This window comes from Chelonia mydas, chromosome 12 (genome assembly GCF_015237465.2).
Source record: "Chelonia mydas isolate rCheMyd1 chromosome 12, rCheMyd1.pri.v2, whole genome shotgun sequence".
In the NCBI taxonomy this organism is placed as follows: Eukaryota; Metazoa; Chordata; order Testudines; family Cheloniidae; genus Chelonia; species Chelonia mydas.
In genome coordinates, this window is record NC_051252.2 from 7,025,180 (window position 1) to 7,142,997 (window position 117,818).

Below are 117,818 nucleotides of genomic sequence, written 5' to 3' on the forward strand. Positions count from 1 at the left end.
TAAATTAGTTAGGGGGAGTGAAAGATGATGTGGCCCAAAAGGGTTTATAGTCAAAAGCAGAGTTAACAGACGACCTTTAGAGACTGGAGCTGGGACTTGGTCCTGGGGAGTGGAGAGAAAGAAGGGAGGGGAAAAAAAAGTTTCAAGTGCAACCGCCTTTCCACACTCTTTTGTTTTTCTGAAGTTTTAATGGAGGGTACTTTGGATACTTATTGAGATGTCAAGAAGGAAGTTTTGTTTAATGATAAAACCCAGTTATATAAACGTAACTATATGGTGCACTCTGTGCAGTCCAATGGATGGAAGCTTGGTAATCAAATCCAAGGGGGTCAGGTCGAGTGGCTACTACACACATCAATAGGCTTCTGTCCTCAGAAGCCTTTACAGCTCTTCTGAAGGAAAATGGGCCCTTTTCCCACAGAAATGATCTATAAGGGACTGCGCCGGCAGAGAGAGAATCTGATCAAAATTATTTGACTAATGGATAATGTAATCAAAATCACTAAAGGATGTAAGGGGTTTCTATTGGAACTTAACTTGGTGCCCCTGGTTGTGTCTTTGCTGTACAAGATGGAATGTAAACCGGAGTACAGTTGTGTAAAAGAGTAATCACAGGCAAGGGATGTTAGGCAAAAGAGAATTTTGTGTGCACAGGTAAAGGAAAAGGGAGGAATGATGGAACACTGAGCCTTGGTGGCTCTTGGGGGATCAGATTGTTGCTTTGGTGGGGTGTGCATGAAAACTCTGTGGGCATGGGGGAGGCAGTTACACCTTGTGTAAAAATTAATATGGCTATATAATGTTAGGATGGTTAAACTGTATGGAAGGATGTGCATTTCCAGGACGTGTGCAATGTATATTGGAGAACGGGTAAAAGAAATGCAAATAAAAAACTTGTACTTAATTAAAATCCTATTATGGCTCCAAAAGGGGCCACAAAGGTGTGCTTCTTTTTCAGATCTCTGTGTGTTTTGGAGTCAGGAGATGAAAGTGGAAAGTAATCAGAACTCTGGTGGAAGTAAATGTTTCCCTTTTAAGACAGTGTCTGAGCTGCTAACAGCTTTGGATCAGAAGCAAGCTAGTAAGCCTCTGTGTAAATGCAAATTACCTAGCTGATGGGCACAAAGGAGCTGCCAAAAAATAATACACTGATCAGCAAACAGCTACTCGAAGACTCAGATTATGGGCCCTCCAAAGAAGGGAGGTGAAAAAACAAGTCAAGCCTGAAAATAAAGGGACAGGTAACTTTAAGGGGGGTGGGTTGTGTGTGTGTGGTGTGCATGCGTGTGCAGTATTAAAATCTGAAGCTGTGTCTCAGCTATTACTGAGAATAAACTTAAAGCTTGGTACAGCAGAGAAATTATCGCAAACTGGTCTGTTGTACAAAGAGGGGAAAAACTGAGGTACACCAACTCATGAATTTCATAAATGACAGTGAGTGGGGTAATTCACTAGCCTGACATATAGAACAAAATCAGGACAGCCTGGAGGTAAGTTCTTCTGTTTTCTTGCAATTAGCAAGTGTCAAAGTCAGATTCAGGACTCAATTAATTTGTCAGACCACTCTGTTTATTAGCAAACGCTTTGCTAATGCCCCAGATTGAGCCCTCTCTGAGGCTCACGATAACTTATTTAACAGCTAAGCCAAAGCCAATTTAACATAAGAGACAAAAGAAAGCAGAAACTGACAAATATACATACATATCTTATTTGCATACTCACGTTTTACCAATCTCCTAGCTCAGTAGGAGCTCAAAGTTAATTAGTTTGAGGACCCATTGTCTCACACACCTTAATATTTCCTTCCTGACCACGATATTCCAACAACCCTTCAAGTAGCATTTCTTTAGTGAATTATAATTTCATATAATTCATTCTACTTTCACACAAGGAAATTTGTAAAAGAAAGTGGTATTATTATTATTTATTATTTAGCAATAATCTGTCCCACCAGGAGGGTGGAAATGTTTCTTTGTTTTTCAGACACTCTACAAGCAAGCTGGCGCCAGGGGGAAAAATAACCCGCAATACCATGGATCTGTGTTTTGTGTTTTGTGTTTGTCTGTGTGTTTGTCTTGTTGCTAGCATTGTTTGTTTTAATGAAACAGAAACCTCATGACATGGTGGGGGATGGCTTCAAAGGCTGACCTTGGGGGGAAGATGTGTATTGGGAATGCAAAATGCTCCACTAGAGGCCAGCACACTGTTGTAATAGCTACCGTGGTACCTGAAATGGAAATGGGCACTAAGGTGGCCCCCAAGCCCTATGGAAATAATGAGACGGGGAGGAGCTCACTGGGAATCAATGGAGGGGTGTGTAAAGTAGTGTAAATCAACGAAGATGTTTGGATTGCCCCTCTCCTGTGACTATGGAGGAGCAGGATCAATGCCTATGCAAGGGGTGGACAGTGGGTGTTACTGTGTTAAGGTGTTTTGCTGGGAATGTACAGATTACTGGGGGCATAATACACCAGCCCATAACCAAACTACCACACATCTACATGCTGGCTATCTGGACTTTGGTGCACAAATGGATCTGTGAATCTTATTGCTGTGAATAATCAAACCAGGGCCTACTGCCTGATTCCATACCAAGTGGTCAAGCTGGTTGGACAATATCCCATTTCTCTGTGAACATTCAATGGACTTATGTTATGACAAAAGCAAGCAAACCTGCAGGGGCAGCTTGGTGCAACTGCAGCAACTGGACACATAAGATCGACCCCGTCGAAGGAGGAGAGGCAGTGATTTGGGGGTGTCTCGGATGTTGGACCATACTGTCTGGTCAGGACTCGGTGTTGTTGTGGATTTTGTATTGTTAACTGTACTTGTGTTACGTTGCATATGGAGATAATCTCTAAGTAATGTAGTAAGCCCTCCAAACCCTCAGTGTACTAGACAACCCGGACTCAACCTTCTCGGGCCCATATAATGAGAAGTCTGGAACACTAATTGGAATAGGTGTGGTATGCCCGTATGAGAGAAGGGCAGGGCACTAGACTACACAGGGGACAGTGGGACAAATGGAATATCGTACACCTTCCACCTTGATGCCTGGCCCTATCAGGAAATGTGTCGCCATATGTCCTATGCTTTTCCAGGATAACCTGGGGCAGGAGGATCCCAAAGAAAAAGAAAAAAAAAGGGGTGGAGTGTTAGGATATAGATATTCAGGCCTGTCTGCAAAGGCCTGTTACTTTTAAGAATTTAGGTGTATCTTATCACTTGGCTAGTTATAGAGATATAAAAGAATCAAAATCACTGTCTACTGGTTGTAAGGGCCTTCTCTTACTGTGACAGTCTGAGGCCCTGTCTTAGGCTAAAGCTTTGGCTAAGCAGCAGAGGCAGCCATAAGCTGTGGCAGCGAGCGGTCACCTCCCCATTCCAAACTAGTCCATTGAAAAAGGTGCTCCTGGGCTCTTAGATACTATCAGGACAGGATTGTATTCCTATCACCTCCAGAGAAAGGGAAAGTGCCTAGAAGATGTAAAAGGAAACTTAGTTTGGTAGCATCCTGTCTGGCAAGAAGTCACTATCAAATAGCTGGATTGAAATCCTCACTTCTGTATTGTTTTGTCATTATAGTTCCACTTTTCTTTTTGCGATACAGTCTAACATGGCTGCTACTCTGAAACTGTCACTTTGCTATTGCTTGACTGTATAATCTTCTGTCTGGTTCTGTGATTGATTGTTTCTGTCTGCTGTATAATATTTGCTGGGAGTAAACTAATTAAGGTGGTGGGATATAATTAGTTACATAGTCATGTTACAATACGTTAGGATTGGTTAGTTAAATTTCAGGAAAATGATTGGTTAAGGTATAGCTAAGCGGAACTCAAGTTTTACTGTATAGTCTGCAGTCAATCAGGAATGGGGGGGGTGGGTGTGGGGAGGGGAAATGGGAACAGGGAATGGGTAAGGAAATTGGAATCTGTTTGGCTGAGGGCAGGAATGGAAACAGGGACACAGGTGTAAGGCTCTGTGGTGTCAGAGCTGGGAAGTGGGACACTAAGGAAGGAAACTGGAATCATGCTTGCTGGAAGTTGACCCCAATAAACATCAAATTGTTTGCCCTTTGGACTTGGAGTATTGTTGCTCTCTGTTCATGCAAGGAGGACCAGGGAAGTAAGTGGGTGAAAGAATAAGCCCCCTAACATTAGTTACCAGCTTCTAGCTGTGGGTTTGAACCCTAGGAGGGGTCAGTGTGTCCCTGTACCATCTTTGGGGCGTGACTCTCCTGAAGCGGGCAGGGAGTGCTGACACAGCCATGCAGCAGGGGAGCTGTAGCCACAAAGCAGGCTGTGGAGGGGAGACCCTGGAGCACTCGGCAGCACAAATGGCATTTGTAGCCACGGCTCGTGGTGCCTCTTGTGCGGGGAGAGGCAGAGAAGTGATGGCTTTCCCTGTGCTAATTCAGGAAGGAGCAGTGACTGCCCAATAAAAAGGGCTCTTCGCTGAATTTCCCAAATAATGTCTCTGAATAACCAGCTCTGTCCTGTCTCCAGAGGACACTGCTTAATACTTTTGAAGTTTTTAGGGTTCATGAAAGGGTTCCCTGACCCAGGCAGAACTCAGGGCTCTGTTGTGGCGGGGGGAGGGGGGGAATGGATAGGACCCTAGGTGGAGGGATGGAGGGCATGGTAGGAGGAAAGGAGTGGAATCCCAGGTTGGTGGAGCCTCCAGGGCCAAGGGAAGCAGTGATCCTTTGCAGAAGGGAAATGGGACACGGGTCTTATGGTTCCCGTAGTGAGGGCGGGAGGTGCCCCAGGAGGACTGGAGGCTGCAGGATGGAGGTACCGATGGTTCAGCAACAGAAGGAGCAGCTCTCTGCAGGACATCAGGCCACTGGGAGGAGAGGGGTGGCCTGATCCTGACAGTTAGGAGCTTGAGCCAGAGCTGGAGACACTGCGTTGCAGAGACCTCGAAACCCTGCAGAAGATGAAACTCTGTAGACTGACTGAGAAGACTGGCGTTAAGGAGTTTAATGAAGGGGGCAAAGCAGCACCTAGGCCTATAAGGGCAGAGGGCATTTCCAAGAGGGAGGGGCTGTGAGGAGGAACTGGCTGAGGGAGACTGAGGTAGGAGATGGCAGGAAGCATCTGCCAGAGTCCCCAGAGATGCAGAAAGTGAGCTGAGAAACTGTCTTGATTTGTTCCAGTTTGGGACCAAACTGTGTCAAGCCTGGGTGTGGCAGTGAGCCCTTGGCAAGCTGGGGAGAAGCCCGGCCGTGCCACGGTTCCCATTGCGCCCTTTGCAAGGAGTCTCCTGTAATCCTAGGCTGTGACAGACGCTGCCTTCAATCTGATCTCCCCTCCCATGCCGGGTCTCCATCACTCTCCCCACTCATGTGTCTCTGTCCCTGGCCACATACTGAGCTCCTGCATCTCCCTCTGAAACCAATATGGAGCTGCAGGTGTCCAGCCTCTGTGTCTGCCCTGTGCCTTTGTGCCGTCAGCCCCTCTCTGCTTTGTGTCTTGGGGTGTTTGACCCTGGCTAACACTTGGGGCTGCAGTTTGTGTGGAGCCTGATGCACAGTTAAGCTCTGCCCTTCTCCAGGGAGGGAGGGAGCAGCTCTTTGTGTTGTCGGTGGGGCTGTGATCACCAACGCGCAGAATGTGTCACGTGTTGGGCTCTGGGGTTTTAACTGGTGGTTTTATAGCCCTGCAGCCAGCTCCTCCTAGGCAGGGCGTGTACAGACCGTGGTGCCGTGAGAGGCCAGGCTGAGACGGGCCAGAACCATCACTCCACCACTCCATGATCTCTGGGGGATTACAATAAAATAAACCCTATCTGACCTTCCTCCACCACCTTAGGTTTGGGTTCATTTTGCCAAATAGAAGCTGAAAACCAAGACCACGGCCTGCCCCCATTTCTCTCTCTACTGTTAGGTCCCTCCTGCACTGCAGTTTGGGAGCACACCTACAATTCCCATGGTATCTTAGCACAGGATATCGCATTCTCCCCCCAACGCCTTCCCAAGGTACGAGTCACTCCTATTGACTTCACCTTGGAGACGCTGTCTCCCTGCAGGGAGAATCGGGCTCCAATGGCTTCCAGGAGACGGGTTCATAGAGGTTTCAGGCCCCACAACAACGTTTTGGGCGTTGCCCTGTGGTTTGGGTTCAGCGTGCGGCTGCAGATCTGATTGCGGGGGCAGGAAATGGACGCGGGGGGGTGATAGGCAGGCAGCAGAACTGGAGGTTAAACAGAAGTGCACAACTGAAGTAACGTGTTGCTGGCCCCTCTCCCTTTTCCATCTCCCTCCAGCCGTGTGCTACTAATACTAACTGACCCTGTCCCGTGTCCCCGGGTCGTGCTCCCAGTCCCCCTGGGGCAGATGATGGAGTTCTGATTTCCCAGAATGCCTGCAAGGAGATCTACAGACCCCACGCTCGGCAATACATGAGCTCGTGTGGGCCAAACCAGCACTGCCCTGAGAGATGCCAGACTTGGAGCGGGGGTTAAAGGAGAAGACAGCACAGCTGGAGCAGACTGCAGAGGACAGAGGCTTCCGGCCCCCAGCTCCTGGGAAAGGGCTGGCTGAAGGCAAGAGCTTCGTGGATGCCGATGGTCCCTGAGCTGAACCAGCCCTGGGGGACTATTTTTGCTGCTAGCCTGTGAGCCCGTTAGGGTGCTCAGGAAGCGGTGGCTCCACCTTGCCAATGGAAGAACTGCTTTGGGTCATTGACCACCCCTTTCAGAGCCACTCATCAGTGGCTTGGCCAGAGGGGCTCTTACGACCACAGCAGCGGGCAGAGCACGTGGGCCGCCAAAGGCCTTGCCCTGGCCCCTCGGGGCATCCTGGGAGAGGAACGTGGTAACAGTGCCGCTGTGCTTCTGCTTCCCCTCGACCGGTGCACCCGGCCATTTCCCCTCCCTATCCCTGGGGGGCTGCACACGGCTGTTCCCTCTCTGGGATGGCAGGCTGGTCTCCCCTGTGCTGGGGCCCTGCTGGGGTGGAAGAGCGACATGGGGGCCATGCTGGCTCTGATGGGGAGGAGCAGTGCAACAGGGAGGGACTCTGCTCTGCTGTGTGGCTGGGAGCAGGGGCCTGGCAGAGGGCACAGGATGGGTTTATAGAAAATGCAAAAAACGAAGGGAGGCAAGTTCTCTCAAATGATTTTATTGTCAGTTTCTAAATGGCCCAAAGGGCTGGTCCCTGCTCGATGCCCCAGAGGAAGGCGAAAAACCTCCAGGGTCTCTGGCCAATCTGCCCTGGAGGAAAATTCCTTCCTGACCCCAAACATGGCGATCAGTTTCACCCTGTGCATGCGAGCCAGGACCACAGTGGGGAAAGGACCACTGTCACTATGGTTACACACCTGTCCCACGCCCCTCCAGGGGATTGTCTGTGTCCCAGTACTAACCAGTGGCCAGTTCTTTCTTCTTTGCTTCCATCCCAGCAGATGGGACCAGCTGCTCCCCTTAGCCCAAGAGGTGACCCCAGGCAATTTTGAACATTATTTCTTGAATACTGACCACACTGGCTGTGTTTCCTTCATCTGAAAGTCTAACCAAAGCCACTGACACGCAGGCTCATCACCTCCTGATAAAGATGAATCCCTGAGGTCTGCCATGCCCCTGAGCTCCTCTTAGATCCTGAGATGTGTGATCAGCTGTAACAAACTCTTTGACACAACTAAGTTAGTAATTTGTAGAGTTGATTGTATGCTCATTTGGTAGACTTACCAAATGCTTCTTACCTCTCCTCAGAGCCAATTCTGTTGCTTTATGAATGAAGGGTCTTTTTCATGGTCATATCTTATAAGATCCAATTGTCTTTCAGGTGTTGGATCTGTTCAGCTCCATTCCTATTCCTTTGTGCTCAAATCCTGAGTATCTGTAACTCTTCTCCTGAAAAGACAAATCAGCTTCACAAACTAGTTCCTGCAAAGCACAGCTGTGGCTGTAGAGATCAGCATTTGACAGGTAACTTGTTTGCTTATTATCAGTTTTACAGGCCCATAAATGTACGATGCATCATGATCTGCTCCATTTAGCAATAAGAGAATCCTAAGCGCTCACCTCTGTCAGTCTCCTGCATTGTGGGTTTGAACTTGACGGTGATAAGGGATTGTCTTCCCATTCTAGTCAAGGAAGGCAACTTTTTCCCTCTCTGCAGGTCTGGGAACATGTGTTCCTGTATTCTTCAGAACATGACTGCTTATAGTCCTCAACCCCTCGGAGATCAGATCAGCTGCATTTCTTTCACCTGAAGGAAACCAGATCCATTAATTTCTCCATTATGAGGTGAGTTCCTTACCTCTTGGCAGCAGTGATGAGTTTCAGTGGTTTCCTTCCTGTAGATATCAGATCTTCGAACTTCCTGAAGTTTTCCACCCTCAAAGTTCAAATCAGCTGCGTTTCTCTCATCTGAAAGTATAACAGGATCTATTCATTTCCACTTGCATGTTAAAGAAATCTGGTTTTTTCCTTCCCAACTGACATGCTGGTTCAGCAGTTGCATTTGCATTAATCCCTACAAGAGCACAACAGCCCTCTGGTCTTCTTCCCTCTGGAGATGTGCGATGTGTGACCTATTTATTTGGTCTGTAAGTGTTGCTTTAGCATGAGGTTCATTTGACAACCAGGGAAACTTCAATGCTTACCTCCATGTCTGTGTTCTGCTGACTTGCTTCCTATTCAGATTTGCAGCTAGAACTATTTGAAGTGACTGTTTGTTTTCTGTTGTTGTTCCTTGAAATAACAGCGTCTTCTCATTGGAGTCCTCCATGGATTGAGCAGCTGGCAAGTCCATGTTGCTTTGTCTTGCCTCTGCTTTTCACACTCTCCCCATGACAAGTAAGGTCCACCACAGTTCTTCTCCCTGAAAGTAAACTCCACACCACTTGATATACACATGGATGTTTGGAGACTGGTATTTCTTACCTCCTTGCCGGGACAGCCACTTACCCTCACTTCTCCCTGGTAGGAATGGCCACCTGGTCTGTTCACATCTCCAATTAGCAAAACCTGACAATTATTTATTATTCATTACCAGTTATGAAGAGTAAGCAATAGAAACGGTTCCTTACCATCCAGATCATTAGGCTTCTACAGACTTTTCAGTGCTCACCTACTTGTCAGTGATGTTCCACCACAAGGCTTTGATTCTTAGAGGTACAGCCAGCTACACTGGTTACAACTTGAAGCATATAATTGGCTTTCCTCTCTTTGAACAAGAAGTAAAGATGCTTTTCTTCCCCCTGGCCAGATATCGTTACCTGTCTGACTATTATTAAATTCAGCAACCTCTTATCTTCCCCCCCCCCTTAATGGTCAGACCTTCATTTCACCTGAAAATAGAAATAGAGCCAGTTATTCCTGCCCGTGCTGAGAGGAGGTGCGTTCCTTACCTCTTGATAGAAATGATCAATTCCACTGACTTCTTCTTCACATTTGATAAATAAGCAACAATGATCAATTCTGCACAAAGAGAAGCAGCTGGACAACTCATCTCTGCAAATGTAAGAGCAGGTTAAATGCTCATCTTCACACTCTGGTTAGTTGCACTTTTCTGTGATACGTCCTTGTCGGAACAACCAACCATTAGCCGGGAAGGGGAAAGGAGCAGATATCATGATCATCGTTAGAATTACCACTTTCCTTACCTCTGAACAGGTAACTCCCACTTTTTTATTGCTTTATTCAGGACAGCAATGCTTCTTGCCCTTTCGAGAGGTGACGATTTCATCCGTTACATTTCTTCCCCTGAAAGTATGACCAGAACCATTGACTGTTTGTTTGGGCAATGGCGTGTTGTATTCTTACCTCCTTAAAAGGATGGATCCGCTAATTCCTTCCTGTATCCTACAGCCATCTGTCATCCTTGCATCTCAAAATATGACCTGCTGCAAAGATCAATGTTTGATAGAGTATTTTTGTCAGACAATAAATGTAAATGATTTGTCACTGGATTCGTTTTGTAACGGTGAGTATAAATGCACACCTTCTGTAGGATGAATGGCTGTATTGGTTTATCCTTTTTCTCTCCTTACAATCAGCTGTTTTCTTACCAATCTAGTAGGTATAAGTGGCTTCCTTAGTCACGTTCCCGTCTTTAGCAATGGAAGCAGGTTGGTCTGAGAAGTTCCTACTCCCTCACCCTGGTCCCCGTACTCAGACCCACAGGCAAAAGCCATGTGCTCTGGGCGACGTCCTGGTGTGAAATGCTGCAGCCCCTGGTGACCGACCCAACAATCACTGCATCACAACAGTCTCAGGTCATTGTCACCACCTCCTCATCTGGGCAAAGTGACCTGCCCACATCCCACCAGGGAGCTGTAGGGGAAGGCTCTGGCTGGCTCTGAACTCTCAAATGAGTTAAATTACACTTAAGATCTAGAGTCACCAGCTGGGGCTCTGTCTGTGACAGTGAGTTTCAGGGTCAAGAACAGCTCCTTTCCCTGTGACATGGATGAAGTGGGACTTACGCAGCCCTCACCTATGAAAGCTTACGTCATAGTTCCCTTCCCCTGCCTGTCTCCACCTCTGTGTTTGACTCATCACCACCCCTACCATGGAATGTTCCACTTCCATCACAGTGGGCCAATTCTGAGCAGTGCTGAGTTCCTGCATCTCCCTCGGGAACCAGTGGGAGCTGCAGGTGCCCAGCCCTCTCAGGACTAACCCTGTTGGCTGCATTTCATGGCACCGTGCTGCGCCCTCCATCTTGTGGTCTAGGCCCACTCGCTGCAGACCCACCAGGGGACTGACAGCCAGCGCCTCCTGTACCGGGGAATCCAGGCAGGGGTTTCAGTGTTAGCTGGAGATGGGCAGATACCAGAACCATCACTCCACCTTCCATGATCAGGTGTCCTTTTATCAGAGCCCCCAGCATTGTTGGCTGTGTGGGCCCTATATGTTGTCCTGGCTCTGGCCTGGTAGCTGGCCCAGCAGACCTCAGTCAAACTGCCCAAAAGACCACAGACTCGTTCAAAGCTGGCTAAGCGCCTTTGCCACCGTTGTCAACAAAGCACTTGTACTCGCACCCCATAGACTCTGCGTGGACACTGGGACACGGACGCCCATGAGAATGGACCAGCTCAGTCAGCAGTGGGACTTTCCACTGCCCCCTTGGCCAGATGTAGCTTCCATGACCCCTCTTTACACACTGATACAGACAAGTTGTGTATTACCCCTCTCACGTGGTTAGTTGTTCGGATATAGATATTCAGGCCTGTCTGCAAAGGCCTGTACTTTAAGAATTTAGGTGTATTCTTATCACTTGGCTAGTTGTAGAGATATAAAAGAATCAAATCACTGTCTGCCGGTGTAAGGGCCTTTTCTTACTGTAACAGTCTGAGGCCCTGTGCTTAGCCTAAGGCCTTTGGCTAAACAGCAGAGGCAGCCATAAGCTGGGAAGTGACCGGTCACCTCCTCCCATTCCAAACTAGTCCCATTGAAAGAAGGTGCTACTGGGCTCTTAGGAATACAATCCTGTCCTGAGAGTGCCCATCGCCTCCAGAGAAAGGGAAGTGCCTAGAAGATGTAAAAGGAAACTTAGTTTGATAGCATCCTGTCTGGCAAGAAGTCACTTATCAATAGCTGGGATGTGAAATCCTCACTTCTGTATTGTTTTGTCATTATAGTTCCCACTTTTCTTTTTCCGAATACAGACTAACACGGCTGCTACTCTGAAACCTGTCACTTTGCTATTGCTTCACTGTATAATCTCTGTCTGGTTCTGTGATTGATTGTTTCTGTCTGCTGTATAATTAATTTTGCTGGGTGTAAACTAATTAAGGTGGTGGGATATAATTAGTTACATAGTCATGTTACAATACATTAGGATTGGTTAGTTAAATTTCAGGAAAATGATTGGTTCAGGTATAGCTAAGCGGAACTCAAGTTTTACTATATAGTCTGCAGTCAATCAGGAAGTGGGGGTGTGTGGGGAGGGGAAATGGGAACAGGGAATGGGTGTAAGGAAATTGGAATCATGTTTGGCTAAGGGCAGGAATGGGAACAGGGACACAGGTGTAAGGCTCTGTGGTGTCAGAGCTGGGAAGGGGGACACTAAGGAAGGAAACTGGAATCATGCTTGCTGGAAGCTTACGACAATAAACATCGAATTGTTTGCGCCTTTGGACTTGGGGTATTGTTGCTCTCTGTTCATGCGAGAAGGACCAGGGAAGTAAGTGGGTGAAAGAATAAGCCCCCTAACATTAGTTACCAGCTTCTAGCTGTGGGTTTGAACCCTAGGAGGGGTCAGTGTGTCCCTGTACCATGTTTGGGGAGTGACTCTCCTGAAGCGGGGGCAGGGAGTGCTGACACAGCCCATGCAGCAGGGGAGCTTGTAGCCACAAGCAGGCTGTGGAGGGGAGACCCTGGAGCACTCGGCAGCACAAATGGCATTTGTAGCCACGGCTGGTGGTGCCTCTTGTGGGGGGAGAGGCAGAGAAGTGATGGGCTTTCCCTGTGCTAATTCAGGAAGGAGCAGTGACGGCCCAGTAAATAGGGCTCTTCGCTGAATTTCCCAAAATCATGTCTCTGAAAAACCAGCTCTGTCCTGTCTCCAGAGGACACTGCTTAATACTTTTGAAGTTTTTTGGGTTCATGAAAAGGGGTTCCCTGATCCAGGCAGAACTCAGGGCTCTGTGTGTGTGGCGGGGGGAGGGGGCGGGGCATGGGGACCCAGGTGGAGCCTCCAGGGCCAAGGCGAAAGCAGTGATCCTTTGCAGACGTGGAAATGGGACACTCGTTTTATGGTTCCCGTAGTGAGGGCGGGAGGTGCCCCAGGAGGACTGGAGGCTGCAGGATGGAGGTACGGATGGTTCAGCGACAGAAGGAGCAGCTGTCTGCAGGACATTAGGCCACGGGGGAGGAGAGGGGTGGCCTGATCCTGACGGTCAGGAGCTTGAGGCAGAGCTGGAGACACTGCGTTGCAGAGACCTCGAAACCCTGCAGAAGATGAAACTCTATAGACTGACTGAAACGAAGACTGGCGTTAAGGAGTGTTAATGAAGGGGGCAAAGCAGCACCTGGGCCTATAAAGGGCAGAGGGTATTCCCGAGAGGGAGGGGCTGTGAGGAGGAACTGGCTGAGGGAGACGGAGGTCGGAAATGGCAGGAAGCATCTGCCAGAGTCCCCGGAGATTCAGAAAGTGAGCTGAGAAACTGTCTTGATTTGTTCCAGTTTGGGACCAAACTGTATCAGAGCCTGGGTGTGGCAGTGAGCCCTCAGCAAGCTGGGGAGAAGCCCGGCCGTGCGACGGTTCCTATTGCATCCTTTGGAAGGAGTCTCCTGTAGCCCTAGGCTGTGACAGACGCTGCCTTCAATCCGATCTCCCCTCCCATGCCGGGGTCTCCGTCACTCTCCCCACTCATGTGTCTCTGTCCCTCTGTCACTGGCCACACGCTGAGCTCCTTCTTCTCCCTCTGAAACCAATATGGAGCTGCAGGTGCCCAGCCTCTGTTTCTGCCCTGAGGCTTTGTGCCGTCAGCCCCTCTTTGCTTTGTGTCTTGAGGTGTTTGACCCTGGCTAACGCTTGGGGCTGCAGTTTTTGTGGAAGCCGGATGCACAGTTAATCTCTGCCCTTCTCCATGAAGGGAGGGAGCAGCTCTTTGTGTTGTTGGTGGGGCTGTGATCACCAACGCGCAGAATGTGTCACGTGTTGGGCTCTGGGGTTTTAACTGATGGTTTTATAGCCCTGCAGCCAGCTCCTCCTAGGCAGGGCATGTACAGACTGTGGTGCCGTGAGAGGGCCAGGCTGAGAGGGGTCGGAACCATCACTCCACTGCTCCATGATCTCTGGGGAGTTACAATAAAATAAAATCCTGATCTGACCTTCCTCCCTCCACCCTAGGTTTCGGTTAATTTTGCCAAATAGAAGCTGAAAACCAAGACCACGGCCTGCCCCCATTTTGCTCTTCTCTACTGTTAGGTTCCCTCCTGCACTGCAGTTTGGGAGCCACACCTACAATTCCCATGGTATCTTAGCACAGGATATCGCATTCTCCCCGCAACCACCTTCCCAAGGTACGAGTCACTCCTATTGACTTCACCTTGGAGACGCTGTCTCCCTGCAGGGAGAATCGGGCCCCAATGGCTTCCAGGAGACGGGTTCATAGAGGTTTCAGGCCCCACAACAACGTTTTGGGCGTTGCCCTGTGGTTTGGGTTCAGCGTGCGGCTGCGAAGCTGATTGGGGGGGCAGGAAGTGGACGCAGGGGGGGTGATAGGCAGGCAGCAGGAACTGGAGGTTAAACAGAAGTGTACAACTGAAGTAACGTGTTGCTGGCCCCTCTCCCTTTTCCATCCCCTCCAGCCGTGTGCTACTAATACTAACTGACCCTGTCCTGTGTCCCCGGGTCGTGCTCCCAGTCCCCCTGGGGCAGATGATGGAGTTCTGATTTCCCAGAATGCCTGCAAGGAGATCTACAGACCGCACGCTGGGCAATACAGGGGGAATGAGCTCGTGTGGGCCAAACCAACACTGCCCTGAGAGATGCCAGACTTGGAGTGGGGGTTAAAGAAGAAGACAGCACACCTGGAGCAGACTGCAGAGGACAGAGTCTTCCGACCCCAGATCCTGGGAAAGGGCTGGCTGAAGGCAAGAGCTTCGTGGATGCACGATGGTTCCCTGAGCTGAACCAGCCCTGGGGGAATATTATTTGCTACTAGGGTGCTCAGGAAGCGGTGGCTCCACCTTGCCAATGGAAGAGCTGCTTTGGGGTCGTTGACCACCCCTTTCAGAGCCACTCATCAGTGGCTTGGCCAGAGGGGCTCTTATGACCACAGCAGCAGGGCAGAGCATTTGGATGTGGCCGATCAAAGGCCTTGCCCTGGCCCCTTGGGGCATCCTGGGAGAGGAACGTGGTAAAAGTGCCGCTGTACTTCCTGCTTTCCCCTCAACCGGTGCACCCGGCCATTTCCCCTCCCCATCCCGCGGCGGCTGTGCACATGGCTGTTCCCTCTCTGGGATGGCAGGCTGGTCTCCCCTGTGCTGGGGCCCTGCTGGGGTGGAAGAGCGACATGGGGGGCCAGGCTGGCTCTGATGGGAGGAGCAGCCTAACAGGGAGGGACTCTGCTCTGCTGTGTGGCTGAGAGCAGGGGCCTGGCAGAGGAGCACAGGATGGGTTTATAGAAAATGCAAAAAACGAAGGGAGGCAAGATCTCTCGAATGGATTTTATTGTCAGTTCCTAAAAAGCCCAAAAGGGCTGGTCCCTGCTCGATGCCCCAGAGGAAGGCGAAAAACCTCCAGGGTCTCTGGCCAATCTGCCCTGGAGGAAAATTCCTTCCTGACCCCAAACATGGCGATCAGTTTCACCCTGTGCATGTGAGCCAGGACCACAGTGGGGAAAGGACCCACTGCACACTGTGGTTGCACACCGTGTCCCACGCCCCTCCAGGGGATTTTCTGTGTCCCAGTACTAACCAGTGGCCAGTTCTTTCTTCTTTGCTTCCACCCCAGCAGATGGGACCAGCTGCTCCCCTTATCCCAAGAGGTGACCCCAGGCAAATTTTGAACATTATTTCTTGAATACTTACCACACTGGCTGTGTTTCCTTCATTTGAAAGTCTAACCAAAGCCACTGACAAGCAGGTTCATCATCTCCTGATAAAGATGAATCCCCTGAGGTCTGCCATGCCCCTGAGCTCCTCTTCGATCCTGAGATGTGTGATCAGCTGTAACAAACTCTTTGACACAATGGAAGTTAGCAATTTTGTAGAGTTGATTGTATGAGCATTTGGTAGACTTACCCAATGCTGCTTACCTCTCCTCAGAGCCAATTCTGTTGCTTTATTGATGAAGGGTCTTTTTCATGGTTTCATATCTTATGACATCCGATTGTCTTTTCAGGTGCTGGATCTGTTCAGCTCCATTCCTATTCCTTTGTGCTCAAATCCTGAGTGTCTGTAACTCTTCTCCTGAAAAGACAGATCAGCTTCACAAACTAGTTCCTGCAGAGCACAGCTGTGGCTGTAGAGATCAGCATTTGACAGGTAACTTGTTTGCTTATTATCAGTTTTACAGGCCCATAAATGTTCACGATATGTCACGATCTGCTCCATTTAGCAATAAGAGAATCTGAAGCACTCACCTCTGTCAGGGACGGTCTCCTGCATTGTGCGTTTGAAACTTGACGGTGATAAGGGATTGTCTTCCCGTTCTAGTCAAGGAAGGCAACTTTTTCCCCCTCTGCAGGTCTGGGAACATGTGTTCCTGTATTCTTCAGTCACATGACTGCTTATAGTCCTCAACCCCTGGGAGATCAGATCAGCTGCATTTCTTTCACCTGAAGAGAAACCAGATCCATTAATTTCTCCATTATGAGGTGAATTCCTTACCTCTTGGCAGCAGTGATGAGTTTCACTGGTTTCCTTCCTGTAGATATCACAGATCTTCTCGCAACTTCCTGAAGTTTTCACACCCTCAAAGTTCAAATCAGCTGCATTTCTCTCATCTGAAAGTATAACAGGATCTATTCATATTCCACTTGAATCTTAAAGAAATCTGGTTTTTTCCTTCCCAACTGACATGGCTGGTTCAGCTAGTTGCATTTGCATTAATCCCTACAAGAGCACAACAGCCCTCTGGTCTTCTTCCATCTGGAGATGTGCGATGTGTGACCTATTTATTTGGTCTGTAAGTGTTGCTTTAGCATGAGGTTCATTTGACAACCAGGGAAACTTCAATGCTTACCTCCATGTCTGTGTTCTGCTGACTTGCTTCCTATTCAGATTTGCAACTAGCTGAACTATTTGAAGTGACTGTTTGTTTTCTGTTTGTTCCTAGAAATAACAGCGTCTTCTCATTGGAGTCCTCCATGGATTGAGCAGCTGGCTAGTCCATGTTGCTTTGTCTTGCCTCTGCTTTTCACACTCTCCCCGTGACAAGTAAGGTCCACCACAGTTCTTCTCCCTGAAAGTAAACTCCACACCACTTGATATACACATGGATGTTTGGAGACTGGTATTTCTTACCTCCTTGACCGGGACAGCCACTTACCCTCACTTCTCCCTGGTAGGAATGGCCACCTGGTCTGTTCACATCTCCAGTTAGCAATACCTGTCAATTATTTATTATTACTCATTACCAGTTATGAAGAGTCATCAATAGAAACGGTTCCATAGCATCCAGATCATTACGCTTCTACAGACTTTCCAGTGCTCACCTACTTGTCAGCGATGTTCCACCACAAGGCTTTGATTATTCGAGGTAAAGCCAGCTACACTGGTTACAACTTGAAGCATATAATTGGCTGCTTTCCTCTTTTTGAAAAAGAAGTAAAAGATGCTTTTCTTCCCCCTGGCCAGATATCGTTACCCATCTGAGTATTATTAAATTCAGCAGCCTCTTATCTTCCCCCACCCCCTTAATGGTCAGACCTTCATTCCACCTGAAAATAGAAATGGAGCCAGTTATTCCTGCCCCTGTGCTGAGAGGAGGTGCATTCCTTACCTCTTGATAGAAATGATCTGTTCCACTGACTTCTTCTTGAGATTTGATAAATAAGCAACAATGATCAATTCTGCACAAAGAGAATCAGCTGGACAACTCATCTCTGCAAATATAAGAGCAGGTTAAATGCTTATCTTCACACTCTGGTTAGTTGCACTTTTTCTGTGATACATCCTTGTCGGAACAACCAACCATTAGCCGGGAAGGGGAAAGGAGCAGATGTCATGATCATCGGTTAGAAGTACCCGCTTTCCTTACCTCTGAACAGGTAACTCCCACTTTTTTACTGCTTTATTCAGGACAGCAACTTCTTGTGCCCTTTCAAGAGGTGACGATTTCATCCGTTACATTTCTTCCACCTGAAAGTATGACGAGAACCATTGACTGTTTTTTTGGGCAATGGCGTATTGTATTTTCTTACCTCCTTAAAAGGATGGATCCGCTAATTCCTCCCTGTATCCTACAGCCATCTGTCATCCTTGCATCTCAAAATATGACCTGCTGCAAAGATCAATGTTTGACAGAGTATTTTTGTCAGACAACAAATGTCAGTGATTTGTCACTGGATTCATTTTGTAACGGTGAGTATAAATGCACACCTTCTGTGGGATGAATGGCTCTATGGGTTTGTCTTGTTTCTCTCCTTACAATCAGCTGTTTTCTTACCAATCTAGTAGGTATAAGTGGCTTCCTTAGTCACGTTCCCTTCTTTAGCAATGGAAGCAGGTTGGTCCGAGAAGTTCCTGCTCCATCACCCTGGTCCATGTACTCAGACCCACAGGCAAAAGCCATGTGCTCTGGGCAACGTCCTGGTGTGAAATGCTGCAGCCCCTGATGGCCGACCCAACAATCACTGCATCACAACAGTCGCAGGTCATTGTCACCATCTCCTCATCTGAGCAAAGTGACCTGCCCCCCATCCCACCAGGGGAGCCGTAGGGGAAAGCTCTGGCTGGCTCTGAACTCTCTAATGAGTCAAATTACACTTTAGATCTAGAGTCACCATCTGGGGCTCTGTCTGTGACAGTGAGTTCCAGGGTTACGAACGGCTCCTTTCCCTGTGACTTGGATGGAGTGGGACTTACGCAGCCCTCACCTATGAAAGCTTACGTCATAGTTCCCTTCCCCTGCCTGTCTCCACCTCTGGGTTTGTCTCGGTCACCACCCCTACGGTGGAATGTTCCACTTCCATCACAATGGGCCAATGCTGAGCAGGGCTGAGTTCCTGCATCTCCCTCGGGAACCAGTGGGAGCTGCAGGTGCCCAGCCCCTCTCAGGACTAACCCTGTTGGCTGCATTTCATGGCACTGTGCTGTGCCCACCATCTTGTGGTCTAGGCCGATCGCTGCAGATCCACCAGGGTGTTGCCGGCACCGAGTGCCAGAGGCGAACAACAGCAAGTTTTGTTGCCCGGTGTGTGTCACCCAATAATCACAACGGGGTGGAGAAGCAGAAAAGTTTATTTGCAGCTGAAAACAAGGTACAGGGAGAATAGAATCTCAAATCCTGCACACAGAGCAGGAAGTTACACAGGCTTTTATACATCCTTTCTTCAGCATACTTATCCATACTTAGCCGCCCTAAGTAGCCATATAGCCAGCCAATCCAGTTACGAGCAAGTTCCCCTGTTCTCTGTACCATCTGTTAAATCATACATAAAGCTGCTTTATTCAGCATTGTTCTTCCATATCTACCCTGTCTGGCCTTGTGTAGTTTCAGGCAGTCTGACTTTGCAACACAGTGTTGCAGATCCTCAGCAGAACTGCTGCGAGTGCCTCCAGGCACAAGGGGGGACCAAGGAAACTTGGGCCTAGTGCGAGGGGGTTTCATCGACACTCATGGTCTTCCATCCCCTTGAGTTACCTAGTGGCCATGCCCCAGTGTCCCCAACAAGGGGACTGACAGCCAGCACCTCCTGTTCAGGGGAATCCAGGCAGGGGTTTCACTGTTAGCTGGAGATGGGCAGATACCAGACCCAACACTCCACCCTTCCATGATCGCTGGGGGCTCTAATAAAAGGACACTTGTTATTGGCTGTGTGGGTCCATGCGTTGTCCTGGCTCTGGCCAGGTAGCTGGCCCAGCTGACCTCAGTCAAACCGCCTGAGAGACCACAGACTCGTTCGGTGGCAAAGGCGCTTGGCCAGGTTTGTAGTCGATAAAGCTCTTGTACCCGCACCCCATAGACTCTGGGTGGACACTGGGACACGGACGCCCATGAGAATGGACCAGCTCAGTCAGCAGTGGGACTTTCCACCCCTCTCATGTAGTTAATTACTATTCTGTAGCTGTGGGTTTGAACCCTAGGAGGGGTCAGTGTGTCCCTGTACCATCTTTGGGGAGTGACTCTCCTGAAGCGGGGGAAGGGAGTGCTGACACAGCCCAGGCAGCAGGGGAGCTGTAGCAACAACCGGCTGTGGAGGGGAGACCCTGGAGCACTCGGCACCACAAACGGCATTTGTAGCCACGGCTGGTGCTGCCTCTTGTGGGGGGAGAGGCAGAGAAGTGATGGGCTTTCCCTGTGCTAATTCAGGAAGGAGCAGTGAGTGCCCAGTAAAAAGGGCTCTTCGCTGAATTTCCCAAAATCATGTCTCTGAAAAACCAGCTCTGTCCTGTCTCCAGAGGACACTGCTGAATACTTTTGAAGTTTTATGGTTCATAAAAAGGGGTTCCCTGACCCAGGCAGAGCTCAGGGCTCTGTGTGGGGGGAGGGGTGCGGGGGGGCATGGGAACCCAGGTGGAGCCTCCATGGCCAAGGTGAAAGCAGTGATCCTTTGCAGAAGGGGAAATGGGACACGCGTTTTATGGTTCCCGTAGTGAGGGCGGGAGGTGCCCCAGGAGCACTGGAGGCTGCAGGATGGAGGTACGGATGGTTCAGCGACAGAAGGAGCAGCTGTCTGCAGGACATCAGGCCACGGGGGAGGAGAGGGGTGGCCTGATCCTGACGGTCAGGAGCTTGAGGCAGAGCTGGAGACACTGCGTGCAGAGACCTCGAAACCCTGGAGAAGATGAAACTCTATAGACTGACTGAGACGAATACTGGCGTTAAGGAGCGTGGGGAACTTGGGGAATATGGCTACATGTGACTCTCTATGGAGTCTGTTCTGGGTTGCAGGGAGAGCAGCCCAGAGGGGGCCTCACGAGTAAGGGAAAAGGCAGGTTTTTCTGAAGGGGGGTATGTCAGTCGGTGGCTGGCACCTGGAACTGAAGTAAGTCCTGCACCCCTGTTTGGCCAATGAAGGGGGCAAGGGAGCACCTGGGGCTATCTGGGGCAGAGGGCATTCCCGAGAGGGAGGGGCTGTGAGGAGGAACTGGTTGCAGGAGACTGAGGTAGGAAATGGCAGGAAGCATCTGCCAGAGTCCCCGGAGATTCAGAAAGTGAGCTGAGAAACTGTCTTGATTTCTTCCAGTTTGGGACTAAACTGCATCAGAGACTTGGTTTGGCAGTGAGCCCTTGGCAAGCTGGGGAGAAGCCTGGCCATGCAACGGTTCCCATTGTGTCCTTTGGAAGGAGTCTCCTGTAGCCCTAGGCTGTGACAGACGCTGCCTTTAATCCGATCTCCCCTCCCCTGCCGGGGTCTCCATCACTCTCCCCACACATGTGTCTCTGTCCCTGGCCACATGCTGAGCTCCTGTATCCCTCTGTGAAACCAATATGGAGCTGCAGGTGTCCAGCCTCTCTGTCTGCCGTGTGCCTTTGTGCCGTCAGCCCCTCTCTGCTTTGTGTCTTGGGGTGTTTGACCCTGGCTAAGACTTGAGGCTGCAGGCTGTGTGGAAGCCGGATGCACAGTTAAGCTCTGCCCTTCTCCATGGAGGGAGGGAGCAGCTCTTTGTGTTGTCGGTGGGGCTGTGATCACCAACGTGCAGAATGTGTCACATGTTGGGCTCTGGAGTATTAAGTGGTGATTTTGTAGCCCTGCAGCCAGCTCCTCCTAGGCAGGGCGTGTACAGACCGTGGTGCCGTGATCGGCCAGGCTGAGACGGGCCAGAACCATCACTCCACCGCTCCATGATCTCTGGGGGGTTACAATAGAGTAAAACCCTGATCTGATCTTCCTCCCTCCACCCTAGGTTTGGGTTAATTTTGCCAAATAGAAGCTGAAAAGCAAGACCACAGCTTGCCCCCATTTTGCTCTTCTCTACTGTTAGGTTCCCTCCTGCACTGAAGTTTGTGAGCCACACCTACAATTCCCATGGTATCTCAGCCCAGGATATCGCATTCTCCCCCCAACTGCCTTCCCAAGTTACGAGTCACTCCTATTGACTTCACCTTGGAGACGCTGTCTCCCTGCGGGGAGAATCGGGCCCCAATGGCTTCCAGGAGATGGGTTTATAGAGGTTTCAGGCCCCACAACAACGTTTGGGCATTGCCCTGTGGTTTGGGTTCAGTGTGCGGCTGCGAAGCTGATTGGGGGGGGCAGGAAGTAGACGCAGGGGGGGTGATAGGCAGGCAGCAGGAACTGGAGGTTAAACAGAAGTGCACAACTGAAGTAACGTGTTGCTGGCCCCTCTCCCTTTTCCATCCCCTCCAGCCGTGTGCTACTAATACTAACTGACCCTGTCCCGTGTCCCTGGGTCGTGCTCCCAGTCCCCCTGGGGCAGATGATGGAGTTCTGACAGAGGCTTCCGGCCCCCAGATCCGGGGAAAGGGCTGGCTGAAGGCAAGAGCTTCGTGGATGCCCGATGGCTCCCTGAGCTGAACCAGCCCTGGGGGAGAATTATTCGCTGCTAGCCTGTGAGCCCAGTTACTGTGCTCAGGAAGCGGTGGCTCCACCTTGCCAATGGAAGAGCTGCTTTGGGGTCGTTGACCACCCCTTTCAGAGCTGCTCATCAGTGGCTTGGCCAGAGGGGCTCTTATGACCACAGCAGCGGGGCAGAGCGCTTGGATGTGGCCGACCAAAGGCCTTGCCCTGGCCCCTCGGGGCATCCTGGCAGAGGAACATGGTAACAATGCCACTGTGCTTCCTGCTTTCCCCTCAACCGGTGCAACCGGCCATTTCCCCTCCCCATCCCGCGGGGGCCATGCACACAGCTGTTCCCTCTCTGGGATGGCAGGCTGGTCTCCCCTGTGCTGGGGCCCTGCCGGGGTGGAAGAGCAACATGGGGGCCATGCTGGCTCTGAGGTGGGGAGCAATGCACCGGTGAGGGACTCTGCCCTGCTGTGTGCCTTGGGCAGGGCCTGGCAGAGAGGCACAGGACGGGTTTATAGAAAATGCCAAAAACGAAGGGAGACAAGTTCTCTCTAATGGATTTTATTGTCAGTTTCTAAATGGCCCAAAGGGCTGGTCCCTGCTCAATGCCCCAGAGGAAGGCGAAAAACCTCCAGGGTCTCTGGCCAATCTGCCCTGGAGGAAAATTCCTTCCTGACCCCAAACATGGCGATCAGTTTCACCCTGTGCATGCAAGCCAGGACCAGATTGGGGAAGGGACCCATTGGTCACTATGGTTACACACTCTGTCCCAAGCCCCTCCAGGGGATTGTCTGTGTCCCAGTACTAACCAGTGGCCAGTGCTTTCTTCTTTGCTTCCATCCCAGCAGATGGGACCATCTGCTCCCCTTAGCCCAAGAGGTGACCCCAGGCAACTTTTGTACATTGTTTTTTGAATACTGACCACACTGGCTGTGTTTCCTTCATCTGAAAGTCTAACCAAAGCCACTGCTGTCACTCAGAAGTGACAAGCAGGCTCAACACCTCCTGATAAAGATGAATCCTCTGAGGTCTGCATTGCCCCTGAGCTCTTCTTCGATCCTGAGATCAGCTGTAACAAACTCTTTGACACAACATAAGTTAGCAACTTTGTAAAGCTGATAATATGCTCATTTGTTAGACTTACCAAATGCTTCTTACCTCTCTTCAGAGCCAATTCTGTTGCTTTATTGAATGAAGGGTCTTTTTCATGGTTTCATATCTTATGACATCCAACTGTCCTTTCAGGTGTAGGATCTGTTCAGCTCCATTCTTATTACTTTGTGCTCAAATCCTGAATGTCTGTAACTCTTCTCCTGAAAAGACAAATCAGCTTCACAAACTAGTTCCTGCAGAGCACAGCTGTGGCTGTAGAGATCAGCATTTGACAGGTAACTTGTTTGCTTATTATCAGTTTTACAGGCCCATAAATGTACACGATGCGTCACGATCTGATCCATTTCGCAATAAGAGAATCCGAAGCACTCACCTCTGTCAGGGACGGTCTCCTGCATTGTGGGTTCGTAACTTCATGGTGATAAGGGATTGTCTTCCCATTCTAGTCAAGGAAGGCAACTTTTTTCCCTCTCTGCAGGTCTGGGAACATGTGTTCCTGTATTCTTAAGTAACTTGACTGCTTATAGTCCTCAATCCCTGGGAGATCAGATCAGCTGCATTTCTTTCACCTGAAGGGAAACCAGATCCATTAATTTCTCCATTATGAGGTGAGTTCCTTACCTCTTGGCAGCAGTGATGAGTTTCACTTGTTTCCTTCCTGTAGATATCTCAGATCTTCTTGCAACTTCCTGAAGTTTTCACACCCTCAAAGTTCAAATCAGCTGCATTTCTCTCATCTGAAAGTATAACAGGATCTATTCATTTCCACCTGAATGTTAAAGAAATGTGATTTTTTCCTTCCCAACTGACATGCCCGGTTCAGCTAGTTGCATTTGCATTAATCCCTACAAGAGCACAACATCCCTCTGGTCGTCTTCCCTCTGGAGAAGTGCGATGTGTGACCTATTTATTTGGTCTGTAAGTATTGCTTTAGCATGAGGTTCATTTGACAACCAGGGAAACTTCAATGCTTACCTCCCTGTCTGTGTTCTGCTGACTTGCTTCCTATTCAGATTTGCAACTAGCTCAACTATTTGAAGTGACTGTTTGTTTTCTGCTTGTTGTTCCTTGAAATAACACCTTCTTCTCATTGGAGTCCTCCATGGATTGAGCAGCTGGCTAGTTCATGTTGCTTTGTCTTGCCTCTGCTTTTCACACTCTCCCCGTGACAAGTAAGGTCCACCACAGTTCTTCTCCCTGAAAGTAAACTCCACACCACTTGATATACACATGGATGTTTAGAGACTGGTATTTCTTACCTCCTTGCCCGGGACAGCCACTTACCCTCACTTCTCCCTGGTAGGAACGGCCACCTTGTCTGTTCACATCTCCAGTTAGCAAAACCTGTCAATTATTTATTATTACTCATTACCAGTTATGAAGAGTCATCAATAGGAACGGTTCCATAGCATCCAGATCATTAGGCTTCTACAGACTTTTCCATGCTCACCTACTTGTCAGTGATGTTCCACCACAAGGCTTTGATTTTTCGAGGTACAGCCAGCTACACTGGTTACAACTTTAAGCGTATAATTGGCTGCTTTCCTCTTTCTGAGCTAGAAGTAAAAGATGTTTTTCTTCCCCCTGGCCAGGTGTGGTTACCTGTATATTAAATTCAGCAACCTCTTATCTTCCCCCGCCCCCTTAATGGTCAGACCTTCATTCCACCTGAAAATAGAAATAGAGCCAGTTATTCCTGCCCCTGTGCTGAGAGGAGGTGCATTCCTTACCTCTTGATAGAAATGATCAATTCCACTGACTTCTTCTTCACATTTGATATATAAGCAACAATGATCAATTCTGCACAAAGAGAATCAGCTGGACAACTCATCTCTGCAAATATAAGAGCAGGTTAAATGCTCATCTTCACACTCTGGTTAGTTGCATGTTTTCTGTGATACATCCTTGTCGGAACAACCAACCATTAGCCGGGTAGGGGAAAGGAGCAGATGTCATGATCATCGGTTAGAATTACCGACTTTCCTTACCTCTGAACAGGTAACTCCCAGTTTTTTATTGCATTATTCAGGACAGCAACTTCTTGTGCCCTTTTGAGAGGTGACGATTTCATCCGTTACATTTCTTCCACCTGAAAGTATGACCAGAACCATTGACTGTTATGGCAATGGTGTATTGTATTTCTTACCTCCTTAAAGGGATGGATCCGCTGATTCCTTCCGGTATCCTACAGCCATCTGTCATCCTTGCATCTCAAAATATGACCTGCTGCAAAGAACAATGTTTGGCAGTATTTTTGTCAGGCATCAAATGTAAATGATTTGTCACTGGATTCGTTTTCTAACGGTGAGTATAAATGCACACCACCTGTGGGATGAATGGCTGTATGGGTTTATTCTTTTTCTCTCCTTACAATCAGCTGTTTTCTTACCAATATAGTAGGTATAAGTGGCTTCCTTATTCTTGACTAGAAGAAGTAGATATTTCTGTAACCTCTCAGAAGCTTTGGTTCTGTATATTGCTTTTTTCTGACGAAACTGCTTGTAGCCTTTGACAGCAAAGGATAGATTCACTTCCTTCACCTCAAAGTGCACTCAGATTGATTTGTTTTCACTCCATTGCTAGGAGAAGGTGCTTCCCTTACCTCTTGATAGGAACAGTTTCTCTGACTACTGAAGTGGTACAATAAGAACTTCTGACAGACAAGCTGCAATGATCCAATCAAAGGAAATCGGACCAAGTGCAATGTCGTCTCTTGAAAGGTGAAAACCAAGCTGATGCCACCTCACAGCTACGGCCACTTGTACCCTTTCCTTTCTGAATTGTACAAATGCCTCCATTATTACCCCCTAGTCGTTACACCTGGCTGCTTTGCCTACGTCTTGACAAAGGCAATCAGAATTCTACCTGAAGCTAAAGAAATCCATCCAGGTTCTTACCCCCATCCACTTCCTCTGGGCTTCTCCTTTCTCTTCTCTTGTAGCCTCTTTGCCCATTCCTTTTTCATGTCTCTCTCTTCACCCACTTCCCTTCCCTCTTTCTTCTCTGTCCTTTCCTCAGTTCCCGGCTGTTTTTTCTCACTAACGTCTTCATTTCCCTGCCCCCCCCCCCACCAGTTATCTGATGCCTTGTCCCTGCCTTGTTTCCTTCCTCCTTACAAGAATTCTTTCCTTCATCCTTCTGTATGTCACGTTCCCTTCTTTAGCAAAGGAAGCAGGTTGGTCGCAGAAGGCCCTACTCCATCACCCTGGTCCCTGTACTCAGACCCACAGGCAGCAGCCATGTGCTCTGGGCGACGTCCTGGTGTGAAGTGCTGCAGCCCCTGGTGACCGACCCAACAATCACTGCATCACAACAGTCGCATTTCATTGTCACCACCTCCTCATCTGGGCAAAGTGACCTGCCCCCCATCCCACCAGGGGAGCTGTAGGGGGAAGGCTCTGGCTGGCTCTGAACTCTCAAATGAGTCAAATTACACGTTAGATCTAGAGTCACCAGCTGGGGCTCTGTCTGTGACAGTGAGTTTCAGGGTCAAGAACGGCTCCTTTCCCTGTGACATGGATGGAGTGGGACTTACGCAGCCCTCACCTTTGAAAGCTTACGTCATAGTTCCCTTCCCCTGCCTCTCTCCACCTCTGGGTTTGTCTCGGTCACCACCCCTACGGTGGAATGTTCCACTTCCATCACAATGGGCCAATTCTGAGCAGGGCTGAGTTCCTGCATCTCTCTCGGGGAACCAGTGGGAGCTGCAGGTGCCCAGCCCCTCTCAGGACTAACCCTGTTGGCTGCATTTCATGGCACCGTGCTGTGCCCTCCATCTTGTGGTCTAGGCCCATCGCTGCAGACCCACCAGGGGACTGACAGCCAGCGCCTCCTGTACCGGGGAATCCAGGCAGGGGTTTCAGTGTTAGCTGGAGATGGGCAGATACCAGACCCATCACTCCACCCTTCCATGATCGCTTGGGGCTCTGATAAAAGGACACCTGTTATTGGCTGTGTGGGCCCATACGTTGTCATGGCTCTGGCCAGGTAGCTGGCCCAGCAGACCTCAGTCAAACTGCCCAAAAGACCACAGACTCGTTCAAAGCTGGCTAAGCACCTTTGGCACCGTTGTCAACAAAGCACTTGTACTCGCACCCCATAGACTCTGCGTGGACACTGGGACACGGACGCCCCTGAGAATGGACCAGCTCAGTCAGCAGTGGGACTTTCCACTGCCCCCTTGGCCAGATGTGCCTTCCGTGACCCCTTTTATACACTGATACAGACAAGTTGTGTATTACCCCTCTCACGTGGTTACTTACCACCCTACACCCTGTAGCTGTTGGTTAAAACCCTAGGAGGGGTCAGTGTGTCCCTGTACCATCTTTGGGGAGTGTATTTATTCTATAACTCTGTAGCGGGGTATTCCTGTTCTACCCTTCTCAAAGGTTTTTACTGACCAGCTAGTGCCTAGTATTTATTAGGAGTGTCTGTGTTTTAGCAACACCAACTACATCTTTACCAAGTTCATGTACTGGACAGCGAAGGTGTAAGCAGGCATGTGCTTTGTAGCATGGCCTGGCTCTTGCTCATAGTCTGACTCTGGCTGATTTTTGGTTCAGGCCTCATCTTGTACCAGGCCCTGTGTTTCAGGCTCTTTCTACTACAACACCCATATCTCAACCATCCCAGGTTTGGCTTTGGTTTTTCCAGCCGATGAGTTTGCAAAACCAAGCCCCAAACCATCTCCCCTCTTGTTCTTTAGTGTTAGGGCCTCTCCAGCCTTGTCTGTGAGTGACCCCCCTGTAGCTTGGGTTGCCTTGAACTCCCAGATCTGTTGTTCACCCTGATCCCCCAGGCAGGAGCAATCCCCATTGATTTCCGCTTGGAGATACTCTTACCCTCCAGTCAGCATCAAGCCCCAGCATTGCTGGCCTGAACCTCTCAGAAGGTTGGGCTTATAGAGTTTGCAAGTGAGCAAAGAGTCAGCTCTGCAAACCAATTCTACCACAACCATTTGTACTTCACTGTGTGAGTTCAGTCTGTGATGGTGAAAGGACAATGTCTGTGAGAATTAGAGATGTGGTCAGAGGCTATTGAGTGTCAACAGGAAGTGGAGATGAAATAGTTGTTCAACTATATTGTAGAGGGGATCTTAATAAGAGCTAGAACTGAAGGGAAGGGAGAGGGAAAGACAGATCTCTCAATGGTCTCTGATTATCTCACTCAGAAACCTAAATCCACAAAACACAAGTAGGAAAGAAGATAGAAGCAAGCAAAATGCCACTTCTACCAGTTCAGGATGTGCCCCAGTGTTCCTTATGAGCGATTTATGGAAATATTCGACACTATGAGGTTGATGCATGGGGCATATTTATATCCTTACTCATTGTTTTTCAGTGTGAAGGATTTTGGTAACTGTGGAAGACCTAAAGACTTTGAAACCAAACTAACCATTATGGATAAGGTCTTTAGAACTAATTAGGGCCCTGGTTACTCCAGGGCCAGCTGGGTCTATTCTGTGGCAAAAATCCTTGTGCTCTGCGTGGGTCAAGCGGGTTGGAAAATTTTGCCGCAGCTTCATTCACCCTATTAACAATTAATATTTTGAGTGAATTGGAGTATAATAGAATCAGGGCAGCAGCCCCTGCCTGGGTCAGGTTTTCCATTCCATGTATCTCACCCTGCCCTTGTGTTTTCAGCTTCAGTCTACCGAATACTCTTGACAATATGTAACCGCAGGCAAGAAGCTGGAGGGTAAGCACATCAGCCAGCTGTTTTCTGCTAGAACAATTGAGTCAAATACGTAGCAGTGTGGACACTTATATTGTCCTATTTAGAGCTATAGGCCTAGAGTTTAAGGCCAGAAGGGACCATAGATCATCTAATCTGACCTCCTGTAGATCACAGGTTACTAAACAGCACCCTGAACCCGCACCCTTGGCTCTGGGCCAAGAAACAGAGCCCTGGTCATAACCATAATAGCCTCGAAGATGCACGATCTGGTCCTGTGTTTGTCCAGAGCACAAGGAGAACAGGTCAGGGTAACTGTACCAGTATTCCCCGCCCCTGGTCCACTTGCTCTAGGCTCCAAGCTCCCAGCCATCACTGCTGTTGGGGAGACTATTTCCCCCCCTGCAGCAAAGTTGAGACTCACGGGGACGGAATCTCCTGCCGGTCCTCTCAGGAATTAGCTCTCCAGCATATGGAGTGCCCTCTGCAGGCCAGTGTCTCACCTGCTGCTGGCCCCCGTGTCCCTCCCAGACCCCGGTGCCCCTTTCCTCAGGGTTCTGCCCCTAGCAGTACCCCCTTACTCTGGGTCTCTCCTCCAGGGGAACCCCCAACCCTCTCACCCACCTTGCCTCAGTGGCTACTGCCAGTCATCATCTAGCCCCCGCTCACTGGGGCAAACTGTAGTCTGTCATGGCTACTTATCATTGTCAAGGAGGTTGGACCAGCTGCCTCTGCCTAACCCCAGGCTGCTCCTCCCAGCCTCCGTACCTGCATAGGCCTCTGTCAAGGTCTGCAGCCTGGGGCATTGCCAGCTGGAGCTCCCCAGCTGCTCCTCCCTTTCCCCAGCACTGCTCTGTCGCAAGTACCCTGCTCCCAGGCAGTTAGGTCCTTCTCCTTCCACTGCTAGAGAGAGATTCCTTCAGCTCCTGGCCCACAGCCCTCTTATCAGGGCCAGCTGGGCCCTGATTGAGCTGGCCACACCTGTGGTCAGCTATGCAGGTGCTTTCACTCCTTTTCCCAGCTACAGCCTTCTCCAAGGCTGCTTTTAACCCCCATTCTGTGTGTCGGGCACTCTCAGGAGAGGAATAATCGGTGATACCGGGCGCGGCACTGGGTAACTCGAGGGGGTGGAAGACCACGAGTGTCGAGGAAACCCCCCGCTCTGGGCCCAGGCTAGCCTGAACACTTCTCCCTCCTGAAAGCTGCTGTGTTATACCTTCTGTTTGCGTTGTTTTGTTGCATACTTTGATTTGGTTCTTTGGTAATTCTTGTAATTGTCACAATAAAATTTTTTTTCTGTTTCAAAAAAAAAACCCCATTCTGTGTGTCGGGCACTCTCAGGAGAGGAATAATCGGTGATACCGGGCGCGGCACTGGGTAACTCGAGGGGGTGGAAGACCACGAGTGTCGAGGAAACCCCCCGCTCTGGGCCCAGGCTAGCCTGAACACTTCTCCCTCCTGAAAGCTGCTGTGTTATACCTTCTGTTTGCGTTGTTTTGTTGCATACTTTGATTTGTTTCTTTGGTAATTCTTGTAATTGTCACAATAAAATTTTTTTTTCTGTTTCAAAAAAAAAAAAAAAAAAAAACCCCATTCTGTGTGTCGGGCACTCTCAGGAGAGGAATAATCGGTGACACTGGGTGTGGCACTAGGTAACTCGAGGGAGTGGAAGACCACGAGTGTCGAGGAACCCTCCCCACTCTAGGCCATCAGGTAACTCAGGAGGGTGGAAGACCACGAGTGTCGAGGAAGCCCCCCCGCTCTGGGCCCAGGCTAGCCTGAACACTTCTCCCTCCTGAAGGCTGTTGTGTCATACCTTCTGTTTGCTTTTGTTTTGTTGCATAGTTTTGCTTTATCCTCTTTGGTGATTCTTTGTAAGTGTTACACAAATAAAATTCTTTTCTGCTTTAAAAAAAAAAAAAACATTCTGTGGAAGTGGGGCAGCCACCCCACTACAACCCCCCCACACACTCCCCCTTGACTGGCATGTTAAGACTGAAGAGCCCCCCTGATTTACACTTTGATATTCTTCACAACCCAGCCTTCTTCCTCTCACTAGGCTATGTCCAGTGTATTTCCCACAATTACAAGTTACCAAACAGCTCTTTCTAAGCAAGCACCGATATTCCTAAGTTGAAAGCATTACAAAAAACATTAACAACACTAAAGGAACCAACACCCATGCTAAGACACTTACCAGAGGTCATCCCAACTTCAGTCTTGGGCTCTGGTAGCAGTCAGTCCTTCCAAACGCACAACTGGGTTTTCCCCATGGAACAGTGGGGGGTAGAGACACTGGCTGAATAAAGGAACAGAGGTGAAAAGGGAGAGAGAAGAACTAGGTTGAAGATGAAGAAATAATTGATAATGGGGTGCACTGGTATTTACCTAGCTGGGGATGACTGTTGCATGAACAAACTCCAGAAAGGAAGAGAGAAGAATGGACAAAGGAAGGGGTTGATAAAAGGAGGGAAAAGCATAGTGACTCAATTTAAACTCTTGGAAAACAATAAAATCTATTCAGAACTGGAACAGATTTTGGTTCTAGCTCTTGTGCTAGGTGTCAACCTGTAAAGGCTAAGAGCTGCTGGCTGCAGTTCAACATCTTAGCTAAGATGGTGTAAAATAAGAGACAATGGCTTTCCTAGATGCTGTCCTCCCCATCTCAACACATGGCAGCAAGAGCATGTGAAAGACAAAGGACCATCACTGAAGTGTGTCTGGGGGGGAGGGAGTGGAAGGTATTTTTTTATACCCCCCCCCCCTGCGAGGATTACCTCCACCTCTTGCTGGGGTGCAGACAATCCATCTGTGGTTTATGGGAGATTTGAAGCATCTTCCAGGTGAACTGTAAATCTTTTGTTCACACTGTCTTTGTACGTGAGGGATGACATGCAAATCTTTTGTTTACAGTCCCCACTCCCCACTGCTAGCAAATGGTTGCTTCAATAGATAATAGTTTTCTAACACCCGTGGTCAGTCCTTTGTTGACACTGGGGAGCTAGTCTGTGGGCATTCTCCAGAATTACAACATGTTTCAGTAACCAACAGAACAAAAGTTGTATAATGCCATATACATTGTTGATACACACATCTTAACAGGACAATGATGCTCAGCAGATTATGAGTTTTCAACTGATACCTCACAAGGCCTACTTTGTACAAAATCTATCATAACCCTATAAAAGTGGTGAACATGGGGTACAGGGTCTCACACGCAAGCAGTGCTGTTTGGTATCTTATAAATATAGCAATTACACCTATTATCTTCCTCTGAAAGGAGGCAAGCAGATCTCCTTGGCCAACCTGTCTGTGCTGGGAAATATAGTGAAGGCAGGAAATTGCACAGCCTGGAAATACCCTGGTCAGAGGGGAGAAGGCTGCAGTCTCCATCCAGGAGGTGACAGCTGGGGAACAGGTGCCCTTGCTGGGCCACTGAAGTCTAGGTGCAGTTGCCTGAACTGTGACTGTGCAGATGTTTTTGTTCTCAGGAGTAAAGTAACCCCAGGCTGAATCCCACTCTCTCCTCACTTCCCCATCCGTGCTGTGTCTTGCTAATTCTTCTCTTTGGGGCATTTTTGCAGGCTGATTCTCTCTTCTGCATCTTGGTTTCCTGTTGTCTTTTACAGCATCCTGTGTCTCTCTGCAGGGCTGTATACTGAGAAAAATTGAACCCAAATCATGGGGAAGAGCAAAAACTTTTGTTGCTCAACTTCTACCGCTTCTTTTCTTCTCGGGGGAATCCTGCATGAATCCAGCCTTGCCAAAGCTTAATGGTATCAGGCCATCCCTGCGCAGGGCCCTCATTCTCTCCCCCCACGTTACGAGTAACCCCCATTCAACTTGTGTCCCAGGGCATGTGGGGAAATAGCCCCCAAGATGGTAACGATGACACTTAAACTACAAACCGCTTAGGGTGCGGGGAGAGGGGGGATCTGAATGCTAAAGAAGAGCAAAATGATGCACAGCCCTAGTTCAGGGTTTCGAAAGTCTCATCAGTTTATGGTCTGTTTTGTAAACTCAGAGTTGGCTGGACTCTTTCTCCCATTTTATCTGGCACCTTAGAGACTAACACATTTATTTGGGCATAAGCTTTCATGGTCTAAAACCCACTTCATCAGATGCATGGAGGGAAGAATACAGAGGCAGGTATAAATACACAGCACATGAAAAGATGGGAGTTGCCTTACCAAGTGCGGGGTGGGGGGAGGGTCAGTGCTAACAAGCCAATTCAGTTGAGGTGGAAGTGGGCTATTCTCAACAGTTGACAAGAAGGGAGGAAAATTACTTTTGTAGTGCTAATGAGTTCAATGCAATCAAGGTGGCCCATTTCAAACAGTTGACAAGAAGGGGTGAGTATCAGCAGGGGGAAATGAGTTTTGTAGTGACCCCCACCCAATCCCAGTCTTTATTCAGGCCTAATTTGATGGTGTCCAGTTTGCAAATTAATTCCAGTTCTGCACCTTTCTCGTTGGACTCTGTTTTTGAAGTATTTTTTGTTGAAGAATGGCCACTTTTAAGTCTGTTATTGAGTGTCCAGGGAGATTGAAGTGTTCTCCTACTGGTTTATGAATGTTATAATTCTTGATGTCAGATTTGTGTCCATTTATTCTTTTGCATAGAGACTGTCAAGTTTGGCCAATGTACATGGCAGAGGGGTGTAGTTGCTGGTGACTATTTGCTTCAGGTTCGGGGGCTGTGAGGACTGGTTTGTCTCCCAAGGTCTGTGAGAGTGAGGGATCATCCTTCAGGATAGGTTTAGGAAAGAGTTTGCTCTGTTTAACAGGAACAGCACTGCACACCCATTGGTAGATGAGCAATGTCCTTGGAATGCAAGGGGGTCAAACTTGGGAAGGGAGAAAAATAGTGGTTATATTATCAAGCGATAAGCGGCCTCAGGCTAACCCAGGACTCTTGTTACCCCATGGCCTGATGTATCTAAATGCTGTGAGAGGGACCCTGGATTCTGCAGTGCTCAGGTGTAGCAGGTTGGAAATCCCTCAGCTGCTTCATTCATGTTTTACTGAATTCAGGGTGAAGGGGGGAATGGTGTGATGCTTTTTTAATGGAAATGTAGAGGCTGGAGCACAGTTCTGCAGCAAGGTGAGGGCAGGGGCTGGAGTCCGTGAATATAGAAGCACGGAATACACAGGGACCCGGTCATAGCCATGGTAACCTTGGAGGGAGGAGTGTTGAGAGAGGTGGGGTTGTTTTTTTTTGGTCTGGGGAGGGATTGAAATTAATGGGAGCAGAATCTGGCCCAATATTTGTACTGAGTACAAGTCAATACAATCCTTGTGCCATGGGACCTGCCATCTGTGAAGCCACTTGCCACTATTCAAAGAGTGACCCAGCAGAAATCTTTCTGGTTAGGATGCAGAAAGAAGAGGATGGTGAATAATACAAACAAAATTATAATGCTTTTATATACATCCATGGTGCAGCCTCATCTGGAATATCATTTTCACTCTGTCACCTGCTATCAAAAACGATACTGGGGGGGAGTTCAGAGAACAGAGGTGAGGGAGATCTAGGTCACTGAAAAACTCTACTAGGAGGAGAAATTGAAAAGACTGAGATTGTTTTCCTTTGAAAGGTGATTGAATAGGAGGGGACATGTAAAATACTAACTGGTCTAGTGAAGGTAGATTGGAAACTTCTATTCTCCCTGTCATACAACATGAGAACAAGAGGAAATTCAACTAAATTAGAAGGTGGGAAATTCAAACTGATAAAGGGAAATACTATAACATAATGAGTGATTAAACTGTGGAACTCACTGCCACAAGAAATCAGTGCAGGCAAGAGCATAGAAAGATTCAAAAAAGGATTGCATATTTATAGGGACATCAAGAATAGCCAGAGTTATCAGAATTTTATTAAAACACGTTGGAAGTGCATAGCCTTAGGCCTCGGGTGTAAGACAATCTAACTATTAGAGCCGCATGTGTAAAACAATTAACAAAACCTGTTGTAAAATCATGGTCTTATACAGGCTTCAATCCTGCAAACCAGTTAAGCACATGCTTAAGGTACACTAGTAACTAGTTGACTTCAGCAAGGGGGCCATCTGAACCCATGAAACAGCAATTCCCAGCGAATGTGTTTCCATTTCCTCTTTGACGGACAAGCAGCTGAACCAATTATAGGGAAGAGTTTTTGGCCCTTGTTCTGAGCATCTTCACTTCAAGGGTTCCATGAGCCTCTAAAGCAGGGGCGGGCAAACCTTTTGGCCCGAGGGCCACATTTGGGTGGGGAAATTGTATGCAGGGCCATGAATGGTGAGGTGTGGGAGGGGGTGCAGTGTGCAGGAAGGGGGTGCAGAGTGCCGCAGGGGGCTCAGGCCATCAGCAATCACCGGATTCTACTGCCTCACAGAGGGGTGTCAGAGAGGAGTCTTTTTATTCTGAACCCCTGTGAACTCCCTTTCCAGTTATCCAGCATTCCCTCCCCTCCCTTCCATGCAGTTCAAGGTTTATTTGCAGGTGCAGAATCTGGCAGGCTGGTTGGTCAACACGGTGTTTGGGGGAATGACTGGGTAACCGGTGTCTGAGAGCTCCATCTCCAGGTGTACGCTGCAACAGCTGATCATCATATTGTCCGGCTGACAGCAGCTGTGGAAAAATGAGACTCGGTAAGTTAGAACCTAAAGAATACTCCTGCAGTACGTGCATCACATTTGGCCAAGTGGTGGCACTAGCCAGCCAGAAATAAACATGGCCCGTTGGACAGACGCAGCGATAGGGAAAGATCGTCGGTGCTGTGAAAGGGAGACCTGCGAGCTAAAGGCCTTCAGGAACATTTACAAGAAGGAGACCTAAACTCTGTGCTTCTAATTCTGAGAGACACAGATTTAACGTTAGGCACAAACTAGAACAGACAGGCCGAGAAAACAGTCCCAGCCAGGTCTGAAACAGCTTTTAGATTTCAACGCAGTGGGACTGGGAAGATGTCCAGAAAGGAAAGGCAGAAGGACCTCGTGTATGACTCAAGCTCTGTGGCTGACTCTGCACAGTGACTGCATTGAAGACATTTCACTCACCCCTCTTTTCTGAAATCGCACACTCTGCAACAATAATCACAGCCAACGTTATAACAAGGGCCCCGAGAACCATCCGGATGATGAGAACAACGTGGGAGGCATTGCTCCTTTTATCTGAAATCAAGAAAAACCTGTCAATGTGGGATGCAGGGACCGAGAAAGGGACAGATTTGCCTCTAAAGGAGGGATAGAGTCGGATGGATAAATAGAGACAGCAGAGACAGTTTAAAGATGAAAAACTCTCTCTCTTCCCCCGCCCACTTAATTTCCCATCCCCCTTCTGTGTCACAGCCAGTTTGCTTGGCCTCCCTTTTTGCCAGCAGGTTCCTCTTCATATGCCAGCTGCTGGGACCTGTGGGGTCATCGGGATGGGTTCAGCCCTCCGCCTAGGGGAACCTTTCCATGAGACCAGCCAGCATGCTGACTCTGCCGCAGGAGTAGGAAATCCCTGGCAGAGCAAGACACTAGAGGCCTGGCCAGAGCCCTTACCGAGAGCAACGCTCCCCTAGCTGACCCCATCTATGGTTTCCACCCTAGACTCATAAAAACTCTACCAATTCCCCTGATCCCAAGGGGAAATGGCTTCATTAACCCTGCACCTGCCAATCCAAAGGATAAACGTGACTCCATACCTAGGCTAGGGGAATGGATCTGTCACTGGGCAGGGATTGGCTCAGTAGGGGAGGAGGGAAACCAGAAACCCTGCAAGGTTTATATCTCTTGTGAGAGACGCAAACCCATTGTCCAAATGCAGGGTTGTGATCACATCGCTCTCATTTACCAGCTCTTTCTTTAGTCCCTCCATCCCATAGTTATACCATCGCACATACATGGTGCTGTGGTTGACTGTCTTGAATGTACATGGTAAGTTCTGAGCCTTCTAAATCACTGAAACTGGCCGGGGCTGCTGAGGGTGGTTCTTTGGTTGTAGGCATGGAGACTTCTCAGGTACTAGTATTGTCCCCTCAGTCCCAGCACCTCCCTCTAGTCTCTCTGAGGTTCCCCCTTAGAGGTCGGTCGTGACTCTGAGTCTGAGAGATGGGGGATGATGAACTCGCAGATTCTGAACCCCCTGCGGGGGGATATACCCAGACACTATGGGTAGGTTTCTGGATGAGACTAAGGAGAAACGTGGAGTAGAGGTGGCAGATTGGTTTCCTGACCTTAATCCGTTTTTGTTGTCTGCTCAGTATAGGATGAGATGTGTCCCTGTATCTGAGTTTGACAGATGGAAGCAGTGTCGATTGAAAAAACTGATGACCAAAGTGCATGTTTCTTTTACCAATGGAAATGTTGGGAATTAAAGTATACAGGAGAATTTGGTGGTTTTGTTTGAGGTTGGGGGTGGAGGGGGTGTTTTGTCTTTTTCTTGCTTTTTCTGATGAGTACTGGTCTGATGGATAATTTTATAAGGGGCTCTCTGAATGTGAATGGGTGCAGAGACATTTTTAAAAATGTATGGCTCTTTGAATACCTATCCCAGAAAAAGGGGGACGTTTCATTTTTTCAAGAAACTCACACAGATGCGGCAAACAAACCGATGTCTTGCTGCTTGGAGAGAGGAGATTTTTCTGAGTCATGGTTCCACAAGCACCGGGGTTGCCATTCTGTTTGCGGATATGGTGAAACCTCATTCGATGGCTGTGCAGGAAGTTGTTCCAGGCTGTTTGTTGATGTTTTGAGCTATTTTAGAGCAATCTCGTCTTTTTTTGATTAATGTCTATTCTCCAACTGTAAGAAAAGACCGGGTGTATTTTTTTTCCAGAGCTTGGATGCTCTTTTGACAAATTGTTTGACAAGGGATATTTTAATTTTTGAGGGGGGGGTTGATTTTAATTTTACTCTTAATTCCTACCTAATCTCTCATTATCTGGAACCACATCCACTGAGTGCTCAGGGATTCTCTATGGCCTGTTTGGACCGTTTTTCTGTTTTTACTCATCACTTGTCTCATTTGCTGGCTAGTTGTATTGTCCCTACTGGGATTTCGGATCATGGTTTGGTCTTATTTGTGTTGCCTCTTCCTTCTGTGCCAGACCACTGTCCATACTTACATTTTAACACTCGCCTTTTACAAGATGTGCACTTTTAGCAGCCTGGGTTGCCTCAAAGAATGTTTTCCCTCCTTGTGGCAATGGCGGGAGGTGGGTAAAGTTAATATTTCAATGTTTTTGTCAGCAAAACATGAAGCAGACCTCCCTGGGCCTTTGCCGGAGTATGGAGAAGTTAGAGTTGGGGATCATGGAACTGGAAAAAGCCTTTCATGGCAGTAATGATGCTGGGTTGCACGAAAGCTTGAAATATGAAAACCAGCGCTTGTGGGACCTGTTTGATAGCAAAGTTCAGGGTGCACTGGTAAGGAGCCCGATATCAGGGCCTTTCCAAATGGATGCACCTACTAGGTTTTTCTTCAGCCTGGAAAAGGAACATGTGGAGAAGAAGATGATTGGCCACCTCAAGACGTCAACGGGCAGAGAGCTTTCAGATCCTGCGGAGATTAGGAACTTTGCTGTGAATTTTTTTCCTCAGACCTGTATGCAGCAGAGCCAGTGTCCATCTGAGACTTGATGGTTCCTCAAGGCTCTACCTAGGGTCTCAGCGTTGGATGTGGACAGACTTGAGCACAACCTGACACTCTCACAATTGACTTCTGCCCTAAATGGCTTTGTTCCAGGGAAGGCACCTGGTATTGATGGTTTGCTTGTTGAGTTTTTTAAGGCCTTTTGGACCCTTCTTGGGCCTGACTTACTCCAGGTGTTTCGGGAGAGCATCAAAGAGAAGATTCTGCCACTCAGTTCTCATCGAGTGGTTCTTACCCTGTTGCCTAAGAAGGGGGACCTTGGGGAGGTGGAATAATTGTGGACCTGTATGGTCTAAGCAAAGCAGGGACAAACTTTTTTCAAAGGCCTTGACAAATAATAGAAAACTGTGATTGGTTCAGTCATGCAACCTTATCAGGCATCTTGCATTGCCAGCAGGTCCATTTTTGATAACCTTTTCCTATTGCCGGATGTAATTTCAGCCTCAAAAATGTATGATTTGCACATTGGGTTGATTTCCCTTGGTCAAGACAAGGCTTTTGATCATGTAGATCGTGGATATTTGTTTCGTATCCTTTGTGCTTTTGGTTTTGGGCCCACGTCTGTCTCCTGCATTCAGGTACAGTAGAACTTCAGAATTATGAACACCTGAGTTATGAACTGACTGGTCAATCACATACCTCCTTTGGAACTGAAAGTACACGATCAGGCAGCTAATTTTAGCTGGGTCTCATGGATATCTTGGCTGCCAAGCTCAGTTTTCATTCTGTTCACTGGGTTTCTCCGTTTTTATCAGCGGTGGAATCTGCCCTTCCTAGGGGTGGTATTGCCCATCTGTTAGGTGCCTCCTTGAGCAAGCCATTCCTGATTATACTAATGTTTCTATACTCTGCTTATAGGATAGCGCGAGTATTTCAACCATTCTTTAGCACAGATTTTACCAGTGGAAACCGAAGTACCTCCAGGGCTAGTTGGCAGCTGAGCAGGAGTTTTGAGGATCATAGTGGCACCTAACTGATGGACTAGGGCCTAAACCCCTTTGTGGATGTAGTCTTTAATCTCTCTGTCTCACTTCCCAATCTACTGTTAGTACGTCTGCCCATTTCTCCCACCCTTTGTCTGTTGTCCTGTCTATTTAGATTATAAATTCTTTGGCACAGGGACTCTCACTATGTACAGCAGAGCTGATGGCAAATTTTCTAGCAAAACTTAGATTTGTTGGGAAAAGCCAAGGCGCACTGAAGCAAAAGGTTTCACTGACTCTCTTACAAATTCAACTAAATGTTCACTGTGCTCTGTGTGCACCCCCATTCCGTCTTACTCCCATCCCAGGTTCCCCCTTTCTCCCCCCCATGCCAGGAGTTTTGGATGCACCCCCATTCCATCCATACCCCCATTCCAGAGTCACCCATTCCCAACCCCGATGACAGGGGCTCTGTGACTGCCCTTCGTCCCTTCCTCCACCATTATTATTTCTCCTCTTTCTGACTGGGAGATCAATCATTCTGGGTGTCAACATGTTACACTCCATTGGTGGGATGAGCAGAGATGAGACATGAATGTTGTTCTACTGGAAAGTGTTAATTGGTGCCATCAATTTAGTGTGACCAGATGTCTGGCCTTTATAGGGACAGTCCCAATATTCAGGGCTTTGTCTTATAGGCACCTATTACCTCCCACCCCACCCCGTCTCGATTTTTCACACTTGCTGTCTGGTCACTCTGCATCAACTAGTTCTTTGATCTAGACAGTTACAGAGGTGGCTTTGCTGGAAATTTTCAAAAGTCCCTACGTGACTTAGGAGCCTAAGTCCTGTTGGCAAAAGTGACTGATTTCAATGGGAGTTAGGTGCTGAGATGCTTTTGAAAATCCGAAGGACAACTTTTGGTGCCTAAATGCCTTTAAAAATGTGGCCCTGAGTGCCTAAGACCCCTCTGAAACTTGGAGGCTCCTAAAACACTTAGGTACTTTGAACTATGTTACCTTCAATTCCTTACAGGCTGGAGCCCATATTTTGTATGGGTTACTTGTACACACCTGAGAATTCATACCTGCTTTTGCCAGAAACAGTCATGCGCTCTCTGTCCTTTAGGCTGTCATTCGCTATCTCTCACCCCATGAAGATCAGATAGGAAAATACTGGTACTTACGAGTGATGGTCACTTGGGTTCCAGCTCCTGACGCAGACCAGTTCCTTGCTGTGCTCCCCACCTCACACACGTAGGTTCCTGTATCGGTTACGTTCACGTTCTTCAGAGCGAAAGAAACAAAACCCTCTTCCAAAGCCAGGGCTGCTGAGACCCAGCCTCTTTCGCTCATCAGCTCCTTCTTCGTTCCCCCAGTTCCGTTATGTTTATACCATTTCACATACAAGGTGTTGTGTTTTTTCAATACCGTGAATCTACACTCCATGGTGAGATCGGACCCTTCAGATGCATCGATATTGCCTGGGGTCTGATTCACCGTCAGCTTGGGAAAATCTGCAGGAGAGAAACACAGACGATTGCACCTTGATGCAGGAGAATTTCAGTGGCAATGGCTGATGACTGGGGATGTATTAAAATAAATGTCTCCCCCTCCAGTATTTTGTGTTCTTTTCCCAGCCTGGCCGTTTAACATCCCCTCCTTATCAGAGGTTAAAGTGATGCTTTTACTTAGTTCGATTCATAGCTTTATGATGCATGGCAAGACTTCTGTTTCTGGCCAGGAACCAGCAAACCATCCCCTCATACCCACACCCACACCCATTATTATTGGTTATTGACTGTCTTGAATGTACAATTCATGGTAAGTTCTGAGCCTTCTAAATCACTGAAATTGGTTGGGGTCTGATTCACCATCAGGTTCGTAATTTCTGCAGAAAGAGAAACACAGATGATGACCCCTTCGTTGAGAAATAGTTCAGTGTGCCAGCAGACAAGGGCAGATGTATAAAATGAATCTCTCGAGTCCTGACGTTCAGTTTCCCTTGCTTGTTTAGAGTTTAAACGGATGTTCTTTCGTTTGGCCCCATATAGAGCTGTATCGTGCATGTCAAGACTTTTCTGCTCTGTTTAGTAAGCAGGTAACCCCAGAGGCTTCAGTCTAGACCCTTCCAACAATGTGACTTCTTACCCAAACCTTGTGTACACCTGACATGCCTGCCAAATCCCTTCCATTCAAAACCTTCTTGAGACCTATTTCGCTCCACAAGCCCAATGCAGGGCAAGAGAGACAGTGGTCAATTCTCCTTCGTTACAGGAAAATGGGATTCCCTAAGGATGTGGAATGGGCAGTTCTGAGACGTGGATGCACTTCTGCTGGAAATGGCAGGGGAGTGAGGATCGGGGTGCAACCGTTATTCTGGGCAGGGCTGTGCTTACAGCCTCGCGAGAGAGTGTCAGCAAGTCTTTACACTGGTTTTATTGGTGGAAACTTCAGCAGTTCCAGGGCTAGGTGGCAGCTGAGCAGGGGTTTTGAGGATCTCCATGGCACCCAGATGTTGAATGTAAGGGCCTAAAGCCCTGTGTGGATTTAATCCTTTAATCTCTCTGTGTCCCACTTCCCAATCCACTGTTAGTACATCTGCCCGTTCTCCCCACTCTTGTCTGTTTAGAGTGTAAATTCGTTGGCAAAGGGGCTCTCTCACTATGTCCATGTACAGTGGAGCTGATTGCAGATGTTCTGGCAAAACTTAGCTGAGACTGAACATGCCAATGCACTGAAGGGAACCGATTTACCAATTCTTCTACTGATTTGACTCTACTTTCGTGAAAATACACACAGGTTTCTGTTGGTGTTCCAAGCTCCACAGAGTTCAAAAAAGAACTAGATAAGTTCCTGGAGGATAGGTCCATCAATGGCTATGAGCCAGGATGGGTGGGGATGGGGATGCCAAAAGCTGGGAATGGGCGACAGGGGATGGATCACTGGATGATTGCGTGTTCTGTTCATTCCCTCTGGGGCACCTGGCACTGGCCACTGTCAGAAGACAGGAACTGGGCTAGATGGACCTTTGATCTCACCCAATAGGGCTGTTCTTATGTCCCGCGAGCCTCAGCTTGGGGAGTCAGGGAGTCGAGTCTCGGGGCAGATAGGCTCCCCACTCTGTGGCAGAGCCAGGTCTCTAGGGGCTCTTGTTGTCTGCTAGGCTCCCTGCTTGAGCCAGGGCTCTTGGCACTTCCAGTGTCCCTGCCTTGGAGCTGAAAGCCTGGAAGTTCTAGGACCAGCTCCCAGGGGGTGCAGCTGTGGGGTAGCTCCGCCATGCAGACTGCCCCGGGCTGGGGATCCCAGGGCTCCTAGAGTCCTGGGCCAGTGACTCCCCAGCTTGCTCTACTCCTGAGCAGGCAGCTTGTAACTGGCCTCTGGGACTCTGGAAGCCCTTGGGTCCCTGGCCCTGGTGCAGTCCTTATCCGTCTTGATTTGGAATGAAAGCCAGTTCTGAAATAATGAAACTTCTCACAAACTGAACCCGCCAGCTCTAGTGTACAGGGCCTAGCTTAGTGGGCCTGACATGTTGGTTGAGGACTCTAAGCACTATTGCAAAGTAAATGCTCAATAATAACCTATTACTGATCATACAACTTCATCCTGACTCTGCTAAACCCTTTGTGGGTTTGGGTTAGACTCTTCGGGGGCTAAACTAGAGGGATGCCCACATTTTGTTACATCTGTAGGTCAAGCACACTACATGCACCAGGGACTCTTTGCATCCCTCTGTCCCCCACAAGGTCCCTGGGTGCCACCCTCCCATTCCCTTCTATTTCAGGGACTCCCTAGCCCCCATCCTCATGCCAGGAGCTCTGTGTGTCCCCCATTTCTTCCCCTGCTCCCACCCTATGCTACAGTCCCCAATTCTGCTCCAAGCCAGGAGCTCTGTGCCCTAATTCTCTCCCTTACCACCATTCCAGAGTCCCCCATTCTCCCTGCATGCTCAGGGCTTTGGATGTACCCTCACTCCAGAGTTATTCCCAGACCAGGTACCCCATCCTCCCCATGTCAGGGGTTCTGTGTGCCTTCCCCTCCTTCCTTCCCCACTATTGTTATTTCTCCTCTTTCTGACCGGGACATAAATCATCCAGAGTGTCAGCATGTTACACTCTACTGGGGAAAGGAGCAGAGATGAGATGGGAATGTTTTTCTACTGGAAAGTGTTAATTGGTGCCTTAAACTGGTTCTTTGATTTACAGTTACAGAGGTGGCTTTGCTCCAAGCTGTTACTCTGCTAAACGGGGAGCAGGCACTCTATGTGTCCCCCGCTTTTCCCCTTTGGATTTTCTGATTTCCCCAATATCAACAGAGTTCTGCCCAGTGATGCCTTCAATACTCCCTGAAATTTTGGAATTGATGGGCTGCGGTGTTCCAAATTATTGTGTCACAGACAAAGAGAAATGCCATCAAGTTGAGTGCACTGTAACTGTGTCAGTCCCAGGATATTAGAGCAACAAGGTGGGTGAGGTAATAGGTATTATTGGACCAACTTCTGTTGGTGAGAGAGATGAGCTTCCAAGCTACATAGAGCTCTTCTTCAGGTCTGGGAGAGGTCCTCCCAGCACCACAGCAAAATGCAATGCTTAAACTCCTGCATAGATTTCCACCGCAATTTCAACAACCACCACCCGGACAGCCAGACATTAAACTCCGTGGAACACTCCCACACTAGCATCAACTTCCTGGACACCACCATCAGGTTCAACAATGGAACCCTACAGACAACCCTAGACAGGAAACCCACAGATCACCATACCTCGCTCCCTTCATAAACCCCGTAACCACCCCAAACAACCAAGAAATCTGTGATCTACAACCAGGCATTCAGATAGCACAGAATACGCTCCTAGGAGAAAGTCTGGGATACACACCTTAACGCATTCAAAACTGCTTGCACCAACTCAGGGCATTCTACTAGGGCAGTAGATTGCATCCTAGAATGGGCTGTCCAAGTACCCTGAGAGCACATGCTTGAAGAAAGAAATGAAACCCCCTCTGACTGCACACCAGTTGCTACCTACCACGCTATGCTGGAACCCATACTGGGTATCCTCAAACAACTATAACCCAGACTCGATGGGGACCACATCCTGAAAAGTCTTTCCTGAATCCCCACTTCCGACCTTCAAACAACCCCCCAGCCTCTCCAAGGGCAACATCAGAAGCAAGCTCCCCACAGATCAGGACAGACGACTCAAAGCAGCACCAGATCCTGCCAGAAAAACAGCTGCAAAATCTGCGGACATATCTCCACTGCTACAATGATCAACACCCCCCACAACACACCTTTCAAGATCCTACACAAACCTATCACAACCTGTGGGGTACCTCATCCCATGCACTAAATGCCCCAACAACAACTATGTGGGTGAAACCAGACAATCACACAGGAAAATGATACAAGACAAAACCACCCTGTCTCCTGTGGGGAACACTTCTCACAGATCAGATACAGGGTAGTCCTCATCCTCAAAGGGAGCCTACACAACACTTTCAAAAGACGAGCCTGGAAGCTGAAATTCATAACTCTGCTAGACACTAAAAATCATGGACTGAACAGACACTGGATTTATGGCTTATTACAACAATCTGTAACCCCCTAGCCCCTCTTTTTGTCCTATGACCCCAGAAGTGTTAACGGGCCACCCCACCTTGAATGGTCCCTTGAAATGTGTTAACTACTTATACTAAACCAGCCATTCAACCTTGTATTTACCTGGGACACTCTGAGTAAGGGCACGTCTACACTGAAAACACTTTATCAGCACAGCTGCACCACTGTCTACACAGGAGGTTCGGTCAGTGTAACTAATGACGTCGCTCAGGGGTGTGGATTTTTCACACCCTCGAGCAACGTAGTTATTCTGTCATAGGTCTGTAGTGTAGACCAGACGTAAGTTTCCAAAAGCTGAAGACGAGCTCTGTGTAAGCTTGAAAGCTTGTCTCTCTCACCAAGAGCAGTTGGTCCAATAGAAGATATTCCCTCACCCACCTTGTTTCTCAAGTTGCGTGTAAGCCTCACAGGCTTAGCCAATTAGAAACCTCCCCCTACACCCGATCTCAAAACAGTTTTTTAATATATGGGGCTTGACCCTGCATTCCTTGTGTAGACAAAACCCCCACAGAAATTCGTGGAATGCAGGATTAGGACCATTGTACGTACCACAGGATGTCCCCCAGTTTTGCCCACTGCTCTGCTTTTCACCACCTGCCCCAGCTCTCTGGGACAAGGCCAGTGTCCTGAGCGCCCCCAGAAGGGTTTTGTGGAACAGAGGAGGAAATCCTGGTATTTACCATCGATGGTCACTTGGGTTCCATTCCCAGGAGATGACCCATATTTGTTCCCAACCTCACACACGTAGGTTCCAGAATCTGTGATGTCAGCTTTCTTCACAGTGAGGGAAAGAGATCGCTTTTCTTTATCTGCTGATAATATGATTCGATCTGTTGCATTGCACACCTCTTCTGTTACATTGTTTCTAGTTTTACTCCATGTAGCAAACCACTTGATTGAATTATTGTCTGTGTTGAATGTACACTCGATGGTGAACTCTGACCCTTCCATTGCACGGATATAAGGGGGCGTCTGATACACCCCTAAGGACAACAGCAGTATTTTCTGCAGCTCCTGAAACACAAAGTTCAGTGTCACTATTTGAAATTATTGCAACCGAAGGAAGAATTAAATCAAACAAAATTATTTGGAAATGATCCACTGCAAAATGTTTCCATTTCTCTATAAGGAAACCAAGTGCACGAGCATGAACTCTCTACTGAAGGCCATGGCATGAAGTTCAGAGTGGGGAGGGCTCAGACTGGGCAGTTTGCACAGGCCTGCCCTACTGGCACTGTTAGCCGGCCTGCCCCTCTCGCTACAGCCTGCCATAGGGGCTCCATGGGGCCATCGAGAGAGCACTGGGTGGCTCCTAGGGATCTAGAGAGAAGCCCAGATGCAGTGAATTGGGCCTGCAGGCCCCAAGGTGGAATGTCTGCTCCAGGGAGGCAAATCTCAACAACAATGGGCCAAACAAAGACTTGGGGGGGAGGGTTCAAAGAAGGGAGATAGAGATGGGAGACAGGAGACAAAAGGAAGGTGGAGGGGGGAGAAGACTGAGGGAAAGAGAGAGCTGGGAGTGGAAAAGAGCGGATGGGAGAGAAAAAAGAGAATGTGTGCAAAGCAGGGGAGAGGGATAGAAAGATGGAGGGGGCCTAAGGAAAGGGGAAGTAAAATAGACAAAGAGAAAGGAAATGAGGTAGGAAGGAAGTATGAGATGGAAGGAAATGACAGTTCATGTTATTATTTATTCCCATTGCACCTAGAGTCCTCAACCACCAGTAGAGCCCCACTGTTGTAGGCCCTGTACGTACTGTAAGAGACCGTCCCTGCCCTGAGGAGCTCACTGTCTAAACAAAGAGTGGGAGAAGAAAGACACAAGGGGGGAGTCTACATTTCCCCTATACACCGGGGCACCGCCAGCCTGTTCCTGGTGTGGGGGCTGTGGATGACTAGACAGAAAATTGGGGGGCTGTGCCCCCCCCTTGCCACAAGGCCCCCCACCCCTTTCGATGGCCCTGCCTCCTGGCCAGGTCAGAGGCAGGAATTGGTCAGTGCAGGGCGCTGGCTGTTCACAGTCAGTAAGAGCTGCCGAGGTGGGGGGGGGATCTGACGCCAGGGCCAGCAGAGTCCTTGGGGAGCAGCGACTGCGGGCCGGGGCCCAGGAGCCTGGGCTGGAGCAGGTCAGTCTGGTCTGCTGAGGGGAGCCCTGAACCCTCCACCTGCCCTGGGCAGTGCGCCCTGGTGAGCGAGAGCAACCAAAACCACACGGTTTTTGATAAAATATAAAACAGATTTATTATCTACAGAAAGGAAGATTTTCAGTGATTATAACTAGGAGGCACAGAGATCAGAGTTGGGCCTCGCCTACACTGGCAAATTTCTGCACAGTAAAGCAGCGTTCTGCGCTGTAACTCCCGAGGGGCACACACGGCCAAGCCCCTTCGTGCGCAGAAACGGCGCACTTGCAGCGCTGTAAAAACCCACCCCGATGAGAGACGTACAGCTTTCTGCGCTGTGTCTTTCTTTCTTGTGTGTCTAGTGTAGACACCGTGGTGAGTACAGCACTGTGATTGGCCTCCGGGAGGTGTCCCACAATGCCTGTTCTCGCCTCTCTGGACATCGGTTTGAACTCCCTGCCCTGCCCTCAGGTGACCAACCATCATCCCCACACTGTGAATTCCTTTGGCATTTTGAAAGTCCCCTTCCTGTTTACTCGGTGACGCGTGCAGTGGCCTCAGCGCATCTTTCCAGGTGACCAGGCCTGCTCCACGCACCAGGCGATCCCCGGCTTGGAGCGATGCCGAGCTGCTGGACCTCATCAGTATTTGGGGAGAGGAGGCTGTCCAGTCCCAGCTGCACTACCGCCGTAGGAATTATGATACCTACCGACAGATTTCACGATGCATGATAGAAAGGGGCCATGACCGGCACACATTGCAGCGTAGGGTCAAAGTGAAGGAGCTGCGGAGCGCCTGCCACAAGGCGCAGGAGGCAAACAGATGCTCAGGTGCCGTGCCCACGAGCTGCCCGTTCTACAAAGAGCTGGACACGGTACTCGGCGGCGACCCCACCTCCACTGCAAAGGCCACTGTGGATACTTCATTGGCTCCTGTGCCAGTCGAGAGTGGACCGAGCCAGGAGGAGGAAATCTTGGATGAGGCTGTGGAGGGGGAGGGGGACCCAGAGGCAGAGGACAACTCGGAGGTCAGAGATGCATGCAGCCAGGAGCTCTCCTCTACCCCAGAGGAGCCGAGCCAGTCACAGCTGTCAGAGACTGGCAAAGTGCAAACAGGAGAGGAGGCCCCGGTAAGTGGATCTGATTTTGACAATCACTGAAGTGAGTTATTGGGGGTAGGAGGGTTGCAGGAACCAGGCTTGTTTCCCACCGCATACCTAGTCTGAGCAGCGGAACAGGGTGTTGATTGACTCCCTCACTTCACGGGAATCTCCCTCCGAGATCTCCAGGAAACTCTCATGGAGATACTGGGCAATCTGCTGCCGCAGGTTCCTTGGCAGAGCTGTTTTATTTCTTGCCCCATTAACGTTAACTTTCCCGCACCACTGTGCTGTCACAGGGCGGAGTGGGGGGGACCACTGCTGCACACCGGCGAGCCACATAGGGGCCAGGGTGGAAGCCGCAGGCTTGGAGAAGACCCTTCCTGGATTCCCTGGTCACCCTCAGCAGCGAGAGATCTTCCATAATGAACACAGCCTGTGGAAAGTGTGGGGACAAGAATGATTATCAGGCCCCCCCTACAGTGCTGGCTCGCCCCAAGAGCCATGTGCCCAGTGAACAGCAGCGTCCTGGAACACTGATTTCCCCTGCCCGTGTGGCTACTCGCCATGTTGGGGGTCTTGTGGCTCCTGTGTGCTTGCCTGGGGTCAGCCAGGTAGCGACAGGTGTCTGAGGACTGGCTGTGTTTTAAATCACTGAATCCATGGTCTGTGTGTTGCTAAGAATACTGCTTCTGTAAAATGTTGCGTGTAAACTTCACAGAGATGACCTTGGGAGCCCAGCGTCCCTGTTTGTTATCGGTGGCAGAACGGCTGCGCAGAGTTAGAAAGTGGCCAAGAAGAACTAAGGAGGACTTTCTGCCGCCAGGAAACAGGAATTGAAGGAGCGGCGGGACAGTGAGAAGAGGGACCGAAAGGAGAACGCGGCGCGCCAGAACGAAGCCACGGAGCGGCTCTTAAACGTTATGGAGCGCCACGTGGACACGCTCCAGGCGCTACGAGCACTGCAAACCGAGCAGCTCCACGCCCACCCTCCCCTGCAGCTGCTGTCGCAAAGCTCTTTCCCACGCGCCCCCCAGAAACCGCCAACACACTCTTATCAACCTCCTGGCTCCAGTCTCTCCCCCCAGCCTTCCACTCCTCCCCCCTCACAGTCCAGCACTGTGGACTCCCCCTGCACTCAACACCCCTCCCTCAGACAGTGCAAGCTCATTAATTAGTTTGCCACTCCTACAAAGGGGAGTAGATATGTAACAGCCCTTGTTAACCTGAGCTGAGATTCCCCCAACATTTCACCCCAAACCACACTGATTTAGATAAAATATAAAACAGATTTATTAACTACAGAAAGACAGGTTTTTAAGTGATTATAAGTAGCAAGCATAGAGATCAGAGTAGGTTACATAAGAAATAAAAAAATTTAATCTGCAGTCTAAATTCTACGGAATAAGCAAGATTTGAATCAAGCAGTTTCTCACTCTAGTAGATGTTACAGGCAGCTCACAGTTCTTAATACACAGGCTGAATTGCCTTTCAGCTGGGGACCAGTCTCCCCAGTTCAAAGTCTTGGTCTTCCAAATGATCTTCCAGGTGTTGAGATGCAGGAGGAGAGAGGCCCCGTGGTGAAGTCATCAACCCTCACTTATACTTTCTCTCCAAGTGCTAGAACGATGCTTGCTGTGACATGGGGGTTAGGCAGTTCCCATTGCTTAGGTGCCCCCTGGTGAGCGAGGACACGGGGCGGGGGCTGCTTTCAGGCCCCCCGGTTCCTCACTCAGGCTTACTTCTCTGCTGCTGCTGGAGCTGGGCGCCTGGCCAGCAGCCACTGCTCTGCCCACTCTGCCTTCAGAGCTGGGCAGCTGGAGAGCAGCAGAAGCTACTGGGGAACTAAGGCAAATTTTGGGGATGGCTACAGCCCCTGAAAGCCTGCCCCAGTGCTGCCCCCCTATGCACTAGACAATACCACCTCCTCCTAATTATTATTATTTATTATTAAGCAGTACTGCTAACAAGCACAGCACTCTGCAGAACAAAGAGCAGGACGATGAGTGGTATCATCTGCAAACTTTATAAGTGTACCCTCGATGCCATTATTTAAATCATTGATGAAGATATTGAACATCACTGGACCCAGAACTGATCCCTGTGGGACCTGTAACAGGGTTGAGACTCGCCAGTGTGGCACCTCCTTCTGGTCGTTCGGGAATTGCCTCATCCAGCACTCAGAGCGCCTCCTGGTGGCCGGTTTCTCACCTGCCAGGCCCCTGTGTCCCTCCCGGACCCTAGTGCCCCTTACCCTGGAGTTCTACATGCCCTGATGGTCCCCACGCTCTGGGTCTTCCCTCCCAGGGGAACCCCTCAACCCACTACGCCCCCCTTGCCTCAGTGGCTACTGCCAGTCATCATCTAGCCCCTGCTCACTAGGGCAAACTGCAGTCTGTCATGGCCACTCATCATTGGCAAGGGGGTTGGACCAGCTGCCTCTGCCTAACCCTGGGCTGCAGCCCCGAGCCCCAGTACCTGCAGTACTTGACCTCTGTCAAGGCCTCAGCCTGGGGAGTTGCCAGGCTGGAGATCCTCCTGCTCTGCATCAAGGACCCTATTCCCAGGCAGCTAAGTCCTTCTCTCTCTAAGGCTGGAGAGAAACTCTGACCCAGCTCCTCCCTTAACCCTTAACCTGGGTATGGTGACCGATGTCCCGATTCTACAGGGACAGTCCTGATATTTGGGGCTTTTTCTTATATGGGCGCCTATTATCCCCTACCCCCGTCCTGATTTTTCACACTTGCTGTCTGGTCAACCTATAACAGGGCTAGATGTGGCCTGATTGGGTGTGGCCCCAGTTGTGGCTGCTTCCCCAATCAGCCTAGCCTCTTTCCACCAGAGTGGGGTAACTGCCCTGCTACAGACCCCACTCGATATGCCCTTGCACCATGACTATGAACCACTGATAATAACTACTCTCTGGGAATGGTTTTCCAATCAGTTATGCGCCCGCCTTATAGTAGCTTCATCTAGGTTGTATTTCCCTAGTTTGTTTATGAGAGAGTCATGGGAGACGATATCAAAAGCCTTACTAAAGACCAGATATACCACATCTATTGCTTCTCCCCATTCACAAGGCTTGCTAACCTGTCAAAGAAAGCTATTAGGTGGGTTTGACATGATTTGTTCTTGACAAATCCATGCTGACTGTTACTTATCACCTTATTATCTTCTAGGTATTTGCAAATTGATTGCTTAATTATTTGCTCCATTATCTTTCTGGGTACTGAAGTTAAGCTGATTGGCCTGTAATTCCCCAAGTTGTCCTTATTTCCCTTTTTATAGAATGGCACTATATTTGCTCTCTTCCAGTCCTCTGGAATCTCTCCCGTCTTCCATGACATCTCAAAGATAATCGCTAATGGCTCAGATACCTCCTGAGTCAGCTCCTTGAGTATTCTGGGATGTATTTCATCAGGCCCTGGTGACCTGAAGACATCTAACTTGTCTAAGTAATTTTTAACTTGTTCTTTCCCTATTTTAGCCTTAGATCCTACCTCATGTTCACTGGCATTCACTATGTTAGACGTCCAATCACTACTAACCTTTTTGGTGAAAACTGAAACAAAAAGGTTGTTTAGCACTTCTGCCGTTTCCACACTTTCTGTTACTGTTCTCCCCACCCCTCCTTCTCCCCCATTGAGTAATGGGCCTGCCCTGTCCTTGGTCTTCTTGCTTCTAATGTGATTTAGCTCAAAGAAGTTCTGGGCTTGATGCAGGAATTACGAAGTGAGATTCTATGACCTGTGTTATGCAGGAGGTCAGTGTAGATGTTCATAATGGTCCCTCCCTGGCCTTAAAAATCTATGAAACTATGAAAGCCTGAAACACAGGCCATTATTCTGCTGCACCTTGTGCAGTCAGTTCTACTGTGCAAAGTGTGTGTAAAATACAGCAATTCTGCTTTGTTTCCTTTGCACAGGTGCAAATGATGACACAAGATGCAGGCTTAGACGCGGGGCGGGGGAGGGAGGGGCGGTGTCAGGTTCGCAGTGTCTGCCCAAAGAAGCACAGGCCTGATTGAGATCTTAACACCAATTGTACCCCAGGTCATGTCTACACAGCACACCAAGCCCGGGCTCTGACTCAGGTTTAAGCCCAAGCCCCCCTTCCATCCCCACAGAAATATGTCTGACTCTGGCTCACAGACCCTGCTAGGGGGTGAGTCAGAGCCTGAGTCCCACTGTGACACAGGTCAAAGCCCAGGAGTGTTGCAGTCTGGATGCAGCTGAAGTCTGGGTCTCCAGACTCTGGTCTGGAGGATCCACCAACACTATCCCACAATCCCATGGGGTGTGCTTCTCAGCCCTTCCATCCCCAAACTTCCCTTTTGCTTCCAGGGAACCAGAAGCAACCTCCTGGTCCAAATGCAGCTGCCTGGCGTTTAACCCTTCATTTCTCCGTGGACTGCTCACCTGGAGACACAATCAACCCCAATGTGCATTGGCTATGGCCAGTACTATAAGGAGCACCACATCAAGCTCGCTGCTAGCTGGTCAAAGGAACAGAGCCCGATTCTGGTTCACTTCTGGTGCAAGGTGAGCAAGAGGTTCGACGTCAGCAAGAGCGCGAGAAACGATGGTGTCTACAAAACTGTGAGCAGCTGACGGCACTGGGCCGCAGAACCATGCGGAGACCGAACCAAGAGGCTGAAGACAGACTACTGCGAAGTCAAGGATTCTAACTGCACCTCCGGGGACGCCCCATCTCCCTGCTTCTCTTACAAGGAACTTGACCAGATGGTGGGAACCGTAGCGAGTGCAGAGCTCACCCCCCTGCACGATGATCTGCAGAGTGGGGACTGGCACTCCCCGCATCAGGAGGAGACCCAGCTGCTGGGTGAAGGGCAAGAGGTGACCCTGGGGGTGAGGCCGGTAACGGAAAGAGGCGATGCTGCCAGAGAGCTACAGCACCTCCTGGGTCCATACTCGGAGGGGCTGCCTGGGGACGGCCCTGGGGAGCAGCGCACTGCAGGACCCGCATCACAGCAAGCGCCAGAACTGGAACCGGCGCCTGGGACGTTTCTGCCGCCGTGTCTGCTGAGGGCTCGTGGAGCGGCAGCAGGGCCTCGCTGCTGGCCTGTCTGAGAGGAACAGTTAACGGAACGGGGGGAGTGGGGGAGGTTTGTTACAGGTCAATGCACTGTGTCTGTGATATAAAGTGGTCCCAAGCAGGGCGGTACTGAGGCCAGGGAGCCTGTCGTGGGGTCCTTAGGGCAGTGGGCCCCAAACTGTACAGGAATGTTCGGCGGGAGGGGCTAGGTGGGGCCAAGGCCAGCCCCCATGGGGGTCAGGGAGGGGGCACTCCCCAGCCACAGCTAGGGCCCTGGCTGCGGCCCCACTCCCGGCCCCAGGGGCAGGTCCACTCTGAGCCTCATCCCCAGCCGCAGCCCCGGCTTCAGCCCCCAACTCCCAGCCCTGCAGCCTGGGCCACAACCATGGCTCCACTCCCAGCCCCAGCCCCAGCTGCAGCTCCGACCCCGGCCTCGGCTCCCGGCCCCAATTGCAGCTCAGCTCTCCTCTCCCAGCTGCGGCTCCCAACCACGATTCCCGGAGAGGACCCAGACACGTTCCATCATGGGTATGGGGGGTGCAATGGAAAAAGTCTGGGGACCCTGCCTTAGGGTGCTGGCAGGGGGAGTGGGATGGGAACCCTGGAGTTAGCTGCAAAAGGGGACTGGGGCAAGGTGGAATCGTTCACAATGGGGCTCCTCAGCACGAGCAGGGGTGGCAGAATCTAGGGTGATCATAAAACAGCTTCTTTACCAGCTTTTCTGACACAGCGGCCACTGATTTGCGTCCACAGATGTCAGTGGAGTTCTGCCAGCCGGGGATTCAGATCAGTACGTTGTTTTTTAAGCTATGACCTGGTCTGTGCGAGAAAAGCTTTGCGACTCTAACTATACCTGCAGACCCTCCTCGAGGAGACACGGCTTATGGCAGGGGGGGAAAGTGCTCTTGCTAAGTCCAGGTCCCACCCGTTCCTTCATCAAAATAAGCTACTCTGGGAACAGCATTTTCCGGCTGGTATCACATCTACACTGGGGCTTTTGCTGATACAGAGCATCTTCATAAAAATCACACCTCTCATTGACAGTGCTGTCCTGGCAAGAGTTTCTAGTGTAGACCTGGCATAAGAAGAAAATGCTGTCAATTGATTTTTTTAATGGTGATGCTCAGACCAAAACCAATACCACAGTCGTTACCTCTCTACGCCCTTTAATTCCATAGAAATATTTGTTACAGTTCATCCCTCCTTCCCCTCCAAACACTCGCTCCTCTGAAAGCGTCAAACCCCACAAACTCACCCATCCTCAGAGACAGGAAAAGTGGCCAAAGCAGAGAGAGCCTTTCCAGCTGGGCTCTCATGTTCCTTAGAGAACCTTTCCCTGGGCAGCACTGTCAGGGTCCCTGGTGTCAGATCTGCTGCTAAAACAGCCGATGCTCTTATTTCTTGCAGCTCATTGTCTGAGTTAACACCAGAGCCGTTGTTGCACTCTCTCTCCCCGTCCCCTTTCCGCGCTGGCTCTTGGGAACTCTCCTCTGCTCTATGGTATTTTTTTCTGCTGATTCTTTGTTCCACGTGTGAGTTTCCTGCCAGTATCCCCTTCCCACTTCCCTATTCTGTCACACTGAACGTTCTCAAATCACACGGTGAATTTAAAAATATTGCGGTTGAATAAATTTTTTAAACTTCCTCTCTTCTCTAGAAAGCTCTTTACTAACCCAAAAAGAAAAGGAGTACTTGTGGCACCTTAGAGACTAACCAATTTATTTGAGCATAAGCTTTCGTGAGCTACAGCTCACTTCATCGGACGCATCTAACCCAGTCTTCCCAAAGTTTGAAAGTATCAGACCAGCAATGCCCGTGGCCCTGAATCTCCCTCTGCAAGGTCTGAGTAATTTCTATTCCAGTTGTATCCTCTCAGACGGGGCGTGGATCGGGGTCCCGAATAAAAAATATACCATTTAAAATACAGGTGTCATTCCCAAAGAGTGGTGCAGAGGGGTTGTAGTACAAAGAACGAGCAAAATGGAGGGGCAGGTTTAACTTGGCTTTTGAAAATCTCATCAGGTTCTATTCCCTTCTGCAAAACTAAACCCCAAACCCAGCCATGGGTCACAGCTGAGTCCTATCTTATCTGAGCCCCCAAAGATCCTGAAGGGTTTGGGTGGGCAGTTCTGCTGTTGGCCCATCAGTCCCTCAGACTGACATGCTGCCTGCATATGGAAGGCCTTGGTAGCTGCGGTATTAAATCCATGATTAAGAATGGAAATCCCTGATGCCTGATACATGCCACCACGTCCAGAAGATGGCAGACCCAGGTGCACAGATGTGAGGTCCCTTCATACAAAATGATGCAACTTAACTCTACATAGGCAACGACTAATACCTGGCAATCTAAGTTTAAAATGAAGAGTATGTTTTACTTAACAAGAAGAGCAGTGCAGCATCCACTGGTAAATAAGCAATGCCCCAATGGAGGGTAAGCAAAGCAAGGGGTCACAGCTGTGAAGGGAAGAGGAGAGCAGATGTGAAGAGGAGAGCAGATGTGACAGGGAATGTCCCTGGTGATAGTGTTTGGGAAGAAGGCAGCACCGTTGCCCATGCATGTGTAGATGTGAGCAATGCAACAGGTGTCAGCTGTCATGATGGAGGCAATGAAGTATGTCACACCCATCAAGAGGAAGGCAGTGCAGATGGGCAAAAGGAAATCTCACGTTACTTCAGACAGACTAAGGCGAGATCTACACTAGGGGCTGTCTTCCGTGTCTAGGCCTGTGGTTGTGCAATCACCCCCCATTGTCGCCCAGAACCAAGTGTCTGCAGGAAACAGAGAGCGAGGGAGCTAGGCCACCTGAGGGGTGTGGTGTACATGCCTCTGGCTGTGGCCTGTCCCCGTTCCCATGCCAACTGGCAGCATGGATGGGGGGGTGGGGGAGGGAGTATACCAGATCTCGCGTTTCAATCGTCCTCCACCTCCAGCCCCACAATGCACTGAATCCTTTTCTGCCTGGTCCTTACCCAATCTATAAAGGGCCAAGTCCCTCATTTTCACCCGTAGGCATGAACTGTGCTGACCACATCAGCTTTCCGCTGCACTCTTTTGATCAGTACAGGTGAACCTGGATCCTCCAAGAGCAGCCACCTGGCTCACCGACCACACGTGGGTGTTGCTGATCAGTGTGCGGTCGGAGTACACCATCCTCCCCGACGTTGCCCGGAGCAGCAGGAACATTCGCCTGTATCAGGACTCTCCAGGGAGGCTGGAGCAAGTCAAACACTTGAGGCTCCTGCAGCGGAGACCAAAAGGCTCCAGCAGTTGCTGCGGGAGGGCTCGTCATCGTCCATGCCCCTTCTATGACGACCTGGACCCGGTGCTGTCAAGGGCTCCCAGTCCAGAGCTCACGACCCCTTCCTCAGCCCTGCGGCCTCATTGGCTGACGGGATGCTGATGAGGGCCAGGGCAAGGAGGCAGCAGGAGCTGCAGAGGAGAGGACTGGAAGAGCCGGAGGATGAGGACCATGTGATTCTGCACCTCTACCCAGAGAAGGTGGATGAGGAAGCCCCCCCCCAACAAGCCCAAGGAGAACCTAGAACTGGTAAGTTTCAATGGACCCCCACCCCCACACCAATATCCCTCTTGCTCTGGTGCTACATTCCTGATTTTAAGCCCGACTCCACTTCAGTCCTTAAATGGCCCCTGAGCAAGACGCGGCTATAGATCAATGATTTTATTGATTTCCAATCAACCATTATTATACCTTTCGCAGAAGCTATAAAGCAGATTATTAATGAACAATCGTGCCCGGCTGTCTGGGCATTTCTTGGCCAGCACGCTGGCAGTGACATCCTGGGGCTGCACAGACTGGGCGAAGGGAGGGGGCGGGTTTAGAAGAGTTCCCGTTGAGGGTGGGACCGTTGTAGAAAACGTACAGTTGTTTGTCTAATAGCCATTTCCTTTGTCCTTTCAGTTTCGGTGTTTCACTTCTCCCCCCCCGCCCCCCCGCTACACTCTTTCTATCCACTTACAAAGAGGAGCTGCACAGAACAGAGGTGGAGTTTGGGGGTTAGGTCCAGGGAGGGAAAGTGGACACTGGTTATCTGAGAAAACGTTAGTCCCAGCCGTCCTTTCTCCCTTGGAAGATTACGAAATCCTGCTACCCCTGTCCCTGGTGTCTGGCTTCTCCCCACACTGAGCCATGCTGCACAAGTTTGGAAATGAGGGTGCGTAAGGAAGCTGGTCTGGCAGTTGGATAAACACAGTGCGATGTCCCTTTGCTCTGGAGAGGTGAGGGGCTTGTGGTGCTGCTCCAAAGCTCCAGGGAACCAGATAAAGGGGCAGTGTCTCTTTCTTTCCCTGTGCTTTCCCCTGTTGTTAGGCAGGCACAGAGGCAGGATTGCTGGAGCTAGAGGAGGGCACAGGGTGCTCCTGGCTGGCCAGAGGGAACTGCAGCACCACAGAGAGCTCAGTGCTGGCAGGGACTGGGGGAGCGAGAAAGGGCTCCTGGCTGGCTGCTGGGCCTGAACTTAGGTGAGCCCTGAGGTAAGGGTGAAGCTTTGGCAAAGGCTGGGGCCATGGGAAAGTGGCCCAGGGAACGGAAAGCAGTGTAGTTAAAGGGACACGGTGGCTGCTATTCTTAAGATCCCTGGACTGGGAACCAGAGTAGTGGGTGGGCCTGGGTCTCCCCCAACCCTCCAATAGGCCACTGTGGAATTGGCTTACAATCAGACAGTGAGAAACCCCCAGAAGGGGAACTGAGCTACTTTGTGGCCCAGCTGGGGCCAGAGTAGACCAAAAGGGCGAAACCTTTGCCTCCAGAGAGGAAGCCTTGGAGGTACGGCCTGATACCAGGGCTGGGACTATTTAAAGATTGCAGACACACCCAACCAGAAGGGGGCACCCATGAGAGGTGGGTGCCATGCCATTACACACCGATGAACCCGTTCATGGAGCAGACGGCACACCATAGGGAAGGGGGCATTCCCTAATGGAGAGACTGAGAGAGCTGGTAGCCAAACAAGTTTGGGGTCCATCTGTTACCTTGGCCACTGCACCTGTCTGAACCACTACCACCATCCCCCTACTTCAGCCCCCGGGTGTGTGCCAATGTTCCCTCAGGAACTTTTCCAGCAGCTGGACAGGGTGTGATGGTGTCCCTTGGCACAGGCAGATGTCATCCTTTGCCTCCCTGCTGTGCCAAGATGCATCCATGTATGGCAACCCTGATTTCCCTTGCATGCTGGGAACCAGGACCAGTCTGCACATGGGTGGGATCCGGCTGTCTGTATGGAGTTTATAAACCTCCAACCTCCGGAGTTTATAAATTCCAGCTGACTTCAATAAGGTCAGGATTTCACCCATTATGCATCCAGGTCTGAGGCTGCTCAGAGAGGGCAAATTAGACATTGCCCTAACGTCTATATCTAAGCTTCAACCCTGGCTGCATATTCACTTTTAGCATCAGCTCTGAGTCAGTTTTGTCCGTCCATCATCAGTTGCCCCTGCCCCTGCCCCTCTGCTCTGCTCTGCCAGCTCCTGGCATCAACTGCCACCGCAGGGTCCTAGCATCCCCCAACACTAGTGCCAGGGTAGGCTGCCCCAGGCTGCCCCACGCTGCCCCTGCCCTTCCCCCTCTGATGGACCCTTCCCTTTTCCGGCAGGACCTTCCACCAGCACAGTCCCCCCACCCCCGCCTACAGTCACTGCTCCTGCCCTACGCTGGGCAAGGGGCAGCCCCATCCCCCACCCTCCAGTGAGGATGCAGTAGGGGAGAAGACACACATGTGATGGCAGCCCCCGGCCCTGCACCTATGATAGGAGATTCGAGGGGGCTTCCAGGACCTGAGAGGGGCCCTAGGGGCACATGCAGTGACAGTGATGCAAGGTGAGTGTCCTCCTCTCTTTCCCCAGCCAGGGGCAGCCTGCCTGAACCCCAAACTCCTCATCCCCCACCCCGCACCCGCAGCCAGAGCTCTCACCCCCCCCCGCACTCCAACCCTCTGCCCCAACCCTAAGCCCCCTCCTGCACCATGAACCCCTCATACCCAGCCCCATCCCGCAGTCCTCAGCCCCGCACCTCAACCCTCTGCCCTAGCTCTGAGCCCCCTCCCACAGCCCAAACCCATCATCCCCAGTCCACCCAGAGCCCTCAAATTTTTACATTATTTTAAAAAATATATATCGGCTTACAAGGCAGGTGTGTGTGGGGGCGGGACCCATTCTGGGCACCACCAAAAATTACACAAACCTGCCGCCCCTGGTGCCAACTTGCCCTAGGCATTTTCAGAACGTGGTCCGGGGCGGGGAGGGGGGTGGGGAGTGGATCCCGCTGTAGTCCCCTATGAGGCCTGTATCCTCATCCTCCTACTCTCCATAGATTACTGCTTGAAAGAAGCCTTTCGGGGCAATCACAAACATTTCTTCTTTTTACTTCTTCTGCTGTATCTGCTGTTTTTTTAATGTTTATTTGCACACAGGAAATATTAGCAAGTTAGCTCTCAGAGCCCGTTGACGTCTGTTCTCTAACAAAGAAAAGTGCAATTGAACAAATAACGTCAGTGAAGTTTCATAAAATTGCTGGATCAGGAACAAAATGGCTACACGGTCATAGCTATGTCGGTAAGAGCGAGAACGCAAATAGCCAACCATCCCTCATTACAGCGGTAATATCACGGCAACAGTGTCACTCCAAAGGAGAACCTGCGCCAGAAGGACAAAGCCTGCTCGCAAGCGTTCAGGCCCAGATCCTCCAAGGTTACAGGTGCCTAACGCCCATTGATTTCTCTGGGCATTAGGTGCCTAAGCACCTTGGAGGATCTGTGCTTAACGCCCTCCCGGTGCAGGGCGCTGCATGAGTAATGGGACAGGAGAACTTGAGCCTGCCTTATTGGAAGTGCTGCTCTGTAGATGCCGAGTCCTTAGAATCATAGAATATCAGGGTTGGAAGGGACCTCAGGAGGTCATCTAGTCCAACCCCCTGCTCAAAGCAGGACCAATCCCCAATTTTTGCCCCAGATCCCTAAATGGCCCCCTCAAGGATTGAACTCACAACCCTGGGTTTAGCAGGCCAATGCTCAAACCACTGAGCTATCCCTCCTCCCTTCCTACCCAGCTGCAGTAGCAAGTTGTACATTTAGCTCCGTGCTCCCCTTTTACCGGAGCGCTATACAAACGCGATGAGTAGGCAGCCTTGGTGTAGCCACGCGGGTCCCAGGATATCAGCGAGACAAGGCAGGTGAGGTCATATCTTTTATCGGCTCAGCTTCTGTTGGTGAGAGACAAAAGTTTTGGAACTACCCAGAGCTCTTCTTCACCTTATATTCTGGGGGGACTGTCCCTCGCTCTCTCGCCAACAGAAGTTGGTCCAATAAAAGACAATTGACCGGTCCCTTAGAATCTGTGCTAACTGCTTGTGCTAAACTATCGATTTGCTCTTGTCGCTTGCGGTGACACTCTCAGTACCTTGCCCAGGCCCGAGGAAGAGCTTGGTGCAGCTGGAACGCTCGTCTCTCTCTCTCACCAGCAGAGGTTGGTCCAGGAAAAGACATCACCTCGCCCACCTGTATGTGTATTAGGAGACAGTCAAGGCAAAAAGCACCACCTACTGGCACATAAGCTATTCATTTAGGATCAGTACTACGTATACGTCAATAAGGGTGGTGTTCTTCACCGGAAATGAGCGCTGATTCCAGCTCTTACCAGTCTCTGCCTCATTAACATGAGGTGGAATGAGTGTGTTCTCGACGTGACTATCTGCCCACACCCTGCTCCTTTTATACCCTGAGAATAGAGGCCATGCGCAGGGGTGCTGGAACTAGGGGTGCTGGGGGGGTGTGACAACACCCCCTGGCTTGAAGTGGTTTCCATCACATATGGGGTTTACAGTTTTGTTCAATGGCTTTCAGCCCCCCCACTATACAAATTGTTCCAATATCACAGGTGACATATGGCGGGGGGGGGGGAGGGGTGGCACACGGGGTCACATGCCCCCCAGATTTGCTGCTTGGTTTGTACTGAGCATGCTCAGTAACATCTGCTGAAGCCGCTGCCCTCACTCTGTGCCCCCCCACACTGTCGGCAGGTCCGGGTCATTTCTGCCTGTGAATAAGGGTGAGGGCATGCCAAGGCCTGGCGAGTTCCTGCTGTTCAGTGCATGGGACTCTGCCCAACCTCTAACTCTTCTTCTCCCCTCCCCCTCTCGGATGCCAGAGCAAAACCTGATACAGCTCGGTGGAGTCAAGACCTTTGGGAAAAAGGCAGCAGCCAGGGCCAGTGCTTCGGGAGAGGGTCAGGGTGCACAGGGCGGAGAACCCAAAAGGAGGAGAAAGCACAGGTGGCAGGAGAAGGTGTGAAAACGCCTCCCTCTGGTTTCACTTTTGAGCAGCCTCATCCTCTAGGTAAGGGCAGCAGCAGAGGCAAAGAGCAGGTAAAGGTACAGGAAACCAGCTGATGTCTCCTACCAACCTGTCTACTGCCCGCAACAGAAACACCCACAGTGTGGGAGAAGCAGGGATAGCCTGTGAATTGACTCCAGGGCAGGAACTTTTACAGGCAGGCAGACAGAGACTATGCAGATGAGATTCCCCACTCTGGGGAACTTCCAATCAAAGGAATAACCTTGATTTTTGCCCAGGAGCCGTGCGGAAAGTCCCCGACCCTGCTCCCCAGTTGGAGCACCAGAGCGGGGCAAGACCCCAACCCCGCTGCCTGGTGGGAGCTCGAGGGATGGATTAAAAGTTCTGATGGGCTGGACACGGCCTGCGGGCCGTAGTTTGCCCACCCCTGTTTTAGACAATCAGCTGGATATGCAGCAAGATCTCTGCACACTTGCAGTGTGTTCATTTTCATTTGACTCTGTGTTACTTTTAAAGGTTGGCAGATCATAGTTTCTGTGAGACCTTGGAAGCCAAAAAATCCTGCCAGACCAGTAGATCCAGGATGATGGTTATGGGCACCTCTGTCCGAGAGCATTTAGAAAGCGTCTTGTTTACAAAATCCTCTTTAAATGTTATGGAACCAGATCCTCGTCAGTTATGACTCCATGGAGGCTCTGACCCAAACTACAGTCAATGTACGTACCTTTGGCCTTAGCCTGGGGATGTCAACGGGATATAATGTAGCTCGGTGCTCAGCTCCCTTGGCTTTCACTGAGAGTTGTGTCTAAAACTCGCACTGGACTTTTTAGAAATCCTACATTTTATTCAAATATGCTGCTTTTTAAAATAATGGCATAATTAATTTCCTAGTGGAAAGAAGAAAGACCAAGAATGAAAGAATTTTTTTTTCTAGTTAGTTGTTTTCATCAACATTGCTCAACTTCTGATTTCTTGCCAAACTCTCCCTCTTCAGATAGGCTGATACAGATTCTGGTTCAGTAAAGACTAAAAAAGCCCTGGCAGAAGCAGAAATTTACCCTTTGACTTTACTTCCCCCTTTCACGGTGACTCATAAACTTCACTTTCCCACAGCAAACAGCAGTAGTCTTTGCTGGGCAGGATCTGGCTTTTGCTAATGGCAAAAATAACAATGACGCACTGTCTTGTCCATAACTGAAGTTGGCTATTTCCAATCTTGTGGCATTTGAGGCATTTTAAGAAGCCCTTAAGTGGAAGTATTTGGTGTGGTAAGAAGTCTATGCAGTATTGCACAGTAATGGCCTAAACCACCAGCAGTAATTCCGCTGTAAGCTGTAGTGTTTAGGGCAGCCGCTGTATATTTTGTATACAGCTTAGTCATTCAGTGTGGTGTCTCTCAACCTCCAACTGTCATAAGGGGGGACTAGACAACAGGGGATAGATCACTTGAAATTGCCCTGTACGGTTCATTCCCTCTGAAGCATCTGGCACTGGTCAAAGACAGGACACTGGACTAGATGAACCATTGATCTGACCCAGCATGGTCATTCTTATTTATATTGTAAGGCACATGTACAGTCTTGGTGTAAATGTGTGAAAACCTTAATGACTTCAGCCAGGCTTGAATTTGGTCTCCACCCAGCATATGTGGTGTTGGTGATGGGTATTTAGTCACCCAATTCTTCTTCTGGAAGGACTGCCTCTGCAGATTTGCCCTGGGTGGATCTGCAGAGGTGATATACCCAACGAACAACAGTTACCACTGAATAACCCATCATTCGCATTCATGAAACTGATGTGGCTAAAGACCTACCCCACATAAGGGGCCCAAGCCCCTTATGCAATTTGATAGCTGCCTTTTCTTTTGGGAGTTCAGTCTTGAAAATGGCTGATGCCATGTCTTAGTTAATAATGAATTGATGCAGGTGTAAGCAGAGTCAGGATGAGCTCCACCCTGACACCTGATGGTGAGGTGTGGCAAGTTGTGGAAAAGAACTTCAGGGGCCGATCTCATTTGCATAGGCACACCCACCCTGCCTAGAATGAGGCCATAGCTGCCCAAATGGTCACTTTGGCTGCTGTGGGATCCCCAGTGTCTCTGTTATTGGGGCAGGAAGAATAAATTGTTATTACCCTGATTATGGGAACTGTGCTTGGAACTGTACTTGGCCTTTTGTTATGATGGAGGGACTCACCATCAACTAAGTAGCACTCGCTAGGCAAGGGTCATGGGTTCCAAAACTCTGTGAATTGAGAGAGACTGGGGACAAGTATTAATATTTGGTGGCATAGGTCTTTTAGTGAGGGCTTTACATGCTAATTACACTTCCTCTTCTCTTCGCTGTGGAATATCAGAGCTAATTTTGATTCTATTAGGAGTCTAGTTACAGGCTGCTGAGCTCACTTTGGGCTAATGGTACACCAGCACTGAGGCTCCTCTAGTACAAGCTGAATTCACCTAAGAGCTGAAATCACTGGGTGTTGTGTTAAGTAGTGGGGGAGCCTGAAGATATATTGTGGAGCAGTTCGTGGGACAGTGGGAGCTGCTTATGGGATGCGGAGCTGGTGGAGCGGAGCGGAGCCCTGTGGAGCTGTGGGGCAGTCAGCTTCAGATCATGTAAGGTGCCCCTTACCTCTCTTCCCCCCCCCATCCCCCGATCTCCACCCAGGTTGGGAGGTAAAGCTCTGCAGATAAACTTTCAAACTCTGGGGCTGCCCTGACCAGGGACAGAGACTTTTGGGTCACTGGACTTTTGGGACTTTGGGTGATTTCAGGTTGCTGGACTCAAGAACCAAAGGGAAAGGACACGACCCAATTTGCTTGGGGTGGGTTTTTGCTCATGGGTTGTGTTGTGAATCCTGTTGGTGGTGTTTCCCCAACATAATGCCACATTGTTTCTCTCTGTTATTAAAAGGCTTTTTTGCCACACTCAGACTCTGTGCTTGCGAGAGGGGAAGCACAGGCACCCAGCGGGGGTGGTATATATTTGTCCCAGGTCACTGGGTGGGGGCTCGAGCCGGTTTTGCATTGTGTTATTGGAATGGATCCCCTAGATATTGAACCCGGCCCTTGTTGCTGCCAACTCTGACGGGCAGAAGGGTTACACGGGTATTAATAATAAGCAGAACATGTTGCAGGTGTTCACATGGTTGCTGTGCTGTTTCTTCTGGTTGTATCCTGATGGCCATCCACGAGTTGTGGTCTGTACGGGTTATATCTCATTCATCTGCAGAAGTCATAAAAATCAGTGCATTATGGGGAGACTTTCAAAGGCACTCCTGTTGATTTTTTTGGGGTCTCTGCATTTTTCGGAGCCCAACAGCCCCTTTGGTTATTTTTTCTGGGGGTTTATCTAAAATTATTGGGGATATTTTCAAAAGCACAATCTACTTAAACCGCTAGAAATGATGGCATGTTTTTTTTTTTAAATTACACATTTCCTTTTTAAATTTACAATAAAGCCACGCAGACACAAGGGGGACAAATCCATTCCTGGTGTAAGTAGGTATAACTCCATTTAAATCAGTGCAATTGCACACACTTAATCCTTGCTGTAAAAGCTTTAGTTAATATTTAAAATCTGCTTGCAAAGCGATTCATATTGTTGTTGTTTGGCTCTTAAGTGGGTGGAATCCAGGGAAGCTTAATTCACTCCCAACAGAGAAGCCTACTTTGTGCTTAGAAAGATGAAACAATCATGTCAGTCTTATTCATGAAAGTATGGGAAATTGCTCTTGAGCATTTTCAGCATTACTGTACATCCTTCAGTGTAGGGAGCATGGCTCTTCGGAGGCTTTTCCTTCCTCTTTCAGCACACTGGGCATCTTCAGTGGAGGACAGGGCTTCCCGCAACAAGATGGCAACATTTTCCATACTTGGGCGGCTCAAGGGCTTGGCTCTCGGTCACTTGTTCAAATACAGTGCTGGTAAATAGCAACTAAAAGTTGCAACACTCTGATGGCTGGTGAGTTCGTTAAATGAATTTCTGGTCTCGACTCAGTTCCTAGTGAACCACTGTCCACAGCCCGGCCCATTTCCTGGCTACAATCACGGCACACAGGCCAAGAGTAGATGGGTTAGAAGAACTCGCCGTTTGCTCACAGAATTGGTCTCTCCACATCAGAGTTGAGGCATGTTGGTGGAGCAGGAAACGAGGGAATCTTGCATTGCTGCCTGTTCTGTTCATAACTAGAGGACTTTGATCTCCAAGGACCATCATTTACTAAGAGCTAATTCGTTGTTTCATGGAGACTTGCATTTAACAGACGTGAAATACTGGTCACCCCTCTGTTAATTCCCACTAGCTCTTCCCCTAGTGATGATGAGGGTTGACTTTTGCGTAGATGACATTGTCATCTCTCTGTTTTGGCCGTATCTTCACTTCCGTGTAAACAACCTCTTCCTCTGCTTTTGTGTCCCTTTTGTGGAAGTTCAAGTCAACGTAAGTCACCTCATCGGCTGGTGGAGGGGAAGACTGCAAAGCAAGAGGAAAATGAGTGAAGACTGCTCGTTCCTTTCATGCCCATATCATACTGTTATAATGCTAGACCATCTTCCACTGACACAGGCACTATAAGGGTGTGCTGACTTTTTAGGAAGCTGTATTCTGATTATGAGATACCTCTAAAGTTCATGGAACAAATGCAGCATTCTCCAGTATTTTGAGGTTTCCAGAGCTGCATAAGATTCCCCCTGCCTTGAACTTCCCAGTCCAACTGCCTGGAACCAATGCTGCATTCTCTATTATCGCTGAAGATCCTGCGCAATCGCTAATTTATGTCCTCTTTATCTTTGCTCTAAGGCTAATTAATTCTTGATTCCCTTCTAACTTTTTAAATGTCGTACCACCCCTGATCCTATTCAGGACTAGTGCTCATTTTCTGTTACTCTGAAGTTCTTGGAGCAGTCTGTAAAAGGAGAACCGATTTCTTTATTACCTTGGATTCCTGGAGTTGATGCTCAACACCCCTATGCTAGAGAGAAAAATTAAATGCAGCTCTTACGATAAGCTCTCCAACTCACCGTCTCCATCTGAGTCATCTCTGCCTCTGACCTGCTTTGAAGTGGTTCTGGAAAAAAAATGAAGTTGTGGCCAAGTTGGTAATTCTCTGATGACCTTTGGGTCACTTCAATGAAGGAGGTAGTTGTCAGTCTAGTTAGTTCATAGTGGAGCAGTATCTACATCCCACACGTTCCCACCCGAGCAATTGCCAATAATTGGCGGCTTTGTTGGCAATCCAGCCAAAGGTGGAATAGACGTGGAGACTGAATCCACCTTTCACACCTTGAGGTGCTTCCTCAGGTCAGGGAGGAGACATAGAATAGTCCTACCATTGCCCAGGCGGTATCTGTGCTTAGGTATGAGACTTCACTAACTAGGGCTGCCCGTTCACCACCGCTGCTGTACATTCACTGCCAAAAATTCCCCAAATTACTCCTTATTCAGCTAAAGGAAGGACACAAAGAAGAATCTATCGGCATCCTATGAGCTCCCTTCATACAGAAATTGCTTGCATTTATTGTCCAAGTAAATCTTACCTTTGGAGCACTGTCTCCATCTCCACAAAAGGATACCGAGCACCAGCAAAAAGAGAATTGTCCCAGCCGCAGCTGCAGCAACAATGTAAGAGCTCATTAGCCATTGGGCACGTGCTGTTGAAAGAAACATTCATTAGCTGCTGTCCTACTAGACAGGCGCTACAGAGGCAGGGCAAGTTGAGTTATTGCACTCCCATCACCACTAGTTCTAGGGAAAGACAACACAGGTTGGGTCATGCATTACCACCTCTACAGGAGTCCTGCTGGAGAGTGGCAGGGGAAGGTGCTGTGAGCTAGGTCATGAGACCACCACTACCACTACCTGAGGCATCCCGCAGCAGAACAGCCAAAGGAGAAAAGGGAAACCGGGTCTCTGCTCCACCACTGCTGGAAGAATAACTGACACCAACCTGGTAGCTTCATTTGTCAGAAGATGATATTTGCAATGGGCTAATCAGTTAGGATAAAGTACGGACTAGCTTACACCCTCACCCAGAATCAAACTGGAACCTGTGCTGAGGTTCAACAAGATTTCTCTTATTTTTTTAAAAAAAATACAGTATTCTACAGTTATGGTCCAAACCATTGAAGTTTACAATAGTGGTACTGCAGTGAGTGGGTTTTTAGGACTATCCTCTGTCTAGACACTTCTTGTTTTTGTCCAAGACTGAAAGCAGAACCAGCAATATACTGAGAGGCATTTCCATCCTGCTCAAAGTGTGGAAACACTGGAAATCTTCTTACAAGAGAGCCTATCATGGTGAAATTGACTGTTCAACATGGGCGAGAAGAGCTTCTGAACCTGGAGGTGCTTCTCCGAACCTCTGAACCTTTTGTGATTCGCCCGTCATCACAGGGCTCAGAGAATTCTGGTGGGCAGCAATGCTGTGCTGCTGTGCAAGGAACATCAGGAAAAGGGGAGGGTTGCAAGTACTTGGATGACAAAAAAAAAAAAAAAGAAAAGAAAAGAAAAAGAGATGGGCAGGATCTGGAAAGCCACCGGGAATCACTGACTTCTCACTGCAAATCTTTCCATAGCTTTGCCTTCTCTTTCTGTTTGCCAGCAACTCCTGTCCAATCAATATCACACCATGCAAAGTATTAGCATTAGCTCTTCCTTTCCTGGTCCTTATTCTTCCCTAGGAAATACAGTGAAGATCTGAGAGGACAATGCTGCTATTTACCCTGGATGGTCACTCTGGTTCCATTTCCAACACCATTTTTACCAAAGTCACATCTGTAGAGCCCGGAGTCGTTCCTATTGATTTTGATCAAGGTGAGAGAGGCCAGGCCCTTTGAGGAATCTAGGACTGTTGTGACAATGCCTGTTCCATTCTTCAGCTTGTTCTCATGTCCATCAGCCCCCTTCTTATACCACGTAACACTGTACATGGTGCTGGAGTCTTTCACCACCTTGAACCTACACTCTACAGTGAGCTTTTTTCCTTCCAATCCATTCATTACGGCAGGCGTCTGATTCACCAGCAGGTCAACAGCTGCAAAGAGAGAAGCACAAGTGACTGTACCTTGGTGCAGGAACATTTCAGTTGATTGGTGTGTATATATACACACATATAATTTATATAAAATTATATATACACATATTTTAAATGTCATGGATAAAGATGACTGGGCAAGATCTCCAATGGGAGGAAGCAAGATTGCTACTGTGGGTGGAGGGTGTTTCTGCAGGGCTCTGCCAGTAATTTGTTCTCATTTGTTTGCTTTTGGTTCCTCTTTAATCAAGAAGCATGTTGAGATTCTTGGGTGCCTTGTGTTTCGGTGTGGCTAGAATTACAGGTCTTTCGTAGAAAATAGGTTCTGTTTTTCACACTCAGAGGCTCGGGAGGAGTTCTTGCTACAGCCCTCGTACCTGGGGTGGGGGTAATTTTAAGAAACTCTCTGTGACAGCCTCATTCAGGGTTTCTTCCTATCCCGGTTGTGAAGTTCCAGAACCAGAGCCTTTTCTGGTGTAAATCAGCATCACTCCTTTGGTATCAGCTGAGGATTTGGCTCACAGATCTGATGTGAAGGACACTCTTTGCAAGCAGGACTTACCAGTACAGAACATTCATTGAAATGTTCTCAAATGCTCTGGTCTTGCTATTTCAACCCATTTACTCACCATCATCCAAAACAAACTGCACTATCCTGGAAATTCTTCCCGTTTTTGGTTGTGGATCTAAGTTTTGTTTTGATTTTTGGGCAGAGGGAAGCTACTGACTCACATGATCAAAAGAAATCCTGACCCCTTGCTTCCTACAGCATCAAGAGATCAGAACGAAGGGGAAGCTCTGCCAATGTCCCTCTGGCCCCATCCCTTCTTGTTCATGCTTTTTACTTAAAAAAAAATTAGACCTCACGTTTAAACATGGAGCTCTGATATCCATGGAAAAACAATACCTTCCTGCAAGCAAAGAAGGATTGTATTAGGCATTGTAATACATTCTTCCTCTTAAGTCAGCCCCAGTGGTACATGGGCATAGCTCATAATGTCCCATTATGGATCCATATAGAACAGGAACCCCTGCTCTACTGTGGTGCTTAAGGTCCATATATTACAGATATTCACAGGAACGATCACTGGCAATTGATGTTACGCAAAGAATCTAGCAGCCAGACTAAAATGTCATCCATTGACATATGACGAGTCAATACTCTTGGGCAATTCAGCCTCGCTAATTGGAGTCAAATCAATAATGGGGAAGCAGGGGATAGAGAAGAGTCCTCTATTCCCATCCCAAGTCCCCCCACCCCCCAATGATCATTTAAAGACCTTTAAGGAGCTGCAGGTTGGCAATTCCTCCAGATGAGACATTGGTTAGTCAATAGTAACCCAATGCAGCAGAAGCCCTGGTATATACAGACTTATAAGAATAATAGGGCAGCATGCCAAGCCCAATACATCTATACAGCCTTATTTAACGAAGGCCAGTGGCAAATATTCAAAAATGCTTCAACAGAGCTGGAGTCAGGAATTCCCCCACCAACACCACAATGACAAAATTACTGGGTAGATTATGGGTCTGTTCAACAGCGGCAGGTGAGAAGCCAGACAATTTAATATTCTAGTAACATGAGAATTCTGAATAGGCAGTAATAGAATAAACTATTTTCTCATGGTCACTATTAAAATGTCGGTACTTACCCATAAGGTGGGTGAGGTAATATCTTTTACTGAGACAACTTGAGAGAGACAAGGTTTTTGAACTTACTCAGAGCTCATCTTCAGCTTTGGGAAACTTAGCCTTTGTCTACATTACCACATTTGCTGATGAAACTTTTGTCGATCAAGGGGGCATTTTTTTCACACCCGTGACTGACAAAAATTTTACCGGCAAAAGTGTGGTGTGGAGCGCACTATGTCCGCAGGAGAGCTTCTCCTGCCGACATAGCTAACGGCGCTCATTGGCATAGGATAGGTGGTGGAACTAGGAGAGCCTGCTCTGGTATAGGGCGGTGCCCCCAGGGCTTTCTCCCTGGAGACTCTTTGCCTTATCAGTTCTTATTGCCCCAGCTAGGTCACACCTTCAAGTTCAGTCCCCTTCTGGGGTAACAAAGTCCAGCAAATGGCCCTCTGCGGGGTCTTCAGCCCTTTAAATTCCAGCTCTGTGCTTGGGCTTCTAAATAAACTTGTCCCCTTCTCAGGGCTTTGGCCACCCTGACCCAGGCCCCCCCCAACACTACTCCGGGTCCCAAGCCAGGGACTCTACAAATAGCAGCCACGTGCTGCTTCCTGTCAAGCTGCTGCTGTTCCCTGGGCTGCTTCCCATGTAGTCCCTTCCACTTCACCCTTATCTCAGGGCTGAAGTTCTTAACTCCTCTTTTTCCATACCAAATGCCAGTGCCACCAGAACCCACCTCCTGGTTCTCCCTTGAGCTTCGTCAAGGAGCACCCTTCCTTACTCCTCTGGCCCCTGCCAGGAACTGACCTGCTCAGGCCCAGCAGTTCCTTTTAACTGAGCCTGCTGAGCTCTGATTGGCTGCTACCCTGCAGCCTTTCTAGGCAGGTCTGGAGGACCCACCTTCACTGCTCCTTTTCTGGGGCCTGGTGCACTCCCTCACACTGACCCACATTGTCTCTCTAATATCCAGGGACCCACACAGCTACAAGAACACTCCATAATTTACACACAGCCTATCTCTGAGATACCACTGCATCTCCCTGTCCTAGACTAGGAAGTAGCTGTGGGGTTTCAGTTACCATGTGGGAAGTGTGAGTCAGTGGTGACCACAGTGTACTATCCTGACAATGCAGATCAGAGAAGATAATGCTGCTGTTTACCCTGGTAAACTCTGGCTCCATTCCCACAGCCATTTTTGCCGAAGTCACATCTGTAGAACCCAGAATCGCTCATGCTGGCTTTAGTCAAGGTGAGAGAAGCCAGGCCCACTGAGAAATCTAGAGTTATTGTGACTGAGCCAGCTTAGTTTTTCAGCTCCTTCTCGTGTCCACCAGCCCCTGTTTTATACCATTTAACAGAGTACTTGGTGCCGGGTTTCTCCAGAGCCCTGCATCTACATGCTATGTTCAGCTGTTTCCCTTCCTCCTCATTGACAAAGACAGGGCTCTGATTCACCAGCAGGTCAACAGCTGCAGAGAGAGAGAAACACAAGTGACTTCACCTTGATGCAGAAACAAGTCAATCAGCTGAAGTATTTAAAGAAACAGTTTTTCTCTCCAGCATTTCAGGCTCCTTTATGAAGCTTGGCCATTAAAATATCCCCTGTAGGTGTTAAGAAGTTAACTGATGCTCTCCAGTTTGTAGCCACAGCAAGATTTCTGTGTTTCCCAGAAACAATTCTGGCCATTGACAAAAAGCAGGAAAATTACAGCTTCCTAACATCATCTTCAAACCTCTTTTCATATAAAGCCTTTTGACACAAAGTCATAAGCAGGACTCCACAGAAGATGAGGCAAAGTGCCATAGCAAGCTCTGTATGTACTGTAGAATTCCTCTAGTCATGTGCTGGGATCATAACTCCTCTTCTGAGTCGCACAATGAGTGAATCTGATCTCTTTGCTGTCTTGTGTTCTAATTTCAGTGGAGACTTCATTTTTTCCCTCTGGAGAGTATTCCTGAACTTTGAGAATCACACGTGCTTTGAAGAGAACAACAGGAATTTATCTTGTTAGTGCCACCAAAGAAGAACCACAAAAAACCCTTCTGGGTACATGCCACTTCCAGCTACACTTACAGACCACTACAAGGGGAAATGAGGCTCCCATTAATGTGGCTTTGAAGCTCAATTTCCCTTCACCTGGGAGGAGAGGTTTAGAAATGGGAGGTGTCACCAAACCCATCCCAAGAGATTGGCAAAGACAACTGAGTGTACTTGGAGAAAGGGAAGAAGGAAGAGGACTAACTTAGGGTATGCCAACACAGCAAAGAAAAACCCGCAGCTGGCCCATGCCAGCCAACTTGAGCTCTCGGGGATGAGGCTGCGGGGCGGTTTCATTGCTGTGTAGACTTCCGGGCTTGAGCTGTGGTCCAGGCTCTAGGGCCCTGCAGCGTGGGAGGGCAGTGAAGGGGGAACTATAAGCCGCAGAGACTGAAGGCAACCTCCTAAAAGTCCAGATCAGATAATATTCAGATAAGCATCCCGAGTGTGAAGGAATACGCCAAATCTTTCGAGCTTTGTCCACCACCCCTGAGCTCGCATCTCACGCGCTCTCAAAAGGTGAAAAAACCTACCATAATATTAATGGTGTTATCTATGGTTATGGTGACGCTTAGAGGAATTAGTGGATTCCTGTGTTACACACTTAGATATGGGTGAGAGGGAAACTTGAGCTCAATATAGTTACTGAGGAGCGTTAGAGCACAAGGGGGCAAATGGCAATGAGGAAATTAAAACTGGCTGACGTTGGAAAGATGCTTGAGAACAGTTACCGAGCCTGGAGTGTGGGATGGGATTCGGGTCTTTGGATCTTTGAGGTTTGCACACTCGATCAGCTGCTTCAGTAGAACAGAGGAGACAAAGGAACTGCGAATTGAGAACCCAACTCCATTTCTCTTGTTTTGGAGTTGCGGACAAATTGTCCTCAGACTAATGTGTCTGGAAACAAACTCGAATTCGCATGTACAAACAAATCATCATTTCTGTGCATGCATTAGACCTGCCCCATGCTGGCATTTCCAGTTGTGACTCAGAACTATCACAGGTGAATACCGACATGCCAGGCTTCAGAGCATTTGCCAAGCACACCCTGATCTTGTGCTAGCTGTGTACATACATGCAGAGAGCCAGTACCTGCCCAAGGAGTTTAAAATCTAAATAGACAAGACAGACAGAAGTTGGGAGAGGAAATATTATCTCCATTTTACAGATGGAGGCTCAGGGAGACTAAATGACTTGCCTGAGGTCATACAGGGAGTCTGTGACAGTCAGAAATAAAATGCAAACCTCCTAATTCCTAGTCTCCTGCTCGAACCACTACAATATACTGCCTTTCCGCACTGCCTCTGCTGTACCCATCTGCAACAGGGTGGCCTGCCCCATGGGCTGGAGAGCCTGGGCTAAGCTAACCCTGATTACAGGATAAGTCCCACCTGAGCAGAATCAGGTGCTTCCAGTACAAAAGAAGCAGGAAGTTGCTGAGAAGGGGGCAAGCCCAGGAAATGGTGGCCATGTCTGTGGACACTGCAGCGAGTGAGACAACTCCTGCAAGGTTCTGAGCCAGCAGGGGGAAAGCTCAAGAAGCAGGAGAAAGTGAGGAAAGGTCTCCAGGTGGGGAAGCCTGGGAGAGACCCAGTCCAAGCAGGGGAGAGACTGCCAAGGCCCAGTGGGAAAGGTCTGTGGAGGAAGACAAAGAGGAGGTGCTGGGAAGCAGGAAGACAGTCCCTCGGGGAGGTAGGGCTGTGCCCAGCTGAAGTTGGGATGAAGACAGGGTGAGTTTGAGTTGTGTTGTTTTGGATTATCAGAAGCAACACACTGCACTGGGGCCTAGAGGGCCAATATGCCCCTGGGGACTCAAGCTACTGGACTGCAGGAGGTGATGGTTTGAACTAACTTTAAACTGAGTGAGTTGTTAAAGGGTCCTGAAGAGGGGGAAATGGGTAAGGTGCTGAAAAGTGGCCTCTGGCCACAAGTTGGTGCTTGAGAGTTGCCTGTGTTACACTCTCCCGTTCATAATCTCAGGGTGTCAACTGAGCATCTTCCACTTGCACCAGAAATCATCAGACCAATACACACACAATATGTATCGCCGCTCCCTTTTCCCAGCAGCATGTGCTCACCCCGTTGCCGGTAGTGAGAACTGTGAGCTCAGACTCAGCAATCGGCAGTAGAAATGTTGGGTCTATCGTGACCGGGATGTGGGGTTTTCAAATGAGCTTTTCCTTTTCACTTGGCAGATGGGAAGGATCCTTTAAAGCTAGAACCAGCTTGGTGGATGGCCATCGAGAGTTACAGCAGAACCTCTCTCTGTACGTATTGCCATGCCCACACATTGCAGATGCCCCCTTGGCATAGAATCCTAGAGCCACAGGGTTAGACGGGACTGCAAGGGTCAGCTAGTCTTTCCCCGCCAAGATGCAGGATTTGTTGTGTCTAAACCAGGGCGTCTGACACTTCACTGCACCGCGACCCCCTTCTGACCACAAAAATTACTACACAATGCCAGAAGGGGGGTACCGAAGCCTGAGCCTGCCTGAGCCCCATTGGCCCAGGCATGGAGGGGCGGGGGGCAAAGCCCAGGGGCTTCAGCCTCAGGCAGAGGGCCCGTAACCTGAGCCCCGCTGCCCAGGGCTGAAGCCCTCCGGTTTCAGCCCCAGGCCCCAGCAAGTCTAAGTTTCGGCCCCAGGCCCCAGCAAGTTTTGGCCCCAGGCCCCAGCAAGTCTAAGCCAGCCCTAGCGACCCCATTAAAATGCAGTTGCGACCCACTTTGGGGTCCTGTCCCACAGTTTGACAACCGCTAAACCATCCAAGACAGATGCTCTCCAGCCTTCTTTTGAAAACCTCCAGTGAAGGCCCTTCCACACCCTCCCTGGGCCTCTGTTCCAAGCTCACAGTTAGGAAGTTTTTCCTGAGATTTACTCTAAATCTGCCGTGCTGTAGTTTGAACCTATCGACTCTTGTCCTGCCCTCCATGGCAAGAGAGAACAACTTTTCTCCATCTTTTTTATGGCAGCCTTTCAAGGATTTGAAGACCGCTATCATGTCCTGCACCTTAATCTTCTCTTTTCCAAACTACACATACCCAGCCGTTGCTCATATGGCTGCATTCCATCCCTCTGATCATCTTTGTCACTCATCTCTGGATCTTTTCCAGGTTTTCTACCTACTTTCCATACAGGGATGCATTCTATGCATGGATGAAGATGTTCTCACAGAATAAGAAGCAACTCTTTAGCCATAACATCAATTTAGCTCCAGGTGCAGATGAACATTGGGGGCTGCTTCTTATCCCATCCAGTGCAATTGTGGTGCAGTGGTGAGTTAGGTTCATCACCCTCCTTAATGTTCTTATTAGAGGCCTGAGTCCTGGGAGGTTCTGAACACCCCTCTTCGGGGCATTTGGGGGAAATTTTCAAAAGTCCCTACGTGGCTTAGAAGCCTAAGTCCTGTTGGCAAAAATGACTGATTTCAATGGGAGTTAGGTGCTGAGATGCTTTAGAAAATCCGAACGACAACTTTTGGTGCCTAAATGCCTTAAAAATGTGGCCCTGAGTGCCTAAGACCCCTCTGAAACTTGGAGGCTCCTAAAACACTTAGGTGCTTTGAACTATGTTACCTTCAATTCCTTACAGGCTGAAGCCCCTATTTTCTATGGGTTACTTCTACACACCTGAGAATACATACCTGCTTTTGCCAGCAACAGTCGTTCACTCTCTGTCCGTTAGGCTGTCATTCGCTATCTCTCACCCCATGAAGATCAGATAGGAAAATCCTGGTACTTACGAGTGATGGTCACTTGGGTTCCGGCTCCTGACGCAGACCAGTTCCTTGCTGTGCTCCCCACCTCACACACGTAGGTTCCTGTATCGGTTACGTTCACGTTCTTCAGAGCGAAAGAAACAAAACCCTCTTCCAAAGCCTGGGCTGCTGAGCCCCAGCCTCTTTCGCTCATCAGCTCCTTCTTCGTTCCCCCAGTTCCGTTATGTTTATACCATTTCACATACAAGGTGTTGTGTTTTTTCAATACGGTGAATCTACACTCCATGGTGAGATCGGACCCTTCAGATGCATCGATATTGCCTGGGGTCTGATTCACCGTCAGCTTGGGAAAATCTGCAGGAGAGAAACACAGACGATTACACCTTGATGTAGGAGAATTTCAGTGGCAATGGCTGATGACTGGGGATGTATTAAAATAAATGTCTCCCCCTCCAGTATTTTGTGTTCTTTTCCCAGCCTGGCCATTTAACATCCCCTACTTATCAGAGGTTAAAGTGATGCTTTCACTTAGTTCGATTCATAGCTTTATGATGCATGGCAAGACTTCTGTTTCTGGCCAGGAACCAGCAAACCATCCCCTCATACCCAGCCCCACACCCACCCCCACCCCGAATGTTCAGTCTGGAGAGGTTCCCTCCTGCAATATGGATCATTATGTGAACCAGATCTGACATAAGAAGCAGCCCCAGGTTTCACCTATCCACAAATCAGACATGAATTCATGTCTAACTACCCTGTTATCTCTCACAAATTCCGGATTCCATGCATGCAGGCAGGCTTTGAATGTACCAATGGGTGTGCATGCAGCATGGGCAAGCATACGTTTAGAGACTAATTTGAAGCCATGTGAAACATTTGGCTGTGAAAGATCTAAAATTGAAACATTGTTCCTCCTTAATACCGTGCTACATGGCTCTATCTAGCAAGGAATTTAGTGCTTGTGGGCAGGCGTGGAGCACCCTCAGCTTCCCTGGAAGTTGGAACTGAAGACACTCAACACCTTCCAGGAGATGTGTGCTCTTGTTCTCATGTGCTCGCCCCCCTTTCCCCAAGAAGATCAGGTAGGAAATTCTGGCCCTTACTCTCGATAGTCACTTGGGTTCCTGATCCATTATTATAGAGGTTCCTTGCTGTGATCCCCACCTCACAGATGTAGGTTCCTGTATTAGATGAATTTGCATTCTTCAAAGTGAGAGAGGCAAACCCATTGTCCAAATGCAGGGTTGTGATCACATCGCTCTCATTCACCAGCTCTTTCTTTAGTCCCTCGGTCCCATAGTTATACCATCGCACACGCATGGTGCTGTGGTTATTGACTGTCTTGAATGTACAATTCATGGTAAGTTCTGAGCCTTCTAAATCACTGAAATTGGTTGGGGTTTGATTCACCATCAGGTCGGTAATTTCTGCAGAAAGAGAAACACAGATGATGACCCCTTCGTTGAGAAATAGTTCAGTGTGCCAGCAGACAAGGGCAGATGTATAAAATGAATCTCTCGAGTCCTGACGTTCAGTTTCCCTTGCTTGTTTAGGGTTTAAATGGATTTTCTTTTGTTTGGCCCCATATAGAGCTGTATCGTGCATGTCAAGACTTTTCTCCTCTGTTTAGTGAGCAGGTAACCACAGAGGCTTCAGTCTAGACCCTTCCAACAATGTGACTTCTTACCCAAACCTTGTGTACACCTGACATTCCTGCCAGATCCCTTACATTCAAAACCTTCTTGAGACCTATTTCGCTCCACCAGCCCAATGCAGTAATGTAATGTAAGTCCTGCTTGCAAAGAGTGTCCTTCACATCAGATCTGTGAGCCAAATCCTCAGCTGATACCAAAGGAGTGATGCTGAATTACACCAGAAAAGGCTCTTGTTCTGGAACTTCACAACCGGGATAGGAAGAAACCCTGAATGAGGCTGTCACAGAGAGTTTCTTAAAATTACCCCCACCCCAGGTATGAGGGCTGTAGCAAGAACTCCTCCCGAGCCTCTGAGTGTGAAAAACAGAACCTATTTTCTACGAAAGACCTGTAATTCTAGCCACACCGAAACACAAGGCACCCAAGAATCTCAACATGCTTCTTGATTAAAGAGGAACCAAAAGCAAACAAATGAGAACAAATTACTGGCAGAGCCCTGCAGAAACACCCTCCAACCACAGTAGCAACCTTGCTTCCTCCCATTGGAGATCTTGCCAAGTCATCTTTATCCATGACATTTAAAATATATGTGTATATATAATTTTATATAAATTATATCTGTATATACACACACCAATCAACTGAAATGTTCCTGCACCAAGGTACAGTCACTTGTGCTTCTCTCTTTGCAGCTGTTGACCTGCTGGTGAATCAAACGCCTGCCGTAATGAATGGATTGGAAGGAAAAAAGCTCACTGTAGAGTGTAGGTTCAAAGTGGTGAAAGACTCCAACACCATGTACAGTGTTACGTGGTATAAGAAGGGGGCTGATGGACACGAGAACGAGCTGAAGAATGGAACAGGCATTGTCACAACAGTCCTAGATTCCTCAAAGGGCCTGGCCTCTCTCACCTTGATCAAAATCAATAGGAACGACTCCGGGCTCTACAGATGTGACTTTGGTAAAAATGGTGTTGGAAATGGAACCAGAGTGACCATCCAGGGTAAATAGCAGCATTGTCCTCTCAGATCTTCACTGTATTTCCTAGGGAAGAATAAGGACCAGGAAATTAAGAGCTAATGCTAATTCTTTGCATGGTGTGATATTGATTGGACAGGAGTTGCTGGCAAACAGAAGGAGAAGGCAAAGCTATGGAAAGATTTGCAGTGAGAAGTCAATGATTCCCAGTGGCTTTCCAGATCCTGCCCATCTCTTTTTCTTTTCTTTTTTTTTTTTTGTCATCCAAGTACTTGCAACCCTCCCCTTTTCCTGATGTCCCTCGCACAGCAGCACAGCATTGCTGCCCACCAGAATTCTCTGAGCCATGTGGTGACGGGCGAATCACAAAAGGTTCAGAGGTTCGGAGAAGCACCTCCAGGTTCAGAAGCTCTTCTCGCCCATGTTGAACAGTCAATTTCACCATGATAGGCTCTCTTGTAAGAAGATTTCCAGTGTTTCCACATTTTGAGCAGGATGGAAATGCCTCTCAGTATATTGCTGGTTCTGCTTTCCGTCTTGGACAAAAACAAGAAGTTTCTAGACAGAGGATAGTCCTAAAAACCCACTCACTGCAGTACCACTATTGTAAACTGCCATGGTTTGGACCATAACTGTAGAATACTGTATTTTTTTTTTCAAATAAGAGAAATCTTGTTGAACCTCAGCACAGGTTCCAGTTTGATTCTGGGTGAGGGTGTAAGCTAGTCCGTACACTGACACTCTCTCGCTAGGCTGCAAGCACAGCCCTGCCCAGAATAACAGTTGCACCCCGATCCTCACTCCCCTGCCAATCAGCTGAAGTATTTAAAGAAACCATTTTTCTCTCCAGCATTACAGGACCCTTTATGAAGCTTGGCCATTAAAATATCCCCTGTAGGTGTTAAGAAGTTAACTGATGCTCTCCAGTTTGTAGCCACAGCAAGATTTCTGTGTTTCCCAGAAATCAATTCTGGCCATTGACAAAAAGCAGGAAAATTACAGCTTCCTGAATATCATCTTCAAACATCTTTTCATATAAAGCCTTTTGACACAAAGTCATAAGCAGGACTCCACAAAAGATGAGGCAAAGTGCCATAGCAAGCTCTGTATGTACTGTAGAATTCCTCTAGTCATGTGCTGGGATGATAACTCCTCTTCTGAGTCGCACAATGAGTGCATCTGATCTCTTTGCTGTCTTGTGTTCTAATTTCAGTGGAGACTTCATTTTCTCCCTCTGGAGAGTATTCCTGAACTTTGAGAATCATACGTGCTTTGAAGAGAACAACAGGAATTTATCTTGTTAGTGCCACAAAAAAAGAACCACAAAAAACCTTTCTGGGTACATGCAACTTCCAGCTACACTTACAGATCACTACAAGGGGAAATGAGGCTTCCATTAATGTGGCTTTGAAGCTCAATTTCCCTTCACCTGGGAGGAGAGGTTTAGAAATGGGAGGTGTCACCAAACCCATCCCAAGAGATTGGCAAAGACAGCTGAGTGTACTTGGAGAAAGGGAAGAAGGAAGAGGACTAACTTAGGGTATGCTGACACAGCAAAGAAAAACCCGCAGCTGGCCCATGCCAGCCAACTTGAGCTCTCGGGGATGAGGCTGCGGGGCGGTTTCATTGCTGTGTAGACTTCCGGGCTCGAGCTGTGGTCCAGGCTCTAGGGCCCTGCAGCGTGGGAGGACAGTGAGGGGGAACTATAAGCTGCAGAGACTGAAAACAACCTCCTAAAAGTCCAGATCAGATAATATTCAGATAAGCATCCCGAGTGTGAAGGAATACGTCAAATCTTTCGAGCTTTGTCCACCACCCCTGAGCTCGCATCTCACGCGCTCTCAAAAGGTGAAAAAACCTACCATAATATTAATGGTGTTATCTATAGTTATGGTGACGCTTAGAGAAATTAGTGGATTCCTGTGTTACACACTTAGATATGGGTGAGAGGGAAACTTGAGCTCAATATAGTTACTGAGGAGCGTTAGAGCACAAGGGGGCAAATGGCAATGAGGAAATTAAAACTGGCTGACGTTGGAAAGATGCTTGAGAACAGTTACCGAGCCTGGAGTGTGGGATGGGATTCGGGTCTTTGGATCTTTGAGGTTTGCACACTCTATCAGCTGCTTCAGTAGAACAGAGGAGACAAAGGAACTGCGAATTGAGAACCCAACTCCATTTCTCTTGTTTTAGAGTTGCGGACAAATTGTCCTCAGACTAATGTGTCTGGAAACAAACTCGAATTCGCATGTACAAACAAATCATCATTTCTGTGCATGCATTAGACCTGCCCCATGCTGGCATTTCCAGTTGTGACTCAGAACTATCACAGGTGAATACCGACATGCCAGGCTTCAGAGCATTTGCCAAGCACACCCTGATCTTGTGCTAGCTGTGTACATACATGTAGAGAGCCAGTACCTGCCCAAGGAGTTTAAAATCTAAATAGACAAGACAGACAGAAGCTGGGAGAGGAAATATTATCTCCATTTTACAGATGGAGGCTCAGGGAGACCAAATGACTTGCCTGAGGTCATACAGGGAGTCTGTGACAGTCAGAAATAAAATGCAAACCTCCTAATTCCTAGTCTCCTGCTCGAACCACTACAATATACTGCCTTTCTGCACTGCCTCTGCTGTACCCATCTGCAACAGGGTGGCCTGCCCCATGGGCTGGAGAGCCTGGGCTAAGCTAACCCTGATTACAGGATAAGTCCCACCTGAGCAGAATCAGGTGCTTCCAGTACAAAAGAAGCAGGAAGTTGCTGAGAAGGGGGCAAGCCCAGGAAATGGTGGCCATGTCTGTGGACACTGCAGCGAGTGAGACAACTCCTGCAAGGTTCTGAGCCAGCAGGGGGAAAGCTCAAGAAGCAGGAGAAAGTGAGGAAAGGTCTCCAGGTGGGGAAGCCTGGGAGAGACCCAGTCCAAGCAGGGGAGAGACTGCCAAGGCCCAGTGGGAAAGGCCTGTGGAGGAGGACAAAGAGGAGGTGCTGGGAAGCAGGAAGACAGTCCCTCGGGGAGGTAGGACTGTGCCCAGCTGAAGTTGGGATCAAGACAGGGTGAGTTTGTTTTCTAGTTTTGTCTGTGTTGTTTTGGATTATCAGGAGCAACACACTGCACTGGGGCCTAGAGGGCCAATATGCCCCTGGGGACTCAAGTTACTGGACTGCAGGAGGTGATGGTTTGAACTAACTTTAAACTGAGTGAGTTGTTAAAGGGTCCTGAAGAGGGGGAAATGGGTAAGGTGCTGAAAAGTGGCCTCTGGCCACAAGTTGGTGCTTGAGAGCTGCCCGTGTTACACTCTCCCGTTCATAATCTCAGGGTGTCAACTGAGCATCTTCCACTTGCACCAGAAATCACCAGACCAATTCACACACAATATGTATCGCCGCTCCCTTTTCCCAGCAGCATGTGCTCACCCCATTGCCGGTAGTGAGAACTGTGAGCTCAGACGCAGCAATCGGCAGTAGAAATGTTGGGTCTATCGTGACCGGGATGTGGAGTTTTCAAATGAGCTTTTCCTTTTCACTTGGCAGATGGGAAGGATCCTTTAGAGCTAGAACCAGCTTGGTGGATGGCCATCGAGAGTTACAGCAGAACCTCTCTCTGTACGTATTGCCATGCCCACACATTGCAGATGCCCCCTTGGCATAGAATGCTAGAGCCACAGGGTTAGACGGGACTGCAAGGGTCAGCTAGTCTTCCCCCCACCCCCCGCCAAGATGCAGGATTTGTTGTGTCTAAACCAGGGCGTCTGACACTTCACTGCACCGTGACCCCCTTCTGACCACAAAAATTACTACAGAATGCCAGGAGGGGGGTACCGAAGCCTGAGCCTGCCCGAGCCCCATTGGCCCAGGCATGGCGGAGCGGGGGGCAAAGCCCAAGGTCTTCAACCGCAGGCAGAGGGCCCGTAACCTGAGCCCCACTGCCCAGGGCTGAAGCTCTCAGGTTTCGGCCCCAGGCATTGGGGCTTGGGCTTTTGCTTTGGCCCCAGGCCCTAGCAAGACGAAGCCAAGCCTAGCGACCCCATTCAAATGCAGTTGCGACCCGCTTTGGGGTCCTGTCGCACAGTCTGACAACCACTAAACCATCCAAGACAGATGCTCTCCAGCCTCCTTTTGAAAACCTCCAGTGAAGGCCCTTCCACACCCTCCCCGGGCCTCTGTTCCAAGCTCACAGTTAGGAAGTTTTTCCTGAGATTTACTCTAAATCTGCCGTGCTGTAGTTTGAACCCATCGACTCTTGTCCTGCCCTCCGTGGCAAGAGAGAACAACTTTTCTCCATCTTTTTTATGGCAGCCTTTCAAGGATTTGAAGACCGCTATCATGTCCTGCAGCTTAATCTTCTCTGTTCCAAACTACACATACCCAGCCGTTGCTCATATGGCTGCATTCCATCCCTCTGATCATCTTTGTTGCTCGCCTCTGGATCTTTTCCAGGTTTTCTACCTACTTTCCATACAGGGATGCATTCTATGCATGGATGAAGATGTTCTCACAGAATAAGAAGCAACTCTTTAGCCATAACATCAGTTTAGCTCCAGGTGCAGATGAACATTGGGGGCTGCTTCTTATCCCATCCAGTGCAATTGTGGTGCAGTGGTGAGTTAGGTTCATCACCCTCCTTAATGTTCTTATTAGAGGCCTGAGTCCTGGGAGGTTCTGAACACCCCTCTTCGGGGCATTTGGGGGAAATTTTCAAAAGTCCCTACGTGGCTTAGAAGCCTAAGTCCTGTTGGCAAAAGTGACTGATTTCAATAGGAGTTAGGTGCTGAGATGCTTTAGAAAATCCGAACGACAACTTTTGGTGCCTAAATGCCTTTAAAAATGTGGCCCTGAGTGCCTAAGACCCCTCTGAAACTTGGAGGCTCCTAAAACACTTAGGTACTTTGAACTATGTTACCTTCAATTCCTTACAGGCTGGAGCCCATATTTTGTATGAGTTACTTCTACACACCTGAGAATTCATACCTGCTTTTGCCAGCAACAGTCGTTCACTCTCTGTCCTTTAGGCTGTCATTCGCTATCTCTCACCCCATGAAGATCAGATAGGAAAATCCTGGTACTTACGAGTGATGGTCACTTGGGTTCCGGCTCCTGACGCAGACCAGTTCCTTGCTGTGCTCCCCACCTCGCACAGGTAGGTTCCTGTATCGGTTACGTTCACGTTCTTCAGAGCGAAAGAAACAAAACCCTTTTCCAAAGCCAGGACTGCTGAGTCCCAGCCGCTTTCGCTCATCAGCTCCTTCTTCGTTCCCCCAGTTCCGTTATGTTTATACCATTTCACATACAAGGTGTTGTGTTTTTTCAGAACCATGAATCTACACTCCACGGTGAGATCTGACCCTTCACACACATCGATATTGCCTGGGGTCTGATTCACCGTCAGCTCGGGAAAATCTGCAGGAGAGAAACACAGACGATTGCACCTTGATGTAGGAGAATTTCAGTGGCAATGGCTGATGACTGGGGATGTATTAAAATAAATGTCTCCCCCTCCAGTATTTTGTGTTCTTTTCCCAGCCTGGCCATTTAACATCCCCTACTTATCAGAGGATAAAGTGATGCTTTCACTTAGTTCGATTCATAGCTTTATGATGCATGGCAAGACTTCTGTTTCTGGCCAGGAACCAGCAAACCATCCCCTCATACCCAGCCCCACACCCACCCCCACCCCGAATGTTCGGTCTGGAGAGGTTCCCTCCTGCAATATGGATCATTATGTGAACCAGAGCTGACATAAGAAGCAGCCCCAGGTTTCACCTATCCACAAATCAGACATGAATTCATGTCTAACTACCCTGTTATCTCTCACAAATTCCAGATTCCATGCATGCAGGCAGGCTTTGAATGTACCAATGGGTGTGCATGCAACATGGGCAAGCATACGTTTAGAGACTAATTTGAAGCCATGTGAAACATTTGGCTGTGAAAGATCTAAAATTGAAACATTGTTCCTCCTTAATACCGTGCTACATGGCTCTATCTAGCAAGGAATTTAGTGCTTGTGGGCAGGCGTGGAGCACCCTCAGCTTCCCTGGAAGGTGGAACTGAAGACACTCAACACCTTCCAGGAGACGTGTGCTCTTGTTCTCATGTGCTCGCCCCCATTTCCCCAAGAAGATCAGGTAGGAAATTCTGGCCCTTACTCTCAATAGTCACTTGGGTTCCTGATCCATTATTATAGAGGTTCCTTGCTGTGATCCCCACCTCACAGATGTAGGTTCCTGTATTAGATGAATTTGCATTCTTCAAAGTGAGAGAGGCAAACCCATTGTCCAAATGCAGGGTTGTGATCACATCGTTCTCATTCACCAGCTCTTTCTTTAGTCCCTCGGTCCCATAGTTATACCATCGCACACGCATGGTGCTGTGGTTATTGACTGTCTTGAATGTACAATTCATGGTAAGTTCTGAGCCTTCTAAATCACTGAAATTGGTTGGGGTTTGATTCACCAACAGGTCGGTAATTTCTGCAGAAAGAGAAACACAGATGATGACCCCTTCGTTGAGAAATAGTTCAGTGTGCCAGCAGACAAGGGCAGATGTATAAAATCAATCTCTCGAGTCCTGACATTCAGTTTCCCTTGCTTGTTTAGAGTTTAAACGGATGTTCTTTCGTTTGGCCCCATATAGCGCTGTATCGTGCATGTCAAGACTTTTCTGCTCTGCTTAGTAAGCAGGTAACCCCAGAGGCTTCAGTCTAGACCCTTCCAACAATGTGACTTCTTACCCAAACCTTGTGTACACCTGACATGCCTGCCAGATCCCTTCCATTCAAAACCTTCTTGAGACCTATTTCGCTCCACCAGCCCAATGCAGGGCAAGAGAGACAGTGGTCAATTCTCCTTCGTTACAGGAAAATGGGATTCCCTAAGGATGTGGAATGGGCAGTTCTGAGACGTGACGCACTTCTGCTGGAAATGGCAGGGGAGCGAGGATCGGGGTGCAACCGTTATTCTGGGCAGGGCTGTGCTTACAGCCTCGCGAGAGAGTGTCAGCAAGTCTTTAAACTGGTTTTATTGGTGGAAACTTCAGCAGTTCCAGGGCTATGTGGCAGCTGAGCAGGGGTTTTGAGGATCTCCATGGCACCCAGATGTTGGATTTAAGGGCCTAAAGCCCTGTGTGGATTTAATCCATTAATCTCTCTGTGTCCCACTTCCCAATCCACTGTTAGTATGTCTGCCCGTTCTCCCCACTCTTGTCTGTTTAGAGTGTAAATTTGTTGGCAAAGGGGCTCTCTCACTATATCCATGTACAGTGGAGCTGATTGCAGATGTTCTGGCAAAACTTAGCTGAGACTGAACATGCCAATGCACTGAAGGGAACCGATTTACCAATTCTTCTACTGATTTGACTGCACTTTCGTGAAAACACACAGAGGTTTCTGTTGGTGTTCCAAGCTCCACAGGGTTCAAAAAAGAACTAGATAAGTTCCTGGAGGATAGGCCCATCAATGGCTATGAGCCAGGATGGGCGGGGATGGGGATGCCAGAAGGTGGGAATGGGCGACAGGGGATGGATCACTGGATCATTGCCTGTTCTGTTCATTCCCTCTGGGGCACCTGGCACTGGCCACTGTCAGAAGACAGGAACTGGGCTAGATGGACCTTTGATCTCACCCAATAGGGCTGTTCTTATGTCCCGGGAGCCTCAGCTTAGGGTGTCAGGGAGTCGAGTCTCGGGGCAGATAGGCTCCCCACTCTGTGGCAGAGCCAGTTCTCTAGGGGCTCTTGTTGTCTGCTAGGCTCCCTGCTTGAGCCAGGGCTCTTGGCACTTCCAGTGTCCCTGCCATGGAGCTGAAAGCCTGGAAGTTCGAGGACCAGCTCCCAGGGGGTGCAGCTGTGGGGTAGCTCCGCCATGCAGACTGCCCCGGGCGGGGGATCCCAGGGCTGCTAGAGTCCTGGGCCAGTGACTCCCCAGGTTGCTCTACTCCTGAGCAGGCAGCTTGTAACTGGCCTCTGGGACTCTGGAAGCCCTTGGGTCCCTGGCCCTGATGCAGTCCTTATCCATCTTGATTTGGAATGAAAGCCAGTTCTGAAATAATGAAACTTCTCAGAAACTGAACCCGCCAGCTCTAGAGTACAGGGCCTAGCCCAGTGGGCCTGACATGCTGGTTGAGGACTCTAAGCACTATTGCAAAGCAAAAGCTCAATAATAACCTATTACTGATCATACAACTTCATCCTGACTCTGCTAAACCCTTTGTGGGTTTGGGTTAGACTCTTTGGGGGCTAAACTATAGGGATGCCCACATTTTGTTACATCTGTAGGTCAAGCACATTGCATGCACCAGGGTCTCTTTGCATCCCTCTGTCCCCCACAAGGTCCCTGGGTGCCACCCTCCCATTCCCCTCTATTTCAGGGACCCCCTAGCCTCCACCCTCATGCCAGGAGCTCTGTGTGTCCCCCATTTCTTTCCCCGCCCCCACCCTATGCTACAGTCTCCAATTCTGCTCCAAGCCAGGAGCTCTGTGCCCTAATTCTCTCCCTTACCACCATTCCAGAGTTCCCCATTCTCCCTGCATGCTCGGGGCTTTGGATGTACCCTCACTCCAGCGTTATTCCCAGACCAGGTCCCCCATCCTCCCCATGTCAGGGACTCTGTGTGCCTTCCCCTCCTCCTTTCCCCACTATTGTTATTTCTCCTCTTTCTGACCGGGACATAAATCATCCAGAGTATCAGCATGTTACACTCTACTGGGGAAAGGAGCAGAGATGAGATGGGAATGTTTTTCTACTGGAAAGTGTTAATTGGTGCCATACACTGGTTCTTTGATTTACACGGATACAGAGGTGGCTTTGCTCCAAGCTGTTACTCTGCTAAACGGGGAGCAGGCACTCTATGTGTCCCCCGCTTTTCCCCTTTGGGTTTTCTGATTTCCCCAATATCAACAGAGTTCTGCCCAGTGATGCCTTCAATACTCCCTGAAATTTTGGAGTTGATGGGCTGCGGTGTTCCAAATTATTGTGTCACAGACAAAGAGAAATGCCATCAAGTTGAGTGCACTGTAGCTGTGTCAGTCCCAGGATATTAGAGCGACAAGGTGGGTGAGGTAATAGCTATTATTGGACCAACTTCTGTTGGTGAGAGAGATGAGCTTCCGAGCTACATAGAGCTCTTCCTCAGGTCTGGGAGAGGTCCTCCCAGCATCACAGCAAAATGCAATGCTTAAACTCCTGCATAGATTTCCACCGCAACTTCAACAACCACCACCTGGACAGCCAGACATTAAACTCTGTGGAACACTCCCACACTAGCATCAACTTCCTGGACACCACCATCAGGTTCAACAATGGAACCCTACAGACAACCCTAGACAAGAAACCCACAGATCACCATACCTCGCTCCCTTCATAAACCCCATAACCACCCCAAACAACCAAGAAATCTGTAATCTACAACCAGGCATTCAGATAGCACAGAATACGCTCCTAGGAGAAAGTCTGGGATACACACCTTAACGCATTATAAACCACCTGCACCAACTCAGGGCATTCTACTAGATTGCATCCTAGAATGGGCTGTCCAAGTACCCTGAGAGCACATGCTTGAAGAAAGAAATGAAACCCCCTCTGACTGCACACCAGTTGCTACCTACCACGCTATGCTGGAACCCATACTGGGTATCCTCAAACAACTATAACCCAGACTCGATGGGGACCACATCCTGAAAAGTCTTTCCTGAACCCCCACTTCTGACCTTCAAACAACCCCCCAGCCTCTACAAGGGCAACATCAGAAGCAAGCTCCCCACAGACCAGGAGAGACGACTCAAAGCAGCACCAGATCCTGCCAGAACAACAGCTGCAAAATCTGCGGACATATCTCCACTGCTACAATGATCAACACCCCCCACAACACACCTTTCAAGATCCTACACAAGCCTATCACAACCTGTGGGGTACCTCATCCCACGCACTAAATGCCCCAACAACAACTATGTGGGTGAAACCAGACAATCACACAGGAAAATGATACAAGACAAAACCACCCTGTCTCCTGTGGGGAACACTTCTCACAGGTCAGATACAGGGTCGTCCTCATCCTCAAAGGGAGCCTACACAACACTTTCAAAAGACGAGCCTGGAAGCTTAAATTCATAACTCTGCTAGACACTAAAAATCATGGACTGAACAGACACTGGATTTATGGCTTATTACAACAATCTGTAACCCCCTAACCCCTCTTTTTGTCCTATGACCCCAGAAGTGTTAACGGGCCACCCCGCCTTGAATGGTCCCTTGAAATGTGTTAACTACTTATACTAAACCAGCCATTCAACCTTGTATTTACCTGGGACACTCTGAGTAAGGGCACGTCTACACTGAAAACACTGCATCAGCACAGCTGCACCACTGTCTACACAGGAGGTTCTGTCGGTGTAACTAATGACGTCGCTCAGGGGTGTGGATTTTTCACACCCCTGAGCAATGTAGTTATTCTGACATAGGTCTGTCGTGTAGACCAGACGTAAGTTTTCAAGAGCTGAAGACGAGCTCTGTGTAAGCTTGAAAGCTTGTCTCTCTCACCAAGAGCAGTTGGTCCAATAGAAGATATTCCCTCACCCACCTTGTTTCTCAAGTTGTGTGTAAGGCATCACAGGCTTAGCCAATTAGAAACCTCCCCCCACACCCGATCTCAAAACAGTTTTTTAATATATGGGGCTTGACCCTGCATTCCTTGTGCAGACAAAACCCCCACAGAAATCAGTGGAATGCAGGATCAGGACCATTGTACGTACCACAGAATGTCCCCCAGTTTTGCCCACAGCTCTGCCCTTTTCACCACCTGCCCCAGCTCTCTGGGACAAGGCCAGTGTCCTGAGCTCCCCCAGAAGGGTGTTGTGGAACAGAGAAGGAAATGCTGGTATTTACCATCGATGGTCACTTCGGTTCCATTCCCAGGAGATATCACATTTTTGTTCCCAACCCCACACACGTAGGTTCCAGAATCTGTGACGTCGGCTTTCTTCACAGTGAGGGAAAGAGATCGCTCTTCTTTATCTGCTGATAATATGATTCGATCTGCTCTATGGCACACCTCTTCTGTTACATTGTTTCTGGTTTTACTCCATGCAGCAAACCACTTGACTGAATTATTGTCTGTGTTGAATGTACACTCGATGGTGAACTCTGACCCTTCCATTGCACGGATACAAGGGGGCGTCTGATTCACATCAAAGACAACAGCAGTATTTTCTGCAGCTCCTGAAACACAAAGTTCAGTGTCACTATTTGAAATTATTGCAACCGAAGGAAGAATTAAATCAAACAAAATTGTTTGGAAATGATCCACTGCAAAATGTTTCCATTTCCCTATAAGGAAACCAAGTGCATGAGCATGAACTCTCTACTGAAGGCCATGGCATGAAGTTCAGAGTGGGGAGGGCTCAGACTGGGCAGTTTGCACAGGCCTGCCCTACTGGCATTGTTAGCCGGCCTGCCCCACTCGCTACAGCCTGCTGTACGGGCTCCTTGAGGCCATCGAGAGAGCACTGGGTGGCTCCTAGGGATCTAGAGAGAAGCCCAGATGCAGTGAATTGGGCCTGCAGGCCCCAAGGTGGAATGTCTGCTCCAGGGAGGCAAATCTCAACAACAATGGGCCAAACAAAGACTTGGGGGGGAGGGTTCAAAGAAGGGAGATAGAGATGGGAGACAGGAGACAAAAGGAAGGTGGAGGGGGGAGAAGACTGAGGGAAAGAGAGAGCTGGGAGTGGAAAAGAGCGGATGGGAGAGAAAAAAGAGAATGTGTGCAAAGCAGGGGAGAGGGATAGAAAGATGGAGGGGGCCTAAGGAAAGGGGAAGTAAAATAGACAAAGAGAAAGGAAATGAGGTAGGAAGGAAGTATGAGATGGAAGGAAAGGACAGTTCATGTTATTATTTATTCCCATTGCACCTAGAGTCCTCAACCACCAGTAGAGCCCCACTGTTGTAGGCCCTGTACGTACTGTAAGAGACCGTCCCTGCCCTGAGGAGCTCACTGTCTAAACAAAGAGTGGGAGAAGAAAGACACAAGGGGGGAGTCTACATTTCCCCTATACACCGGGGCACCGCCAGCCTGTTCCTGGTGTGGGGGCTGTGGATGACCAGACAGAAAATTGGGGGGCTGTGCCCCCCCCTTGCCACAAGGCCCCCCACCCCTTTCGATGGCCCTGCCTCCTGGCCAGGTCAGAGGCAGGAATCGGTCAGTGCAGGGCGCTGGCTGTTCACAGTCAGTAAGAGCTGCCCAGGTGGGGGGGATCTGACGCCAGGGCCAGCAGAGTCCTTGGGGAGCAGCGACTGCGGGCCGGGGCCCAGGAGCCTGGGCTGGAGCAGGTCAGTCTGGTCTGCTGAGGGGAGCCCTGAACCCTCCACCTGCCCTGGGCAGTGCGTCCCGGCGAGCGAGAGCAACCAAAACCACACGGTTTTTGATAAAATATAAAACAGATTTATTAACTACAGAAAGGTAGATTTTCAGTGATTATAAGTAGGAGGCACAAAGATCAGAGTTGGGCCTCGCCTACACTGGCAAATGTCTGCGCAGTAAAGCAGCGTTCTGCGCTGTAACTCCCGCGGGGCACACACGGCCAAGCCCCTTCGTGCGCAGAAACGGCGCACTTGCAGCGCTGTAAACCCCCCCCCCGATGAGAGACGTACAGCTTTCTGCGCTGTGTCTTTCTTTCTGGCGTGTCTAGTGTAGAGACCGTGGTGAGTACAGCACTGATTGGCCTCCGGGAGGTGTCCCACAATGCCTGTTCTCGCCTCTCTGGACGTCGGTTTGAACTCCCTGCCCTGCCCTCAGGTGACCAACCATTATCCCCACACTGTGAATTCCTTTGGCATTTTGAAAGTCCCCTTCCTGTTTGCTCGGTGACGCGTGCAGTGGCCTCAGTGCATCTTTCCAGGTGACCAGGCCTGCTCCACGCACCAGGCGATCCCCGGCTTGGAGCGATGCCGAGCTGCTGGACCTCATCAGCATTTGGGGAGAGGAGGCTGTCCAGTCCCAGCTGCACTACCGCCATAGGAATTATGATACCTACGGACAGATTTCACGATGCATGATAGAAAGGGGCCATGACCGGCACACATTGCAGCGTAGGGTCAAAGTGAAGGAGCTGCGGAGCTCCTGCCACAAGGCGCGGGAGGCAAACCGCCGCTCAGGTGCCGTGCCCACGAGCTGCCCGTTCTACAAAGAGCTGGACACGATACTCGGCGGCGACCCCATCTCCACTGCAAAGGCCACTGTGGATACTTTGTTGGCTCCTGTGCCAGTCGAGAGTGGACCGAGCCAGGAGGAGGAAATCTTGGACGAGGCTGTGGAGGGGGAGGGGGACCCAGAGGCAGAGGACAACTCGGAGGTCAGAGATGCATGCAGCCAGGAGCTCTTCTCTACCCCAGAGGAGCCGAGCCAGTCACAGCTGTCAGAGACTGGCAAAGTGCAAACAGGAGAGGAGGCCCCTGGTAAGTGGATCTGATTTTGAGAATCACTGAAGTGAGTTATTGGGGGTAGGAGTGTTGCAGGAAGCAGGCTTGTTTCCCACCACATGCCTAGTCTGAGCAGCGGAACAGGGTGTTGATTGACTCCCTCACTTCACGGGAATCTCCCTCCGAGATCTCCAGGAAACTCTCATGGAGATACTGGGCAATCTGCTGCCGCAGGTTCCTTGGCAGAGCTGTTTTGTTTCTTGCCCCATTAACGTTAACTTTCCCGCACCACTGTGCTGTCACAGGGCGGGGTGGGGGGGACCACTGCTGCACACAGGCGAGCCACATAGGGGCCAGGGTGGAAGCCGCAAGCTTGGAGAAGACCCTTCCTTGATTCCCTGGTCACCCTCAGCAGCGAGAGATCTTCCATAATGAACACAGCCTGTGGAAAGTGTGGGGACAAGAATGATTATCAGGCCCCCCCTACAGTGCTGGCTCGCCCCAAGAGCCACGTGCCCAGTGAACAGCAGCGTCCTGGAACACTGATTTCCCCTGCCCGTGTGGCTACTCGCCATGTTGGGGGTCTTGTGGCTCCTGTGTGCTTGCCTGGGGTCAGCCAGGTAGCGACAGGTGTCTGAGGACTGGCTGTGTTTTAAATCACTGAATCCATGGTCTGTGTGTTGCTAAGAATACTGCTTCTGTAAAATGTTGCGTGTAAACTTCACAGAGATGACCTTGGGAGCCCAGCGTCCCTGTTTGTTATCGGCGGCAGAACGGCTGCGCAGAGTTAGAAAGTGGCCAAGAAGAACTAAGGAGGACTTTCTGCCGCCAGGAAACAGGAATTCAAGGAGCGGCGGGACAGTGAGAAGAGGGACCGAAAGGAGAACGCGGCGCGCCAGAACGAAGCCACGGAGCGGCTTTTAAACGTTATGGAGCGCCACGTGGACACGCTCCAGGCGCTACGAGCACTGCAAACCGAGCAGCTCCACGCCCACCCTCCCCTGCAGCTGCTGTCGCAAAGCTCTTTCCCACGCGCCCCCCAGACACCGCCAACACACTCTTATCAACCTCCTGGCTCCAGTCTCTCCCCCCAGCCTTCCACTCCTCCCCCCTCACAGTCCAGCACTGTGGACTCCCCCTGCACTCAACACCCCTCCCTCAGACAGTGCAAGCTCATTAATTAGTTTGCCACTCCTGCAAAGGGGAGTAGATATGTAACAGGAGCAATTGTCCCCCTCTACTCAGCACTGGTGAGGCCCCAGCTGAAGTTCTGTGTTCAGTTCTGGGCAGTGGGCACCACACTTTAGGAAGGATGTGGACAAAGTGGACAGAGTCCAGAGGAGAGCAACAAAAATGATAGAAGGTTTCGAAAACCTGACCCTGGAGGAAAGGTTGAAAAAACTGGGTATTTTTAGTCTTGAGAAAAGAAGACTGTTTTCAGGCCCACCTCCAGTCTTCAAATATTAAGAACTGTTTTAAAGAGAACTGAGATCAATTGCTCTCCATGGGCACTGCAGGTAGGACAAGGCCTAGAGGGCTTAATCCTCAGCAAGGGAGATTTAGGATAGATACTCGGGAAAACTTTCTAACTATCCGGGTAGTTAAGCTCTGGACTAGGCTTCCAAGGGAGGTTTTAGAATCTCTGTGCCTGGAGGTTTTTAAGAATTGGTTAGACAAACACTTATCAAGGATGGTCGAGGTTTACTTGGCCCTGAGTCAGCATAGGGAGCTGGACTTGATGAATTCTCAAGGTCCCCTCCAGCCCTATGCTTTTATGATTCTCTACCAGTACCTTCCGACTCCTTTCCCCCAAGTGCAAGCTCTGTGGGTGGAAGGAGCAATGCAGCCAGGCCATGCTGCCCTTGTTTCCCATCCAGGGGAGTTTTGGAATGGGAGGAAAGCTTATTGAATGCAGACTGCATAAAATGACGTAAGTTCACAACCCAGATAGTTTCCCTCAGAAAAGGAAAGTTCAGACACCACTTGTGTCATGACACCAGATACTTCACAAGGCAGAAATACGCAGATAAGCTAAGCACCGTTTTGCGGTATAAAAATCACTCATTCCATAGTAATTAACCTTTGAATTGCTTAGTGTCTTAAAACAGAATTGGCAGCTAAAAAGACATTATGTGCTCTGCAATTTTAGATGATATTCAGATGTCTTTATAGTATTTATTGTATGAGTTAGATGGTTCCTGCACAACAAAACTATACCAAAAATCCAATTCCCACCTTTCCAGCTGCTTGGATTTACAGAGACACAATCAACTTGAAACCTAGTCAATGGACAAACAAATAAAGTGTGAGTATTTTTAGGCACTACCCATGCCTCTGAGTCTCCCCTACCAGTTTTTGTGGTTATAGTCGAATGAGCTTGTTTTTTCCAAGTGAAAGACCCATGCAAATTGCAAGGGTAGCTGGCTAAAGCCATGATCCTGAATCACCGCCACACAAGCAGACCCTTGTGCCTGCGCGGGATCTGATTGATCTAAACAACTAAGCAAGGGAAACCGTGAAACTGACCGTACAAAAGTTGTTGTTAAATGCATCAAGAAAACCAATTTTCAAAAATATATAGTCATATTTATCTCCAATCTCTTTCATTTATGTTGCTGGTACAGACTAAAATAAGTTCAAAAGTTTTCAAAAAGATGTGTGATTCCACCCCCCCCCCTTTTTTAAAGTTGATGGCAAACTAACTAGGATAAAAAGAAGTTGGGAACATTGGGGCGGCTCAAGCATCTAATCCTGCACTCTTTGAAATGGCCAAACCAAAATTCCAAAGAGAAAAACCCCCAAATCCAAAGACAATCAGAAATCTGTATGTCATTGGCTCACACCATTCACTCTGCCAGTTCCCATGTGCTTCGGGTATCACCCGCTTACAGAGCTTCTGTGAGTACCCTGGGAGAAAAGGTTTTATTGGGTTTCTTTCGTTCAGAAGCTTTTACTTTGCAAGCAATGGAGACTCCTGACTCTGACACCGCAATGAAAACACATCGTTCAAAGGGGAAACTCACCCACACGCAGACAAAGGTGGAAGAGCAAAGGCAGAAAGATGTTTGCCAGCTGGAGGCTCATGTTGGCTTGTACAATGTAGTCCTTCCTTGACATGGACTCTGCAGCCGCCGCTGTACAACAGGGCCTTCTATGAGCCACTCGCTGAGTCTGAGGTTTGCTGTCTCTCTCTCTCTCTACCAGAATATTCACTTCTTGAGCCTGGGATGTCAGCGAATGCTCAAGTGCCTCTCTCTCCTGCCACTATTCTGGAGATTGCTCTGTCTCTCCGCTCCCCCCTTTTCTCGCAGTTAGTTCCCCTTTTTACTCACATGCTTCCTCTTGTACTGGTTCCTTGCTATCACATATGATTTCGTACGTTAGTTCTATTTGTCGCTAGGTTCTGTATGCAGTTTCATGCTTGGTCAAAGAGAGAGCCAAAAATTGTCCAAGAGGACGTTATTTTCAGCAGTGGCTTTCACGGGTCACTGTAATGTCTCCTAGAAACCCGCACCCAGCGATTCGAGTGACGTCTAGTGCCCCCACTCACTGTGACATCAGGAGTATCTGGAGTGACAACTCAAAGGGAGATGTTGCGAAACAAGTGTGGATCTAGTAGCGAGGGCCAGGGCTGCCCAGAGCAGGGGGCAAGTGGGGCACTTTGCCCCAGGCCCCCGGACCCCGCAGAGTACTAGAGTATTGCGACTGTTTTTTATGGAAGGGGCCCTCGAAATTGCTTTGCCCCAGGCCCCCCGAATCCTCTGGGCGGCACTGAGGGCAGCTTCCTGAGTGAGCCTGCTGCCTCTCGACACTTGGAAGGCCCACCCCGACATCTGTGCTCCTACTGGGGTCGGTGGCAAGACATTCAGCAGGTGTCGAATTTTTGTAGAAGACAAAACCGTGTGAGTCTGGGCTTTAGGGATTACGACACAGTCAGGCCGGACGGCTGCTGGAGGGGCTAGGGAACCAGCTATGTTAGCCCTAGAATGCTAAAGGGCCTTTTCCCTACAAGCTGGGAAGGGGTTACTTCAGGTCAATTAGGGACACCTGAGTCCAATTAAGGGCTGCCTGAAACCTGTTAAAATCTCTCCTGCGGGGGCGGGGGAGAGATAAACTGCTGCAAGGCTGAAGGCAGCAGGGGGATTGGTTTCTCCAGTGTAGAGCCCGCACCCCACCCCATAGGGGAGACACCCAAAACCCAGCGCCTGTTTAGGGGAAGGACTGGTGCCCTGGGGCCAGTGACAGGACAACACCTGCCTCAGTGAGGGGGCCAAGGCAAGGTATTCCCCTTTTGTTTTGGTGCATTATAGACTTTTTCCCCTTTGTTTGGCAGAGGAGCACTCTGCCTGCTGGGAAGGCTCTGAGAACCAAACCCCGAAGAGGGAAGACAGACACACTCCAGAGTGGGTGGCTGATTTCCCCCGGGCCCTGCCCTGCCAGAGGAGGGAGCGTTAAGTCTGGCAAGGCAGAAGGGGTGCCTTGCCACAGGGGGGAAATAACGTGATGGATGAGTGGGAGAAAGAGCACTTCTGCAGCAGCATTTTGAGAGGCTGGAGGAAGGATGGTGGCTGGGGAGCAAGAGGAGGAGAAGGTAGGAGCAAAGGGGAAGGTCCGAGACAAGGGATGCTCGGAAGAGGGGGTGGGCAGTGTGTATTGAGAGGGAAGGATGGACTGTGAGGGTGTTTTTCAGGTCAGGTGAGTTTGAGATGGTGGCAGGACATCCAGGAAGAGGTGTCTTAGCGACAGGTTGAGATGCGAGCCAGTGCTGGGTTTACAGTGGCGCCACGGAGCCGGGCCCATGCTCAGAAGGGGCCCCGGCGTGCTCTGCTTACCCTGCGCCCCGAGACCCCGCTGGCTCCCCCCGCCCACCACTTGCTCCTCTCAGCCTGCCTGCCGGCTGGCCAAGGGCTCCTCTCTGGCCCCACACCCCTGCTCCTCTCTGCCCCCTGACTGGACCCCAGGGCACCTCCGGCTCCAGGCAGTCTCTGCTTCCCACCACCTGTGGGCCCCCACCTGTCCCCCTGGAGCTGAGCCGCTTGGGACTGGTGCAGGAGACTGGTCAGTCTCAGCCAGGTGTGTGTGTGGGGGCAGGGTGGAGGGCTTGGCTGGGACCCTCCCGGCAAGTGCGTCTTGAGGGAGCCCGGCCGGGCAGGCCCTCGCCTGGCTAATCGCGCCACTCCCGAGGGGCCGGGGCGATTCCCGGCCCTGGGACCGGCCCTGGCTGTGCTGCCGGCTCAGCCCGGCAGACGCAGTCGCCTCCCAGTAGGGCCAGTGAGTGCGGCTGGGAGGCAGGGCTTGGGGGAGTGTGTCGGGGGGGGGGGGGTGGTGTTGGGCTGTGAAGGCGCGGGGAGGATCTGGGTGTGTTGGGGCACTAGGGAGTGGGGGTTCTGTGGGGGGTGCTGGGCAGTTGTGGTGGGGCTGTGCGCAGGGGTGGTGTTGTGCAGGGTGCTGTGCATTTGTGGGTGGGTCTGGAGGGGCGCTAGGCATAGGGGGTCTAAGGGGCCTCTGACCATAGGAAGTTGGGAGGTGTTGGGCGGGGGGGGCTGTGTGGCGCGGCATAGGTCTGCCCCTGAGGGGAAGGGGCTTGTTGGCAGCACAGGAGCAGCTGCTGTTGGAGGGGGAGAGAGGAGAAACCGGAAAGCACAGAGGAGCTGAGGATGAAGGAATGACCAACAATAGCAAAGGGCGCAGATCGAGCAAGGACCATGACAGAGAAAGGCTTTTAGATTTGGCCAAGAGAGGCTCATTGGACTCTCGGGAGCAGTTTGGGTGAGCAGAATGGGCTGAGCCAGACTGCAGCTGATGCAGGAGAAGATATCGAAGCAGAGGGTGTGAGCTGCATGGTGAGGGAGTTGGGTAAAAGGAGAGGGAGGCAATGGGCCAGTCCTTGGAGAGGGGAAAGGGGTCAAGAGAGGGTTTTATGAGGGAACCAGTGGCTGTTAAAGGGGGATGGAAAGTTTTGGTACTAGGCACATCATACAGCCACAGAGAGAGAAGTGATGGTTGGAGTGAACTTAGAAGGGCAAACTGGGGCAGGCTGGCCAGGAAAGGGCTAGAAGCAACCGGAACAGAGAATGGGAGCTTGAGACCTTCGTTCTGGGTGGGTGAGAGAGGAGGGAGCAGCTGTAGAGGCTGAGTGAGATGGGGAGTGTGGGGAAGAAAGGGCAGGGAGCAGGAAACACGGAGAAGTGGAAGTGGAGTGAGGTGGAGCGGGGTTGCTGGGAGACAGCGGGAGGTAAGGGGGAAAGCATGCGGTAGGCATAAGCTTTCTAATGGACAGGCTTACGGGGGAGCTCAGACAAGCCCAGAGCAGGGAGGGGGGAATGGGGGTATGTGTGGGGGGCGAGTGTCTTCAGAAGACAGAAGTTGAGGGTGGATGAAAATCTGCAAGACCAAGAGGATGCATCAGCAGGTGGATGCTGAGGTGGGGCATGGAGAGCAGGTGGCAGGGCTCATGGGTGCAGGGTGGGAAGCCAGGACAGCAGGGTGGAGGGGATGGAGGGTGACGGTGGGGAGAGACAGAAGTGACTTTGGGTCAGAGAGAGCCACAAATCCTCCATGGCGTGATGCCTTAATGCAGCATTGGGCTGCCTCTTTCAGGCTGTCATATCAATGTCCAAGGTGACGTGATGGCACAACATGACCATCCCAGTGCTTGGCCAGCAAGTCACACTGTGATGAGTCTTGGCCTCCCTGCACCTCTATTCGATGGCAGCATGGCTCTCTCCAGCCTGTCAAGTTAGGGCCTAAAGAGGCTGGGCACTGGGGTCCCAGTCATCAAGAAGGAGAGGCCCAGGTGTGGGGGCATGTGGCTGTGGGCATAAACCCTACTTCCCTAAGAGGAGACTCATGCTTGCATGTTCGCCCTCCAGTCAGTGAGCCTGAGGCCCACTAGCCCATGGTGTGGGGAAGTTCTTGCCTAGCCCGGCCTGAGTTTGCGCATGCGCTCGCTCTCTCTCTCTCTATTGCTCTCGCCTATTTTTACATTTCCTGCAGTCTGCCACAGGAGCTAGATGCAAATCAACCTTTGTGCAAATTCACCGATCAAGAAATTCAGTCCACGTTTCCTTCCTCATCTAGGAAGAGCTAAGGGAAGTGAGCGCCTTCTGCTCCATGCATGGCTCTACATTTCCTCCCTGCACACCCTTGCTGAAAAGGCCTTTATTTACGTGCCTGAATATGGACACTGGAGGCTCCCAGGTATGAAAATGTTGGCCAGTCTTTCCTTGCTTTTTAAGAGCATGGGGTTACAATGCAGGTTTTTGGGGCCTGATTCCCAATTATTCCCACCATTCATATTCCCACTGCAATTTATTCTCTACTTCCAAGGTCCATGGGAAGCAGAACATAAGTTAGAGCAACCATGAGGTTGCTCTGACACCCTAGGAATCTGCAGGAGCCTTGTAGTCCACAGCAGCTTTCAGGGGATGTAACAACTGCTTCAGCCTGGACAATGACCCGCGAAACATTCAGCCCTGGCATAAGCTAGTGCAACTCTACTGGAGACACGTCATGTGCTCACTCACAGCCGGGCCAATTGTGGCCGAGGAGCGCAAGGTGCTTTTTGCAACAGCAGCAAAATGAATGGTGGGAAATTGCATCATCCCCATTTTAGCGACTCAGTGCTGGGAAAGGCTGAAAGAACTGGCTTTGATCAGAAAACCCAGCCAGTGCCTTTCGGCTGAAGTACCAGCACTTCCGAAAAGTTACCTCCCTTTTCACGCTTATCCCGAAACCATTCTATGGCTTCCTAGTGCTCGAAAGAACCTGAGCGCAGGAGAGACAGGCATGATAATGTAACACCGACAGACCCTGGTCGTCAGCGGGCAGGATCGAATCTGGAGCTTAGTGCATGAGCCAAAAGCCATATGGCTCTTAGCTACGGCTGTAGAGCAGACTCATAATCTCTCTCTAAGGGGTCTCTGTACCACTAGATAGGACAGAACCCCACACCCCGGCGGTGTGTGGGTTACAATATGGCAACCAGGACAAAAAGGCAAGCAGCCAGTGAGCTTCCATGTGCCTGCTAAACCCAGCTCATCTCGTTACCAGATTGGTTACTAAGCTCCAAGCAGTGACACTTGTGCAAATGCACAGAAGACCATAGGACTGCTGCACAAGTGTCAGGGAGAGCATAAGTGAGCCTGCGGGCCCTTTAGTGCTGGCGATGAGGCATAAGGAGGAAAAGGCCCAGCTTCATTCTCAGAGCCCAGGCTCCGTTTACGGGCCTGGGAGCTGGGAAACAAACCCGTGTTTTTAATTGTAAACTGAGCACATTTAATAGTGGGTCCCTGAGATGGCAAACATGGACCCTTAAAAGGTATTTGCACAGGTGCCTTTCAGACTGGACATGCCTTACCAACAGGAAAGGGACAAATCTGACTCCAGTGGAGCCCGATTGTTTGTTTGTTTTTGAAGTAAAAATGAAAGTTAACAAGTGACCTGTGAATTCTTAAATGTCGGGTAGCTTCTCAGTCTGAAATACACTTTGTCAACGGGGCTTAACTAGCTGCCTGTAAACACTCCGGGTCATAAAACAGTTCAGTGGGGACAGGCGGTGAGTGGGAGGTGGCTGGGGCAGAAAGGGTGCCCCCAAGTTAGCGGTGAAAGTGAACTAAATACCAGAGAGGCAGTTCCCGCCCCTGCGGTGTATTGACCCTGGGGAAATCCTGTTCTCAGCAGCTCACGTTTCCTGGGTCTTCTCTCTACCGTCACATGCAAAGCCAGAAGCACAGAGCCCTGTGACTTCGGTTAGGAGCTGCTGGAGGAAGTTTGGAAAGACGTTCTGTAGCTTTACATCAGGGGAGAGAAGTGGAAGCACGAGGGCAGCAGAGGGTCACAGATGTGAAAGGGGCTGGTGTCAGCATGACTGCGGGGGGGCCAAGGAATGAGAACGGGCTGCTATACTTTAGAAGGGCCTGATGTGGGCAGCAGAGGCTCACGAATGCAGACTGATTGCTACAGGCCAAAATGAGTGGAAGCAGCCTCTGGGGGTGGGCGCCCATGTTGCGACTGTACCATCAGCAGGGCAAATAGTCCAACCCCCCCAAAGTGAGCCCACTGGTTTGTTCCCGCCCCAGGCCGTGGACTTCATTTGCTGAGTTGTCGTCCTGGGTTTTCAAAGCAGCACTGTAGAGGCTATTGCTCAGGCAACAAAACCAGCAGCTCCTCCCTGGGTGACACGCCCAGATGTGTACACTGCATCCTGGCCCCTTTTCGGAGAGGATACAGGGAGCACAGCCTGGCCCTGATCCAATCACCCGGTGTCCTGCTGTTTGCTGCTCTCTGTGCGGAAGCTCACGAGCAAAATCGCTTGCTCTTCGGTCCCTGCCACCAGCACCCCTGTCTAGTTTGGTCGCCTGCCTTTCCATGGAGCACTCCTGTCCATGGAATGATAAACTCAGGGCTATTCTGGGGCCTGGGCTGGGAGGGCATGCAAAATGGGAGTGGCATGCAGACATAGCCCTGCCCATCATGACTTACAGAAGGTCACCCCCGCAACACCCCTGAATGCTTCTGCCGTGCGACACCCGCCCTGGGGCCTAGTTTGGATGGAATGAGGCACTTCAAGCACAGTTCAGTTCCTGAGAGCGGAATACAGCCCAAGATCTTCGAATGGCTCAATAAACAACCCAGAGCGCTTAGGGCCTGAGACTAAGGCTCCAACCCCCTGACCGATGCTGAGATTTTAATACATAGAATCGTAGAAGATTAGGGTTGGAAGAGACCTCAGGAGGTCATCTAGTCCAACCCCCCCTGCTCAAAGCAGGACCAACACCAACTAAATCATCCCAGCCAGGGCTTTGTCAAGCCGGGCCTTAAAAACCTTTAAGGAGGGACATTCCACCATCTCCCTAGGTAACCCATTCCAGAGCTTCACCACCCGCCTAGTGAAATAGTGTTTCCGAATATTCAACGTAGACCTTCCCCACTGTAAGTGGAGACCCTTGCTCCTTGTTCTGTCATCTGCCACCACCGAGAACAGCCTAGATCCATCCTCTTTGGAACCCCCTTTCAGGCAGTTGATGGCTGCTATCAAATCCCGCCTCACTCTTCTCTTCATGTATCTCTGTTTGCTGGACTGTAGCGCTCCTGGCATGTGTGGGCTGCTTTTCCCTCCATTATCAGCTCCGCTCCCTCGTGCATGCTACCTGCCTCCCCCGGAGAGGCCATCAGGGGCCGTTCCCTCTGGGCTACGCGCCCCAGTGAGCTTGCTGTGCTTATGGGGCTTGGGGAGTCTCTTTTTCCACGCGCATTTTGTCACTCCAAATCCTTTCTAAATGTACTGAGGTTGTGAGAGCAAGCAAATAGGGGCTGGGGGGAGACAGGTTTAGCCATGAAGCTGAGGTGGGGGCAGGGTTTCTATCTATGTGGTGCTGACGGGCAGGGCTCTTTCCAGGGAGCTGAGGGGAAGAGGGTCAGCGGCGGGGCTGTGTCCTCATTCTTAAGCACTTCCTGGAAGAGCTCAATTCCCCCCTTTGCCCACAGGATGGCAGTGTAGCCCAAAGAATAGGGCGCTGGCCTGGGAGTCAGGGGATTTAGCGTCCAGTCCTGGTTTTGCCTCTGATCCACTGTGTGACCTGGGACAACCTGTAACCCTTAGCAGCTGTGCTAGCAAAGATCTCACTGCCCAGCTGAGTGCTGGAGCATTCAAAAATCTCCTTTTCCGTGTGTGTGTGTGTTTATATGAACTTTTTGGCACGTGCCACAGAATTGCACTAAGAGGATTTTATGGCTCCACCCCAGGCCCATGGCTTATACAGGGAAGCCAGCGCCTGCTACCTTACAGCTGTGATGGTGCACCTCTACCTGGGGTTCCACCTGCTTTGCTGGCCCCCTAATCCCATGGGCCGCTCCTGTGGAGAAATGGCAGCCCCTCCTTTTGTGTGGAGGCCAACAGTGGAGAGATACTGGGGGGTGCAAAATGAGTGCAGAGCAGTAACTCCCAAGGGGATGGAGGTAACCTGTGACTACACGCAGGATGGACCTATAAGAATAAATGGTCCGGCAGTGGCAGTGAAGTAGTCACAGATGGGGAATATCCCTGGCTCTGTTGAAGGATTGGGCTAAACCAGGGGTTCTCAAACTGGGGGTCAGGACCCCTCAGGGGATCGCGAGGTTATTACGTGGGGGGTCGTGAGCTGCCAGTCTCCACCCCAAACCCCTCTTTGCCTCCAGCATGTTAAATATATAAAAAGTGTTTTTAATTTATAATCTATAACACGGGGGGGGTCTCACTCAGAGGCACCAGTACAAGAGTTTGAGAACCACTGGGCTAAACTCTGCATCACCCTGTTTGAAGGCAGGTGCCAGAGATGAGAAGCTGGAGGCCGGGCAGCATTTCACTGATCTGTAGCTTCCCTTGATCAAACACCTCTTTGACAAGGGAGCCAGTTGCCCAGGGCACATGCATATCGTGCCATGAGGAATTACCTTTGATTGGGTGGTGGCTTTTTTTTTTTTTAAATTCCTACCCCCTGGCCTGCCCCCTACTGGCCTCATTTGCTGTGCACAAGGGCAATAAGCTGCAGCACTGCCCCCTGCTGCTGGAGCTGGGAGTTTGACAGAAAGGAGCCCCCCGTCCCCCCCGTCCACCCACTCATAGTGAGGCTTCCTGATTGTGGCTCTTTCAATGAATCAGCCCGACCAGCCGTTAATGCCAACCTGTGAGGAGCATGAAAAACCACAAACGCTTGGAGTGTAGCAATGAAGCTTTATTATTTGTGCGTCTGTCACAGCTTGTGGGTGTTCTTGCAAGGCCACTTACAGTCTGAAACACAACGTATCTGGCTGTACTGCACAGTGTGTCCTTCTGTAAGTGCACAGAGCTCGCTCTCTCAGGGCTGAGCTATCTGTCTGTCAGTGCTGAAACAAGAACAGTCCAGTGAGGTATGTGGAATGAAGACAGGAAATGTTCAGAGACAAGGGGAGGCAGTAGGGTCTGGGGTGGAGCGTTTATTGGTGGTTCTCAGAACGTGAGGTTTGTTTCCTCTTTGCCTGCAAGATTTTGATTGCCCTCTTCACCCAAGGCTTTGAGGGGTCAGCACAGACCTTGCGGTCAGCACGGGTCTCCAACCTGCAAATGGAAAAGCAAGAGAGCTCATTTTAAAGGGGCGCCTTTGTATTTTTATTTGGAAACATCCTGCCCTTCCCTTTCCTTGCATCAGTTTCCCACACCCTTGTCTGTCTTATCGATTTAGATTGTAAACTCTTTGGAGCAGGGTCTATAATTTATATACGTATCTACAGCGCCTGGCACATTGCGGCCATGATCAAGACTGGGGCCTTTAGATGCAATAATAATGCAAATTAGTATTAATAAGTGCTATGCTATTCATACAGATAGCTCACCCTCTTGAGTCTTGCTAGGCTGTTTCTTTCAATAATACCCTGCAGCAAAATTACTTCTCATTTCTGGAGATTACACAGTGTGAGCTGTAGCTCACGAAAGCATATGCTTAAATAAATTGGTGAGTCTCTAAGTCCTCCTGTTCTTTTTGCGGATACAGACTAACACGGCTGCTACTCTGAAACCTCTCTTTTTATAAAGAAAACCTCCCGTATACAAGAGCTTCATGTGACCCTGTGGTCTCTGTAACCTGATGTGACAGCTGGCATCTCAAGCTGACACCCTCTCTGGCTTGCCAGTGAGGTGCGCTGTAACAGGGTCGGAGGACAACCAGCCCCTGGAGGGAATGGTCTTTACTTACACAACAGCTTGTAAGTGACACTCGCTGGGAGTATTGTAGAAATCCACCAGTTTAGCAAGCTGAATGGCTCCAGTCACGTAATCAAAGCAGCATTCTTTGGGAGTAGGCGATTTGGCTGTGAAAGAGAGAGTTAGTTAATCCCAAAGCCATTGCGTTAGAACTGACTGGTATTGGGATTTCTCAGGGTCTTTGTTCTCCCTTTTAGTCACCTCAGAAAAACTACATTAAACTGGTGAAAAGTGTGGCTGAAACACAGTCTCCACAGGAGTGGGAATTCCCAGGCTAAGATGCAGGTACCAAAGGCAGTTAAGTTTAAGAATCTCTGTCCATTTTGGCTACTGTATTGGAGACCTGAATCTGAAAGCGCAAGTTAAAGTGAATGGCAAAGCTGCATATGGGAACACACCTGGGCCACCTGGTACTTCACTGGTGTCATTCTGAGACGCACTATGGCTACAATGAATTTCACAGCTACGCTGGTTTGAGCTCAGCTCTGGCTGTGATTCTCCAGACGGGCTAATGATTTCAAGTGTCTCCAGTTTTGGGTGCACAACTTGAGATGCCTTCAAGAGGCCTGCTTTTCAGAAAGTGCTGAGCACCCCACATCTGAAAACTAGACCCCTGGAAAATGTATCCCTTTGTTTACCCAGAACTTCAGGTACCCAAACTAACTTGTCACTTTGGAAACTGTGGGTCAGATTCTCCTGATTCAAAAAAGCCCAGCCTTTAGTTTAGCACTTAAACTAAAGGAAACTCTCCATTAACTGTTAGCAGTATAGGACACATGACACACAGTTGAATAAAACTAATTCCATGCTGTAGGGGGCAGTGGTTCAAATACACAGTATCCAGTACATTATAGTCATTAGAAACAAATTTGCTGAAATGTCTTATTTTGGCTTTCCCTCCCTTTATTCTCTAGTACTTAAGGACACTTCCATGAAAACAGATTTTTGTTTCCTAAAAGCTTGCTCTCTGCTGCTGCGTAACCCCAATCTGAAGTCAGAATCCTGTGTCTGTCATGTCACAATTACTTGCCCTGGGAATGATCATAAGGTCACAAGAGGAGTATGGCAATCAAATGGGGGACTAGCAGCAAGAGGAGATGAACCCTTAAACACAGATCCTATTTACATGCAAATCTCGTTAATAAAAGAGGAAGGAATAAAATCTTAATGTTATATTCAGCCCTGCCATAAGTGGGAGCAATTTCCATTGACTCCATTGAGAGCTGGACCTGCTCAGTTCAGGGCTGAATTATGTCTAGTCTATTTTTCTCTACTATTATTCTCTAAGGTGGTTTCTATAACCCTCACAAAAACCATGGCTGCAGGCCACCAAGTCCCTAATTCCAGACACTTGGGGCTAGAACCTTGGCTGAAGTAAATCGATATAGGTCCACAGATTTCAATGGAACTACTCCTGTCTATACCAGCTGAGGATCTGGCCTCTGCTCATGTATCAAGGTTCCTACTTACCTGTTGCGTATTGATAAGAAACCCCCAGGATGAAGGCGGCTAGGAGAGCTGTCCTCAGGCTGATCATGGTGACTTTGGAATGGGTTGTCTTCTGCTGTAGAACTGTTCCTTTCTTCCCCAAGAACCTGTGAAGTTAGATCTTGGAGGCAAAGGCAGGCAATTTATTCTGTCTGTGCTGCCTTCACAAGCCACGTGGCAGAGTTCAGGAGAAAAACCAACCCGGAAAGTGTGGAGAGATTCCACAAAATGTGTCTGATTTTAACTCATGAGGAAGGAAACCCTGAGAACAGCCCTGGAAACCAGAACACCTCACTTCTGCATTCTGAGTAAACTAGCTACTGTTCTGAGAGCCTGGCTTCTGCCAGCTTTGGCTACCACTTGCAGGGTGACCTCCACAGACTCCCAGTCCTGGATTTCCTGCACAAAAAGGTGTATCCAGCCCTTTTTTGGGCAGTTCAGCTATTTTAGCTCCGTCACCCCGTAAGGAAATAATATCGAGCAGTCTGCTACTTTAATTGGAGTTACCACCCTGCCCAGTTGAACCATACCACTGGATTAGTTTTGATTAAAGAATAAAACCGTTTTATTTAACTACAAAGAGAGAGATTTTAAGTGAGTGCCAAGTACAAGGCAGTGAAGCGAGAAATAGTTACAAGAGAAATAAAGATAAAAAGCTTTCTAGTGCTAAAACTTAAATTAGACTTGGTTCAAGATAAAATCGGTACCTCGTGCTTCCAGCAACAGGGCTGATCACATTTCACATCCCCGTTAATTGCGCAAACCTATACAATAGGTGGAAGGGTCTTCCTGAGCTCAGCTGATGACCAGTTTATATCATGGAGGATGAGGACTGATAGCAAGTATAATTTGGGTCCTCTCTTGTGTAACCACAGATGCTAGGCTTAGTGGCTCGACAGTCTGATCCAAGTGCTTTTCAATCTCTGGACATCACCGTGTTCCAAAAAACACTTTATGTCCTGCTCTAATGACCTGATGACCTACTACAAACTGCAGTGGGGAAGGCAAGGGAAGCAAGAGGCTGGGAGTGGGATGTGAGATGATCTCTTTTATGGAAGGACCTTTGCAATGTCCAGGGGTTATCCCCTCCCAATACCAGACCAGGCTTTAGGAACAGTCAAAGAACAGTCCTGAGAATCTATCCCAGATTTTATAAGGAGCCCAGTGGTTGCTGGGACGAGTTTAAGAGTTAGGCCAGGTCTGCACTACAGACCTATATTGGTATAACTACCTCACTCAGAGGTGTGAAATATTCACCCTCCCGAGCAACATTGTTATCCCGACCTAATCCCCGGTGTAGACACCTCTCGGGGAGGTGGATTAACTATGCGGACGGGAGAAGCGCTGTGCGTGAAGACAAGCCCTTTGTGTGTGGAATAAAACCGTGGTGCTTAGCTGTGCCTAAGCCGGCCATACAAACACAAGTCCTGTGATTACAGACATTGCTGAACCATAGCCTTTCCTCTCTTCTGCCTTCGTTTCTTCTTAGTTCTTCTGGCCGTGAAGTTGTGTGAGCCAGTGGACCTTGAAGACAAAATAGAAATCAGGAGTAAATCCTGAATTAAACCAGCAAATAGCATGCAAAGGCTTGTCTTCTTGTACTGGAGCTGTGGAGAGATGAGCTGGAAGAGGGTTCTTTGCTAACTTCGCAGCGAGCTCAGGAATGGAAGATTTGATATTGGGTGGCACATTGCATCCAAATAAGGTTACATCATCATTGGCCAGAGATGTGCATGCTTTTTTCCAAGGCAAGGAGGCTCAGTTTCTGCCTGGCAGGAACCCAGTTGCTCCTGGCTTTCCCTAACGATCCAGGAAGGGCTGGGGTCTGAATTGCAGGCAGTGAGTCATGTCTCTAAAGTGTCCTGCAGATGAAGTTGTGGATGATGGTGACCTGGTTGTTGGCCTAGGGGAACCTGATCCATGTGTCTTGGGAACCCTTCCCAAATGCAGATGACTTTCCCAGAGAAGAAGGACGATAGCTTGGGCCTAGGTTCTGCTGTGGATTGCAGGCACTCACAGTTGATGTAAATAATAAGAATGTAATGAGTATTCACACCAAATATAAAGCACAAATATATATATTCATTTCAAGGAGTCTGGTGGCACCTTAAAGACTAACAGATTTATTTGGGCATAAGCTTTTGTGGGTAAAAAGACCACTTCTTCAGATGCATGGAGTGAAAATTACAGATACAAGCATAAATATACTGGCACGTGAAGAGAAGGGAGTTACCTTACAAGTGGAGAACCAGTGATGACAAGGCCAAATAAATCAGGGTGGATGTGGTCCACTCCCAATAATTGAGTAGGAGGTGTCAATACCAAGAGAGGGAAAATTGCTTTTGTAGTGAGCCAGCCACTCCCAGTCCCTATTCAAGCCCAAATTAATGGTGTTAAGTTTGCAAATGAATTGTAGCTCTGCAGTTTCTCTTTGAAGTCTGGTTTTGAAGTTTTTTTGCTGCAGGATGGCTACTTTTAAATCTGTTATTGAATGTCCAGGGAGATTGAAGTGTTCTCCTACTGGCTTTTGTATGTTACCATTCCTGATGTTCGATTTGTGTCCTTTATTCTTTTATATAAAGACTGTCCAGTTTGGCCAGTGTACATGGCAGAGGGGCATTGCTGGCGCATGATGGCATATATCACATTAGTAGATGTGCAGGTGAATGAGCTCCTGATGGTGTGACTGATGTGGTTGGGTCCTCTGATGGTGTTACTAGAGTAGATATGGGGACAGAGTAGGCAACAGGGTTTGTTACACGGATTGGTTCCTGAGTTAGTGTTTCTGTGGTGTGGTGTGTAGTTGCTGGTGACTATTTGCTTCAGGTTCGGGGGCTGTCTGTAAGCGAGGACTGGCCTGCCTCCCAAGGTCTGTGAGAGTGAGGGATCCTTTTCCAGGATAGGTTGTAGATCGTTGATAATACTGGAGAGATTTTAGCTGGGGGCTGTACGTGATGGCCAGTGGTGTTCTGTTATTTTCCTTGTTGGGCCTGTCCTGTAGTAGGTGACTTCTGGGTACCCATCTCGCTCTGTCAGTCTGTTTCCTCACTTCCCCAGATGGGTATTGTAGTTTTAAGAATGCTTGATAAAGATCTTGTAGGTGTTTGTCTCTGTCTCAGGGATTGGAGCAAATATGGTTGTGTCTTAAGGCTTGGCTGGAGACAATGGATTGTATGATGTCTCCTGGATGGACAGAAGCTCAGATCCTCAAAGGTATTGTTAGGAATCCAAAAAACTTTGAAGCTCTGGGCCAGAGACCCTACACTTGGCCCTCAGTTCCACAGGAAGTGAGCAAAGGGCAGGGGTGACCTGCTCCCAATCAAACTGTGTTGTTGGAGTGGTGAACTACTGAATTCTTTCACCACTTGCAGTTTGCTGGGGACTGATGCTTTGAAACCCAGGGCGATTGCATTGCTGTAATCCAGAGGATGGTGATGAAGGCCAGGTCTTCTCGCCAGCCTGGGAGGCACTCTCCTAGCCACCCAGAGATGGTGCAACACTTTGGTAGAGAACTGGACCCTCTGAGAGCTCTGCCTCTGTGAAGGGTTGCAGAGGACTTCCTAGACGGTGAGCTGATTGTAGGGTTTGTGGGGACACATTCTAGAGCAGTGATCATCCTGCATGCTGCAGACCCTTTGAAATGCCTCCTTTTGCCTACGAGCACAATCTCTGTTTGATTTTAGCAGCCCTTCCTCCCCCGGTGCAGCTATCGGTCAGTTGCTGTGCTAGCTGGACGCCTGTGGTTACCTTAGATTGTGAAGCACAGATCGAGTTGTGTAGCATCAGCATCATGCTGGCCACTCAGCTACAGAGTCCTGTGGAAATATTGAATAGAGTCACGGAGAGAACCGAGCCTTTCGGGACTCAGGCCGGGATGGGTCTAGTGGCTGAGGTGCAGTTTCCCTTCGCTACCCCCGGCCTTCAAGGAACAATTCAAACCATGTTCATGAGATTCCTTGAACCCAAGCCCACCTCCCTCAGGCCACGTTGTGACAGACCCTCCTGAGTGCTATGGAGAGGTCCATGATGTGAAAGAACTGACACCTGCCCCAGACCCATGGGCAGCAAGACCATCCATCAACCCAGGACAGATTGAGGCAGGGGCTATTTTGGCTGTAGAGGGGGAGGTGTGAGATGACGTGGGGAATAAACAGGTCACCTTGGGCCAGATCCTCTGCTGGTGTAAATCTGTGTAGCTCCCTTGAAGCCCACAGAGCTACCTCAGTTTACACCAGCTGAGGATCTGGTCCATTGACCCTCAGAAGCAGGCCCCACTCTCCCTCCCCACCACCAGCACACTCCCAAGATGCTCCTGCTGTAGCACTGCCGTGCAGTTAAGCAACTTGGCAGCTCCCGATAAGCATTGTTCTCCCTGGGTTGCACAAGCACGTACGGATTTCTTCATTGCAGGGGTGGGGTGTCCGGGGGGAAGGAGGGCAGGAGGGGAGGCTTGCTTTGCAACCTTAAACCTTTAGAAGCTTGAGAAAGTCCCTGCACTGGCTGTGGTTTCCTTTTCTTCGGAATGGAAATTCTGCGGTGTATAAGCACCAGGAGAAAAAAAAAGAAACACCCTAATTCTGCAAATAGGGAAGGGGAAATTCAAGGGAAACGTGTTCTGGCTTGACCCTTAAATGCACTGTGGAAAGAAGGGGTCAGGGAGGATGTGCACACCGGACCATTGTTTCATCCCCTGTCCTGATTGAAACAAAGCAGGGAACAGATACAGATCTCTAGACACTTCCTTAGGGAGGATACCTGCCAGGTCAGCACAGGGTCAAAAAGAGCCCAGCCCAAAATATGCAGGTAACAGAGCCCTAACCATTCAACTCCCTTCTACCTGGGTTTTACTTCTGCTTTCCCCTTCTCTCAGTAGTGACTCTGAGTTTAATTCACCCCTGCCTACGGGGCGTCTAAACCCCACTGAGAGCCAGGACCTGGCTCAAGTAATAATACCTCGTAGATCTCACAGTGCTTTACAAAGGAGGTCAGTCTCCTAATTCCAAGGTATACATGGGGAAACTGAGGCATAGAGTGATGAAGTGACTTGCCCAGCCTCATGGGGAATTAAATGGTACCTGGGCCTCATGCTGGCACTCTGCATTTCACCCTCTGTCCACCTCCGTTTGTCCATCTGTCCCTCTGTCTTCTTTCTCACTGGCCACTCGCCTGGGTCCCGAGCTGCTGCTGCTGTAGTTTGTGGCTCTCAAAGTGTAGTCATGTATTTTTGGAACGATCTTATTGACCCTTATTTAAAACAGGGGTTGTCAACCCCATGAGTTCAAAAACCATGAGCTTGGCTTGCAAATCATGACATTTTACGAAATCATAAAAGTGGCCTTTAGGAAAATATCACCAGGCTGGCAATCAAATCGCAAGAGTTGGCAACGCTGCGGAATCACCTCCTGTGCACGGCGGATTCGCAGTGTTTCACCTGCAGATCAGTAATCAGTCAACAGAACCCAACCCAGGGAAGCAAGCAGTCACACTCCTGACAACAAAATACATGTACGGGAGCTAGTGAAGAACCTTTGTTCTTAAGCTAATAATGAGCGAGGGTCTGGATGCACAAAACGAGTTAAGCGTTGTGACGCTGACTGTCACAGCACCTGTCTTTTAGGTGCTTAGAAGATCACTGCAATTCACAAACCGCAAGTGAGGAGAGGGTTCACAGCTGGGAATCACTAGCACACGGGCCCCCCAGCAGGCTGGATTTAGGTGCTGATCTCCATGAGGGGTGGGGCTTAGCACACCCCCGCCCCCACTGGTCGTCGTCTCCCATTGGCTAGTTTAGGCAGCCCTTCGAGCCCATTGATTGCAATGGCAGTTAGGAGCCTAAACGCCTTTGAGTTTCTGGGCCAATGTCCCTTTTCCCAGTGAGACGCTGCAGGAGTCTATCCCCGTCTTCCTTCGTGCTGGAGTGTTCTCTAGGAACAAACGCCTTGTTAACATGTGCCCTGTGACAAGGTCTCCCAGGCCGTTGTGGCTCCCTATAGGAGACCCCGGGACCCTACTATTCCACCCCCTCCCCCAGGAAGGAGCAGCGAAGGTGAGTTCTCCAGACCTGCCTAGAGAGGCCTTATGGAAGCGGCCAATCAGAGCACAGCAGGCTCAGATAAAAGGCACAGCAGGACCTTAGCAGGTCAGTTCCTGGCTGGGACCAGAGCTTATAAGGAAGGGAGCATCTCTCTGGCCCAAGGAGCTCAAGGGACAACCAGAGCTTGGCTCTAGCTGCATTTCTTAAGCTGGGAGAGAAAGACCCTGAGAACTTGACCCCTAAAGTCGGGGGTGGCGAAAAAGGGGTCAGATGGTGGCGAAAAAGGGGCCCAGGGAAGTAGCAGCAATGAATTGAAGTGAGAGGTATGGGGCAGCTGCAGATAGGCTCCCTGAGTTCAAACCCAGAGTAGAGGGTGGGCCTGGGTTCCCGCACAGCCACCGACCATGTGGTGTAAATCCTGAGAAATGGACAAGGCTCCTCTGGAAGTCTGAGAGAAAGGCTGAGTTTAAAGGGCCCAGAGCTGGGGCTGAAGACCCTGATGAGGGCAGATGGACAGTTCTTGGTGGACTGAGCGGCCTGGCTGGAGGGTTGAGCCACTGGTGACCTGCCAACGGAGGCTGATAACCTACAGGGGGCACCAAGAGTGGGGAAAAGACTTCGGTCTCGCACACAACAGCAGGAGGGGCTCAAGAGATGAGCACCCTCCTTACATGCCCCTGAATAACAGCCTCAGACCGTTCAGGGTTTCCACTTAGTGCAGAGAAAACCCCACACTTTAATCTTTACACTTCCTTGTTCTGATTTTTTTTTTCTGCTTTGTTCACTCACACAGGCCTGATTGGTTTCAGAGTAACAGCCGTGTTAGTCTGTATTCGCAAAAAGAAAAGGAGGACTTGTGGCACCTTAGAGACTAACCAATTTATTTGAGCATGAGCTTTCGTGAGCTACCCATTGATTCCTGTGGGACTAATTACACTCTTAAAGTGAGTACTTACAAGCTGAAGGCCCTTGGGCCTGGATCCTCAGAGGTATTCAGGTGCCTAACTCCCATAGACTTCAGTGGGAGTTAAGTGCCTAAATACCTTTGAGGATATTGGCCTTGCTGAATATTAGGTCTAAAACTTGCAGCCCTCTGGGGAAATGCCTGCCGGTGTCAGCTGGAGTCATTGAGAGTCTCTTCCGAGTAAGAGTTGAAAGATTTGACCCCCACTTATATTTTAAACAAGGGTCAACTTTCTGAGACTGCAGAGCTGGGACAGGGGGCAGAGTTTGGCTGGGAGCGTCCATGTGGTGCCACACTTCTAATCATTGCTATGGTTATTACGCCTTTGTTTGCAGCCGTGAGCAAGGCGCTTTCCAGACACACAAGAAGGACTGGTCCCTGCCCCAAGGTGCTCACAGGCTAAGGCTGGCCAGATAGACAAAGGTCAGGGAAGGTAAACAACAGAAGGGATTTTCTACAGAGATTAACCAGACTTGCTGAAAGCAAAAGTGGTCTTTCACAGGTCTAAGTGATTAGAACAGCATCTGTTTCTGACACACTGTTATGTCTAGGCAGCCTATTCTCCTTTCCTGGGGGTGGGGAAGAGAATATCTGGGACCAGAACCTGATCTCATTTAAACAGATATAAATCCAGAGCAGCCCTATTGAGTCCATGTAAATGAGATCAGAAATCCCTTAGCATTACTTGATATCGCATACATTGCTCTGAATTCTGCTCTGTCTGTGTAGCCCCAGCAAAGCTAATGGGGAGTTGTCTGGGTAACCAAGAGCAGAATTTGCCTTGCTGTTTGCATATAGATTGTTCATGAAATACTGCAACAGACTGTCTTGCATCCTGCAGTAATGGCCAAGAAGGAGAAATTATGTTTGAAAGTGAAGTTGGTTCAAGCATTCGCTCTTTGATCCACCCCCTCTGTGTTTTGCCCAATATTCCGTGTCCTGCCTGCAATCTCTAGAGACCTTGTGCAGCTCGGGAGTTCCCCATTCAGTGGGCCCCTCTATTCCTGCCCCGGAAAAGGGAGTGGGTCCGGGAAGCATTGCAGCGAGGAAGAAGAGGGTGATGCACCAGGAGTTATGCTAGCCACCTCTTTTGGTGGGGTTTGCAACCTCATGGCTTCCCTGACTAGTTCTAGTGTAGGGGAGAGCCTGGCGAACACTTGTATCTCCTCGCTGTAGGTTACCCGCAATATGGCCAGGCAGAGAATCAACACACACACACATCAAGCTGAAGGACTCTCCCTCCAAAAAAGAGAGTTTAGACGCTCACCTGATACTTCTCCCAACCTTCCCAGAATTACCTTCTTCCTCCCTCTGTCACTTCATAGAATCATAGGACTGGAAGGGACCTCGAGAGGTCATCTAGTCCAGTCCCCTGCACTCATGGCAGGACTAAGTATTATCTAGACCATCCCTGACAGGTGTTTGTCCAACCTGCTCTTAAAAACTTCCAATAATGGAGATTCCACAACCTCCCTAGGCAATTTATTCCAGTGCTTAACTACCCTGACAGGAAGTTTTTCCTGATGTCCAGCCTAAACCACCTTTGCTGCAATTTTAGCCCATTGCTTCCTGTCCTATCCTCAGAGATTAAGAACAATTATTTCCTGCCCCCCCCCCCGCTCCTTGTAACAACCATTTATGTCCTTGAAAACTGTTATCATGTCCCCCCTCAGTCTTTTCTTCTCCAGACTAAACAAACCCAGTTTTTTCAATCTTCCTTCATAGGTCATGTTTTCTAGACCTATAATCATTTTTGTTGCTCTTCTCTGGACTTTCTGCAATTTGTCCACGTCTTTCCTGAAATGTGGCTCTCAGAACTGGACACAATACTCCAGTTGAGGCCTAATAGGCTGGGAGTAGAACAGAAGAATTACTTCTCGTGTCTTGCTTACAACACTCCTGCTAATACATCCCAGAATGATGTTTGCTTTTACTACAACAGTGTTACACTGTTGATTCATATTTAGCTTGTGATCCACTATGTCCCCCAGATGCCTTTCTGACGTACTCCTTCCTAGGCAGTCATTTCCCATCTTGTATGTGTGCAACTGATTGTTCCTGCCTAAGTGGAATACTTTGCATTTGTCCTTATTGAATTTCATCCTGTTTCCTTCAGACCATTTCTCCGGTTTGTCCAGATCATTTTGAATTTTAATCCTATCCTCCAAAGCACTTGCAACCCCTCCCAGTTTGGTATCGTCCGCAAACTTTATCAGTGTACTCTCTATGCCGTTATCTAAATCACTGATAAAGATATTGAACAGAACTGGACCCAGAACCGATCCCTGCGGGACCCCACTCATTATGCCCTTCCAGCATGACTGTGAACCACTGATAACTACCATCTGGGAATGGGTTTCCAACCAGTTTTGCACCCACCTTATAGTAGCGCCATCAAGGTTGCATTTCCCCTAGTTTGTTTATGAGACGGTCAGTCTACCCGAGGTGAATTGACTCCATTCCCCTGCTCCCTGCATCAGCTTTGCTTTCTCAAACCCTCTGAGCCCCAACTCCTCCAGATCCCCAGTTCTCTGACAGTGGGTCTCATGTCTGGAACTCCCTGGGCCCTGTCCTCAGATCCACTGCAGCCCCTTTGTACCACTCCAACTTAACCACTCTTCCCCTGGAGTAGGGCAAAGGCTGGAGCCATGTAGAACTGACATAGCAACTTTATGCCACGCCTCCACAGTGTGGGGGCTGGAGAAGAGTGAAAATTTGTCTTTCTTGCTGCTGGAATAGTGGCTGGGGCTGCCAGGCATAGGTTAGAGCAGCCCTGGGGCTGCTGTAACTTATGTCAGGGGTCATGCTAACTCTTAGGTGGCCTCTGAATAATGGAGCCACAACTGATGTAAAGCACTTGTTCCAACCCTCTCACCCTCCCCTCTCCCTCCCTTCATGTCCTGCACTGACCACAACCTGCCAGGCATGGGAGCCTCTGTTTGGGCTGCTGAGCAGGGTTAGCCCCACCTGGTCTACACGCCTGTTCCCACCGAAGGAGATCTGCTGCGGCTACTTCCGCAGGGGGGAATTTCACAGAGACCTCTGCGTAGCTGCCGTCCTAGGCTGTAGCTGTACCTGAGACCACGAACACTCAGGCTTAGAGTACTGCCGAACTGTGTGTAGGTGCAGTGTGCCAGCTGGCCACTGGAGGATGCCATTTCTCCAGGAATAAGGCGTCACGCAGCCCGGCAGCACGGCTTCCAGCTAATTGGAAAGCCATTTCCAGTTACTAAAGCAATTAGCATGAAAAAATCAGTAAGTGCCTAAATTGCGGTTAATTGACCATCCCTTGGTTAACCATACACACTTGTGTGTCCTGGTACATGAACAGGGCACAGGGCTAAGACGGCCCTGGCATCATTACGGCCTCCCGCACAGCAACGGCAACCCCGCTGGAGGACTTGAATGGCATCCAAAGGGGACAGCAGTGACCTGAGGGAGGATCCAGGCTTAGCAGGGAGACCCGGGAGATCACACGCATGTCGCCTGCACAGCAGGAGAGTTTGCTGGCCCTGATGTGGCAATATGGTCACAAAAGACTTGCTTCCCCTGGGTAGGGATCTCTGCTGGAGGCGTTCATGCAGGACCGATAGTCGTCTTCGGTCACGTCCACCTGCGGGCTTAAACCTCCCGTCAGCCAAGACCTTTCTCAGGGATGCTGCAGCGAGTGGGTGGCCTGGAAGACTCCCCAAGAGCGAAAGCGTGATTTTGGGGCCAGCACTGGAGCCGGGCAAGCAGGGGCTGCGATGCTCACTAGAGAATGCCAGAGGGAGAGGAGGAGGACAGGCGACAATGAGAGCGCTGTTCTGTTTTCGGGAGCTGCTTGGCTGACGAATGGAGCGACTGGCCACTGCTGACATGTGGTGTACTGTGTGTGTGTCACTGCTTTGAAGAGACAAGCCTACCTAAGCGCCTCACGATTGCGTGAGGGAGCACGCCCTCCTCTCTTATGTTCCACTAACAGCCTACGGTACAGTACGGTCATAGGAACTGCCCCGGGGACCCGTCTAACCCAGTAACCTGCCTTCAGCAGTGACCAGTACATGCTGCTTCAGATGATGGTGCAACACCCACAATGCACCTGGCCAGCGGTGCCATGCTGTGGAATTCTTTCCCGGACCCCCAGGGTGAATCCAGAGGCCCAAACCCGAGAAGTAGTCGGGGCCTGCACTCCTCCCGCCACCAATGAGAGTCCAGCGTGCTCAGCAATGCTCAGGCTTAGCATTATCCCCGAACAACCCAGCCATCGCTGGTTCATGCCTCTCCTGCCTTCAGCACCTAGCGTGACTGGGCCCAACTGAGTTCTCTCTTGGTCAGCTTTCTGCCTCTCCCCAACCCCCCTAGAATCTCCTATAACCCCACTCTCCCTTCGGCTGGACTCAGCTTGCATTCCTTAGCCCCCAGGGGCCACACTGAACTAGGTCTCTCCTGAAGCCCTCTGGCTCCACTTCCATTCATCATACAGCTGCTCTTTCTACCAGTTGTATGGAGTTCTGGGAATTTCTTGGGCCAGTGGGACTGAG

At 49.5% G+C, this 117,818-nt stretch overlaps 2 protein-coding genes and 4 long non-coding RNA genes across 25 annotated transcripts; 2 read left to right on the forward strand and 4 right to left on the reverse strand.

Annotated features, from left to right (window-relative positions):
- Positions 1 to 15,115: 15,115 nt before the first annotated feature.
- On the reverse strand, positions 15,116 to 17,078 carry LOC119563721. 2 transcript variants are annotated; one of them, XR_005222292.2, is made up of 4 exons: positions 16,955 to 17,002; positions 16,649 to 16,867; positions 16,047 to 16,409; positions 15,116 to 15,873 (listed from the first exon to the last, which is right to left on the reverse strand). It is a non-coding gene; the product is annotated as an uncharacterized LOC119563721 (long non-coding RNA). The 2 variants fall into 2 exon arrangements; XR_005222291.2 differs by having other exon boundaries at positions 16,649 to 17,078.
- Positions 17,079 to 22,642: 5,564 nt separating this feature from the next.
- On the reverse strand, positions 22,643 to 26,243 carry LOC119563722. 8 transcript variants are annotated; one of them, XR_006285230.1, is made up of 6 exons: positions 25,536 to 26,243; positions 25,199 to 25,436; positions 24,813 to 24,878; positions 24,186 to 24,554; positions 23,584 to 23,947; positions 22,643 to 23,410 (listed from the first exon to the last, which is right to left on the reverse strand). It is a non-coding gene; the product is annotated as an uncharacterized LOC119563722 (long non-coding RNA). The 8 variants fall into 8 exon arrangements; XR_006285232.1 differs by having other exon boundaries at positions 24,186 to 24,407; positions 24,495 to 24,554; positions 24,813 to 25,436; XR_006285227.1 differs by having other exon boundaries at positions 24,186 to 24,878.
- Positions 26,244 to 34,739: 8,496 nt separating this feature from the next.
- On the reverse strand, positions 34,740 to 95,538 carry LOC114022691 (neural cell adhesion molecule 2). Of its 10 annotated transcripts, none has more exons than XM_043526318.1 (10): positions 95,115 to 95,534; positions 89,563 to 89,895; positions 84,834 to 85,157; positions 83,755 to 84,084; positions 77,152 to 77,475; positions 76,073 to 76,402; positions 68,353 to 68,664; positions 67,169 to 67,282; positions 66,653 to 66,756; positions 65,110 to 66,104 (listed from the first exon to the last, which is right to left on the reverse strand). In XM_043526318.1, the coding sequence occupies exons 1-10, from the start codon at positions 95,206 to 95,208 to the stop codon at positions 65,943 to 65,945; spliced, it is 2,427 nt and encodes an 808-aa protein (XP_043382253.1). In that variant the 5' UTR covers positions 95,209 to 95,534; the 3' UTR covers positions 65,110 to 65,942. The 10 variants fall into 10 exon arrangements, with proteins under 10 accessions (XP_037733860.1, XP_037733863.1, XP_043382253.1 ...); XM_037877931.2 differs by having other exon boundaries at positions 66,653 to 66,699; positions 95,115 to 95,525; XM_037877932.2 differs by lacking the exons at positions 65,110 to 66,104; positions 66,653 to 66,756; positions 67,169 to 67,282; positions 68,353 to 68,664 and adding exons at positions 34,740 to 35,497; positions 35,926 to 36,039; positions 40,616 to 40,945 and having other exon boundaries at positions 95,115 to 95,504.
- Positions 81,443 to 84,233, forward strand: LOC122462575. 3 transcript variants are annotated; one of them, XR_006285233.1, is made up of 5 exons: positions 81,443 to 81,741; positions 82,219 to 82,290; positions 83,125 to 83,286; positions 83,697 to 83,824; positions 83,996 to 84,233. It is a non-coding gene; the product is annotated as an uncharacterized LOC122462575 (long non-coding RNA). The 3 variants fall into 3 exon arrangements; XR_006285235.1 differs by lacking the exon at positions 83,125 to 83,286; XR_006285234.1 differs by lacking the exons at positions 82,219 to 82,290; positions 83,125 to 83,286.
- Positions 95,539 to 96,217: 679 nt separating the features above from the next.
- LOC122462576 lies at positions 96,218 to 100,921 on the forward strand. The gene is made up of 3 exons (XR_006285236.1): positions 96,218 to 96,371; positions 99,088 to 99,291; positions 99,421 to 100,921. It is a non-coding gene; the product is annotated as an uncharacterized LOC122462576 (long non-coding RNA).
- A 2,869-nt stretch (positions 100,922 to 103,790) lies between these two features.
- Positions 103,791 to 106,516, reverse strand: LOC119563693 (C-C motif chemokine 17). The gene is made up of 3 exons (XM_037877814.2): positions 106,280 to 106,516; positions 104,802 to 104,916; positions 103,791 to 104,167 (listed from the first exon to the last, which is right to left on the reverse strand). The coding sequence occupies exons 1-3, from the start codon at positions 106,344 to 106,346 to the stop codon at positions 104,047 to 104,049; spliced, it is 303 nt and encodes a 100-aa protein (XP_037733742.1). The 5' UTR covers positions 106,347 to 106,516; the 3' UTR covers positions 103,791 to 104,046.
- Positions 106,517 to 117,818: the final 11,302 nt, after the last annotated feature.

Bases quoted from the DNA above. Each gene is read 5' to 3' on its own strand.
- LOC114022691 (XM_043526318.1), bottom strand. From the start codon at position 95,208: ATGTCAAGGAAGGACTACATTGTACAAGCCAACATGAGCCTCCAGCTG. The intron at 85,158-89,562 runs GTAAATACCAGC...CTCTTTCTGCAG, and splicing joins AACCGAAGTGACCATCGATG to AAATTACCGACCTGTTGGTG. The intron at 68,665-76,072 runs GTAAGTACCAGG...CTCTCTTTGCAG, and splicing joins AACCCAAGTGACCATCACTC to CTGTTGACCTGCTGGTGAAT.
- LOC119563693 (XM_037877814.2), bottom strand. From the start codon at position 106,346: ATGATCAGCCTGAGGACAGCTCTCCTAGCCGCCTTCATCCTGGGGGTT. The intron at 104,917-106,279 runs GTAAGTAGGAAC...TCTCTTTCACAG, and splicing joins TTCTTATCAATACGCAACAG to CCAAATCGCCTACTCCCAAA. The intron at 104,168-104,801 runs GTAAGTAAAGAC...TTCCATTTGCAG, and splicing joins TGTCACTTACAAGCTGTTGT to GTTGGAGACCCGTGCTGACC.